At 44.1% G+C, this 144179-nt stretch overlaps 2 protein-coding genes, 1 long non-coding RNA gene and 1 other non-coding gene across 4 annotated transcripts; 2 read left to right on the forward strand and 2 right to left on the reverse strand.

Moving 5' to 3' along the window:
* The first annotated feature begins 15707 nt into the window (after window positions 1-15707).
* Eef1e1 (eukaryotic translation elongation factor 1 epsilon 1) lies at window positions 15708-26581 on the forward strand. The gene is made up of 4 exons (XM_052157704.1): window positions 15708-15835; window positions 18303-18503; window positions 19383-19478; window positions 25959-26581. Exons 1-4 carry the CDS (start codon window positions 15749-15751, stop codon window positions 26097-26099), a joined length of 525 nt encoding a protein of 174 aa, XP_052013664.1. The 5' UTR covers window positions 15708-15748; the 3' UTR covers window positions 26100-26581.
* A 4799-nt stretch (window positions 26582-31380) lies between these two features.
* On the reverse strand, window positions 31381-37418 carry LOC127665251 (uncharacterized). The gene is made up of 3 exons (XR_007973345.1): window positions 37332-37418; window positions 33030-34647; window positions 31381-32663 (listed from the first exon to the last, which is right to left on the reverse strand). It is a non-coding gene; the product is annotated as an uncharacterized LOC127665251 (long non-coding RNA).
* Window positions 37288-79606, forward strand: Bloc1s5 (biogenesis of lysosomal organelles complex 1 subunit 5). Its single transcript, XM_052157703.1, has 5 exons — window positions 37288-37482; window positions 41457-41539; window positions 58344-58473; window positions 68577-68635; window positions 78302-79606. Exons 1-5 carry the CDS (start codon window positions 37371-37373, stop codon window positions 78479-78481), a joined length of 564 nt encoding a protein of 187 aa, XP_052013663.1. The 5' UTR covers window positions 37288-37370; the 3' UTR covers window positions 78482-79606.
* A 13526-nt stretch (window positions 79607-93132) lies between these two features.
* Window positions 93133-93239, reverse strand: LOC127665325 (U6 spliceosomal RNA). The gene has a single exon (XR_007973371.1). It is a non-coding gene; the product is annotated as a U6 spliceosomal RNA (small nuclear RNA).
* Between the last annotated feature and the right edge of the window lie 50940 nt (window positions 93240-144179).

A 144179-nucleotide genomic window follows, 5' to 3' on the forward strand; every position in this document is an offset into this window, starting at 1 on the left:
ATATGAAAATAATCCTGTTCCCGGAGCGCGTGGATCCCTCCAGACTCATTTCCCTATGGCCACTCATCCGCTCTGCTTTCTCTTTCTCCTATCATGTGACTGCCAGTGCGTTCTTTCAGGGTAAATGTCCAACTACTCAGAGGCCTTCTTAAAGCTTCTGAGGGTTCCTTTATGTGCTGGGAAGGCCCTGCTGTGGTCTAGGACCGTGGTTCTCACATCAGAGATTTATGTTATGATTCATAACAGTGGCTTCATTACAGTTATGAAGTAGCAATGAAATAACTTTACTCATGGGGGACACCACAACTCAAGGAACTGTATTAAAGGGTCGCAGCATTAGAAGGTTGAGATCCATGGCTCTAGGAGATTCTGGTCTTTGCAAATCACTCTGTGCTCATCCTCCATCTCCTTCCTATCGTCATGAAACTCGCCTCCCACTCGGTTCCCTGAAGATCTGCTCCACCAGGATTTTTGCTGTCTGTGCCAATGACCCTTTCTCAGAGCTGGCTCTCACCGCCTTTGGGTCTCATTGCAAAGGCTGCTTCAGTAGCAGAAACCTTCCCAGACCCACTTTCTGTTTTGTTTATTTACAACTACTGAGCTATGGAAATGATTTATATTTGCTTGTGTATTGTTTCTACCAGAAGACAAAGCCTCAGAGATGAGCTTACTCTTTTGTTGTTGTTGTTGTTGTTGTTCTTTTTTTTAGATATTTTCTTTATTTACATTTCAAATGTTATCCCCTTTCCAGGTCTCCCCTCCAGAAACCCCAGTCCCAATCCCCCTTCCCCTGCCTCTATGAGGGTGCTCCCCCACCCACCTATCTAGTTCTACTTTCCCACCCTGGCATTCCTCTACACTGGGGCATCCAACTCTCTCAGGCCCAAGGGCCGCTCCTCCCACTGATGTCCAATGAGGCCATCCTCTGCCACATATGTGTCCAGAGCCATGGGTCCCTCCATGTGTACTCTTTGGTTGGTGGTCCAGTTCCCAAGAGTTCCTGGGGGGAGGTGGTCTGGCCAGTTGACACTGTTGATCCCCCCATGGGGCTGCAAACCCCTCAGCTCCTTCAGTCCCTTCTCCAACTCCTCCATGGGGGACCCCGCGCTCAGTCCAATGGTTGGCTGCAAACATCTGCTGCTGCTTTATTTGTCAGGCTCTGGCAGAGCCTCTCAGGAGACAGCCATATCAAGCTCCTTCCATCAGCAAAAACTTCCCGACATCCGAAATAGCGTCTGAGTTTGGAGACTGTATATGGAATGGATTGCTATCTGGGAAAACCTCTGGATGACCTTAACTTTAGTTTCTGCTCCATACTTTGTCTCCATATTTTCTACTGTGAGTAATTTGTTCCCCCTTCTAAGAAGCATTGAAACATCCACACTTTGTTCTTCCTTCTTCTTGAGCTTCATATAGTCTAAGAATTATATCTTGGATATTCTGAGCTTTTGAGCTAATATCCACTTACCAATGAGTACATAGCATATGTATTCTTTTGTGACTGGGTTACCTCACTCAGGATAATATTTTTAAGTTCCATCCATTTGCCTGTGAATTTCACGAAGTCATTGTTTTTAATAGCGGAGTAGTATTCCATTGTGCAAATGTACCACATTTTCTGTATCCATTCCTCTGTTGAGGGATTTCTGGGTTGTTTCTAGCTTCTAACTATTATAAATATGGCTGCTATGAACGTAGTGGATCATGTGTCATTATTACATGTTGGAGCATCTTCTGAGTATATGCACAGGAATGGTACTGCTGGGTCCTCAGGTAGTGCTATGTCCAATTTTCTGAGGAACTGCCAGATTGATTTCCAGGGTGGTTGGAACAGCTTGCAATCCCACCAGCAATGGAGGAGTGCTCCTCTTTCTCCACATCCTTGCCAGCATCTCTATTAAGGGTGTAGTTAAAGGAAAGTTCAGAGATCCCAGAAGCCACTCACTCAGAACAGAAAATTAACAGATGAGTCTTTGAGTTATAGTGCTGAGAAATGAAGTCACTCCTTTTTCTTTGTTCGCTCCCCTGACTGTCACTTCCAGATTTGGAGATCAGAAATCGTCGTAGCAGCTGGGCAGTGGTGGCACATGCCTGTAATTCAAGCACTTGGGAGGCAGAGGCAGGCGGGCAGAGGCAGGCGGATTTCTGAGTTCAAAGTCAGCCTGGTCTACAAAGTGAGTTCCAGGACAGCCAGGACTTCACAAAGAAACCCTGTCTCAAAACCAAAAAAAAAGAAAAAAAAAAAAAAAGAAAGAAGGAAGGAAGGAAGGAAGGAAGGAAGGAAGGAAGGAAGGAAGGAAAGAAAGAAAGAAAGAAAGAAAGAAAGAAAGAAAGAAAGAAAGAAAGAAAGAAAGAAAGAAAGAAAGAAAGAAAGAAAGAAAGAATTGTTCTAGCTAAGAAATTTAAGAAGCCACTTCAAAATGTCAATCATTCCAGGATGGACAGAAGTGGGTGAGCCACCCAGACATCTGAGGTCTGTAATGAGACTCTTAAAGACACCTTTGAAAGATTTGGTGAGACAAAAATGGCATGTAGGCATAGAAATGAACAAATGCCTCTCTGTATAATAAACAGAGGCTGGTGCAGAGATGTTAATGAGCATTTGGCAAAATACTAGGTCTCTCTATGGGCTTTTATCTGGGGCCACAAATTTAGGTCACTTCAGTGGTCACATAAATAGAAATAGAAAATATGGGCCAGCTGGGATGAAACACAGCAGGTAATCCCCTGCCTTAGCCATGGGGACAGTAGAGAGAAGCTTCAGGTGTGGCTGGGCTGGGAAAAGGATGCTCTCTCTTCCAGGGAAAATGGAGATGCCTAGCTCTCTTCTTGGCCCAAGGAGAAATGGAAATGGATGATTTCCTCCAGAAAAGCTAATCTGTGTTTTCACGTTACATCCCTGGGCTGACAGTGAATTCAAATAATGTGTACTGCTGGCCCATAGCATGCCAAATGAGAAAGAAGCAAGCCAGGTTTGCTGGCTTGAAACTTCCCATCCTCCAGTTGAACTCTATAACCATGAACCAAGAATTGATGTTTGTCTTTAGAAAATGAATGCATGTGTTTGCTTTTCCAGTTACTCACTGAACAAAACTGAGGCCAAAGCAGGAGAGTGGCTGCACTTAGGCTATTCATGGCTTCCTTAAACCACACAACTACATTAGCAGCCTGAAGCTGGTGTTGGCATCAGCATGGTGACCCTCACTCAGAGTGAAGCCTGGACTGGAGAATTTAAACTTGGGAAAATACCCTGATAGCAAGAGGGCAGCCCAGTGACAATATATGGGGCTCAGAGATGAGCAGGAAAGAATGCATCACAGATGTCAGAGGGAAGAAGCACACCTTTGTTAACCTCTGCAAACCTGAGAGAAGAAAGGAGATGAGAATCTGGGAAGGAGCGTTCCCGCTTGCGGAGTGGGGATCGATCCTTGAAAGAGAGTCTAACTTGAAGGCGTCCTTTAGCTTCTTAGTTTTTGCTTCTCGGCTGTCTCGCTCATTGGGAAAGTCTGATGGCATAGAAAAACAAACAAAGAGAAGAGAACAGGGAAGCTGTGCCTGCCCATCATCCCCCCTCCACGGGGAGTTAAGGAGGGAGAGGAGCAGGAACTGCGTGCCGCACTTCTAGACAACAGGCAAGAGAGAAACACAGAATTGTCCTCGGTGAAGCTCGGAGCATGCATGAAGAAGGTAGTAATCAAGAGGATGATTAAGTACAAAGCAAATCCCCCTACAATTTCTGTTAAGAAACTGGTCCCTCCGGGCAGTGTTGGCGGCACGCCTTTAATCCCAGCACTTGGGATTTCTGAGGCAGGCGGATTTCTGAGTTCGAGTCCAGCCTGGTCTACAGAGTGAGTTCCAGGACAGCCAGGGCTACACAGAGAAACCCTGTCTCGAAAACAACAACAATAAAACAAACAAACAAACAAAAAAAGAAACTGGTTCTTTAGCATCAACGGCCATTCAAGATGGGATAATTGTCTGTCACCTTGCTTATAAAATTGAATTGTGGAGCGTTCTGACATTTAGAAGTTTCTAAGTCCGATTTTAACTGTAGCACTCTCTAGATTCCTATTTCTTCTCTTGCACTCTAGGAAACTGGGGGGTGGGAATCTGAGTCCGAGGAAGGGTTCCACCTTCTTGTACCTGATACTATGGCTTGCCTGTGTGCTCAGACCTTTTGATAAACAGAAACTGTTTGAGAATTTTACTTTAAAAAATAAAATAGACTGAAACAGTCTAATTCTTCATGGGACTTCATTATGTTATTGCCTCTACCACATTCTCTGTATATGTGTATATATGTATATATGTTATATGTGTTATATGTGTATATGTGTATGTGTGTATATGTGTATATATGTATGTATATATGCATAATGGCTATATCATATATATACATGAAAATTTCCATAGTAAATATTCTCAAAGAGCTATTACATTGTCATTTAATATACAAAACAGATCATGTGCAGAGTTTAAGATTTGTCAAACATCCTTCCAGTGTTTTGCATCCTCGCTAAGAATCATTTCCAAGAAATCTTTTGGTGGGTGACTTGCAGTCGCCCAAACATTTCCAATGCAAAGGAGCATGTGAGTTTTGCAGACAGGCATAGCTGTTTTCAAGAACAGAATGTTTGTCTGGATGCCAAACACACCCCTTTGTAACTACAAGAGAGAAGGAGAACAATCCTTAATATTTTTAGCCTTTTAAGTTTATCTAGTGCCTTTTCAAATAATTCTAAATAAGTTTCAGAGTCTGGTCTTCTGTATCGCACCAGCACATGCTGCGGAGTCTGCGAGACGGGTGCTAAGGGCTATGTTTCCATCCTCTGGGTTTAAAAGATGTGAGCAAACTATTTAAGCAAAATGAAGACACCTACAGGCAAAACCTGACAAAGCATCACACACCGAGCTACATAAAAGATTGAGAATTTTTTAATATCATGACACCCCCCCCCATCTTCACCCACCTGTCAGCTCCACATCAGCTGTTATTAATTTAACACCAGAGAGCCTGGCAAGAGCTGCAAGCTATCGAGAGCACACAAATCAGGAGCGGAGGTGGCGAAACCTCCTCGGAGATTCTCGTTCACAAACTTTATGGGAATTTGAAAAATGCTCCTCGATTTGCAGGATGCTTGATGGGAAAATCAGACAAAGGTTGGAAATGCGAGTTTCAGTCGCCAGATGTCAAAGCAGGAGAAGCTCTAAGACGTGGGCAGGGAGGTTGTCTGTGGAATTCCAAGCAGCCACACGGGTACACAGACCTGCCGCTCTGACTCCGGTTAGCATTGTCCTCTTTCATTAAAAAGTCGCATTCTGGGCTGGAGAGATGACTCAGCTGTTAAGAGCGCCAACTGTTCAGCCTGGGTTCAAATCCCAGCAACCACATGGTGGCTCACAACCATCTGTAATGAGATCTGATGCCCTCTTCTGGTGTGTCAGAAGACAGCTACAGGATACTTACATATAATAAATAAATAAATTTTTGAAATATTGGAATAAAGCTTAAAAAACAAAACAAAACAAAAAAGTCCCATTCCCAGCCTCCCCAGCCTCCCCAGCCTCCCCAGCCTCCCCAGCCTCCCCAGCCTCAGTAGGGCTGAGACACAGATATCAGAGTGTAACCGAGCTGGCCAAGTGGAGGGCAAAAATGAATGTACTGTACTGCAAGCCAGTTTCCATAGGGCTAAGGACCACGTTGGGCCTTGCTTATGGTTTAAACATGGATAGTGGCCCACAAAAAGTGTCCACGTATTAAAGATTGATACCACTTGGAGAAGTTTTAAGAGGTGGGGCCTAAATCAGGTCCTGTGGCCCATACCTGCAATCTCAGTATTCAAGGGCAGAGTGGGTTTGTTCTTTCCACCTGCCTTGACTGGGTATCAAACACAGGTCACCAGGCTCGTGAGGTAAGCCCCTTTATCCACCGAGCTATCTTGCAGGCCTAGAAAATCTTTCATTTCTCTAAGGGACTACTCTCTGTGTGGCAACCTGAAAGTCAGTTTCTTCACCCTTCTTCGAGTGCCTGTCACCTCTTCCGTAAATGGGGATAAAATGGTATTTTTCTGCCAGGTAGTGGTGGTAGGCACCTTTAAGACACCTTTAATCCCAGCACTCGGGAGGCAGAGGTGGACAACCAAGACTAGACAAAGAATCTCTCTCTCTCTCTCTCTCTCTCTCTCTCTCTCAATAAACCAACAATAATGATAATAATAAATAATGGAATTTGTTTCAAAAGCTGTTCTGAGAATTGATGTATTGATACCAATAAAAAGTTTAGAATAGCCGGGCAGTGGTGGCACATACCTTTAATCCCAGCACTTGGGAAGCAGAGGCAGGAAGACTTCTGAGTTCAAGGCCAGCCTGGTCTACAGAGTGAGTTCCAGGACAGCCAGGGCTACACAGAGAAACCCTGTCTCGGGGGTGGGGGGTGGGGGGTGGGGGGGAAACCCCAGCCCCTGCCAAAACAAAAAGACTCCTAAGCTTGATGGACGGCTGCTCATTCTTGTCTCCCCAGATCCTAGAACAGTACCTGGTGCATAAAGGTGACTCCATACAAACAAATGGGACAGATGGAAGACATGATCCGGGCATGACAGGTGTCTATGACAGAAATAACAGTGCACACAGCACCTGCATCACCTTTCTTCTGTCAACCACATACCTGATGTTGTCATTTAAGCCCTAACTTTAAAGCCCAGCACAGGCCGAGGCAGAAGGAGAATCGGAAGATGGAGCCTTGTCAGATGGTGGCATCGCTAAGAGCAGTCCAGAGTGGAAACCGTTTCTGGCACACAGAGCTCATTTTAACAGAGACTGGGATGACATGCAGAGAGCTGTCATGTCAGTTCCAAAGAGCAAACCATCCAACTCATGTTCCTCTTGCCAAATTAATTCCATCTGACGTTTCCTTTGTATCCTAAGGTATCGTGGCTTTCAAACTCAACTCACGACAGCAGCACATTAGAGCGTTCCATGTGCAAAATCAGTTCCTCGAATGATCTTTGTTAGGAGGAAGGCCATCCTGAGAGCCCCAGATCGAATAGTCAGAGCAGCTAAAAATACACTTATTGATTCTGTTCAATAAAATATAAGCTTCCTTTCTTTCTCATGCTTAATATTGAGTGAGGTTAAGCATACATCAATTCTTCATTATAAGAGAGAAAGAGAGCACAAGCAGCCAGGGCTCCGTGGACTTGAACCAGAAAACTAGATGAAAGTTCTAGATGTTTTGTAAAGGGTCTCAAGTCTGGCTGTATGTTAGAACAGGCTAGCTATTTTTTTCTTAGTGTCTGAGTCTAGCCCCCGACTACATAAAATAAGGTCAGCTTTCCAGTATGTCATGATATCTGCAGCTTGGAAAATTTCCAGGTAACTTATGTACAGATCTATGGGAGACTGAGAAAATAATTATAATAATGTAATGTTATTTATATAAAATGAAATATAATCAATATTCCACATTATGTGACTGTAATTTGGATCTAAAACACACACACACACAACTTTTTTATTGTCTCAGGCACACTGCTGTCATAATGGGTAAATTAATATATATGACTACCAACCTTTTTATAAAAATTATCTAGTTTATGAATGTTGAGAGTGACAATAAATCAAAAACAAATGAAAAGATCCTGTCTTAGTTAGGGTTTCTATTGCTGTGAAGAGACACCATGACCATGGCAACTCTTATAAAGGAAAGTATTTAATTGGGGCTAGCTTGCATTTCAGAGGTTCAGTCCAGTATCATCATGGTAGGAAACACGGCAGCCACAGGCAGGCCTGGTGCTACAGAAGCCAAGAGTTCTGTATTTGGATCCACAGGCCATGGGAAGAGACAGAGACACTAGGACTTGCTTGTGCTTCTGAGACCTCATCTCACAAGCCTACCACTTAGTGATGTGATTCCTTCAACCACACCACGCCTACTGCAAGGCTACACCTCCCAATAATGCCACCACTCCCTATGAGCCTATGGGGCCATTTCCATACAAACCACCACAGGTCTGCACACAGCTATTAGGTGAGACCCCTATGACTGTAAATGTATAGCTTTCCTACTGATTTGGTTTTTCCTTTGAATTGATGAGGTAAAACAATCCGATTGGTTGTTTTCCAAAAGTTCAAATTTGCTGTTGGCCTCTCCACAGACTCACTTAATAGATCCCTCCTTTTATATCAAATTTATTACATCAAAAGGCCCGATCAGCCCCACCGGGTGATGGGCAGAGTGAAAGGCTTTGGAGCAGCCTGCTGGAAGTGGGATGGCTTTATCAGGCCCCGCCCCTCAAGGCTCAGGGATCTATGCTGCAGAGGCATGCCGGGAAGACCAAAAGAGCCCGGCATGGTGGTGATTCCAAGGAAACAGTGTCTTCCAGACACAACAGGACAGAGGCACATATGACCTCACAGTGACTGTGGCAACATGCACAAGACCCACACACATTCCAGCCAGGACAGATCCAGCACTGGGAGGGGGAAGGGGGACCCAGATTCCCCCTCTTACCCCCAACCAAGAAGGCATCTGCAGCTAATACCTGCTGGCAAAAGGAAAGTCATCTTTCTCCAATGGACTGTCACTGGGTATATCAATCACACTGCAAGGCAGGCCGCATGCCCAGGAGTAGGTGGCCAACACAAAATGAACTCTATGGTTTTTTGTTTGTTTGCTTGCTTGGTTTTTGGGAGGTTTGAAAGGTATGGACTTTTTGTTTCATTTTGCTTTGTTTGGGCTTTTTAGGTGTGTGTCATTGATATTTTTAGTTGTTCATTTCGATTTTTGTTTTTCTGGGATTTTTGTTATTTTGGTTTTGGTTTGGCTTTGTTTTATAAGAGAGAAAGTACACTAAACTGGGTGGGTAGAGAGGTGGAAAGGATCAGAGGGATAAAATTGCTATTCATATTTCTACTCATTTTCCATAGATTTGGTCCAACCTTTTTCTTTTTGAGGCATCTATTCATACATTACAGAGACCAGACTTTTATAATATTAGGTTATAATATAATATTTTAATAGGTTACAAATGGTACTAAGTTTTTCATCTGACCCTCTTACTTTACCTTGACTTTTTGTTTTGTTTTTTTTTTCAAGACAGGGTTTCTCTGTGTAGCCCTGGCTGTCCTGGAACTCACTCTGTAGACCAGGCTAACCTCGAACTCAGAAATCTGCCTGCCTCTGCCTCCCAAGTGCTGGAATTAAAGGAATGCGCCACCACCTTAACTTTTATTACTCCAAACTTCCTTATTTTTGTAAGCGCCATCATCTGAATATGCATAGCATGGTGCATGTGTGTACAGTATGCATGTAAGTGTGTAGGCGTGCATACAACACATGCCACTGGACACGCGTGGGAGCTAAAAGACAATCTGAGTATCAGTCACTGATCAGGCAGGTGCCCTCAGCCCACCCCAGGCTAGCTGCTCTACATGCTTCCAAATACTCTCTGACCAAGACCTCTCAGTCAGTCAACAGGTACTCCAGTGCGGGAATGAGGATTGGAAAGAAAAAAGACAATTAGACAACACTGTAGCGTGACCCCAGTCAATTCTGAGACTGAGGCAAGTTTAATTTTTTCCAATCTTCTTTTATGCCATTTTACTCGCATGCAAGTATTAAGGGCAAGAGCAGTACAGTGAGGAACAAGCAAGACAAGAAACACAAATAGTCAAGGAACAAGCAAGGCAATAAGGAAGTCCCGAGACAGGTGTTTTCAAGGACTTGTCAGAAAGACCAAAATACCTGAGCCCACCTCCTTGTCCACGCCCAAAATCTTGCCTGAAGCCTGCTTCCTTTGTTCCACCCTAAGATTAAAATTCCTGCCTTAACCAACTTCCCTATTATAGCCTAAAGTTAGATTCTTGCCTGAACTTACTTCCCTGTCATGCCCTAAAGTCAGATTCCCGCCTGAAGTCCTTTTCCTCGTCCTTGGCCAAAGTCGTATTCCTGCAGGTGGCACCCCCAAAAAGGCTCTCTACAGCTCTCCCATCTGGAAGTAGGTGGGCTGAATCAATGTGGATTTCTGTGGGTTCTGGAGGTCCACACGCTGGTCTTCAAGCTTCTGCTGCAAACACTTCATCCAGCGAGCCCATCCCCAGCCCAGCCTCTTTTTCCTTACAGTCAAATATAACCGTCATCTTCAGTATTGTGCTTCAATGATTCATGATTTGGAATTTCCCCACATTATAGCCAAACTCCCTCGTGATTCTGCCTGCTTGTGAGCTTTTCCTTTTTTGTCTACAGGTGAGTTTCTAAAACACTTGAAGTTTACCAGTGTGACGCTAGGGAACACTATTTTGTAAGGGTCCAGCTGAGGTGGTGGGAGAGATAACGAAGTGATTAAGTATTGCTCTCTCAAAGGACACAAGTTCAACTCCCAGCACCCTTGTCAAGCAGCTCACAACTGCCTTAACTCCAGAGCCAAGGGGATCTCAGCCTTTGGCTTCCCAGACACCTACACACACAAACATGCATGTGTGTGTGCATACACACACAGACATGCACACACACTTACAAATAAAATAAAATTTCAAGTCCATTTCAGGCTGACAGATAACGGCACTTACCACGGAATATGATAACCTGAGTTTGATCCCCAAACCCCTTTTGGTAGAAAAAGATAATCGACCCTTTAAATTGTCCTCTGACCACTACACCCATACTGTGGTGCAGAATTGTCCACACACATTAAGTAAGTATGTAAATAAGTGCTTCTGTCTAAAACTTTTATTTCAGGACTTAGGATATAGCTCAGTGGGAGAGCACATACCTTATATACACAAGGTCCTGAGTTTGCTCCTGACTATACACACAGCAAGAACAAAGACAAAGCCCATGTAACTTAATGAAGGTTGACATCTCTATGGTATCACTGTCCTGTTATTTAACTGCATTGTGAAGCTTTTTGCTTTTATGCCGTTAGTCACATAACCAGTTAACACAGGTGAAACGGGAGCATGATTTTTGAGACTCTACATTTAATCTAAGTTGTGCCTTCTCTTCTTGGCTTCTGACTATTGATTTGCAAATTATTGCTATTATTCTGTTTGGTATTTTTATAAATTCTCTTATTTGTAATTTCTTCCTTGACTGAGTGCTCCTAATGTGAAACTGCACAGTTCGTTAAAGGAGACAGTTTGGCTTCTTGTTTTAAAGCACGTGCTTCTGGTGGTCACCTACTTTGGTTGTAACGCAATGTAACAAAGTAGGAGGCCAGAGGACTTGCTTTAACAAGCATCGAACTTGCTGCTTCGATGATGTTTTTCCACTAAATAAAAAATAAATGACTAGATTTACTTTGAAGGTTTTCTTTTTCTCTGTGTTGTGTGTTTACAGCTGGGGTGGGGGAAGGGTCCCACATTGTCTGTGACATCTTAAAGATACTATCTCTCTCTTTCCACCATGTGAGTTCCAGGAACTCAGAGCATTAGCCTTGGAAAGAATGGCCCTTCCCTTGTGAACCATCTCAACCCCTATGCTTGCTTTTCTAACTGATTTTTTTCAAAATATGAATGAGTGTTAAAATAATATTGAGTAACTTTTCTGCACCTATAGAAATGATTGTATTTTCTTTTTCTATTCATGGGATGACTTATGCTAGATTTATAGTACTGAATTCCCTTGAACACTTAGACTAACATCTACTTAGCTGGGATGTATTATATGTTTAAATATGTTATCTGATTCTTTTTATTAATATTTCTGTATGATTTTATCCATATTTTTTGGTTTTTAAGTTGTGTATGTGTGTGTGTGTTAAAGTACACTCAAAGCTAGCACATATCAGGAGGTCAAAGAACAACTTGTAAAGCCATTGTCTTCTTCCATTATATGAGTGTCTTAGTTATTCTCTGTTCTACGGCTGTGAAGAGACACCACACCCAAGGCAACTCATGATAAAAAGCATTTAATTGGGCGTTTGCTTACAGTTTCAGAAGTTTAGTCCATTGTTGTCATGGCAGAAGGCATGGCAGTCACAGGAGCAATAGCTGAGAACTATATCCTGATTCAAAGTGTGTGCTAGGGGGGGGTGAGGGTGGGGGGGGAGGGGGAGAGACAGAGAAAGACAGAGAGACAGAGAGTTTGAGCGAGTTTGGCATAGGTTTTAAAACCTCAAAGCCTACTCCCAGTGATACTCTACTCTAGCAAGGCCTGTAGTGGTTTGAATAGGTTTAGCCCCTATATACTCAAATGTTTGAATGCTTGGCCCACAGGGAGTAACACTACCCTTGTTAGAATAGGTGTGGCTTTGTTGGAGGAAATGTGTCGCTGTGAGGGTGGCTTTTGAGGGCTTCTTGTGCTCCAGGTTTGCCCAGCGTGGCTGACAGTCTCTCCTGGTTGTCCTTAGGTCAAGAATCTCCCCTCCTAGCTGGGCGGTGGTGGTGCATGTCTTTAATCCCAGCACTTGGGAGGCAAAGGCAGATGGATTTCTGAGTTCTAGGCCAGCCTGGTCTACAGTCCCAACTCTTAAAGGGTCTACCACTTCCCAATAGCATCAAGCTGAAGATTAGTCCTTTAAACCCACCAGCATTTAAGGAATATTCTAGATCTAAACTATAAAGGTCAGCAGTGACTCAAAAGCAATGTGGACTCAGATACAAATCTAGCTTCCCTTAAGACACCTAAACTTGCAGGATGGTAGTAGCACAAGCCTTTAATCCCAGCATTTGGGAGGCAGAGGCAGGCAGATTTCTGAGTTCAAGGCCAACCTGGTCTACAGAGTGAGTTCCAGGACAGCCAGGGCTACACAGAGAAACCCTGTCTCGGAAAAAAAAAAAAAATCAAAAAAAAAAAAAACTCTCCACTCCTTCTCCAGCACCATGTCTGCCTGAACAGTGCCAAAATTCCCTTCTTGATGAGAATGGACTGAACCTCTGAAACTGTGAGCCAGCCCCGATTAAATGTTGCCCCTTATAAGAACAGCCTTCGCCGGGCGGTGGTGGCGCACACCTATAATCCCAGTACTATGGGTGGCAGAGGCAGGCGGATTTCTGAGTTCGAGGCCAGCCTGGTCTACAGAGTGAGTTCCAAGACAGCCAGGGCTACACAGAGAAACCCTGTCTTGGAGGGGGGGAAAAAACCCAAAAAACAAAAAAAAGAAAAAAAAAGAAAAAAAAAGAAAAAGAAAGAAAGAAATCCTTTAAATCCTTGAAAAATGACTAAACATTAAATCTATGAGCCAAGGGCCCACTCTTATGCAAACTACCACCTTCCACTCCCAGGCCTCCATAGGTTTATAGTCATATTATAATTCAAAATGTATTTAGTCCAATTTCAAAAGTTGCCACATTCTACCATAGTCTCAACACTATTTATAATTCCAAAGTTCAAAGTTTCTGAGCTACATGGTAATCTCTAAACTGTAATCCCCTGTAAAGTCAAAAGGCAGATTGCATACTTCCAACGTACCAAGGTGCAGAATGCACATTACCATTCCAAAAGAGAAGGAAAGGGAGCGTAGTGAGGAAATCCTGAGGCAAAGGAAGATTAAAACCTGGCAGGGGCCCACATAGTTAGGGTTTCCATTGCTGGGCAGGGACATCAGGACCACAGCAACTCTTATAAAGGAAAACATTTAATGGGCTCACTTTTAGATCAGAGGTTTAGTCCACTATTATCGTAGTGGGAAGCATGGTGTCATGCAGGCAGACACGGTGCTGGAGAGGAGCTGAGAGTTCTACATCTGGATCCACAGGCAACAGGAAGAAACTGTCCCACTGGGCCTGGCTTGAGCATCTGAGACCTCAAAACCCATTCCCAGAGACATACTTTTTCCAACAATGCCATGCCTACTCCAACAAGGCCACACCTCCCAGCAGTGCCAGTCCCTATGAGCTTATATGGCGATTTTCAATCAAGCTTCCACAATGTCCAATGTCAAAGCACTCCTCATATCTCAAACTCCTTCCAGATTTCTTGACTGCAGCATATTTCTCTCTCTTGGGCCATTTCCACACTTTATCTGCAACGTCCCTTGGCAGACCCTGGACTTCGGCATCTCCAGCATCCTGCGGTCTATACAACTCAGACTTCACCATCAGAGCTTCACACAATGACTTCTCTGGACCTCCATGCAGGGACACCCCTGACACATGCCTGGCCTTAGCATCTGTCCTTAACCAAGGAGGAAGAGTCCACAACCCCTTTCTTATATCCTTGACTCTAAAGCCAGAACCACATAGTAAAGCTTCCGGGTTCTGCAGCTTGCTAGGCTGAAACTCGTCCCCGTCACTCAAACATGTGCGCATCCTTCGGCTTTGTTTTTTGTTTTTGTTTCTTCTGTAATGGTTTCCATCACTGTTAAAGCTTTTCTTTACTTTCTGTCACAAGTTGGAAGCTTAGCTGCAGGAGGGTCTTGCCCTGAAGTCAGCGCTCCCTTTACTCCACGTAGCATCAGGCTTTTCTTTAAACTTTGTGTCTCTTTGAACCTCAGGCTTGGCGCCAACATCCCGGTGCTCCCTTTCTCCTCAGTGTCTTTTGTATTGTTTTCCTTGTGCTGCTTGCTCCTTTTCATTATAGATCTGCATAAGTATGGCCGCTCACAACTGCAGGACATAGTCAATCCTGGGTTACCTCAAAATCTCCTCTGCCAAGAACATTAATCCAAAGTCTTCAGTTTAGCTTCAGGCACATTTTTTATGTGTGTGTATGGGGGATAGGGGTGGGGAAAGGGCACAGAGGAGCTACATTCCTTGCTAAAATATCATAAGAATAGTTTCTTGTCCACTCACTAATATTCTTCCCCTCTGAAATTTCTTGAGCTGGGCCCCCACAGTTCAAATCACCCTCAGCACCGTTTTCCACACTTCTACTAGGAACGCCCATTGAGTTCCTCTGATAGCATCTACCCACTTTTCTAGTCCATGTCCCAAAGGCTTCCATATTCCCCAACAAACAGCATAATCAAGCCGGTCACAGCAATACCTTGGTCCCTGGTACCAACTTCTGTCTTAGGCACTGTTCTATTTGCCTGGGGGGGGGGGCGCATTTTTATTCAAATCACCACATAAGGATTGAACTTGTCTTAGTTAGAGTTTCTATTGCTGTAAAGAGACACCATGAGCTACGAGGAGCCACGAGTTTTCTGTCTGGATTAGCAGGCAGCAAGAAGTGCCACAGGGCCTCACTTGAGGATCTGAACCTCAAAACCCACCCTCACTGACACATTTTCTCCAATAAGGCCGCACCTACTTCAACAAGGTCACACTTCCTAATTGTGACACTCCCTATGAGTATATGGGGGCGCTTTTTCGTTCAAACCATCACAGATCTCAGGTTCCCTTGCTAGGTCACAGTTCCTTATTCATAAGGTAACTGGCCCTTATCCATATTTTAAACTAAGATTATTCTATAATTTTATTTGGAAAACTATTTGACGGCTTTGGGAATCAATGCTTTATATTTATAAAACAATCTAAATTTTTCTTATGTTCTACAATAGTTTTATAAGCGTTGCAAATGATTCAGTCTTTAAAACTCGGATACATTCTTCTGTGAAACTGCACTCGGTGCACTCTGCCTACTGTAAGCAATTCAAGCGGCTCAGAAAGTTGGCAGGCCCCGCCCTTCGTTAAGAACCGCCCCTTGTTAAGAACCGCCCCCTGTCCTGCGATGACTCCGCCCCCTCTTGCGCAGGCGCGCTTACTGTCCGTCCAGCCAATAGTGGGAGACATCTGTGGCCGGACTTCCTGCTCAATCACTGTCCTAGCAGGTCAGGCTCCGCCCCCCTAGGAGCTGAGCCAGAAGATGGCGGCGGCCGCGGAGCTGAGGCTGCTGGAGAAGAGTCTGGGACTGAAGCCCGGGAATAAGTACAGTGCTCAGGGCGAGCGGCAGGTGAGGCGCAGCGGTAGGAAAGCGGCAGGGCGGCGAGGTGACCCGGAGCCTACGTGACTGGGCCGGGACATAAGAGTGGACTCTCCTCCCCACGTGCGTGCTGGGCGGGCCGCGTGTCTCGGTCTGGACCTCCAGGCAAATGTCACCATCGCCTCTGGGAGCAGAATGCCAGTTCGTGGAGGCGTGGGCAGAGCCGGGGATTCAGATCCCTGTAGGCGGCCGTTAGCCGTGCCTGGTCCTTTCATTCAGCGGGCGCCTTGTGGGCCATCTGAAGAGTGGGGCGGGTATGCGGCCGGGGTTCGCCCTCCGGCGGCTGTCCAGGAGAACAGTACCGATTCCTGGAAGCCGCCTGGCGGAGGGAACACGGAATAGGGCCCTGCTCATTCTGGCGACACACCTGCTTGGATGTGCATTGTGCAGACTTGAGGAAGTTTCCGGGTGTAGAACTGTGGAAGGATCCTGATTTCTTAGTGTGTAGAAAATGAGTCGTTTGTAACGCATCATTTGCCGTGGAAAGAATTAGAGGAAGAATGGTAGTGGGAAACCCACTTTTGAGTACGCATTGGGGGGGCGATTCCAAATCCAGATGGCTTGTTCCTGTTTGGGCCCTAATGGTTTGTTTGTTTGTTTTTTGCTTTGGTACAGGTTAAATGCCTAAATCGTAGCAGTATTGTGGGGTTTACACTAACTTAATGTGACACCTGGAAATGAAGGCCGACCTTCCCAGAGGTGATGTGCTCTGTCTTCAGCCTGTTTCCTTTGCACACCCTCTTTTGGCTTAGGAAAACATTGCCAAGACATGAGAGACAGTCTTGCTTTCAAGGCTTGAGAGACAGTCACCAGCAATTAAGGGTCCAGTAGGACAAGCACAGGGAGGAATGCATTGAGGAGTGGCACAGGGAACATGGGATTTCCGCGAGAAGCTGGTATTCGAGGGATTAGACTTGGAAATGCGGAAGGCCTGTGAATTATTTTGAAGGTTTGGGTCCATTGAGTCTCCCAAAACAGAGTAGGGCAAATCAGAGTAAACCCAAGTTTAGTTTGAGACTAAAACATGAGGACTTTGAAGTTTAGACTTGGGTTTTAGTGTCTTGTGTAGTTAAAACATTTCACAGTGAGTCCCAGGTGAAGGTTTCTGGTTTGGGGGAGTACAAAGAATAGAGGTAGAATAGCCTATGTTTCATTAGTTGAAAATTAACAGCAGTACAACAGTGGTTAAGATGTGCTCAGAGAGATTACCAATGATGATTACAAGGAATAGTCCACGGATCCAGCTTTGTAGGAGGGGATCCATTAAAGTAAGGTATGTCAATACATAAGGAAATTGCTTATCCACCCGTTAAGTGGCTCATGTCTGGACTTGGGAAGCTGAGAAAGGTAGATCACCAAGAGTTCTAGGCCAGCCTGGGCTACAGACTGAGAACCTACCCCCCTCACTCACCACCACCACCACCACCACCGCCAAAAGTGATTACTTTGAAGACTATGGAACCCCAAAATTGTGAAAATAATGTTTCTGGTAACTAAACATACATTAAGAATTGTACATGTTATACACCTATATATAACATTTCAGAGTTATATAAATGGCTAAGAATTGCCATGTGGGTGCTGAGAGTTGAACCCAGGTCCACTGAAAGAGCAGCTAGAGCTCTTACCCTCCCATCCATGTCTTTATATCCCATATTTGGTTGGGTGCTTTGGTTTTGTTTGGTTTGTGAGACAGGGTCTCACTAAGTGCCTCTGGTTGTCCTGGAACTCACTGTGAAGATCAGTCCTTGACATTGTGAGTGACCTGAGTAAGTCTGGCTGCATGAAGAGGAAACAGCTGGAAACATCTGGTTGCTGGTACAAGGGTCTCAGACTGGCTACTCCCCTGTTGTGGTAGGTTTAGAGATGTGTCAAGACAGCCTGGCAGTGGTGGCGCACACCTTTAATCCCAGCACTTGGGAGGCAGACAAGTGGATTTCTGCCTGGTCTACAGAGTGAGTTCTAGGACAGCCAGGGCCATACAGAGAAACCCTGTCTTGAAAACAACAACAGCAGTATTGCTATAAGAGACAAGCCAGGTGCTGAGCCACAGCTACAAATAGTCTCCTCAAACCTCTGCAGACTTAAGAAGTAAACGTTTGTACAGCAAGGGATATGAATTCTATCCCGATAATAAAATATTGTGGTTTTTTGATAATAAAGTATTGAAGTATTTTCTTCACTGTATACTCAGCAGTTCTGAACTGCTTAATGTTTGGCCAGTTTTTGTAGTGTTACTGCCAGTTCCATCACCCAGCATACTGTTAAGTCATAGACCCCATGACTACCATTGTCCTAGCTTTCTTTCATTATATATAATTTAGTATCACAAGACAATTTCCAAAAGTTGAGGATTTCAGTGCTTACTTCCAGTTTGCAATCATGATAGTCTCTTTTTTTAAAATTATTTTCTGAAGAATTTCTTTTTCTTTTTAAGATTCCAGTTCTACAAACAAACAATGGTCCAAGTCTAATGGGATTGAGTACCATCGCAACCCATCTGGTCAAACAAGCCAACAAGGAACACTTGCTGGGGAGCACTGCAGAAGAAAAGGCAATAGTTCAACAGTGGCTAGAGTTCAGGGTCACTCGAGTAGATGGCCACTCGGGTAAAGAAGACACCCAGACTCTGCTGAAGGTATCGTCGCTGTCTCTGTCGCTGTGCTGCAGGAGACAGGAAGCAGAAGGCCTTCCCTCAGGATCTTCATTTGGTGGCCTTCTTCCCCATTCCCCAGTGTTTAAAATATATACATATTTGTACATATGCACTATATGTATAAATACATAGAGGGTATATGTACATACCAAAAACCAATACATAATTCAAAATCTTTTATATTGGGAAAAAATTAACAGAAGCATTATTTTGCATAGTGTGTATGCATGTGCGTGCACATGCAGGTGGAGGTCAGGGGCCAGCCTCAGGGGTCTCTACTTTCCCACCATGTTTGGTTAAGACTGGTTCTTTACTAGACCCAGAGCTCCCTGATAGCCAGAGGTTGGCCAGTGGGCTCTGGACATGCACCTGTGTCTGCCTCCTCAGAGCTGGGTTACAAGCATGCACCCCTGGGCCCCAGAGTTTGTGTGGATTCTGGGATCTCACCTCAGGGCCTCCAGCCTGTGTGCAGGCTCTTCCCTACTAAGCCATCTTCCCAGCCAGAGTGAGCATGGTTTATACAGAGGAAGAACAAAAACCCTGCACTCTGACATGGCCAAAGGTGGCGCTCAGAATGTTGTTTCTTTTGGAGACATCTAATTTGTGATTTTTGAATGAATCTTTGTTATTATCATTTTGTTTGTTTGTTTCCAAAAGGGTCTCCTCACACTTCTCTCCCCAATCCTCCTGCTTCATCCTCTTCCCAAGTTCTGGGATTACTTTTGTGAGCCACCACACCCAACTTAAAGATTAGGTTTATGACATTAAATCTCAGTACTTTTCTTTTGGGTGGCTTCTAGATGTTTTAAGTCACAACAGCTTCATTGTCACTGTTTCTAAATCAAAGTACTTTCCCTCTAGGATCTTAATTCCTATCTTGAAGATAAAGTCTACCTTGCAGGACACAGCATCACTCTGGCGGACATCCTGCTGTACTACGGCCTCCACCGCTTCATAGTGAGTATTTCGGCTTTTTTCCCTAGAATATTCAGAAGCCCTTTTTTAATGTTGTGAATTTTAACCATACTTATATTTCAACATCAAAAAATGAAAGTTATTTTAAAACGCACTGTAGGCAACACTTGCCACGGTCTGTTTGCAGAAGTGTTCTCTCTAGTCTGCTCTTGGCTGCTGCATTTTCGCTTTTGCTTCTCTTCCTCCACAGCCACTGCCTCTGGCTCTGTCATCATCCCCCTCCCCCCACCTCCCCTCACCGTACCCCATCTTCTGTGCACCTTCCTGCTTACGCTCTTGAGTCAAGTATCCTGATTGCTAATCGTAACCTAATTGGATGGCTCTTGTGTCCTTAAATACTTTCTTGCCAGCAAGTATTACTTTTAGAGATTGTCTAGGTATATAGATTGCCAGCCTTCGGAAGTTTTCCTTCTGATTGCAGCCTGGCTTACATCTTATTCAGCTCTCCTTCCTCTCTAGATCTTTCTCACTAGGACTTTGCATAGAGCCTTTCTCCTTCACAGTCTTCCTCTTCGTTAGTTGAATTCTTTCCGCTTAGCCCCCCTGTTTATTAGTCCATAACCTCCTCTCCCATTTCTGGCCTTAGAGCTTAAATGTAATAAGTGTGAGTGTGCTTTCATTTCCTCGGATGAAGTCATGAGAGCCACACCTAAGATTCACAAACATGTGGCATTTTAACTCTCCCCACACCTAGCCCTGGAAGCTTCCAGCCTCATATAATCTAATCTGCAAGTCTGGACCTCCACCTGGGCCTAGATAGTGCTCAGCCTCTGAGACTTAACTGCTAAATAAACTCCCTTTCTAGCTCTTTCTGACCTCTGGCAGACTGATTCAAATTACCCCCTCTTGGCTTCTGACTGAGTTGCTCTACTTGGCCTTAAACCAAGTATAGCTATACGTTCTATATGTTCTAATCTTCTGGTACCTTCTCGTGCTCTCTCTGGCTTCACCTGCAGCCTGTCTGTAAAAGGAAAATCTCTCTCTCTCTCTCTCTCTCTCTCTCTCTCTCTCTCTCTCCTCTCTCTCTCTCTCTCTCTCTCTCTCTCTCTCCCTCCCTCTCCCCCCTCCCTCCCTCCTTCTCCCCCCCCCCCTCTCTCTCCACCTCCTACCCCTCTACTACCTCTTTCTACCCTCCCTGCCCACCCCCTTTCTCTGTGAATGTAAGTGCACGTACATCTCCCTGTCTTCCTCCCTCCCTCTCTTCTGTGTGGCCTCTGAAGTCACCTCTCTTTCTCTGCTGTTCTCTTACGTAGCCTCTTTCCTGTGCTGTTCTCCAGAGAGTTGGCATATCCTGTCTCTGACTCATTCTGTCAAATCTGATTTGGCAGAAGTCTGATTCATCATTTTGTCTGCATCTCAGGGTCACTTTCAAACATGGCTGCTTTCTTCTACACCTGTTGTTTGGGGTAGTGTGTACTGAAGGCATGCTTGTATTTCAGCCAGAGTAAAAGTGTGCCATCTCAGCCGGTCGTCGATGCGGGAGGTCTTTGGATGTGCTCCCTTGCCGGAGTAGCCATGTTGCTGGCTTAAAATCCCTCACACGAAGGGAGTTTTCTATCTTACCTCATCCCCCTTCCATGCCAGTCCTTTCTGGGTCTTCTCTCAAACTTTGTTTTCTTCTTTCTCTCATTCCTTCATATTTACCCTCTTAAGTACTTGGCTAGTCTGTACATTTTCAATCACCTGTCGTCCAAGTTTTATTTACAATTAGACACTCCCTGTTTTCTTCTCGGTGTTCTTTATCCTGTACAAGTGTCAACTCATTCCTCCTTGCACTGGTCCTGAGCTGAGCTGTTAGCTGAGCCCCAGTGAAGTCAGTCATATCTTATATCTGAGTAGGAGGCTAAGGTCCCAAGCCCAGTTAGTGTGTTATGCCTTCTTAGACCTTTTTCTTCGCCTTGAAGAATCTCTCAACTCCTCACACCACCACCACCTCCTTCCACTGGGACAGAAGACCTCATAACATTTTTCTAGATTCTCCACTCCTTGTACCCAGTCAGGGCCAGGGTTTTTCCCTAGGATCCTGAGTGATTTTTTGCCTGAGCATTGGTTAGTTTTAATTGTCTCTAGTCCATCTAAAGAAGACACAAATGACATGGGCTTTCTAAGATGACCCTGATGGGCACTAGGCCAGTCTTTTTTTTTTTTTTTTTTTTTTTTTTTTTGGTTTTTTCGAGACAGGGTTTCTCTGTATAGCCCTGGCTGTCCTGGAATTCACTCTGTAGACCAGGCTGGTCTTGAACTCAGAAATCCACCTGCCTCTGCCTCCCAAGTGCTGGGATTAAAGGCGTGGGGGGGGGGGGGCTAGGCCAGTCTTAAGGTCAAGCTTTTACCTTCTCTTTAATTCAGTAGTTCCTGAATCTCCACACTGAGAGCAGTTTGCCAGCCCAGAGTGCTTTCCTCTGGCTCTTCCCATCCTGGCTGACTGTCCCTGATGCTTTGCTTGAGCTGTCTCACCTGAGGCCTGCTGGCTGCTGTGCTTTTCCTACCCCTGTCTTTGTACTGTTCTTCTCTGATGCATCCTGGTCCTCGCTGCATCCTTCCTCGTGGATGGTGTAATTCTTTAGACATCTGTCTCTGCTCCAGCTCTGCCTCCTTGCTTAGGTCTGTCTCAGACTCCTGAAGCATGCTGAGATGCCCCCTTCTGTTTCTGTTTGCCCTGTGGAAAGGAGCTCCTTCAGCTTGAATCTATTTTGCTTATACTGTAATTGCTATTTGAAAATCTCTGTCACAAACTGTTTAAGTCATAGATGTAGAAATTTCTTTTCTGTCTGGCATAATTCCCAGCATATCTTATACTGATACTTATACACGTATTTCCTTAATTGAAAGTACGTGTTTTGAACATTTTTATATACTGTTGAAGGAATAGGATACAAGTATAGATATGCGTGCATGGACCAAGGCAGATGTCTTAAGTATCTTCGTGTGTAGAGAAGCCCTCTGTGAACCATCAGCAACCAGAGTAAGAATCCGTGCCATTAGCTTCTGCCCTGCTGAGTAACAGGTTCCACATTACCAGCCTGAGCCAACCACAGAGCAGAGCAGAGAGACTGCCTGGAACGGTTCACCTCTGCACTGCACACGCGAAGACCTGCCTTGACCTTCCCTCTCCACTACAGCCTAACGTGCGCTTACTCCAGTGCCACGTGGGACTGGACAGCACCAGGCTTCCGCAGACTGTGCAGTTGTATTGTTAGTCCTCCACTGACGCCATGCTTCTCATTTTGGATTTACTTGATTTTATTAACAATTATTTCTCAAGTTGGGTGTGATGGCACATACCTATAATCCCACCTGAGGGTTGCTACAAGTTCAAGGCTAGCCAGAATGAGATATGTAATGAGGTATAGGACAAAGGAGGCTTTTTTTTTTTTTCTCAAGAATGAAGTCAGGCTTCCATAACACCAAAGACATGTAACATTGAAGTGGCCTGGTTGATTCGCTTAGCACAGCACTCCCTATTACACGTTTAAAATTATCAAGAGCCTCCTGCACATACCCACTATTCTTTTTTTTTTTAATTTATTTATGTATGAGTACACTGTCCCTCTCTTCAGACACACTAGAGGAGGACACCAGATCCCATTACAGATGGTTGTGTGCCAGCGTGTGGGTACTGGGAATTTAACTCAGGACCTCTGGAAGAGCAACCAATGCTCTTAACTGCTGAGTCATCTCTCCAGCCCCATGCTCACTATTCTTTACTTGAGAGGGATATAACAGGAGTATTAACCTTTATTTTCAAGGAATCACTAATCTCATTGGATAGGCTGTTTTACATAGAGAAAGAGAAAACAGAACCAATTCATGATTTCTGTTCAGAATATAATGCGATCATTTAAAGGGTCAGGTGATGCAGGAAAAAGACTCATGACAGTGATGTACAGAATACAATTGTCCTTAACTAGCCAAAGAGTTTGTTGTTGTGATAGAAAGTTTCTATACCAGCTGCCAGTTTTTCTAACATGTAGAATGGCCATATCATTCCTCAAAAAGCAGCATGTCTGCTGTGAAAGAAAGTTTCTCTTCTCTCTGCTAGCACAGTGAAATGTAGTGGGGGAAGGGTCCCAAGCTGGGGAGAAACAGAACTCGTTACACAAATCCAAGGAATGGGGACACGGGTGTCTTGTTTCTTAGTCCCCCCGGCTCATCCATGAGATTAGCAGAATTCCGTGTCCAGTACTGTGTGTGCGCGCCTGTTGCGTCTACAGTAATGTAGTCTTTAGTTGTGTTCAGAGTCTATTTACATGTGAAGGAAGCTTTCGGAGCTGACACATGAACCGCAGCAGCCTTTTTATTCTGTCTTAGTAGCTTTTTGAACTTAGGATGGTGATGGGACACAGCTTACCTCATTTCAAAACGAGAAAGCCTCCAAGGTAAAGAGGAGTTGCTGCTTCTCTCCTGGTGGCAAACACACCGTCTGGGAGCTCGGGGAGCCTGGCTTGACCCGGCTGAGGCTGAGGCTGAGGTGGGGATATTTTGGTGTTACTTAATACAAAAGCTTAGTGCTGGGAGAGAAGTGAGGTGACTAAGCTAGTGATGGTCTGCAGGGCGCTAGGGACTGGCTTCCTGTTGGAGAGAAGGAAGATGTCCCCAGTTCAAACCAAGATGATGGTGAAGTGTGTGGAACTCTTAGGTTTGTATTTCCCTCTGCTGGCTCAGTGCAGATCATGGGAGAACTTAGGCAACATTTCTTTGCCAGAGCAGAACACAGTCATAATTCTATAGTGCAAAATACTCCAGCTCCGGCTGCACTTACTCAGCTAGGAGGCAGGCAGTTGGAAGGCCTTGGCTTTCAGGAAACATTAACCGTTTCCCTCAGTTCTGAATATTAAAATCGGGTTTTCTTAGTCGTTACCCATTTATACCTACTTATGTTTTCTAATCTGCAATATGTGCCTTCTATACCTGTAATGACTGTTGTGATTAAGATTATTATAGTTTTTGGTTTGTTTGATTGGTTGGGTTTGTTTTGTTTTGTTTTTGAGATGATTTCTCTGTGTAGTCCTGGCCGTCCTAGAACTTGCTCTGTAGACAGGCTGGCCTTGAACCCACCAGAGACCTGCCTGCCTCCTACCTCCTGCCTCCTGCCTCCTGCCTCCTGCCTCCTAGAATTAAAGAGATACACACCATCACCTAGCTTATGGTTATCATTTTCAAAGCAGCACTGAATAGAATTCCTAAATTTCTTTATAAGTGTATTATCTTCTTGCAATAGACAAACATGCAAGGTGTCCACAGAGTTGGCCTCATAAACTAAATAAAACCTTGCAGGTGACAGGGTCGCAGCATGGGGTTAAGTGGCGCTTTTGTTCATTGGATCTGGGTAGACTGAGGACGGTGTCTGCGTGCAGAGACAGATGCGAGGCTGTGTGGTATGTGTGTCCCTAAACTGTTATAAAACCTCACATTTAGGGGTCTTAGAGGCAAGTCTGTAGGAAACGCTGGCCTGCCTTGCCAAACCTATATTCAGTCTTTACCCCAACCACACCTACACACACCCTCGGGATAGCACCTCGCTAAAGCTCCTGCAGGCTGCAGACCTCCTTGGGTGTGGGCTTGGGGGGAGGGGAGCCCAAGCTGTTTTTGTTTTTATTCTCTTTGTGTTATAGAGACTCATGTAGTGCCCTTTCAATAAATGTTGAGTTACTCACTGGTGAAGGGTCTAAACCATAATTCCTTGCATTGCTTCCTCTTTACTGAACAACTTAATCCTAAATCCTAAAGTTTGCCTTAGAGAACATCTTAAATTGCCACCTGCTTTGGAATCTGATCTCAGGAGCATAAGTGCCTCTGCCTTTGTTTATGATAATCACTGCTGCACCCACTAAAGCCCACAGAGTGAGGTGTACTGTATATTTAATCGGCCGTTCTTCCAATCATGTGTCACTAGATAGAGCCTTTTCTTCTATTAAACTGTAAGCACTTAAACCTAAGCGGATCACTGTCTTTGAGGGTGGTGTCTCTCTCTGAATTTAAGAAGGAAAGCAGCAGTTGTCTGCTTCTTTCTCTCTTTGTCTCTCCCTCTCTCTCTGTATATGTATTTTTTTCTTTTTATTAATATAATGTTCCCCTGTTACGTATGTTAGATGTCAAAACTCTTCATTTTGGAGGTTTACTAAGAAACCAGAAGAACCATATCTTAGTCTTTTGAAAACTCTTATCTCTGCTTTTCTTTTTTCAGTAAAGTGAAAACCCCTTTGGGCCTTTAAATTCTGTATTAATGTCAGTTTTCATATTTATGGAAAGCTTGATATTTTCTTAGAAAGCACATCTGGTTCTGAACTGCACATTAAAATATTAAGTAGATATATTGCTATCACAGCTGTCTGGAGCTTATGTTGGCTTTAAAGACTCAGGGGTTGGGTGCTTTTCAGTTTCTGTCAGTCACCTCCTAGTGCTGGCAGCTCTGCTCATGTACAGTGAATATTATATATTGTGTTTTTGATCTCTACTTAGGTTGACCTGACAGTTCAAGAAAAGGAGAAATATCTTAATGTGTCTCGCTGGTTTTGTCACATTCAGCATTACCCAGACATCAGGCAACATCTGTCTAGTGTTGTCTTCATCAAGAACAGACTGTATGCTAACTCCCACTAGACGCCCCTGCTGTGCAGCAGCCAGAAGAGAAGTGTAATGGAAAATGTATTTTGGACCATGGTACTAATGTAAATTAATATGGCGTCTTTGTTTCGTTGTTAATGTTGGTAGAATTTTTAAAATGTAAGCTGAAGTCTGAATGTTTTATTTGTCCCTTAGTTAAGGCTTTGTAAATTTTTAATGTAAAAGTTCAGCTGTTATCCAAACAAATCACGATCAAATTGCAAATCTTGTTTTTTATGAACAAAGTTGATTTTGGTAACAGTTGCAAATCAGTGGCTCAACTTTTAAAAGTCGCTGTTGGTGTCGCATCTGGCTGCTTACTTTTTCGTGTTTTTAAAATTCATTTTTTCTCTTAGATATTTATTGTAGTTTATTTACTAAAACCTATGACAAATTATGTTGAGGAATCAGAAAGGGAAGATAGATGTATTTGTTCTCGAAATATTTATGTGAGCTAGTAAATGTGGTTTTAAAATCAACTTTTGTTTGTTATTTTTCCTGTAGTCAGTATTTACTGAGGTGAAACCATTCACTGAGGTCCTGTCCCCTCTCCCCCCTGCAGCCGCCAGGGAATTCAGTGTAGTCCTCTTAAGCTATGCCCCCTTTCTCTTGTTGGGCATATTGAAAGATGTAATGACTTTACCTCATCTCACCCGAAAGCCAGCGAGCACTAAGAGTCTGTCCTTGCTGTGCCAAGAGGAGCAGGGACACTGTTAGCCACAGCTCTGGTCATCCTATAACTCTCACTGGTTTAATACTAACAGAATTAAAGAGATCATCTTTCCAAATAAGAGAGGAGGGCTCAGGTATATATGCCATAGCCTTATGCGTTTGTAACCCAGCATAGCATGTCTGAGTGAGAGCAGACCACTTCCAGGTCAGCCCAGACTACACAGGGAAGCTTGGACTTAAGAAAACAGTGAAGCAGCCGGGCAGTGGTGGCTCATGCCTTTAATCCCAGCACTTGGGAGGCAGACGCAGGAGGATTTCTAAATTCGAGGCCAGCCTGGTCTACAGAGTGAGTTCCAGGACAGCCAGGGCTATACAGAGGAACCCTGCTGCCTCCAGAGAGGGGGGCGGGGAGGGAGGAGAAGAAGAGAAGGAAACAGTGAAGGGCCAGGGTGTAACTCAATGATAGAGTGCTTGTCTTGTCTAGCAGGCTCTGGGTCCTATGTTCAGTCCCAGCACTGGGAGAGGGAGGCAGAGAAGAGCGGGTATCCTAGGTGGTATGACTCAAAGTTCCAGGGAGAGAGCAAGAGAGATTTGGAAATATTCAGCACTTGGCATGAGGCCTCTTTATCATTAATTTTTAATGATTTTTAAGCAGAGCGAAAAGCCTCACTTCTAAACATCACGGCATTAAGTCAGACTGAGAAGAGCACTCTCAGTCTGGGTTAGCAATGATACACTGGCTAAGTTGATGTATCTGATAAGATTTCTCCCAGAGGTCACTGGTCTTGTTTCATTTCCATGGTAATCATAAAAATGGACATGTTGGTCCTCCCCTCCTGCCATCCGTGAGATGCCAGTCAGCTCAGCGCATGAATCCAAGACAGAAGGCAGCAGAACAATTATGGGGAAAAAACAATTCACATCACCACCTTTATGGTCTAGTCCTTGTTTCCTTCAAGACGTTGAACAAGAGACATCCATTGTGCTTTCTTTGCTTCTGAGACACCTGTGAGATGCTTGAAAACTGACCACTCAGGTGTGTGCTGTTGTTTTTGAAAAAGGGATGCCTCTGTCCCACCATTTCTGTCTCTGATGCCCCCAAGTCTGTCTCACTGACCACTGAGTGATTGCTGCAGGTGTATTTAGCACTGGCCATGGATAGACTTCAAGGTCCGGCACAACATACAACACGCTCTGGACTTCAGAGATTGTAACAGCCTGCGGCCAGGCCCCTGAGGCAGGGCACACAGTGTTCTTTTGGAGGCTTCCTGACCCTACCATTCTCTGGAAGTAAATACTAAGTATTAAATAGAACTGCCTACTGTGTTCTGGGCCTTCTCCTAAGAACTTCGTGTTAACTCATACTGACTGAAAAGCAAGGAGGGCGGACTCTGCCACATGCTAAACCACACCTCGGGTGGAAATGTAATAAATGAGAATTGTATGACCTTTCTGGGTTGGTGATATTCCGCCCACCATGTTGTTCACTGATTCTCCTACCCTGATAAGCTTCATTCATGCCATTATTCCTCAAGCAAACTTCACAGAAAAGCATTGTGCTTTGGTCAAGGGCCCATGATTTTATTCAGTCATTAGAACAAATACTAGTCTAAAATGAGGAAGTGATCCCAAGAGGCCATTTCATCATAGACATAGTTACAGGACGTGGTTTATTATGAGCTAACTTCCTTCATCCAGTTAAGGGATGATTTCAGTCAGGTTTTGACAGACAGCTGCCTCCCACCCTCTATCTGCGGGCAGATAAATGCTGAGAAGGCCCACCTGATGACTGAAGCTACAGACCGTTCCAAACCCTGCATCTACTATGCTTTTCCCTATATATGCATGCGTTTGACGAAAATTATAAACTAGATAAGGTAAAAGCCAATAAATGATAGGATAAGGAACCATTACAACAAGGTGTTTCTGACACAAGAGTTAATCCAGCAGCCAGCATAGTTACTGAGTGACTAATGGGTGGATAGAATATACAATGTAGATACACTAGACAAAGGTAATGGGGGGGGGGGGGAGAGACAGCTCACCCAGCTGCTCCAAAGTATTCACAATGTAACAAGTGAATTGTCTATTTCTTTGGATTTTGACTTATATTTTTGGAGTATACTTGAAGTGGGTAACTGGAACAGTAGAAAGGGGAATCTTCCATGAAGTGAGACTGCTTTATATGGGAATTTTTACTTTTTATTCCCTGATTTCACCTCTTTTATGCCTGTAGTTGGGGTCAGAAACAGGCCCTGGAGGTTTTCTGCAAGGACCAAGGCAAGAAGATGGTGGCAAAGTGAGCGAAAGGGTAGTGTTCACTGCCCTTAGAGGTGTATCCAGTTTATGAGATCCTTCCTTGAAGTCTGTCCAGAATAGCTTCAAGATATGATGGTAACATTTTAAACAGATCTAGGATTAGGAAAGTATAGGACTGCCCTGTAGTTAGCTACAGGTACATCACTCCAAAAGATAAAACACACAACTCTTTGACAAGTAGTCACATTAGAATCACTGAGCTGTAGCCATTTCAGTTACATTTTTTCTTAACATTTGACTTTTCCAAAAAGAGGAAAAAAAGACAAATGTTAGAAGAACTTTAATATTAATCTAGCTTTGGCAGAGATGTGGTGAGTTAATGGATTAGAACATTTAGCTTTTTTACCCCAGAGAGCAGTATTTCTTCTTTCTCTCCATAATTAGATAATCTGCTGCTACCCATTACCAAGGCACTAAATTTCAAATTCTCTGTACACCTGAACAGGCTGCTACAGATCTGGCCGTCTTAATTTTAGTCTTGATTTATGGAAGCTGAATTACATTCCTAACCTTCCTGGAGCTCTGGGTGAATTTTATTGCAGAAGCAGCAGGGAGAAAAGTTGCCATCGTATATCTCTCTTGCTGGGCAGACTTTTAGACACACAAGGGGCTCTGCAACCGCTGTTCTGTGTCTTGCGTGGATTGATAACACTGTGACACCCGGCTCTAGGGTTACACATAACATATCACAGATGAGATGGAGAATTTCTTTTTGCAATTGCTTGTGGAGCCGGGATTCCTGCAGGCCCTGCCTCTATTCCCAACACTGCCAGTGAATAAAACTAATTCCTACTGCTTTGTAATTTACCCAGACTCATCTCTCACTGAGGAGAGGGGAGGCCCAAAGAAGCCCAGTGGGAAGTCAGGAGATTCTAAAGTTGACCTGCTTTGGCTGTTAATGTCTCAAGTGTCCCTACTTCCTGTGACTATACTTCCTTTGGGAATATTCTGATTTTTCAGATTTTTGTTTCCTTTTAAGAGAATAGAAGCCCTGAATCTTTTCCAGCTCAGTGAGTTCATTTGATAGCTCCTTCGAGCTGTCGCTTCCACTTGGACAGGGCCAGGTCCCTAGGGCTTGCCGGTCGTATTATGAATCCTGCAGATTTGGCCTGCCGTTCCTGCTGAGTGTCATCTGTCCTTGCAGTCTTGCCATGGCTAAAATTTATTCTCCCCCACATCATCTGCTTGAGAAATCTGTGCCTGGCAGGCCTGTCTGTCCACATTAAGTTTGAGCTATGGTAGCCATACAACTAATTTGACAAGGCGTAGCTTTAAATAATAAGGCTCCAGGCTTGCATGGACCAAGTTGAGAAACTTCCAATCCCCAGATTGCAAATTCCAAAGCTCGTTTGGTGCATTCTCTGAGCTAGACTGTTCTGTAATGTAAGCTATGTGCACCACCCCATTTCTCCTGCCCTTTTACAGAACTTGAGTCATGTGGTAGAGGCTTTGACTTACAGAGTGGCCTCTCCAGTTCCTCTTGTCAGCATTTGAACCCCATTTGTTAGATTACACAACTCAATGGAGCAGCGTCCCTTATCCATAGAGCATACATTCTGAGACTTCTTGTGGATGCCTGGAGCCCTAGGTAACAAGTATGTTAGCTTTCCAGTACAGATAACAAAATCCTTAGGGTCACTAACTCAGAAGATAGATTTTCCTGTGCTTTAGCACCTGGGGTGAGGCAGCGCATATCAAGGCGGGAATGTGTGTGTCTAGCAGCTCACCTTAATGGCCAGAGGGGTGGGGGTGGGGTAGTGAGGAGCAGGAAGGAGAGGCTGCCATCCCAAGGCTTACTTCAAGGTCATACCACCAATGACCTAGTGACCCTCCCTAAGCCCCCCATTTAAAGGCTCCACCCACCGCTGAGGTCCTAGTGCTTACTGACAACACAGGCATTTGAACAATGTTCCAAAACCCAGATTATAGCAGTGCCATATAGACTCGGGTTTTCCTTTAATACATATACATACCTGTCTTGGAGTTTCATTGCTGTGAAGTGACACTGTGACCAAGGCAACTCCTTTTCAAAGAAAACATTTCATTGGTATTGGATTCATTTCAACTGGATTGCAGTTTCAGAAGTTTAGTCCATTATCACGACGGGAAGCCTGGCAGTGTGCAGGCAGACACAGTGCTGAAGAAGCCGAGAGTTCTACTCTGGATCTGAGGGCGGCCAGGAGTTTGTCTTCCCCAGCCAGCCAAGAGGAGACTCTTGATCACACAGATTTGAGCGTAAGTATGAGAACTCAAAGACCTGCCTCTAACTGACACTTTCTCCAGCAAGGCTATGTCTCCTCCAGTAAGGCCACGCCTCCTAATAGTGCCACTTCCCACAGGCTAAGTATATTCAGACCACCGCAATACCTTTATTAAGGTCCAAACTATAAACTAGACATTATTATTTTTCTGTTGCTGTGATAAAATACCATGACCAAGATTTTATTTTAGCTTATGGTTTCAGAGAAATAAAGTCTTCATGGGGGGGAAAGGCATGGCACGAAAGCAGGAACAGGAATCTGCCTGGTTTCATTTTATCTGCATGCAGGAAGCAGAAAGCAGAAAATGGAGTGGGGCTATAAACACACACACACACACACATACATACACACACATATACACAGAGTGAGAGAGAGCTCGCCCAAATCAGTGATTGCTTTCTCCAACAAGGCTGCATCTAAAGATTACATAACCTCAAATGACATCACCAGCTGGAAACAAGTTCAAATACATGAACCCATTGGGGCCACTCAAATCATCACAGGCATCCTCTGGATGCTGTCGTAATTACCGGAAGCATCTCCCAGGCGAACCATGGTGATGCAGGACCGTGAAAGTTCAGTCTGAGATCTATGGGATTGCTGCCACCAAGAAGTTTGCTGACGTTCATTCACAGCACGGTGCTTCACATCATGCTGACGCTCACACTGAGCACGCCATATGTGTTTCCTAGACTTCAGGAAGTTAATACATGCACATTTATAGGCTCTTACCCCTAAGACCAAAGATCCTCCCATCTCTTCCCTTGTGTGTGCACACATGTGCACAGAAATACGACTAAATATAACATAATATTGACATTTTCAAAAATGTATATATAAAAGTTTCATTAATCCAGAAACATGAAAGATAATAAAATTTCTCCAGAGGAAAAATAGAGAGTTCGGGGGTTTTTTGGTGGTTTGAATATGACACGTGCCCCTCACACTCGTGTATTGAACCCTTGGTCCCCAGGTGATGCTGCTGTTTGGGGGAAGTTTAGCAAGTAAGGTCTGACTGAGGGAGGTGAACCTTTGAAAACAGGATATGCGTCACCCCGCTCCCTTACTTGCTGCCTATCTCCTTTCGGCCATGATGTGAGCTGCTCTGCTGTGTCCTCAAATTTAAATGTTCTGCAAAGTGGAAGGTACAGAGAGGCATATGCAGACCTCGAGCATCCCAGAGAACAGAACGAGTCTCCGACATCATAAAGCCTGGCCTGATGCTCACAGGTCACGAGAGTCAGTGCTTCAGAATCGCAGGAGAGCAGGATGTTCTTCCTCATGAAGTGTTGTGTCCACTGGTAGACTGCTGCGAGGGAAGGAAGAGGTGGGGTCAGCCCAGGTCACCACTCTTAAGCGCTTGACACTGTGTTGAGCACATACTGGGTTTTCAATACATATTTATTGGAAGTTTTTGAATAAAAACATGAAAAGTTTCTATGGCCTTTTAAAGTGTGTTTTCTCTCCATTCTTCCATGGTCTCCTTTCCCCATCATCCGCCCACTCCTCACCAGCAAACGATGTCCACACAGACAACCGCCAAAGCAGTTGTGTCTGCCAAGTAGAAGACACATAGCCATTTGGCCTTTTTGTAGAGTGAGAAACCAATACCTATTTCACCTATTTTAAAAGAGTGCCAGAGGATGAAATGAATTCATATTTGTAGGGTGCTTACCTCAATACCTGTCTGGTAGCAAGTGCTGTGTGAGTGTTTGCTCCTGGGTGATGGATTTCTGCTTCTGACCATTCACTGTTAGCATAGACTTCAGAGGTGCAAAACGTAGTCCTACACATTCCAGTTTCAGACTGGAACCACAAACTCCAGGGTTCCTTAGCCACACATGGATTTGCTAATTCACTAAGATACCCATGTAGCTCAGGAACACGTGTGCTATATTTACAATGAGCTTTAGTATAAAATTGCACAGGATTAGCAGCCAAATGAAGAGACACATAAGGAGACTTGGAAGAGTCCCAAACATGCAACTAGGGCATCCTCAGGAAAGCATCTTCCTCTTGGCACGTGGGCCTATGATTGAAAGCACCAGTGTCTAGGGATTTCAGGGCGCCTTACAAAGGCACTGGGGCCCAAATCGTTGCTCATGTCGTTGAACTCAATCCTACAAGAAGAGGGTGTCAAGCCCCCTGGGACTGGAGTTACAGACAACTGTGAGTCACCATGTGGGTGCAGGGAATTGAACCCAGATCCTCTAGAGAAATAGCCAGTGCTCTTAACTGCTGAGACATCTCTCCAGGCCCCCCGGCCAAATTCTTTACTGTACAACGCTGTGAATGAATACATAGAGGGGACAAAGAAAGCATCCCAGAGAGAGAAGGTTAACAAGAAACTCAGAGAAATGGCACAGTAGAAAGATCCCCCTGCTCCTACCTCAAAATCCACCTCCTTGCAGAAAGTGTTGATAATCCCATATGTGGGAATTAAGAACACTACCAAAAAGTTTGAACCAAATTTGAGGCTAGTTTTATTATAATATTGGCCAGGGCAATTGTCACTGGGCTGGTCCATACCAGGGATTCCTAGAGAATGGTAGTGAATTAACTTTAGTCAGAGGCTTATAAAAGCAAAACCCACAGGGCTGTGTACTTCTATCTTGGTCCAGTTAGGAACAAACAATATCCTGGCAGAATTCCTGCCTATGCACCTCCCACCTATGTGTGATCAAGCATTAATAGGTGCAGTTTGGACAACTAAGCTTGGAAAAAGCAAAAACCGAGGTTTGTTATCTTACATGGATAACCGCCCCCCAAGGACAGGAATGCTGGGAGCAGACTCAGGAAGGTATCTGTCCTTGGGCAAGTGAGGCTTACAGGCAGGCCTTATTGTTTTATAGCTCTCTTAAGCACTTTAATTTAAACTTAAAACAAAACACCAACCCTCAGAGTCTATCATGTGACATGTCTCTACTGGGAAAGCAGGAACTGGTGTTCTGACCTTAGGTCTCCTCCTCTGAAAATGGATTTTCCTAAGGCAGCCCTCCTTCTATTCTGCAGCCACAGATTCAGTCATAGAAAGTGTTTTTAATGTCACATTGTTGATGGCAGGTACCATATAATTAAGCCTGCAGTGACTGCAATCGATACTGAGTACTGCCCTGTTTTTCTTGTTATTCCAGAAATAGCAATGTGTTGGGGAGACCAGGAAATAGAAACAGGTGAAATAGGCCAGGAATCCCAAAGCAGTGCTTCCAAGAATGTCTTTGCTGGAGGGCAGGAATGCTGGGAGCAGACTCAGGTTCCTGGATGTCGTCTCTGGTGCTTTACCGGAGCTGTACCTGAGGACCCAAATGAAACTGAGTAGAGACACCTGGACAGGTCAGTCGGGCCAACAGGACTGACCACCCCACCCCCATCCCCATTTCTACTATAAAAATCCTTTTAAAAAAACAAATAAAAAACAACAACAACAACCATCCAGACTAGAAGCTCAGTGTCACCCAGTTTCTTGGGACCGTCTTGTTATATAGGAGCTCTGCAATCTCCCTCTGTCCTCTCCTTCCCCTGCCCTGGCTTTCTCCACCTCCTCTCCCCCTCTCTTTTCTTCCCCCTTCTCTCTCCTCTGAACCTATACTAAAATTTCTCTCTGAAACTCACCTTCGCTAGTCCACACATTTCATTCTTTGGATTTGAGAGAAAAGAACCTGGAGGTGACTGACTCAGTGAAAATTTTGTGTGCCCGTGAGCATCTTATGAGTTCAAAGCCCACACAGGAGCCAAGGAAGCCTCTGTTGTTCTCAAAGACTTTCCCATATCAGTGTAACAGTTAATGACAGAGCGCTGATATTGGATACAGCATGGCATTATAAACAATCTGGAGATGATTTAAAGACTACAAGATGGAATATGCCAGTTCTGTACGAACACCTCATTCCCTACAAGATACTTGCATAGCACCCATTTCAGTTCTCCACAGGGATTCTTAACTGATCCTCCTAAGATTATTGATTAATGACAGGCTTAAGAAATATAAGGTGTGTGATGGAGTTTTATATATTTTATCAGGCTGAACAAATAGAAGATATTTTAGTGGTGGTGACAAAGAAGGGTTAAGTAGAAGAATTGAATATACAATGTACAATGCCCTAAAAGCAGACAGAAATTCCTGGAAGGATTGTACACGCTGCAATCCCAGTACTTGGAAGACTAAAACAGCAGAATCAGGAGTTCAAGGAAACAGCAAGAGCAAGTCTGTGTTCGACCTGAGCTATAAGACTGTAGAAGAGATGTTTGTTTGTTTGTTTGTTGCAGGGTTGGGAGAACAGGATCTCCCTGTGTAACAGCCTCAGTTTACCTCTGCTTGAGCTGTACTCCAGGCTGGCCTTGAACTCACAGAGATCCACTTGCCTCTGTCCCCCAAGTGCTGGAATTAAAGGCATGTGTCACCGTGCTGGGCCTTAGAAGAGGTTTTTAAAGAAAATATTTTTGATGTCTATTTATTATGTACCAAGCAAGTGATTGCTTTGTATTATTTTTGTTATTATTTGGTTTGGGGTTTTTTGTTTTTGTTTTTGTTTTTGTTGGGGGGACAGGGTTTTATGAGCTGGAATTTCTGATCTATGTGCTGATGTGCTGGAATAACAAGGCATACATGAACTTACTAAGCTATAGATATTATCTTTAATTATCACTACATCCCCAAATAAGTGGTACAGCAAGAATTTGAACCCAGGGCTGGAGAAATGGCTCAACAGTTAAGAGCACTGACTGCTCTTCCGGAGGTCCTGAGTTCAAATTCCAGCAACCACATGGTAGCTCTCATCCATCTGTAATGTGATAGGATAACCTCTTCTGGTGTGTCTAAAGATAGCTACAGTGTACTTACATATAATAAATAAATAAATCTTAAAAAAAAAGAATTTGAATCCAATTCTGTCTGTTTCCAAAGTGTCAATATGGCAACTAGAACGTCTTTATCACTTATAACACAAAGTTGGCAAATTTCAGAAGTGAAATACAGAATAAACATTTTGTTTTAAACAGCCACATTAATGTAAGAAAGGCATTCTTAGGATGACATCGTTCAGAAGAGAGGAGCAGAGGGAGAGGTCACAGCTGAGTCCTTAGAGAATGCTCCCTGGATGACAAGGAGGTAAAAGCCACTGGAGGTTGTGTATTGCTCTTTGGGAAGCATGAAAATTTGTTAAGAAAATGAACATTACGGAATATATCAAATGTCAGGATTTTGGTGTGTAGCAACTGGGTGTTTGTCTCTTCATTTTCCATCAATTCAAGCAGTCAATTCTTTTCATAGTTACATTTTTTTACTCAGTGTAACAGTTTAACAATGGTTGAAATTTTGTAAATAGAAAATCCTCAGCAGATTTTTTTTTCTAAGCATGATCACAAATGAACCTGGTAAAAATAAAGCACGGAGGCATAGGGCTGTAGTTCCAGGTAACAGGAGCCTAAAGTAGGAGGATTCTCAGTTCAGGCTAGCCCAGGATACATAGTGAGTCTTTTAGGGAGACCATCTCAAAAACCAAACAAACAAAAACAAAAAAACCCAAGCATCAACAACAAAAAACTAAACAAAACAAAACAAAACAAAAAAAAAAGAGTTACCTAGCCTCTAGCCATGTTTCTTCATTTGTTAAAAATTATCTGTCTCCTCACGTTACTATGATGACCTTAACGTGACAATTCATGTCAAAATGCTTTATAAAATAGTGGTGGCCAGAAACAACGTAGAAAGTATGTATATATTACTACAAATGTTATTCTTCTGCATGTCTCCCCCTGCTCCAACCACAGTGAGTTAGTTCCTGCAAGCATAGGATGGAATAACGGAGAAACATGAAACTTTGAAGCATTTGCCGGTAAGCATAACATCTGCCCTAATCCAGCATGGCCGCATCGGCTACGCTCCGAGCGCCTTTCCGGAACCCTACGTCTCCGACGCCCTGTGATGACGTAACACCCAGCGAGCGTATGTCTCCCTAAAGAACCTCCGGGTTCGCACCTGCGCCGTGGACGCCGCGGGTGGGCGGAACTGGTCGGGATGAGTGGCGGAGGGACCGAGACCCCTGTAGCGTGCGACGCCGCCCAGGGCGGCGGAGGCAAGAAGCGGGACTCGCTGGGGACTCCGGGTGCGGCGCACCTCATTATCAAGGGTACGGAGTGGAGGGCGTGGTCCTCCGTGCGGGGTGGGGGGAGCGTGCTGGGGACCGCCCCTCCCGGTGCTCCCCGGCTCTCCTGCCGCCCTCAGCTTCCTGGCCTGCCTCGGAGAGGTCCCAGCTCTCACGTCCCACGTACAGGCAATGGGAGAAGGGCGCACAAGTGGAGAATGGGAACCAGTTTGAGCCACACACAGTCACGTAGTAGGGCGACTTCGGTCTATCACCCTCTGGTTCTCTGTCCTCTGTGCCTGGGTCATGCCAGGAAGAAAGGACACTTGGGAAAAACGTCCTGAAACACAGCGCTCAGGACCGTACAGTGTACCGATCTGACCTGTGTCCTTTGAGCCTTAGAAGATTTCGACCTAAAGTATTATAATAACGACTAGGCTTCATTCCTAAACCTCAGAATCCCGCCACCCTGACCCCGTTTCCCACGAAGAAGCCATCAATTGCACTTTCCACTGCTTTCCTTAACTCCCTGATAATCCCGCCTATCCCACCAGCTTTGAGCTACAGTTAGTCCTACACTGCCTGGAGAGTGTCTTCATCTTCGGTTTCCATTTTAATCTTACTGGATCTGTGGGCAGCCCCAGCTGAGCTGGCTGTGACTTTATTGTCTCTTACGTTTAATTTGGGGTCAAGTAGTATTGTGTGTGCCTTAAGATACACAATACTACTTTCTTTCTCTGTGCAATCTCAGTGAAGATTAGTTGTTTCATGGCTGTTGTTGGGTTGCCATCACTCCGTCCGCAAATGTTTTTCATCTTGTAAAACTTTGTGCGTGTTAAACCGTAACTCCTCCCTCATACCACTGTGAATTTGACTGGTCCAGGGCCTCTGAGAACTTGGACAGCTCCACTCTTGGAAATAATGCTGCTGTGCCTATGAATGTACAGACATCTTTTTGAGACCGTGTGTTCAGTTCTTGGGAATATATCTCCGAAAGTGGATTTCTGGGTCATATGATTATTCTTTAAACTTTTTGAGGAATTGACATATTCTGTATTTGCTCTACCATTTTCGTCATCAACACTTGTTATTTTCTGTCTTTGGTACTAGTCATTCTAATGGGAGTGAGATGAAGGTCCCTGTTTTGATTTGCGTGTCTTGTAATATTTGGTGTTTTCTTATGTGCTTACTGGCTACCTATTTTTAGGTAGTCATTTAATGTCCATTTAAGTCCCTTGCTGGTGTAAGTCAATTCTGTTATTCTTGGAAGGCAACTTTACTGCCACTATACCATTATACAATTAATGCTGATATATACACATATATATGTGTGTATATGTATAAATATATATATATATATATATATATATACACATACACACACATACACACACACACACACATATTCTCCTCAGTACCCATGAGCAGGAGTGTGCAGGCATTTTCCCCCCATTTGCCTGGTTGCCTATCATTCTGTTGATTGTGGTTTTTGAGGCAGAAGTTTTGCATTTTGAAGTAGTACTATTTTGCTTTTACTCCCCCTTCCCCCAGTACTGGAGATCAAGCCAAGGCCTCCCACATGCTAGGCAAGTACCATACCACTAGAGGCTACATCACCAACTTCCTTTTCAGATTTTCCTGTTTTTTTATTTTGAGACTGGTTCTCACTTTCACACTCAGGATGCCCGTCCCCAGCCTGCTTCTTCTTAGGTGCCGAGAGCATTGGAGTTCGTTTTGGTTTCACCCTGTAGTCACGTAGATCTTCCATCAAAGCACTCTGTGTCTTTGTGAGGAGATATTTGTCTAACTTTCACATTAGGTGAAGAACATGTAGCACATTTCAGTCACATTTTGTTTTTGTATACTGAACAGTAAAAGAATGCATATAGCCTGGCTAGAGTTGGATATGTATAGAAATCTATATTTTATGCATACATGGTTAAGCAAGCAGAATTTATATTTAATATTAAGACTCTTACATGAATTATTACAATGGAGTTGTTACAAAGTAACACAACTCTTGTGGTAATGTGTATTTCATGATCTGCCCCCCCCCACACACAGTTTCCCACAGTTTCGATTTTAGAAGTGACTGATAATCTTCTTCTGTGTAGAAGTGAGTTATCTGCAGAGTCTTAAGTGGGCTCCTTTTTATCATCAGGCTGCAGAAGCAGATGTCTTCAAACCGACAAACCTTAACTGCTTCTTGGTCATGTGGAAAGAGATGGTAACTCATGGGTGCTGTGTGAATATCACAAACAGCTTGCCCTAGGAGAAGAGGTGATTTGGGGACCTTGTGGGACATGATACGATAGAAGTAGGCCCCTCTGGCGCTTCAGGAACACAGCATGTCAGAAGCCTAGGAAGAAGCTGGTGAGAATGAAAGCCAGTGGCAGGGAAGAATGAGGACTCCGATGTTGTAGAAGAAAACATTAGTGAAATGAGTAGCTGGGGTATAGGGCTCAGTCCCTGGCAACTGGAGAGGTTGCTTCAGGATGCCTGAGAAACATCGTGCTGTGTTTAGACAACTGCAGCTCAGCTGGAACGGAAGACCTCAGATGGACTTCTGGAGCTGACCTGTATGTGCCCTGTTGGCCACTTGTGCTCTTGAGAGTAGATTCTCTGTACAAGGTCCATAATGTCCTATAAATGGTCGGTCTCACTCACGCAGCCCTGACTCGTACACTAGATCTGAAATTCAAATAGTGAACTCTGCATACTCTGTTGCACACTGTATTTCCCAGAACAACTTTCTTCATGAATGAAAACTCCAAATAGCTTCTTACAGAAATGATGTGGGTAATAACCTGCTGAGAAATTTAAACAGAAATTGTCTTCTGTTTATATTGTTTTCTTCTTAACATATTAACATGATATATCTCAATAAAACTTTTAAAAACAGAATTAGAATCTGATCCATTTAAAAATACTATATATACATATATATGTTCATGACTATAATGCACACATGTTTTTATTTGGGCATTTAATTTCTCTAGCTATTTTGAGGTTTATATCTTAAGCTAGTTGTTGCAAAGAAGAATGAATAGACCCATTCACCCAAAGGGTTAAAATTCAGAATTCTTTCATAGCTAATGGCTTTTTCAGATCTAGTATAAAGATACTAAACACCAACACTCATCACCCACCTTCACAGATAAATCTCTAGCAATCCCACTAGAGAAACCAACCTAGAATGTGCAAAGCCCGAAGGTCAACCCCCAGGGCTTAAAAAGCCCCACCATGCCGGGCAGTGGTGGCACATGCCTTTAATCCCAGCACTTGGGAGGCAGAGGCAGGAGGATTTCTGAGTTCGAGGCCAGCCTGGTCTACAGAGTGAGTTCCAGGATAGCCAGGACTACACAGAGAAACTCTGTCTCAAAAAAAAACTAAAAAAAAAATTTTAAAAAAATAAATAAATAAATTAAAAAAAAAAAAGCCCCACCATGCACCTCGATCTACTGAGTTTTCATCACCCACTCTATATCCCCCTCCATCCTGAATTTGGTGTGTACCAGAGGAAGTATCATTTTGCATATCTTTACAGTTTATGCAAATGGATTTATTCCTTCTGATGCTATTGTGAAATTTATTCACATTAACAGGTGTCAGTTTTGTATGTACATTTTAACTCTCCACTCACCATATTTCATTGTGTGACTGTTTACAATGTCACCTTTTTAAATTTAAAATTATTCTCTTGGTGGTACATGTATGCCTCAGCAAACATTTACAGATGTTTCTTTGTATGAGTTTATTTTTCTACATGATATATCTCAGCATGGAATTGCCAAGGATGTGTATGTATCTTCAGCTCTGTTAGATGTGGTTACATGGCTCTCAAAAGTAGTTCTGCCAATTAGCACACACTGGAAAGGGAGGAGATTCCCTCCTGATCCAATGTCTGAACTGGATTCTAACTTATCTTTACACATTCATAGAGAAGGGGAAGAGGAAAACAGGCCAGAGATTACACTACTGAGTATGAATTAATCCTTGATTCTACTTTCTCTGTCTAGATCTTGGAGAAATTCATTCAAGGCTGCTGGATCACAGACCAGTTACCCAAGGTGAAATCCGTTACTTTGTAAAAGAATTTGAAGTAAGTATCTAAAACTTATTTTGTTAAAAAGCATTGCCCCAATTGTTAATGACCTGCTACACAGAAGGGTGATCTGGAGGTATAAAACCTGACTTTGTGTCTTCTTAAAATATATGTAGTAAAAATTATGAAAAGATAAAAATACTTGTTAAATGCAAGATCAGATAACAGGAGATAGTGGGCCACATTCCAATACGCACTACAGACTATTTAGTATTTGCCAATTGCAAACTGTTTTCTTACGAAATCAAATAGAGTGGGGGAAAAAAAGAGTTCTTAGGGGGTAATGGGCCTGAGTTTTCAGATGCATTTGTTGTAGTTTTTCCTTGGTTGGAGCATGACCCTTCAACCTGGAACTTAAGAACTCCACTTGCTTCTCCTGTTCCGTTCATACCCACAGTGGTGACCCCACCTTCTACATGAGACCTCATCTAGGAGTTTCCATGGCTTCCGATTGCTGTGCCTGTTCAGATCCAGTTTCATTCTGTCCGCCAAAGTGATCCAACATTATTTGGCCTTTTAAGACCCTTTGCCAACTCTAGGATGCCACAGTTGAAGCATTTTTCTGTGGCCCACCACTAACTACTCTAGCCTCGCCACCTGCCACTCCCCACTTTGCATGGGAGAGTGTGTGGTCCTGAGTCATATTATTTTAGGTCTTCCCAGGCGTAACTGATCCATTGTGCATTATGTAGTAATGTAGCTACTGCTAGACTGTGATGCTGTGTTGCAGTTCTATCCTCAAATGAGACTTTGACCAAGGATGTCTGAATCTGACAAAAAGAAAGTTCTACTAAGCCCTTAAAACCAAAGCAAGTCTATGAGACACAGCCCTTGAGACAGCTGTATACCCAACACACATTTTTTTTTTTTGCATTTAGTAGGCTGGGCCGAGCTAGCATCCTAGTTTTATATAGGATAAGAATGATGTAGGACACAGAAAACTACCCAAAGAATACTCTTTACATATCATGTAAAAGTCATTACCAATCTATATAAACCTGCTGTGAATCCTTGGGCCTGCATGAATATGTTTAAAATACTAAATGTTCTGTATGGAATGAGGCTATAGTTATCCTTAAGCCCTGGCTGAACTCGCTCTGTAGAGAAGGCTGGCCTTGCCAGTCAGTGGTGGCACATGCCTTTAATCCCAGCACTTGGGAGGCAGAGGTAGGAGGATTTCTGAGTTCGTAGGCCAACCTGGTATACAGCCTGAGTTCCAGGACAGACAGCCAGGGCTATACCAAGAAACTCTGTCTCAATAAGAAGGCTGGCCTTGAACTCCCAGAAATCTGCCTTCTGAGTGCTAGAATTAAAGGTATGGCCAACCATGCCTGACCTTAGTACGGTTTTTGTTTTTGTTTTTGTTTTCAAATATGATACATTTGTTTAACTTCAAAGCCTTTTGCACATTCTAAACATACAAAAAATAAGTGTTGCAGATCACCTCTGGGAACCGAATGTGGCTGAGTATTCGCTCATGCAGCAGTTCCTCAATTTGCTGACCATGACAGATTCTACAGTTTGTTTATAAAACCTTAGAATCTACTGCACTTAACTCAAAGAAAAATCCAAGTACTTTATATGCCAGCTCCCTCTTCCCCTTCCCACAACTAATAACTTCGATAGGATGCTGTGTCACTGTATATAATAAACAAGACATCCTGAAGCCAAAAGGATGTCCCCTGCAGTGTCAACACATCCGGCCTCACAGTACACTCCACGGGACACGGGAGATGACTCCTCCTAAAGGCATCTATCTTCCCCACGGCTCCTGAAGCAGGGAGCATCAGGCATTTGTCGTAGTTGTTGTGTTCTCTTTACAAACTGTAGACGTGAACAGCTCAGGATTTCTATCGTGTAACTACAGAGTTAATACCACCTTTCAGAAATACCAACAGTGAAGTGCGCAGAGCGAGGGGAACAGGGCAGTGCCTTCTGACTTAAAGACTATTTGGAGTGCCTGGAGAAATGGCTCAGCAGTCAAGAGCATTTGCTGTTCTTGGCAGGGACTTGATTTCAGTTCCTAGCACCCATGTCAGGCAGCTCAGAGCACCTGTAACTCTAGCTCCAAGGGATCCAACAGCCCCTTCTGCCCTCCTTAGGCACGATATTTACATTATATTTATCTGCACAGACACAAACACAAACATAATTAAAAACAAAAAATAAATTGTCAATGTGTATAGCTTTGTTAGTTTTAGGGTGTTCTGGACACCACATATTCCACTAACACTTTAATAAGAGACTACAGTATGATCATGATCAATTTTCTAGTTAAACCTAATGAGGATAATAGACATACCTCAAATAGATACAGAGAAATGGTTGCTGGTGTTGGTAGTGGTGGTGAGTGTGTGTATGTGTGTCTGTGTGTCCGTGTCTGTATGTGTGCATGCGTGTGCATGTGCGTACACGCGAGTCTTTTTTCTGGACAACTATAGCAGGACCCTTGGCCACTGTTCATCTTCCCTTTGACTGAGAGTTAGCAGCATCCTTCTCATCTGTCTTGAGCTTTGTGGCCTTGGCAACCGTGCCTGCTTTTCACGGTCCCTTGAGTTATTCCACATCCCACTCACATTTTCTCCATGTGTTCAGTGGAGACCCCAGGGTTTGTGGATGTGACCTCAGGATGCAACTCTGAGCAGAATAAGAAAACTGTAGACCATGGCTGTGCGCTGTCAGTGTCCCTTTCTTCATTCCTCCCTTAGCTGCTCTGCAGTCCTTCATTCCCGGTCATGGTGTGCTTCACCTACTTTGCCATGTATAATGTGTGTCCCCTCTGCTGGTTCACAGCTTACAGCGCTATTTGAAAAAATATGCAAAACTGACAGGGACCTCTAGGTTCTTCCCTTTATGTCTACACAAAGAAGGTTTAAGCTGACATTCTCGTTAGCTTTACCTGTCAGCTTGATACAGGCGAAAGTCATCTGAGGTGAGAGTTTCAACTGAAGGATTGATTTCGCAGATCAGATTTCCCTCTGGGCATGTTTAGGGGAGGATTGTCTTGATGACTTATTAATAGTCTTGTTAACTTTGGCCAACACCATCCCCTGAGCAGGTGGCTCTGGGCTGGACAGAAAGCCTAGTAATCCTGAGGCTGTGCGTGAGCTAGCAGCATCCTTCTATGTCTCCACTCCAGGCTCCTGCCCTGTTGCTTCTCAGTGGTGTCCTGTGAACTGGAAGTATAAGCCAAACAAAGCCTTTCTTCCCATAAGCTAACTTTGATGGTGTGCTTTCTCAGTAACAGAATAAAGCTGCATCAGACATGTTGCACTTGAGTTTCTTGGGATTACTATTAGCTTAGCCATCTTGACTGATGTAGTTTTTCTTAACTATGCAGTTGCACATTTTTCCCTTCATTCTAGCAGCTACATGGTCATCTCCCAAATCACTTCTTAAATCTTGTTAAGAGTGGCCTTGTCCCTTCCCGCCCTCCATCAGCCCCCTTGGGACACCTGTAGTCAGTAGACGCCACCCAGCCAGCCTGAGCGTAGCCTTATTGCTGCAGATGACTTTCACACACTGCCTAGCTCATCCAGCGCTTGCTGGATCCCCGCCCACACGGCTCCTTACCCACCTGCATGAACCCATCCCCTCGGCCATACTTGAGAGCCCTCGGGTGGCCACAGCGTGCTGTACAGCTCTGGACCCCACACTTCCTTCCTCTTTCTTGAACACATCCCAGGTATCCTCACATCTGTAATTCCGTCTTTCTAAGACGTCCCTTCTTTCTGTTTTTTGAATGCTTCACTCTTCTGTTTGGATTGCAGGTTGAATTATCACCACTGCCCTTTACTGCGAAGCAGCCTCCAATGCATCCTGTCATGTTGCTCTCTGTGAAACTCTGTGCAACCTCACTTCTTTCCTGATACCATGTAACAAGTGACCACACCTTCAGTAGCATAGACCACGGCCCATTTATGTGAGTTCTGTTTGTCAGAAGTCTGCACATGGGGTGACCAAGACCTTAGCTCGGCGTCTCAGGAAGCCAGCGTCAGGGTTCATTCTGCACCCTGCAGGCTGCATCCTGCCCTGTGGCTCAGGACCCTCTTCCAGACCCACACAGGTGCCATACGGTTCAGCTCTTCTCTGCATGCTGCTTCAGCTTCCAGAAGAGAGCTGTAGTCTTTGTCACAGATTCTATCTTCAGAGCTGGAATAGGAAGGAGAGTCTCCCTCACTTGGAGTTCCTCTTATGTTCTAAATCTCTGGCAAGAGCTCCATCTCTATTCAGGACTCAGCTTACAAATCAGGCCTCCACAGGTAACCGCCTACAGCTGCCTGGTGGGAGACCTTAAAGCATCCATAGCATCTAGGTCGATGTGCTCCCTCACGGGTGGGCCTGCGTGCCCCAGGGGTGCAGACCTAGGGGCCATTTAGCTTGTGCTGGCCGTGTCCTTGTCGTTCCCCTTGCTGGCCTTCATCACTAGATTGTTGGCTACAGACCAGTGTTCTCTTTTGTATCCGAGACACCTGCAATAGCATCTGGCTGAGGTGCTAAGTCAGTGATTGACCTTTCTCAGAAGTCATCCTTTGTGTTAGTTTTGTTATTAAGACAACACTTATAAATAAACCTCAAAGGACATAATTTATTGAAATAACTGTAGAATTTTGAAATTAAGGTGGCCTCTGTAACCCAAGTTCCTACTTCATAAAGGTTGAGCAGAGGCGTGGAAACAGTGAACCAGCTCACAGCGGCTGAACCATCCCTCCAGTGCAGAGCCCCTGGCGTGCTTGTGCTACTATGCTCCAGATATTGGAGATGTTCTCTCTAAACACATTAGACACATGAAACTAAGTACTGAAGAGAAACTTTACATCCATGTTTTTTATCATTCTGTGTTCAATTGAAGTTCAGCACCTCTTTTGACTGGAATGAGAGATAGTTGTCAGGGGACAGTGGTCATACGTTGAAGAAGAAGTTTGAGCCCTCCAAGGTCTTGTCAAGATGAGTAGGGTTAGGAAGAGCATCGTGCTCTGCCGTCTGTGCCAGGGTCAGGTCCTGCCCCGCTCTATCAGCTATGGCTGCCTGCTTTTCCAAGCTCAGTTTCCTCTGCACTTAAAAACGACAGATTTTTACAGAATGTGGGTTTTATGAAGGTTAAATGAGACTTACTTTTAAAATCACTTTTCTGTGGGTGTCGATAAAAATGTTTATGTCATTGAAAGACGATAGCAAGTACAGAAAAAACAATGTACTAATTTTGTAACTCGGGTTTTTTTTTTTTTAACAATAATTTAAATTAGTTTGGATCCAGCTCTTTGTCCCCCTTCAGCCAGCACTAAGCAGCTCAGAAGGCTTTCCAGATTTGTGTATCATCCCTGCACAGGCGCCGTGTGGATCTTCTCTGTGTCATTCTGGCTTTAGTGTGCTGCTGCCAGTGTGAGCACTGGCCTCAGCTCAGGCGTTGTCTTAGGTTTATTTACCTTTACGTGGGTGAGGATTGGCCTTGGTGGATGTAGATGGTGTTGTGTGCATGCCTGGTGCTGCAGAAGTCAGAAGAGTCCAGAGCAGTAGAACTGAAGTCAGGAATGATTGTGAGCGACCACAAAGGCGCTGAGACCAGAGCCTGAGGATTTTGCAGGAGCTGCGAGTGCTCTTAACAGCTGAGCCATCACCCGGACCCTGGGGCCACTTTTTAATAACTCTAGATACAATAGGGATGGCCTAGTCAGATGTTATAAGCATATTCTCCACACCTCCCCTTCTTCTCTTCCTTCTCTTTCCCTCTCCTCCCCTCTTGTATTTTTGAGGACTCTCTGTATATCCCACTCTGTAGGTCAAGCTGGCCTGGAACTCACAGAGATTCTCCTGCCTCTGCCTCACGAATGCTGAGATTAAAAGCATGTGCTACCATGACCAGGTTGTATAAGCATTCTCTTGGAAAAATGTTTTCCAGGGGCATGCTGAGATGTGTCTGCAGGTAAAGACCTGCTGTTAAGCCTAGCAACTTGACTTTGATACCCAGAACCCACAAGGTACAAGAGAAATGTTTCTTATAAGTTGTTCTCTAACTTCTACATGGATGTGTGCACATGCATGGACCCACACAGACACACACATGGATGTGTGCACACGCATGGGCACACACACACATGTATGTGTGCACATGCATGGACATACACAGATACACACAAAATACATTAAAATATTTTGAAAAAAGAAAAATTCTACTAAAAAAATAAGTTTTCCACATTGACCATGACAGCTGTAACCATATAGAGAGTTAAATATGTTGAGAATTTGTGTAAGTCGTATATTAGGAAATAAAATTATATGGTAAATAAAACAGATATAGACACATGGCAGCCCATCCCCTAGCAAATAAGTCATAGCTTGAGGAACTTCTCACTTAAGAATGTTCTCTAAGGACCCAGAAATTAAAGCTTGGCCATGTTTGATTTGCTCTTTTTGACAAGCACTCGGTCTGTTTTTTTCACACACCAACCTTCCGCATTCTCCTCCCAAGGGCTTACATAGTATACAGCACAGAGATCTTCCTGAGTGTTGCAATCTGCCCTGTCCCTGCCCTCTGTTCCACACATTAGAAGGAGAAGCCTGGGGGCTGGCGGGTGACTTGGATGTTAAAGGTCTAAACTGCTCTTTCAGAGACCCAAGTTAAGGTCCCAGTACCTCCACGGTGCCTGCCTCACAGCTGTCTGTAACTCTGGTTCCAGGGACCCAATACTCTCTCCTCGTCTATGTGGGAAGCAGGCATGTATGTGACACACATACTAACAACATACCGCAGACACTCATGCTTATGACTTAAAAATAAATCTAAATACAAACAAGCAAGCAAAAAAGGAAAGAAAAATGGAATGCAGTCCAGAGACTAGCACAGTCTACAGCGCTCACACACAAGCATGCCATTCGGCTCTTCTCCCAGGGATCCGTCTCACTGAGGAGAACCAGCAGAGACAGCCTGCACAGCTCTGCTCAGGCAGAGTTCACCTGAGGAAGAGCTGACTAGCAGCTCCAGCTCATTGTTTTGTAAACTTTTCTCTACAAAGGAGGGAGTAAGTGCCACACGGTGGCAGCATTTCTCAGGATTCCTCAAATGCGGGTAGGGTAGACTGTGACAGGCTCCGCCTTTCTCCTAACTTTAGACAATTTCTCCTTGAATTCCAGTGAACACGATGGGCATAGCTTGGGAGGGTGTGCAGCCTCTGTTGGGGCACGTTCCCACCCCAGCACTTGTGAAAGGCAGGGTGGCAATTTCCTGGGAGAGGCGTTGCCCTTTAAGCCATTGTACTAGCTGTAGATCTGCTATCGAGGAAAGCAGGCCTGCAGAGTGGGAGTGGGTAACCCTGTGTGGCTGTGTTAGAATGTGCTGGCTTAATCCCTTCACTGTTCTGCCGAACACCTGCCAAACACCCAGGCCTCTCAGTGGGAATGTGTGTTACTAGTAACAGGTACATGGAAAACAGGCCTCAAAAGGGCCTTATTTTTCTTGCATAGTTCTGGGACAGATCTAGAAAGGCCAGGGTTGGCATGGTGACTATGATGTCAGCTGCTTCCAGCCTGTCTCCTTGGCCCATAGCCCTTATACTTAAAAGTGGCCATGGAGCCTCAGGCACTATGTCTCTGCTCTGTGTGGTAAAAGAGAAGGCCGCAGGAAGCAGCAGCCAGCCTCTGTTAGAAGCGTGTGACTACCCCCTCCCCCCCCCCCACACACACAGTGTGAGTGTTGGCAACATGGAAGAAGACTGATGCACAAGTGTCAGTCTGTCCTACCATACAGGAGAGTGAGGGACAGGTGACCCTCACAGCCAGAAAGTTTCCATTGCAAGTTCAGAATGTGTGCAAGAAAAAAATACACACAGATCAGAGCAGAGTCCCCGAGAGAGGACAGTACTCCAGGGCTCCACAGGGGACTGCCACAGGAGACTGCCACAGAAGGGTGACGCTGGAGCAGAGAGAGGCCCTCCACGTGTGGCAGAGATGCTGGAACACAAGGCTCAGAAGGAATTGCCTTCCTGGGTGTGGCTGTGGGGTAGTGGACATGGTGCTGAACTCTGTAATTCCAGAATTTAAAAGTTATGTAGCCGGGCGGTGGTGGTGCACGCCTGTAATCCCAGCACTCTGGGAGGCAGAGGCAGGCAGATTTCTGAGGCCGAGGCCAGCCTGGTCTACAGAGTGAGTTCCAGGACAGCCAGGGCCACACAGAGAAACCCTGTCTCGAAAAAACCAAATCCAAAAAACCAAAAATAAATAAATAAATAAATAAAAGTTATGTAACAGTATCAATAGTTACTAACAGTGCTGATGGCTGGCATTGTTTTAAGTATGTTGCACTTGTTATTCGTTTCAACTTGACTGAAGGAATTAAAGTACATGTAGCTTATGGGAGGTTACATGTCATTATCCTATTGCTGCTAGGCATCGTTTTAACCAGTTTAACCTGGAAATAAGGTGCGACTTCTAGTGAGCACGTGCTACTCTAGCTTTTTTCTTTGAGACTGATGTTGGCTGTAGTTCTCAATCAAATACGTCAGCTTGACAAAAAGCACTTCTCAGGTGGAAAGCTCAGTGGAGAGACTCTTACAGCAGCTGTGTCAAAGGCAAGCCACTCCACAGGCCTCAGCGTTGTGTAAGCTGGTTTTTATCACTAGTGGGCAAAGACTACAGATCACTTGCCTAGCATCTGCCTGATCCCCAGGACTGCATAAAACTGATAACATGTCGGCAGTCAGGGGCAGAGGCAGGAGGATCAAGGCAATTCTCAGCTGTAAAGCAAACTCAAGGCTATCCTGAACTACATGAGACCCTCTCTCACAACAGCAACAACAACAGTAAGACAAGATGTAGTGGTTGCATACTTATAATTTTAGTCCTTCAGAAATGGAGGTAGAAGGATATGGAGTTTAAAGTTATCATCAGCCCCCTAGTGAGTTTGAGGCCAGCCTGAGTTCTGTGAGACCTGGTCTTAAAAAACAAGAAAGAAGGAGGGGGAGGGGGAGAGAGACAGACAGAAAGAGAGAGAGAGAGAGAGAGAGAGAGAGAGAGAGAGAGAGAGAGAGAGAGAGAACAAACCAACCCAGAAAGAAACAGAAAAATCAATAACAAAAATCGACTTGCTACAGAGAGATTGGCAGTTGCTTGACTGGATCTCAAGGGATCCAATTGCTCTCCAAATCTGTGGACTGAGAAGAGCCCTCCCCCAACTGCAGCTACAGAGCTCTGCTCCGTTCCATTAGGTGCCTTTGTTTCTGCAAAGAACATCCCTCTGCCTGATAGTAACTGACTTCACCATAGGGCTGAAACAGTTCTCTTAAACTTTATTCTTCCCACTTCCAATGCATCTCGAAATGCAGCATTAATGCCATAGTTTTTTAACAGCTTAGTTTTTCTTCATCAAATTTGTCTCTGGGAACAAGCATCGAAACTTGACCAGCAAATACAGCAACAACAATCCTAAGGCCAAGTGGTGAGAGAAATGGCCTCAGAATAACAAGTGGCCAAGTGGTCCATAGCCTAAAGGCTCCCTGACATCAGAAATGCCAGAAGTGGGGGACAGCGGGGCACTTGGAAGGCCGGAGTGCTCACGCAGACTCTCCAAGCCCCTCAGAACTCCCATCAGGCCTATTTGGAGCCCAGCGGAGCCCAGCAGATGGCATCACGGACTCCACCTCCACAGAGTGGCACCACAGAAGCCAGGCCACACTGGAGAAGCTACAGAGCTGAACGGGAAGGAGGAAGTTACAGGGAGATGTAAGTCAGAACCAGGAGAACCGCCCCAATGACTGGATAGAGGAAATAGCAAAGAAGTGAGGTGGAAGAATTGGGAAAAATGAAAGTTTGTTATTGTTTGTTTTGTTTTGTTTTGTTTTAAAGACAGGGTTTCTGTGTGTAGCTGTCCTGGAACTGCTCTGTAGACAAGGCTAACCTCAAACTCAGAGATCGCCTACTTCTCCCTGTCAAGTGCTAGGATTAAAGACATACACCCACCACACTGACTAGGGAAAATAAAAATGTTAACATCATTTTGAGGTGAGAATTAAACAAAGAGCCCAGGAATAAATGGGCTCTTAACATTGACAAGAGGACTGAGGAGGGAATGCACGCTGATGATGAGTCCAGGTGACCCAAGGCTGGGACAGCAAGCCTGAGGAAACGATCAAGGCACCAGGAAGAACAAAGAGAATTCAGGAAGCCTTGCCTGGAATTGCTAGTGGACTCATATTGACGTACGTGCTACTTTCTGGGGAGATTAACCTAGAGTACCCGATGCTTGAGACCATTTCTGAAAGAAGAAAAACAAAACAAAACTTTGGACTTTATGGGGGAAAAAATCCTCTGGGCACCCGGGCTAAATGAATAGGCCCTTTGTAAAGGGGAGAAAATCCAACTGTTGGCAGATTTGTCTGTTATGCCAGTGGGCTTTGTATCTGGCCCATCTGTACCTTGCTGTAGAGATGACAGACACGGTCAGGGTTCTGCAGAGCTCCAGGAATAGGATTCAGATGAGCTTTTCCCCACGGCCATTGCACATCAGAACGCACTTCAGAGACTTAGACAGATGCTTCCGTATCAGCATTAACATGTGCTCATTGGGGCCAGAACTGTGGTAATGGGTAAAGGGCTGGTTGCCAAGTCTGATGACCAGAGTTTGATCCCTGGAACTCACATGGTTGAAGGAAGTCCCGGCTCACTCAATTTGTCCTCCGGACTTTTGTCCTCCCAATAAATAAATGAAAATGATTTGTGCGTGTGCGTGTGCGTGTGCGTGTGCGTGTGTGTGTGTGTGTGTATGTGTGTGTGTGTGTTTTCAACACGGGGTTTCTCTGTGTTCCCCTGGCTGTCCTGGAACTTGATCTATAGACCAGGCTGGCCTTCAACTTAGAGATCTGTCTGCCTGCCAAGTGCTGGGATTAAAAGCATATGCCACCATACCTGACTATTGTCGTTGTTGTTGTTGTTTCCTTGTTTGTTTTGTTTTTAGAGACTTTTAGAGACAAGGTTTTTCTGCATAGCCCTGGCTGGCTGTCCATGTTTTTTTTTTTAATCTGTTTAGTCATAGAATTAATACTAAGAAATATAGCCAAATGTAGTAGTGCAGGCCTGTTATCTCAACACAGGAGGTGGAAGCAGGGAGGTCTATGTTGAAGGCCAATTTCAGCTACACAGGGAGTTTGAAGCCAGGGCTACAGAGGCCTTATCTCAAACCAACAAATGCAAAAGAGATGGGAGAAGAGAGCCAGGGATAGTGCCAGTGTTAGGGCAAAGAATGATGGAAGATGGAGGGAGATGGGAAGGCCTGTGGAGTGGAGGCTGTGTCCTCCCTCCACAATGGCCTCGTGAGTAGTACCTGAAATGAGAGGACACACTTCCAAGTCCCTTCCTTAGGGACAGACTATAGTAAAAATCAAGATTATCATTTAACACTAATACGCTGTATGTTATGTTAAGAACAAATAAACACTAACCCTTTCCTTCACAGGGTGTTATGCAGAGTACTAGTGTTATCAGCCATGAGAAACAAATGTCCAGCTTTAAAATGCTAGAGAGATGACTCAGTGGTTGAGAGCACATACTGCTCTTCACAGGACCCAAGTTCAGTTCCCAGTCTCACATCATGTGCCTCACGACCATCCAGCACCTGGGGACCCAGTGCACTGTTCTGGCCTCTAGAGCTAGCCACACAAGTGTGTATACTTATACACACATTCACTTTAAAAATAGTTTCCAACTTAGGGTTGTTTGCTTTTGAAAATGTGTAGGAGCAGTGGCCACTGAGTACCAAGCATCTTAGGAATATTTTGAATTGAATCTCAAACGGCAATCTGAGGCCCAGATGTCCTTGTCGTGGACGTAGGAGGGGAAGCCGTAGCTCCAGGACAGCTGCAAGATTATTTCAAGACACAAACTGCAGTGCATTTTGTCTCTAAGATAGAATGTTTGATGAGTTAGGGTTTAAATACAATTTCACCTATGTTTTCAGTCTTCTTTGGGTTTATCAGGGGTTGACCCCTTCATAATCTGAAAGCATCTGAATCATTCAGAAAGCACCAGAGGGCTGGAGAGATGGTTCAGCAGTTAAGAGCACTGACTGCTCTTCCAGAGGTCCTGAGTTCAAGTCCCAGCTATCACTTGGTGCCTCACAACTATCTGTAATGTGATCTGCTGCCCTCTTCTGGTGTGTCTGAAGATAGCTACAGTGTACTCATATAATTAAAATAAATAAATAAATCTTTGCGCTGGAGAGATGGCTCACTGGTTAAGAGTACTGACTGCTCTTCCAGAGGTCCTGAGTTCAATTCTCAGCAACCATATGATGGCTCACAACCATCTGCAATGAGGTCTGATGCCCTCTTCTGGTGTGTCTGAAGAGAGCAATAGTGTACTCATATACATAAAATTTAAAAAGCATAAATCTTTAAAAAAAAAAAAAACGAAAGTATCAGAAAATGAGACAAGTAGACCACACAGAGAACTATTTATATTAACGTGTGCTTTTGAATATTTTTAATTACATGTAAGTATGTCTGGACAAATGAGTACAGTTCCTGCAGAGGCCGGAAGAGGGCATCCAGCGCCCTGAAGCTATAATAACAAGGAGCTATGATCCACCCATTATGGGTGCTGCACCTGAACTCGTATCCTCTGGAAGAACAGCCAGCTTTCCTAACCACTGAGCCATCCAGCACTGTGCTTATGACTCCTACTCATGAATGATAAAAGAAACATCTCTGTATTTCATTCTGTTTAAAAAGCAGATTTAAAACTATCCGAATATACTCAGCTCTATGTGTGTCTACATGTGTGTATGTATACGCGCGAGTGTGTGTGTGTGTATGTGTGTGTGTGTGTGTGTGTGTGTGTGTGTGTGTGAGATAAATACACATGCCTAGACCTGTGCGTCAGGCATGTGTATCCTTATACTTAAACCAATGGTTAAATACATTTAAAACATCCTTAACAAGAGAGGATAAGCCAGGATAGGGAGAGAAGCTAGACTTCTCTGGATACATGTTTTACAGATATAGTTTTGAAGCCATGTAGATATTTTATATAATTTGAAAAAATACTAAATTTCAAAGAGCAATCCCTAAAATCAAGTCACAGATGAAGAAATTCGTTTGTATTTCTTTTGTTTGTTTGTTTAAAGGCGTCTTACAGAATCTGTATATCTGAATTAATTGTTAGGCCTCATACCACAGAACACTTAGAATTTTAACAATAAGAAAGATAATAGAATATTAAGATTAAGATATAACAGCATCAAAAATATTTAATATATTGCCGTGGCCACCACCACCACCACCCAGCTTCGTTTGTATTTCTGAGTAGTGTTACTCAAACATTCTTGTGAGAAAGTTATTTGGCTGGTACAGAGGTGCATGTCTATAGGCCCAGCACTCAGGAAACAGAGGCAGGAGGATTGTGAGGTTGAGGCCAGGCTGAGCCACATAGTAAGGCCTGTCTTAGACAGTCAGATAGTGATTTGACTGTACATTTATAGTATAACACACCTTCAGAACAAAAAAAACCCCTTTTTTAAAACATTTTAGTTTTTAGTAATTATATTAATATTTTTGTTTAAGTCAAAGAAAGAGGAACTAAGTAATTTAGGAACTGGAATGAAACAGAATAGATGAAGGTAATTTGAATTTAGTCAGATGAACCAAAATGTAACTTTTCTTTATATAAGAACTGAATAATTTCCTAAGCCAGTCAGTCATTGTAGCTCATATCTGTAAACCTAGCACTTGGGAGGCAGAAAGAAGAGATTCCAGAGTTCAAGTCCAACCTGTAATACATACCGAGTTCTAAGCTAGCCTGGGTAACAGATAAACCCTGTCTCGGAAAACAAAACAAAACAAAAATCCCACTCTTCTGGCCTTGTCCCATCCTGTAGCTGTGAGCAGCCTTCCTGTTGTAAATTTTGTCTCTTAACACCAGTGGTCCTAGAGAGCCAGTGCCAAGCCACAGGGAAGTGCAGGCAGAACGTAGGCACAAGGTCTTACCAACCCGAAGAGCCTGGTCAAGCAAGCTGAAGCTCACCAAAGCCACCACAGCCAGTTGGAAAAGAAGCAGGGAACTGCATAAGCTCATCGCGGGAAGCCTGAGTACCAGTGGAGTGTAATGACTGAGAAGCCGGGGTCTGTTTACACCTGTGGGATGTGTGCAGTTGCCTTCTATTGCCCTTGGGTGCCAGGGAGCTGCTACTGCCAATATCACCCAGATAGTGTCTCACTTAGCCCAGGCTTGTCTAGAACTGCAACCGAGGATGCCTTTGGCTCCTCCTGCCTCTACACCCGAAGTGCTATGATCACGACCACGTGCTGCCATGCCCAGTCCAACTCATTAAGGTGGCAAGTAAGGGAAGGGAACTCAGGGTTTTCTCCTGCTTTTCTTATATGAATGCCGCTCAGAGTAATCAAATCACCGACAAAAGGCAGTCTTCGCTTTCAGAAGTATCCCTGTTAACACATGAATATGAAATACCACCCCGTCATGTTGAGAGAGTGGACATCCGCTTCTGGAAACTTCACGCAAGCAGTCAGACAAACCCTGAACTGATTGCACAGTTAGTTCTGACTGCTGACTTATGGAAAGGGAAGAGACAGCAGAGGATGCTGAACTACAGCATGGAGAGACGTTCATTAAAAGACTGTGAGAACTGCAGAGCAGATGACTCGCTGGTCCAGTGACTTGCCAAGAAGAGTGGTGATAGAGGAGAAGCCTGTAGATGGGAAAGACATCAGCCAGCTGCAGCGGATCACTCTGTGTTCTGAGTTAAATAAGCGTGGGTGAAAAGACTGCTTGTAGGACATTTGAGGGACTGTGGCCATACCTCCTTTACTTAGTGATATTAAAGAGTTGTTAGCTGTGTGTGTGTGTGTGTATCTGTGTGTGTGTGTGCATTGAGAGACTCATATCTTTTATTTTTAGTTTTTAAGATTATTTAATTTTTATGTGTTCACCTGCATTTTTGTGTACCATGTACATGGTAGGTGCCCACAGAGATAAGGGGATGCTGGATCCCTGGAACTGGAGTTACAGGCACTTGTGAAATACCTTGTAGTTACTGGGAACTGAACCTTGGTCCTCCGGAAGAGCAGCTAATGTTCTTACTCACTGAGCCATTTCTCTAGCTCTGTATCTTTTACTCTAAGGCTGAGTCTTACAAGGCATGTGCTGAAGTGTTCACAGTAAAGTGGTGTACTCCCTGGGCTGCGCTTCTCCAGCCCCAGGGGCTGTGGTGCATGTGCTGGGCTGTGGTGCATGTACTGAGGAAGCAGGGGAGCGGGAGTTGAGCTTTGCTGGGGTTTGCCCAGGATCGGAGGCATTGTGTCCTCTCTCAACTTTTACGCATTTTAAATTTTTCACCAAAGAAAAATGTGTAAAGTATTTGAAACTAGCCACAGCAGCCTCTTAAGGGTTGCATAGACCCCCAACAATATGACTAATTTGTTATATTCTTATAGCTAAGCCTAGCAACCTTCCTTTTTAATTAACATTTTTATATTAATTTTAGATTTCAGAGATACTGACAGTGTTTTCATTCATCAGTAGCCTGTTTTCTTATTCCTAATGTCTTATTTTACCACATTATAAAAACTAAGAAGCAACATTAGCAAATTGCTACTAATAAAACACCAGAGTTTGTTTGGGTTTCTCCAGTTTTTCCGTGATAACGTGCTTCATGTTCCGGATCAAGTCCAGAGAACTCCTTGTATTTGATATGTCTCTGCTGCTGCTTGACTGTGACAGTTGCTCAGTCTCCCCTTGTCCTTTTAACCAGAATGGCTCTAATGTACTAAAGCCTCCCCACCCCAGGATTTGTGTCATGTTTTTCTCGTGATTAGACTGGGCTTATGGGCTTCAGCAAAGAAAAGCCAGGATTGAAGTAGCCTCGTGTCATATCACATCCTGCTCCTGCTGTCAGTGGGACTACACTGCTTGACGGAGGGAGCACTTGCAGCCTCCTCCACCGTGGAGTGAAGTGCTCTCTTCAGAAGCAAGTCACTGAGTCTAGCCCACACTTGGCCTGGATGGAGGAAATAGGGGACGCTGAGACCACGCAGGCTCAGTGATTGGTTGATACCCACAGGATGTGGCACAGGGCTATGTGTGTGGCTGTGGTGTTCCAGCAGAGGCTTCCAAGCACAGTGAGCACGGGAGATGATGCGGGTGCAGTGCTCCTGGGATACGAGAGTCCACAGCAACCACTGACTATGCTTGCAGACCATAGAGCTCTTGAGTGGGGGAGCGGGTGGCATCCCAGCTGGTAGCACAGACACCTCTGCCTAGCACAGGCCAACATGGCACAGACACTGGCATTATCCACATTTTTAGTGTAAATACCTTCCGCTTATTGGACTACATTTCCAGCTCACAGGTAGATTCATACCAGTTAGAGACCTGCTTCCTGGGTAGGTCCCAACCTTGCAGGCCAACACAGGCCTTTCTGAGGATAGCAGCCTCCGCTGTTCATCTCTGCATGGTAGGGTGTCTGCACATCACTACGTGCACCATTACCTTGACCAAATAGTGTTGTTATTTTGAAGAGGAAAAAGGCAGACATAGAATCTGTAGCACATAAAATGGAAGCATTGGGCCTGCTGTCATGAGATGTGTAGCCATGGCCGTGCCTTCTTGCCTCTCTGGTATTTCTCCTGCTTGTGTCTGAACACTACTGTAAAACTATTACTTTTATTGCAGCTTTTGGAGTGTTTCATAATAAAAATGCTGCCAGACTTTGACCCTTTCGGCCAGAGAATTAAAAAGTGTGTGGAACTACAGGCAGTCATTGCTAAGACTGGAGATGCTGGTCATTTATTTTTCTTACTAGGAAAAACGTGGTCTTCGAGAATTGCGCGTCCTGGAGAACTTGAAGAATATGACCCAGGAGACAAGTGAGCGCCTGCTTCCCAGATGCAGAGAGAGCATGCAGGGCGGCCTGGGGGAGGCCCTGCAGAGACGTAAGTCCAGCTGCGCTGCGCTGCACTACACTGCACTGCAGCCTCCACCTCATTACCACACCTAGGTGTCTTCTCCTCAGTGTTGCTGGAGGGGAGCAGAGCAGAGCTCAGACGGGGTTTCCCAGGGGAGGCCAGGACTTTAACACTAGTGCAAGTTGTTGTTAGTGTGATATTAAAATTAGAATGTCAGCATCGAAGCTCTCAGATGTCTACACTGAGAACATGCAGCTTGTCCTCAGAGGGATGACTACTGAAGACTGAAGTGCTAGGTGCAACCAGCCTGTGAGGGAGGGGGACAGGGCCAGCCTGTGTATGGGGGGGTCAGGGCCAGCCTGTGGGGGTGGGGACAGGGCCAGCCTGTAGGGGTAGGGACAGGGCTAGCCTGTGTATGGGGGGGTCAGGGCCAGCCTGTGGGGGTAGGGACAGGGCTAGCCTGTGGGGGTAGGGACAGGGCTAGCTGTGTATGGGGGGGGGGGTCAGGGCCAGCCTGTGAGGATGGGGACAGGGCCAGCCCGTGAGGGAGGGGACAGGGCCAGCCTGTGTATGGGGGTGTCAGGGCCAGCCTGTGGGGATGGGGACAGGGCCAGCCTGTGAGGGAGGGGACAGGGCCAAGAGTGGTCAGGGCCAGCCTGTGAGGGAGGGGAACAGGGCCAGCCTGTGTATGGGGGGGTCGGGGCCAGCCTGTGGGGGTGGGGACAGGGCCAGCCTGTGTATGGGGGGGGACAGGGCCAGCCTGTGTATGGGGGGGTCGGGGCCAGCCTGTGGGGATAGGGACAGGGCCAGCCTGTGTGGGGGTGGGGGGGGAAGGGGTCAGGGCCAGCCTGTGGGGGTGGGGACAGGGCCAGCCTGTAAGGGAGGGGGACAGGGCCAGCCTTGGGGGGGAGGGGACAGGACCAGCCTGTGAGGGAGGGGACAGGGCCAGCCTGTGAGGGAGGAGACAGGACCAGCCTGTGAGGGAGGGAACAGGACCAGCCTGTGAGGGAGGGTACAGGGCCAGCCTGTAAGGGAGGTGGACAGGGCCAGCCTGTAAGGGAGGGGGACAGGGCCAGCCTGTGGGAGGGGTCAGGGCCAGTCTGTGAGGGAGGGGGACAGGGCCAGCCTGTGAGGGAGGGAAACAGCTAGCCTGTGTGTGTGTGTGTGGGTGTGGGTGGCAGGGCCAGCCTATGAGGAAAGCAGGAAAGAGGCCTCAGTTAGCAATGGGTCCTCTAGCATCATGTGTACTCTGATGCTAGAAGGAGGTTGAAAAGGCTAACTCTCCCAAGATCACATTTGATTTCTTCATGTAGAATGGGGAGTGGGGGTGTAAAATAAAAATCTACATTAGGCTTTTGTACTGTGCTTGTTTGTCCACAGTCCTGCATCCCAGCTAACAAGTGTCTAAGTAGAGTGTGTACGTGTGTGTGTGTGTGTGTGTGTGTGTGTGTGTGTGTGTGAGTGAGTGAGTGAGTGAGTGATGGGCACATGTGTGTACATGAAGGCCAGAACATCTTTCACTGGGGCCTGGGTCTCTCAGAGTAAGGTACACTGGCTGGCCACCATTGGGCCCCAGGGATCCATTGCCTGTCCAGTGCTGAGGTACAGGCGTGCACCACTGGGCTTAGTTTTTTATTTGAGTACTGAGGGGCCAACCCCGTCCTTCATGTTTGTATGGAAAGCACTTTACCAACTGAGCCCTGTCTGCAACCCCCTGCATATTATCAGGTGGGATGCTTATTCAGGAACTAAGAGCCCTTTGACTCTGGGAGTGTCACCAAAGCAACTGAATAAGACACAGTGAGAAATGACAGGCTGCTGTTTGACTGATTTCTTCTTCAGACTGAAGTTAGTTTGCTACCACACTTTCCTAATGATGTTGGAAAGTATCATGAGTTAGAATCAGAACCAAAAGTATGCTTCCTTGAATGGAAGAATTACATTCTTGTGATGGGGATCTGGCTTCTGAAGTCTGCTGGGCCATATTGTTGGTGTGAGAAAGCTGCTGCCGAAGGCTCCAGATGGAGGCTTTCCTGTGCCTAGTTTGCTAAGGCCCATGGTCTAATAGAAATAATGAAGTGCCAGCAACTGGGGTCTTTTTAAAAATTAACTTGGATTCATCTGTCATCCCTAGAAGATTTCATTTTTTAAATTGGCAATTTAAACCCGTGTTAGCTTGCTTGTATTCATTTGTGTAAAGTCATATAAACAAGCATAACATGGATTTTCTTATCTAAGTAGACCGTGAAGAGTGCCGATCTATGGACACCTGTGCCTGTCCGTAGACCTAGTCTCCTAGACTGCATGTTTGAGACTGGGTGCAGTCGGTGTCTCAGAACCTTGCAGATTCAGGCTTTACACACTCGGGTCCTGCTCAAAGGCTTTAGAGCCAGACTCCTCAGCAGCTTATCAGAAACCACAAAAGAGCAGTAAGATTCTCCCAGGGCACAAACAACCATCTATGTCCAGCTTATCAGTTATTTGATAGGCTCCTGAGTTTCACCAGATTTGAGGTGAGGAGATCTTCCCTTGGTATCAAGGTCCCTTGGGTCTGAGTAAGGGCAGGGACCCTCCTGGCATGCCCACTCAGAGCCAAAGCTGGCCACACTAAGGGAATCAATGTTTTCTCACCTGTCTCCTCTGTTCTTAAGCATACTGACTTTATGTTTATATTATTTAAAAGCAAAAGGATATTTTTAATAAAACTAAAAGAAAAACAGGCACAGTGCTTCACAACTGTAATCTTAGCACTTGGGAGGCTGAGACAGGAGGACTCCCAGAAGTTTGGAAGCTGACTTGTGGAACAGTGAGTTAGAGGCCAGCCAGATCTAAAAGTCAGACCTGAAGAAGGAGGAGGAGGGGGATATGGCTTGAGTCCAGGGTCTCATGTGTTCTGTGGATGTTCTTACCTCCAGTACATACCAGCCAAGGAAGCCTTATCAGGGGAAAAAAAACCCCTAATATATTACACTAAATGATTGTATGAAATAGCCATTGGTTTAACTGTAGTGGCCTTGATTGCAGACATCTCTGTATACAGCAGACAGGAGGCGTGGCTCAATGACTGACAGCTGACTGATAGAGAGGGAAGGAGGAATAGGGGTGCATATGTGGGGATGCTTGATAGGAATGGGATGTGTAATTTTTACAATTTCATTTACATTTTAATAGAACAAAAAAAATTGAGGCAAACCCAAAGACATTAACTGAAGACGAGTGCTATTCCAGGCCAGGCAGCAGGACTAAAGCTTGTCCTAGGAGGGTAATGATACGAAGCTGTGGGAAGATGCGATGCTCTTCTCTGTTAGGGTGTTGGCTCCACTGTTGGCAGCATTAGTGAATGCCTCTCCAGGAGAGATGCCTGGTTAGAGCTGGAGGATGGCTGGGACAGGGCCTTCGCCACCACATCCCTCTCCCTGCCCACCGTCCCTGTGGGAAGCCTTCCTCCTCAGCCTCCTCCACAACTTGTGCAGCTCGAAGTTTTCTCTGTCTGCTCCACACTTACAACTTTGTCAGTTGTGCTTGGTGGTACTTCTCAGTCCCTTGTTTGTTGTGATTTGGGTTGGGTTGGGTTTAGAGACGGGGCCCACGAGATAACCCGGGCTGGCATCAGAGTCCTGGCAGTCCTCCTGTTGCCGCCTCGTGAGGTCTGGGTTACCCTGTGTGCACCCTGTCCGGACCCTCTTTTCCTGCGTTATTTGCATCTGTGATGACATCAGAGAGCTCATGTGTTTCTTTGTCTTTGTGTCACATTTTCCATCTCGTCTGTGTTTTGCTGTCATATTTGGTCTCTTACTTAAGCAGGGAGAGCACAGGGTGCTCTTGCTTCTCCTCTCTGTTGGTTTTTTAAGGCTAGGAACCTTGCTTGTTGTCTCAGTCTGCTCTCTTTCCTTACGTCTGTCTAGTCGCTCTTCTACAAATCAAAGCATCTTAAAGTTCTAAGAGTTTCGTCAACCTGTTTTCTCTAATGAATGTCTTTATGGGTGAGTTGGTTAGGGTGCAATCTGGAGTCTCAGGTATTTACTAGAACTAGCTTAGTAGTGCAGGCTGGCCCCGGATTCTTTATCCTCTTTCTCACCTTCCTGAGTGCCAGGATTACCGATTTGTTTCACCACACCGCTCACTAAAGACTGATTCTCATACACTTCACTCATTGGAATCTTCACCTGCCTTTGTTTTGTTTTGGTTTGTTTTGTTTTGTTTTGTTTTGTTTTGTTTTGGTTTGTTTTGGTTTGGTTTTTGAGATAGGATTTAGGTATGTAGCCCAGGCTAGCTGGAACTCATGGTAAGCCTTCTTTGTTAGCCTCCTGACTTCTAGGATGGCAGATTGCAATGCCAACTACCCTAACACAGTAAAAAAGCATTCATTATCATCTCTGCTTCATTGTTGAGAAACTAAAATATACACTGGTTTAATGTCTGGTTCTCCAGTGATCACAAGCTCTTCTGACGCCCAAACTCAAGTTTAACTTCAGCATGTCTCTTTGTGAAACAGTTTTTCAAGATTTCATACAGCCTAGTATGAATTTGAACTCTCTGTGGTAGCTAAGGATGACATTGAACTTCTGATCCTCCTGCCTTCACCTCCTGCTAGGACTCAGGCGTGCACTAGCATCCTCTGTGTCGGGATGGAAGCAGGGCTTTTGTGTCTAGACAAGCGCTCTGCCAGCTGAGCTGCCTCCCCGGGCCCTGGAGCCACTGTCTGTGGTCTAAGGACAGCCTGCCTTTTCTTCTGGCTCATCACGCGTGGGTTTTTCCCTCCAACCCAGCTTCTCTTCCTCAGGCTACTGCAGTAGTTCCTATTTACAGATGACTCACAGCTACCTTTAATTTTTTAGTATTTATTTTGTGTGTATGCACGTGTGTGTATATGTGTGTGTCCACGCGCGCACACACACATGTATCACCAGCATGTATGTGTGTGCACCTTGTGCATAGGAGCCTTCAGAGCTAGAAGAGAGCATCAGAGCTAGAGTTAAAGGGGACCACGAGCCACCTTGTTGGTGCTGGGAGCTGAACTTCGGTCTCTGTAAGAACAGCGGCTGCACTTGGCTGCGAAGCCGTCTGGAGCTCGGTGACTGACTTATCACCGGGGTGCCCTGGGCCTTCCCTGTGTCTGTTGCTCATGCTCACAGTGTCAGGTGTCATCTGTATTTCACTCTGATGACACACTCAACATGGACCACTCACCAGAATGACAGCCTCTTGTATCCTAGTCCACCGAGGGGTTGGACAGTTGCCTCATAGCATGGCGAAGCCAAACTCGAGTGCCCAATTCCATTCTGCCACAGAACTGGCATTACCACTCACCTGGCTGGAGGCCTGTCCCTTACCACCTTCCTCCTTCGTCCCCGGCTGCCTCCCTTTCCCCTCCCCTGCTCACCTGCCTCCTCTCTTCATGCGTCCTCTCCTCCTCTTCTCCCTCCTCCCTCCCTCTCTCCCCTCACCTCACGCTGACGTTCTTGCTGACCTCACAGGATCACAGGTTGAACTAGTCAAAGTCAGACTTGTGTACAGCTCGGTCTGCTCCCCTCTTCCCACCTTGACAATCCCAGAGTCTGTGTCCGGCTACCCTGCACTCTTAGATGTCTGTGACCATCTCAGTGCGGCCTGTCCTCAGCAAACTGCAGACGTGCCCAGCTTTGAGAGTGTAGCAGAGCACCTGCCCGCCTCCCTCCGGCACGCCCACTCTGGAGTAAGCCACCGTCCTCTCTCTCCTGGGTCCTTCTAGCAGCTGATCTCTGCTGCTTCTCTTTCCTCCTTATAGGCTAGTCTCCACGTAGGATGTAAGTCAGTTTTTGTCATTACTGTGTTTAGACTCATTTTGTATAGATTAAAACCCAAATTCTCTCATATCCTGGGCCCTCTGCACTGCCCCCGCTCTGGCTGTGAACCCTACCACTCTCTCCCCTCGCCATGCCCTGGCCACACTGACCTCCTCACTCTTTCTCTGATGTGTCAAGCAGACTCTCACCACAGGGCCTTTGCACTTGTCGCTCCCCAACATTCTTCTCTCAAGTTACCTGCAGGTCTCTGCTCAGGCATCACCAAGAGCTTTCTTGGCCTCCATGGCATGCCCCATAGCCCTCCTTTTGGCATTCCTATGCTCTCTGCCTTGTGTTTTAGCCCATGCATCTGTCAGCAGTTGACATGCTAAATACTCACTGCATATTGCACATCCTCCCCACTCAGACAGATCCACCCGCTCACTGCATGTCAGCAGTCAGTGCTTCCTGCCTTCAGGCTGCTCTCTAATTACCTGCTTGAACTCAGTGGATGTAACACAGCCAGCACCTGCTGGAATTCAGTCTGGATAGTGCTGCTGTGTGCTGTGGAAGCTCACAGGAAGACAGAATGATACAATTTGTTTCTGTTTTATATGAAGCAAATCAAGACATTGTTAGCTAAGTACAGCATAGTAACTATGCAAGGGCACTCCTCTCCTTCTGAAACCTTTTGTAAAAATTAAAAGAAAACCATTGACCCTATGTAGCAAATGTACTTGATCCATTTGCACAGCACTCAGGAGGCTGACTGAGGCAAGAACGTGGCTACACAGTGAATGTGAGGGCAGCCTCTGCTACTTGAGACCCTATCTCAGGTGGAGCACTTGATAAGTTACTGTTGTTTATCACAAGTCAATACAGTCTTCTGACGCAGATAGCAGAAGACAGTACTCCCTGCTGAAGAGTGTGGCCACAAGTGCTATGAAGTGAGTAGAAGCCTTCCACAGCATGGCCTTCTCCTGCTCCCACAGACCCTCAGGACAGGACTGTTACACAGTGGTCAGGCGATTATTTATGTATTTATAGATTTTAGAAAGGCAAACTTTATAAGCTCCGTGAGGAAAGGCTCCTGCTGCTAAGCCAGACAGCCTGAGTTGGATGCCTAGAACCCACTCAGTGGAAAGAGAACTGGATACAAAGTCGTCCTTTGACCTGTTGCAGCACGTGTGCCTGCACACATGTACAAAATGAAATAGAAAAGAAAAGCCTGTTCTGTGGCTTATGTGGCTGAAATGTGGGCTTCACAAGGAGTCAAATTCTAAACATGGATATTCTTTCCAAACCAGGAGATAGTTCAGTAAAGGAACAGAAGTGTAGGCTTGTCACCTACATCCACAGGAAGTTTTTAAGGACTTTGACAACCCACAGACAAGTGTAGTCTTCATGCCTCAACAAAGAAACTTCTTTTTACAGTAGGCAGTGCCCACCACAGAAAACCGCAACCAGTCAGAATGCAGATTCATAGAGCCCAGTCCTGGTGAACACATCTACTTAACACTCTGGGACCCAAGGCCCAGCGGACATTGAAGAAGAAGGGACAGAGAGATTGTAAGAGCCACAAGCTCAGGGAGTGTGTGTGAGACTGTGTCTCCTAGGAATGCCAGAAGCTATACCCATGGAGTCTCATCACCAGACAGCCTAAACGTGAGCTGAACACAGATGACACCCAGACATGTTAAACACAAAGAACTATAGGCAACTAAGGAGTGCTGAGTGCAGGAGACACAGCCGTCTGTCATTCAGAACCAAATGTTCAGCCCTGAAACCGTGCTGACAAATAACATTTTACAGACTGCACCATTGTATCTAGGAATCGAATGTATATACACATATGCTTCTTGTAACAATGAACAAAGAGGCTATGGATTTAAAAGAGCAAGAGGGCTAGATGGGCAGGTTTGGAGGAGGAAAGGGGTGGAGAATGATGGAATCATAATCTCCAGGCAGGGGCGCTGTGACAGGTGACAGCAGAAGTGACATGGTCCTTCAACTTTACTTTCAACTTGCACTCGGGATAATCCAAAGATGAAAATGACCTGAGGACAGAAAAACAGACTTTTAGGATCTGTTCATGGAGCCAGGAAGGAGAAAAGACAAACAGGAAATGATAGCACCATGCTAAGGGATGTGGTGTCATAGTCACTGCCGCAGGAAGAGGGTAGGTCTAACCAATTCATCTCTTGGTTTGTTTTCCTACTTTTGTTAAGGAAAAAAAAAATGATTGGGAAGCTAATCCTCCATCCTTAGATGTCATCTGCAATCTAGGAATGTTTGATAATAGTTGCTGAGAATAAAGCTTTTGAAAATGAGATCTGCTGGCTGCATCTGGGAGGTGGGGGCTTCACGTTTTTCTGAAAGAGAAATTACTGTCCCTGCCTGATGTGTACCTGGTTGGGTTAGCGCTAGGCAGGGGGAGGAAGACAGACAGATGGCTCCCAGCTTCAGCGGCTGTAACAGAAGGTGGTCTGCCTCTTCTGAAGGAATTCCACAACTGAAAGCACTTCATCAGAGGACAGGGAGAATGAGTGAGCACTTTGTGCGAGGGAAGCAGAGTGAGCAGGGCCCTCAGTTACTTGACTCTGCTCGTGTGTGAATAGCGACTTTAGAGACAGGGTCTTTCCTGTGGCTGTAAAGCAGGCTGTGCTATGGGTCTCACACTGAGCCTGGGTTTTGGAGTTTTGGCTAGATTATCTCTACCCTCAGTATGGGGCTTGCAGACACAGCAGCTGGAAATCCATTCTTAGGTCCACACTCATGAAGCTGCCTCCCTAGTTATGTGGTTCTTATTAATAACACTCACTCTCTTAATAGGCATGTTTGCTATGCTATTATTCTCGTGAAGGATCATGTCCATCCTGAGGTCCTGCTGTTAGTTCCTCATGTGTAAAATAAGTAAGACACTCAGACACTTGCAGCAGAGTTGGCAGAAACGTGTTCTAGGGGAGCAGGAAGTGCAAATGCCTTGTGGTGGGAGTGTGGTCGACACAGTGGAAAAGGCGAGGAGGTCGGTGTGCCCAGAACAAGGCTTAAGATGTAAAAGCAGTACTAGAATGAGGAGGAGCTGAGGAGAGAGCAACTCAGCAAGGGCAGGACTGGGCCTGTGGTCAGCGAGAAGGCAGCACAGGCACAGGTGGCCAGGCTGGCTGTTAGCCTGCACACCAATTGCCTTTGTCACAGAGAAGTAAAGTTCAGCTGGTGATGGGAAGGTCTGAGGAACTCGGGGTTCACAGCAGCCTGGGAGGGGTCGTGTGCAATATTTATGATGGAGTCTTTCCTGAGAGCCACCACATGAGGTCTGGTGTGGAAGGCTCTACTTGTACCATCACACTAGCTCTCAGAAGGTCTTAGATTTTAGAACATTTTGAATTTGGGGATATTCACCCTACATTAGAATGTTGGTTCTTCAACTAATCCCCCCTCCCTCCCAGAGCTCCCAGGGACTCAGCCACCAACCAAGGAGTACACATGGCTCCAGCTACATAGATATAGCAGAGGATGGCCTTTTCAGGCATCAATGGGAGGAGAGGCCCTTGGTCCTATGAAAGTTCAACAGATGCCCAGGTGTAGGGGAATTGAGGGCAGGGAGGTGGGAATGGGTGGATGGGTGGAGGAACACCCTCATAGGAGCAGGGGGAGGGGAGATGGGATAGGAGGTTTCTAGGAGGGGAGGAACCAGGAAAGGGGATAACATTTGAAATGTAAATAAAGAAAATAATTCAATTGAAAAAAAAAGAAAAATATGACATATGGGATTCTATCAGAGCCATGTGCATATATGTCATAGTAATTTAATAAAGAGCGAGAAACTCTTGTTTGGTGAAATAACAGCAAGAATATTTCTGGCAAGGTTTGGACAAAAAAGAAGAAGAAGAAGAATGTTGGTTCTTAAGGAACAGAAATGATTTACTGAACGTTCAGACCTGAGAGGTAAATGTAGCAGCAGCCAGGACGAGCTGGTTAGAAAGCGGGAGCAGAGAGGAGGAGAGTGAGCAGAAGGCGGTAGGGCCATCCAGCTCTCAGGCCATGGGCCTCATACCTCTGAAGGCCACTGGGAGCATCCGCTGCGCTCCCTTTTTACAGAACATTGACTGAAGTGGTTGTTGACAACACATCAGTGGGCTTAGTATTTCTGTGCTCTTTGGGTTACACCTCAGAGCTCAAAAATGGTGGTTTTTCCAGCTATGCATCCTGAATGTGTTGACAAAATGTCCTTTTCCTCTTGGTCATTCCTCCAACTGGCAACTAATATCTAGTTTTAATACACTGTTGAGAGCTAAAGAACTCAGATAGGTATCTTCCTGACCAGAGGCTGCTATTGAAATCCCACTGTCTGTTTTATTTCAGTGCAAGCAGCTAATGAGTCCATCTGCAGACTCCAGCAGAGAGAACAGGAACGGAAAAAGGTAAAAATGGACGAGAAGGGGCACAGACTTCTCAGACCTGTTATTACAGCATCAGCAGTTGCTTCTAATCCAGCGTTTCTGAATTCATTCCCTATGATCCAGTGGCTAAAAGACTGAAAGGTGGGGCTGGAGAGATGGCGCAGCAGCTAAGAGCACTGCTCTTGCAGCTGCCTCAGGTTCAGTTCCCAGCTCACAGCTGTCCCAGGGATCTGATGCATGCACATGATACACAAACATCCATGCAGGCAAAACACTGAAAACACATTACAAATATACAGAAATTAAACAAAAGTACAGATGGCTAACACATTAAGATGTGTTGAAAACACAATGGCACTGTCATCTTTTTGGATGTTTGTGTGTGTGTTGGGATATGTAGTGTGCCTGTGATATTTTTGAATTGTGTGTGTGTGATATACAGTGTGCCTGTGGCCATGTGTACTTCTTGGGGCCAGAGCTGGACATCAGGTGTCCGCCTCAACTCCCTCTACCTCACTTTTGGAGACAGGGCCTCGTTGTCCCAGGGCTCACAGATTTGGTGCATTGCTGAACAATGAGCTGCAGGGATCCACCTGTTTCCTTTTATTTATTTATTTATTTATTTATTTATTTATTTATTTATTTATTTATTTATTTTTGGTTTTTTGTTTGTTTTTTTTGGTTTTTTTGATTTGGTTTTTTCGAGACAGGGTTTCTCTATATAGCCCTGGCTGTCCTGGAACTCACTCTGTAGACCAGGCTGGCCTCGAACTTAGAAATCCGTCTGCCTCTGCCTCCCAAAGTGCTGGGATTACAGGCGTGCACCACCACCGCCCATCAATGAAGTACCCTGTCGCTGTCTTCAGACACACTAGAAGAGGGTGTCAGATCTCATTACTGATGGTTGTGAGCCACCATGTGGTTGCTGGGATTTGAACTCAGGACCTCTGGAAGAGGAGTCAGTGTTCTTAACCGCTGATCCATCTCTCCAGCCCGATCCACCTGTTTCTGACATCCTTCCCCTAGCACAGTAGTTACAGCTATCTGCTGCACTCCAGGATCTGAATGTAAATACTTCACCAACTGAGCCATTTTCCAGCCCCCAGTCATGTTTAATAATTCAAATATAGACTTTTCAACATTTCCATATTTTTTCTGAAAGTGTTCTTTGTCTCACAGAGGAAAGAAAAAAAACCATAAACCTTGCCTATAAGCCTGAAGCCGTATTCAGTGTGGCATTATGTGTGTCCCTTTTAAGTGGTGGCGAGTGCTCAGTGGACAATCACAGGCGGGTGTGAAGCCTTAGCTAGACAATACCCAGCTTAATTTGAATTGTATCAAAACTCAAATATGGAAAAGAAGGGTAAAATGTAAGCTAATGAGATAATTTGGTATTTTCACCTGGAAATTTCCTAGTGTTTCAGTAATTTATTCATTGCTCTAAATTAATAAAAACATCACATTTACTAATACAGATGTTGAAATCTCTAGTCCCTCTGAAAGCAATGCCCCTTTCTCTTGTGTATTCTCATTAACTGAGGCCTGCCAGAATCCTCCCAGAGTTGTGATCTCACATTCTTTATCCAACTCTGGGTGTCCATAGAGTTGTGAAGCTCAATAATTTGATGGTGTAAACCTTACTGAAAGGACCTGGTGTTTAAGCCAGATGGGGAGGCTACCCCAGGGTTCCGGGGCCCAACTCTGGGGAAGCTACCGCAAGGTTCCGGGGGCCCAGCTCTGGGGAGGCTACCCCAGGGTTCCAGGGCCTAGCTCTGGGGAGACTGTCCCAGGGTTCCTGGCCCAGCTCCGGGGAGGCTACCCCAGGGTTCCGGGGCCCAGCTCTGGGGAGGCTGTCCCAGGGTTCCGGGACCCAGCTCTGGAAGCGGGGCTTTGCTGAGCACAGAGGACACAGCGAGACAGAGAGTTGTGGTTGGGAGGCCTGTGTCCAGTGGAATAGCAGCAGAGCACTGAGGAACTGCAGGCAGGGACTGGAATGGACTGGCAGGCGGGCCAGCATGTCCCGGTTAATCTTGTGCTTTATCAGAAGCCACCAGGGGGAGCGCTTTCTTGTTTGTTAAGGTTAAGGCGGTTTCTAAACCTGGGGAGCTAAACTCCAGGACTCTTAAACCACAAATAGTAATAGAAGATAGGGAGAAGTGTGCACTGTGGTCAAGTTACAGGACCCTTGTGCGATCTCAGCGAAAGGGACGATTAGGAAGCTGTGGCCATCCATGCCCGGCGCCCCTTGGCAAGCAGGGTTCAGGTGCTGGTATATGGAGGGCGGCTGTGGGAGGGTGAGAATGGCAAAAACAAAGACAAAGGAGAGGGGGGCAGTGAGCATGAGCGCCGGCTTGGCTGTCCAGTGTCAGCTCAGGGTGAGTGTGGAGGAGCCTGAGGCCCGAGCTGCACACTTTGTTACTGGGGACAAGTGTGCTTCTGTTTGTGGGAATAGAGTATCTGGGAGAATGTTGGCTGCACACTTGTACTTGTTTTTGATTTTGAGACATAATCTGATAGGACATAAGCTAACCTCATCCTTTCTCTCTAGCAAAGGCTAGCCATGAACTCCTGACCTTCCTGCTTCTTGATCCCAAGTTCTGTGATAGAGGCTTTGGCACCATGCCTGGCTTTGCTGAGGAGTGTTGGAATGCACTGCAGTGCTCTTGCACCAAGCACTAGCACAGTCAGAGGGCCTTGCATCTATAAGGGACGCGCTTGAGTTTTCCCCTCAGACAGTTTAATAAATTAACAGTCTTGAAGTTATGAAAGATGTGCATTTTCATAGACCAGCAGTTCATGAAAATTCCTTACATGCTTACTTGGGATAAACCTTTAGTCTAAGGCCTAAATTCTTTCAGTGTTATACTTACTTAATCATCAGAGCATTCACTGAGTGTATGACTACAGGGCCTGAAAATTGTTTGAGTTTACTGCCACCCTACCTCCTCCTCAAAGTTTGACAAGGCTGAGGTTTTAGTAGATACACACACACACCATACACATATACATCACACACATACACACCCATGCACACATGTGCGCACACATACACACACATTTGTTATAAAGGTGCAGTAGTTCCTTGTACAGCAAATCTGTACAGATGAAAAACGACCCCAGATTGCACTTTCCTGCCTACTATTAGTTGTTGCCTCGGGTTATCCTGTTGGCCACATTTTGTATATTTGAAAGGCTCTCCTAACAAAGAAAGATAGAAGTAGTAATGGAATAAAATAGGCTGTTACCATTAATCAGTAATTCTTTTATGTTAAGAAAATTTGTGGAATTCTGTGGGAAGTAAATTGATAAGCATCATTCGTCCAAATCACATTTCCCACAATTGATATCTAAAAGAACATTCAAAAGAACAACATATGCCCATTGTGCAGTTGTCCAGCATGTCTGAAGAACTACCCTAACACAGACTTGTGTTCTTGGCTAAGAGAACAGTGGCCTGAGAATACAGTTGGCGTGTGAAGTCCACTTCCTCTAAACACAGGTCATGAAAAGATGAGGCGGCATGGACAGTAGTCAGAATACAGACAAGGCTCCATAGTGCACACATCCACACTGGCAGCCCTGTCCAGACACCCCAGTGACAAGGGATTGACTGTGAGGGCTTCTGTTTCTTCTGACCACAGATCCTTACTGACTCCAGCTAGCTTCTTTTACAATGGTGTCATGAGAGCAGTGACATCATGTGGAGCCTTGCTGATAGAGTTTGAATATAACCATTGTTTCTTGATAGAACGAGAAAGTGCAGAGGAGATGAGTACATATTGCTCTGTGTAAAATAATTTTAATAGTTTTTATACTGACACTTTTTCCTAAAGTCATTTTCCTTATGCCTGTGTAAAGCTCATGTAAAGCTAACATCATGTGTGTTTCTAACAGACACTCTGAATCTCCCTGATGCAGGATCTCGCCAGCACTGCTCAGGCTGGCCTGAGCCCCTGGATGCTAGGATAGCAGACACTACCCATCATATTGGCTTCCCAGAGGCCTCCCTAGCCTCATTTTTGGCCTATTCAGAATTTTCCCTCAGTAGAGTTCCTCAGCCTTGGTGCTGCTGGCACTGTAGACTGGATGTGTGACGGGGTCTCCATAGGCTGGCCTTGGCATTGACATTTCTCCCTTCCTATGTGCCCATGCCAAACATCTCAAGGCGAAGAGAGCTACTGGCTTAGACTAATGCATGCAAATATGTTTCTCCTGCGTGTAGAGGCTTCATTCACAGACTTGGTTCTAGATGTGGATTAGTTTCAGGATCATTTTCTACTTAAATGTCTCTAATGTGGCACTAGAGAACGCCAATCTGTTGATCTCACTTTCCCTGTTGTAACTTAATTTGCTCATTTGACTGTAGATAGAATGTCTTTGTTATACATATTGCCTTTGGCTGCACATTGTAGCCCATTAACCAATAATGTTTAGAGTCATGAAACTCAGTACTTGTTAACACTAATTCATCTTCTCTCCCCATGCCTGGCACCCAGTATTCAACTGTCTGTATGAATTAGTCTCTTTCAGATGTGTCATGTAAGTGTGCTTGAACCTTGAACTCACTGTCTAGTTGAGCATGTGTAGCATAGAAAGACCCTGAACATCTTGACCCTTCTGCCTCTACGTCCTGAGTGTGAGAATCAGTCACAGGTCTGTATCTCCAGTCCTGAGTTTTTGTTCATTTTTGTGGTTGCTTTGGTTTGTGGTGGTGCTGGAGGTTAAAGCCAGGCAAGCACTCTACCAACTGAGCTAGTTCCCAGCCCAAGATGGCTTATCTCTTCAAAATTTTGTTTTCAAGGCCTGCTCACAGGGTAGTATGCTACAGAATTTTGTCCCTTTAAAGGCTTTATAGGTACACAGTCATATATATTGATTGTAATCATGTACATACACACATATTCATGCACTACATTTGTTTGTATATATGTACACAATCACAATACTACACTTTAAGAATCTGTATCTTTAGGAATCACTTTACCTATAGCTGTCCCAAATAATACTGCCATTGACATGGGTTTACAAATACCTATTCATGCCCTCTCCTTTAATTCTTTTGGGCAAATATCCCAAAGTAGAATTGCTAAATTAGATGGTAATTCTATATCTACTTTTTGAGAAATAATATATATAATTATATATATTATATATTAATTATTATATATAATATATAATGTTATATATAATTATATTTATAATACCTACAAACCTTAGGTTTTTATCTTTAAGCATAGCACTTTATGACTTTTGTTGCCTTTGGTGGTGGTTTTTAGAAACACATATCCTCTACCCTTGTCTTTTTTGAAGTACTATAGACTTCAGGCTAATGTCTACAGATGGCATTTCTTCCCGTCCCATCAGTGAGCCCTTTCTCCTTCTGGCGCTGTCGTAGACACCAGGCAACAGGCTGGAACGTGTGTGATGTTGGACACTTACATCCAGGATCTTCTGAAAATGGCAATGTTTGTAGGCAGACTGCGCCACTTTTTTTTCTTCTAGTTTACAAGTCACAATCCCAGTGAAGCTTCAATTGTGGACCTTTCCAGGTAGCTCAGTTTTATTTCCATGTGTATACACTTACAGTGTTGTCAGTACATGAGCATAAAACTAATTTAAAGCTGAGAGACTTCGGGGACTTGGCAGGAAAGCCATGGATTGGGTTGGGAGTTGTCAGAGTTTCAACTTAATGGTCCCTTGGGCTTTGAGTTCAAGGAGTGACTTTCCTGATAGCAAAAAGCTACCTGGATAAGCACATACATGCATGCATGCATACATACATACATACATACATACATGCATGCATCTTTAGTATACAGTATTCTGCAACTACAAATTCGAAATACTTGGGCCTGGAAAGGTGGGTTATCATCTAGGAGAACATCCTGTTTTGGGTTGGTGAGCAGGCCCCTGCTGCTCTTCTACAGGACTGGAGTTCAAGTCCCAGCACTCCCTTCAGGCAGCTTACACCTTCCAGGCATCCATGGCCTTTCTGTCGCCAAGGGAACCCTCCACACGTGACGTACACTTGCACAGGCACACATGTACATATAAATAAATGAATAAACTTGACATGAGGACACATAGTGCTGCAGCATAGGGACAGTGTTCAGTTTCTGTCCCTGACAGAGCGCGGCTCCCCTCCTGTGACTCCAGCTCCAGGGAGCTGATGCTGTTGGCCTCCAGGGACACTGGCTTCACACGCACACACAGACACACATGGACACACAGACACAGAAATACTGATCTTTGATACTGGCTTTACTAAGAAGCTTTTCTAACAGCCACATGGCTTCCAGTGGATGTGTTCGGTGGAATGAATTGAACTGTGACTTTACTTAAGATACCTGTGTTGTTTGCATTATTACAAAACCCTATCGCTAAAAAACGGTGTTATTAGAATGAAGAAACACTTAACTGGCAGGGGATAAACAGTGGAATGGTATGCTGTGCTTTGAGAAGCTTACTGTGACTTGTATAATAATATTTACCTTTTATTAAGTACCTCAGGCACTGCGTAGGAGCTTGACAGGCATTGCTTCCAGTCTTCATAAACTTTATTTATGAACATGATTTTCTTCAGTTCTTTAGGCTGAAGAAACGTTTACCTTGCTCAGTGTCATGCAGCTAGTGATGGCTGATCATAAATTTGAAGCGAGGCTCCTGTGCCTCCTCCCAGGTCTGTCTGTCTGTCTCCCCGCTGAGGCACACCGATATGGGTGTTGTCTGGTACAGAGGACAGCCCAGGCAGCTGCCTTATGGAACACATCAAAAGGCCAGCTAAGCCAGTCAGAGGGAAAGGAGAAAGTGACATCTGGGCCTGCGTGCTAATGCTCCCTCTGCTCACTTAGAAGGAAGACAGGGCTGGCGCACGGCACAGTGAGTGAGTGAATGAGCTGAACAAGGCGCCCTTCCCACGGAGAGCTCACGGCTCTCCTTGCTGTGTGGGCCCTCTAGACTGTTAGGGCTTTGGGTGTTGTTTTCCTTTGCTTTGCTTTGCTTTCAAATTTTTCTCAGAAGTAATTTAACAAACTCTTCATGTTTTGTTCAGTTTCTGGAGAATTCCAACTTATAAGACTAACAACTTAAGCAATAACATGTTGGTAAAATGGTTGCTTAAACACTTCTCAGATGCATTGGATGCTGGAACTCTGTGTAGCCTCTCCACACCCTTCTGCTGTCTACCTGCTCACAGCGCAGTACGCTGTGCAGCATAGATTCAGGGAACATTTAACTAAAGCCACATCTGTAGTCTCATTTTAATTCTCACTTGAAAACTCTTGGTTCTTGAAAATGTTGGAAAACTTGGCAGAAAACTTGTAGCCAGGGCTTTTTTTTTTTCTCTTTTTTTCTTTTTTCTTTTTTTCTTTCTTTTTTCTTTTCTCCCCCCCCCCCCCCCCCTTGCAGAAGAAATGTTTAGCAGCCTGTGAAAAGCTGCCTTTCCAAAGACCTGCTATTCAGCCCTGGGTAGGAAAGGCAAGGGTCTCCATGCTAAACAGGCCTGAGTTTGACTCAGGAGCCTAACTGTTAGGTGAGAGACAACAAAGAAGCAAAGGCACGTGCTTGAGCCTTGGTTTATTTGTCTATAAAATGGGATAGTATAATGTTACAAGACGGACCTTTAGAAGTGGGTAGGCTCTGCCAAACAACTTCTTCTGGGGTACGTTTCATAGGCACCAACAGCACTGGCCCCACACACAGAGACTGCCAGAAACAGCTTTACCATAGCCAGTGCTGGTGCGGGCATTCGGGTTCACAGTCTATTTGCTGACCTTCTTAAAACCATTCTAAGTTAAAATATAATGACACTATTTCCCCTTTCTTTTTTTTTTAATATTTTTATTTTCTATATTCTTTGTTTACATTCCAAATGATTTCCCCTTTCCCGGATCCCCCCTCCCCATATGTCCTATAAACCTTCTCTCCATCTTTCTTTTCCTCCTTCCCACCCCTCCTTGTGCACCCCCTACTCCCTCTCAAGTCCGTGACTTCTTCTTCTTCTCTGTATATGTAAATAAATGAATACCACCTGCTAGATCCACTAGTGTTGCTGATTCCAGGGCTGACTGCTGAGTGTGGAACCGGTTCAGGCCTCATCCCTGGGAAAGTCTACCTTTCCTGCTCTCAGCGGTCACCAGTTGCCTACAGTTCCATGTCTAGCGAGGGGCCCCATGGCATCTTTCCCTTCCATGGTGGCATGTTGATTGGTACTCTTGTTTGGGTCTTGTTTAGGACCATGTTGTTCAGTTCCATGGAGGCACACATCATCTGGCTCTTGTGATCTTTCCACCTCCTCGTTGGGCTGTTCTGAGTCTTAGGTGTAGAGGTTGTGCTGCGGATGGATTAATGGGGGTTGAGTACCCCATGGTCACTTATTCTTTTCGTTTTGACCAGGTGTGCTCTGTAACAGTTTTCACTTGCTGCAAAGAGAGCTGCTTTGATCAGGAGTGAGAACTCTACGTGGGTGTAAGGAGACGTTAGAAGCAGTTGGTTACCACCGAGACCGGGGAGCCACTATTGCTCTTTAGAAATGTCTTCCATAGTGACCGTCATTGTGGTTCATAGACGTCAAGTGCTTGCCTCCTCTGGCCACTGGTGCACTGAGGAAAGAGGCTTTCAGGTCAGATCCAGCTCAAATCTTCCAAGTCCTGCAGCAGAAGTATCTGCTGCCTTCAGCGACTCAGACTTACCTTCGACCTCGGACAAGGAGCTACAGGCAACAATAACCGCCTGCATTATGTTGGAGTCTCTTAGTCTCCCTGGAGTTGGTACACAGGAACTTCGAAGGGCTTTGCATGTTCGGTCCATTTGTCAAAGGTTCTGGCAGCTTGTTTCATAGAACTTAGTCTGATCCAAATCTTTTATTTTCTTTCTACAATATTTTATCTGTATTTTTTGTACTCAGAAGAAAGCAAATCTCTGTTGGTGTAGAAATGTTAAAAACCATCTTGAAAATAACTTAAATTTTTGCCATAAGATGGGGATATCACTTTAAAAACTAGGCCGAACCAGAAGATGTCTCAATTCCCCAGTAACTGGTAACCTGTGATTCTTTCTAATGTAATAATAATAATAATAACAGTAACAATAATAACAATAATAATAATGCTTCAGAAAATGAAAGGCAGTAATTTTAACTTCATACAGTGACTTCAGTATAGATTTTTAGACTTGATTAAAACCATGTATAGTTAGTTAATCAGAACTTTGAGAAAAGCAAAAGCATGAAAATGACTTGAGTTTTTATCATGTAATGGCACTAGATTCCCTAGAGGCGGATGGTCGAGCCCTTGCCCAGTGAGTCTAGGCTCCGTCCCTGTCCAGTTCAGATCACTAGGACCAGAAAGACACCGAGCATTTTAGAAATTGTAGAAACATATCTACGTCCACTTATAGTAAGAAAGTTTTAAAGGTTTCTAATGTCATACATTTATTGCTTGTGAGGCAAGGTCACTGTGTATCCCAGGTCGGTCTTGAACTCACAGTGATTCCTCAGCCTCAGCCTCACAAGTGTTGAGGTTACAGGCTTCATGTATAGTGTTCTCAGTGGCTATGGACATGGTCATGTCGTTTGCACTGTGACTGTCTGCTGGTTGTTGCAGTAGTGGTCAGGGGATAAAGTTCTCTTGTGTCATTCTGCCTGTCACATGTCCTGTGTACTGTAGCCTCCGTGTTTTCTTTTCTCAGGTGATTAATGACCACTTGGCAGCTAGTGAGAAGCGCCGTATGCTGCAGTGGGAGGAGTTCCTGAGAGGACAGCCGCAGCGCAGAGCTGAGGTGGATGAGGAGCACAGAAGGGCCGTGCAGAGGCTCCGAGAGCAGTACGCAGCGATGGAGAAGGACCTGGCCAAGTTCTCCACCTTTTAAGGATTTGATCTAAGAGAGCCAGGAGAATGAGAAGCACGTTCTCGTCCCCAGATCCTCCCTCCAACCATGTAGCCTCTCCTTCAAGCTCAGCGGTCACTTGTAGGTCTGAAGAGAGACACCACAGGAGCCAGATTCATGTCCAGTGGAAGGCGAGTGCTTATGCACTTAACTGACCATCTGAAGAAGAGGAGGGAGCATGGGACACGTCTACTGCTAAACAGATTTGCTCTTTTCGGTGATTAGCTTAGAGGGCCGAGGGTGTAGATTTCGTCAAGGGTCCACTTCATTCCTCCAAGGGTAAATGGCTGGCACTGTGGGTTACCTGGCAGCTATGACAGCGGCCCATCACAGCAGCCTGTGACAGAGATGCCAGAGTGGGCTTTGAACAGCTTGCTCTGCAGTGCAACACAGTGCCACGTGTCTCATTGGTGACAAGACATACCTGATTGGTAGCCTGTGGGCACTTAATATTTTCATTTTCTAAGCTGTGCTTAGGAGAAAAACCAAAACGTATTTTGCCTTTTCCTCTCCAAGGACCAACATCTTGCCCATAGAACGTACCTTGCTTTCCTGCCTGATTCGCTCTGGGCCAGCACTCTGAGGAAGGGCATCTGTGCTTGTCTCAGCTGCTCAGTGAGTAGCCAACAGGATCTGCCAAGAGGCCCCTCCCCGGCCATGTTAAGATGGGCTCTGAGTGGGCGGAAATGCTCGCCCACACAGTGGGTAATGTGTGTCAGAGAGAAATCCTCGTCGTATTGGCATCTGTTCTGCACAGGTGTGTCCGGATGGAACACCACTGTCCACCAGCACTGTGATCTTTCCGTGCCTGCACTTAATCTAAGGAAGGACAGCATCAAATGTCATTTGCTGTAAACTAAACAGAAGTTCATGTACTCATCTGAGGAGATGCATAGCCAGTGGATCTGAGGTGTGGATGGGTCTTGCTAGTATTTTCTGTTCTTCAGTAAAGAAGGGCAAGGCAGAAAATCCCTAACTGCCGTGCTATCTCGGTGTTCTCACTGCAGAAAATTGACACTGCGTGCCTGTGTAAATGTGTGGCTGACTGTGAAAGCTTCGGTCTTGGCTCATGTTGAAATGTGATTAAAGCTAATAGAAGAGATGAAATACGTATCTGAGATTTCTTTCAGTAGCACTGGACTTCTGCCAGCTTCCTCTGTCTGCTCCTGTAGGCCTGACAGGTTCATCAATCATCCTGTGCTCCCTGGCCTGAAAGAGCGCTTGCCGACACAGAGGCATGCTGGAATTTTCTTAATTCTCTTTCAGCGGATGGAAAAGAACACTTCCAAAAATATCCCACACGTGAAAAGGGAAGGGAGGGAACTGCAAGTGAAAATCCCCTTTGTATCACAGGACTTCTTGGAATGTCGTTAGTGACCACTGCTCCATTAATAGCTGCTGTCACCAAATTAGAATTCCGTGTGCCAGTGGGTGTGTCTGCTGCGGTCACCGGCACACAACACAGCAAAGTCTTCGGGTGGTTTGTGTGCATCACACACAAATAATAGGCACATTACCTCCTAAAGTCATACACAACATTCACCTTTCTAAGGGGTGAGGACCAGGAAGAAGTTTCTAAGCTCTACATATTAATGTTCTCAGTTTTGTGTAGCACTGTTAAATTTCCACTAAGGTCAGTTGGTGTGCCTTTCTGTTGTTGTGTTCAGTGGTAAACACTTCTCTGGCTTCCCTCCTTTCCAAATCATTTTTTTTTTTATTTTACTTCTTAAACTTTTATTGTTGGTGGCATATATGTATGTGTGTATGGTGTGTGTATTGAAGGCAGATAGATACATGCCACAGCACATGTGTAGACGTCAGAGGACAACTTTTGATAGTTGCTCCTATCCTACGGATGGTCGTGAGCCACCATGTGATGGCTGGGATTTGAACTCAGGACCTTCAGAAGAGCAGTCAGTGCTCTTAACAGCTGAGCCATCTCACCAGTCCCCCAAATCATTTTTGTTACATATTTTTATGTAAAAACATTCAGTTACATAGTTTACATTTGTGCTGTGTTGAACAGAGATCCTATGGGTTACATGAGACTCACAGGATTATAATGATCAGATAAAACAATATCTTAAAATTTTACACCACTAGGAAATGTTCATTGAATGTATTTCCTGATTGACTGTGTTTAATTGATCTCTCCCTGACAGGTGAGGTTTTCTTCTTTGTTTCCTAAGTTACATGCATTTTGAATTCTGTTTGTATTATTGAACTCCCCTGAACGTGAAGCCTAGTCAGATAATATAGAAGCTCGGATTGTCCAGGTTTATAGGGGTTGATAGAGTCAGTTTTCCCGCCTGTTTCATGGTGCTTGGAAAATGTATACCTGTGGCTGGGTATCCATTAGGGTGAGGCTGTTCTGTGCACTTCTGGGTGGAAGTGTACTGTGCTGTACAGGATTTCTTTTTTTTTAAGATTTATTTATTTATTGTTATATGTAAGTACACTGTAGCTGTCTTCAGACACACTAGAAGAGGACATCTGATTTTATTACGGATGGTTGTGAGCCACCATGTGGTTGCTGGGATTTGAACTCAGGACCTTCGGAAGAGCAGTTAGTGTTCTTACCCGCTGAGCCATCTCTCCAGCCCCTGTACAGGATTTCTAATCCTCCTTTTACATGATCTTTCATATTCTGCAATGTATTAGACTTCCCTTTTCTACCGGGCTTGCTCTTTTATCCCAAAACTAATAATTTCTGTTTTATGTGTTTGGGGCTTTATGACAGGTCCATTCAGCCCCAACCCGATTGTTTCATAACTGAGGGGAGTTTTCCCTGGTTATTTTTAGTTAGACAGTATAATCCATTTATACCTTCTAAAACTACTAATATATTGGGATTTACTTATATCATTTTGAGCTGTTTGACACTTATTTATTAAGGGAGAACAAACTACCACACGTATGGAGATCAGAGGATAATTTGTGGGAGTCGGCTCTCTCTTCTGCCATATGGACTCTGGGGACCAAACTCAGATTACATTATTTTATTTTGTGTGCTTTGTCCCTGCCTTCCTGCTTTTTCACATGTATTTCTGTTCCTATGATTTTTCCATGTACTTCTTTTGCACTATTTTTGAAGGTGAACACTCAATTTTCACCTCTCATGCTCACTAGGAAATGTAACAGGCATTAGTAGACAATCGCTGAATTTGCTGATCTTCCCCCTCTTAATCCTGAGAGCTTTTGAACAATGTCTGATTTCCTCCCTCAACGTACAGATCTAGAATTTTAGTGCCATCCTTGACTCCCGGGGTAGTTTTGAGCACTGTTTGCTCAGACATCTCCACAGCTTGTGTCTTATTCCCATGGGAAGCTACCCAGGGTGCAGCTGCAGGGTGGTGGTTACTTTCTTTCTTCCTGTCTTCCTTGTGAAATGACAGCTGACTGGTGTGACAACCATGTCTGTGTCCTCCCTGGGGTCACTTTCAAGATTATCCTCATTGGTGATAGTCTCATGTCCCTCTTTCCCGGCACTGCTGATTTCTCCATTGTAACACTGCAAGCCCTGGACCATTTCAGGGCCACTCCTCCCTCGGGCCAGTCTGCCACTCTCACTTTGTGTGGGGTGAGAATCTCTATCCTACACCCATGTGCTGTGGCGACAGCCGCCTAGGACTCTCCTTTATATTTGGATATGGAGTGAAGGAGCGCACAGGTCTAGATGTTTTCCTAACATCTACTAAAGACCCTTCTGAGTTCTCAGTCCCGCCAGTCCCCCAGCTCAGTCCCTGTTACAAACTCATGTCCTCCCTGAAACTCAGCAGCTGGGGCCATAATCCCAGTGTGACCGTATCTGGAGAGATGCGGGTCTTGCTACAGCAGGACTCCATCATCACCATTGGGATTTGGTCACCATAGGGACTTGCTGGCCACCATCTTCCTGGACATCATCCTGTTTACCAGTGCCCAGGGAACTGGCATATTGTATACAGTCTACTTCAGCATGGGCATGACTGACCTCAGACTGCTCCTCAGGTCTTGCCCTGCTGCCTTCTCTGTCCTGTACCACTGCTGAGGCATGTTCCCATCTGGACAGGACTCCCTTAGACCTTCTCAAGAGCAGAGTACTTATCAGATGACTAGCATGCTAAAAATGCCTTTAGAGCCTTGGCAGGCCCAGAGGACTCAGGGTCAAGCCACCCCCTGCACCTGGTTCCAGGACCTGCATGATCTCTCTGTCACCTAGCAGGATACTCTCACGTACATTTCTTAGACCTAAAGTAGAGTTATTTTTCGAGAGTTACCCAAATCAGCTGGGCAGTGGTGGCACACGCCTGTAATCCCAGCACTCTGGAGGCAGAGGCAGGCGGATTTCTTTTCTTTTTTGTTGGATTTGTTTTTTTCGAGACAGGGTTTCTCTGTATAGCCCTGGCTGTCCTGGAACTCACTCTGTAGACCAGGCTGGCCTTGAACTCAGAAATCTGCCTTCCTCTGCCTCCCAGAGTGCTGGGATTACAGGCGTGCACCACCACCGCCCAGCTGACAGGCGGATTTCTTAGAGGCCACCCTGGTCTACAGAGTGAGTTCCAGGACAGCCAAGGCTACACAGAGAAACTCTGTCTTGAAAAAACCAAATCTAAAAAAAAAAAAAAAAGAGTTACCCAAATCAAATCATCAATACTGTAGTTAAAGTTGGGAGTCCCCCAGGCCTCCCGAGCGGTAAGAATATCTGTTTTAGTTAGATTTCTCTTGCTGTGATAAAACATTCTCCAAAGGCAACTTGGGGAGAAAACCGTTTATTTCCTTTTACAATTCTCAGGTCACATTCCATCACCGAGGGAAGTCAGGGCAGGAAATAAAAGGGCGTGGTCCTGGATGCGAGAGCTGATGCAGAGACCGTGAAAATGTTGTTTATCGGCTTGCTCTTCATGACTTGCTCGGCCTGCTCTCTCGCACTATCCATGTCCACTTGTCCAGAGCCGCTACCATCCCCAGTGAGCTGGCTCTTCCCACATCAACTCTGCAATCAAGAAAATGCCCTACAGACGTGTGTGTAGACTAGTGTGGGGTGGACACTTTCTCAATCCAGGTTCCCCCTCTTTCAGAATGAGTATCTGTGTCAAACTGACAGAAAACTAGCCAACACAATATCCCTGCCCTGATTATCCAAGCCCCTCCCCCATCTTTGCAAGGCACCCTCTCTGTCCACAGGCCAACACCTTCCTCACTTTCCCCCACCCCATGACTGTACCATACAGGTCCCAACAGCTTTGCTACCTATGCAGGGGAGGTCCTTGAGGGACAGTAATGAAATTACCCCCTTACCCCTGGGTATATCCCAGGTTGTAAGTCCTGACCTAGTCTACAAATGAGCAAGAACTCTTTCCTCTCATTGCCTGATTGGTGCCTGAGGACCCCAGGCATAGAGCCTCCAAGACTCACTGTGCCCTGAAGCTGCCTTTCACAGCCGTGGCAGGAAAGATTATTTTGTAGCAAAAAGGAAGGAAAAAAAGAAAGACCAATGTTTGTATCAGTAGAGGAAGAGACAAACACCAGAGCATGTGTTCTTGTTTTTGTTTTTTCTAACCCCATGAGCACAGGGGGAAAGGTCACATGAGGATATTGCAAGAAGAGAGCCAGGCTATCTGATAGCCAGGAAGAGGGACCTCATCACATGCGTTTCAGTAACGCAGGCTTGGACCTCTTGAGAAGCATAGTTTCCTTTGGTTGAACCCTGTGGCAGCCAGAGGAGACGGATACTGTCTGTGCCTTTTATTGTTCTCACAGAGACATGACTGCTCGAAACCAAGACCCTTCTAACCAACATGCATGGGAACACATTTAGGGTGGCTCCGATACCAGAGCTGAGTTACCCTGTAGAATCTGCTGTCTCCCAACTTGGTTTCTGTCATTTTCATTAATTTCCCACAAATTCAGCTATGAATAAAGAATATAGTTTAAATCATTTCTTGTAGCATTTGGGGGGAGGGTATTCTGTAACCAGAGAGAGATTTCTGTGTATGGACATTGCTAAGGAAGTGTGTAACAATTTTACCACATGAAAATTTCCTACAAAAAGAATATGTTCGTTTCTTTTGATATTCTTGCCAAGCATTTTTCTATTATTTTGCTTCTTATTCATGAGCTGATTTGATTGTATCTATGTCTACTGTATTTTTCTTTTACTATTAATAAGCTAACGAAAGTCAAAATGTGCACAATGGTCTTATTCTAAGTCTCCATAATGGGTCGGCGATATGTCTCAGCAGCAGGGCGCCAAGGCGGTTGACCTGTGTTCAGTCCCCAGGAACCCTATGGTGGAGAGAGCAGGCCAACTCCTAAAACTCCCCTGAGTGTCACACACACACACACACACACACACACACACACACACACACGCGCGCGCACACACTGACACCTGTACACATACACACATGAACACAAAATAAGTAATGTGTTTTTTAAAACCTGCATAACTTACCTAAATACTTAGATACTAAAAATCCTAGATACCTTCGATTTTTAGGGCTTTATTGTGATTGGTGAAAATATCACAGACATAAAAGTAAAGTGCTTAAATCTATGCCTAAGTATGCCAGAAAAACACTTTAAACATTGTATGAATGTATGAACTTTTTGTTTGTTTGGCTGGTTGGTTGGTTTGGTGGTTTGGCTTGGTTTTGTTTTGCTTTGCTTTGGTTTGTTTTAAGACAGGGTTTCATGTAGCCCAGGTTGGCCTGGAACTCATTGTAAGGGAAGATAGCCTCAGACTTCTTGTTTTCACCCAAGTACCAGTGCTGCAGGTGTGTGTCACCGTGCTCCTGGCTTATGACACTGGGTAGCCCAGGGATTCATCCCTGCTAGGCAAGCACTGTATCACCTAAATTCCAACTTTAGTCCCTGAAGCTATCATCCCTAATATGCATTTTCTAGTCATTTGGTCTCAATCCTGTATGATCTAGCTTCCCTCTGTTGCTGGGATGGACCACTTGGAAAACCAACATAGGGGAGAAAGCATTTCAGGTCAGGGCTCCAGGCCACAGCCCATGTTTGTGAGAAAGTCAAAGCACGGACTCATGGATCTAATTACATCATATCCGCAGTCGAGAGCAGAGGCAGGAGTGCAGCCTCTTGTATGTCTGCTTGATTTCTTTACTCATGTAATTCAGGGCCCGGCCACAAGACTCCACAAACACACTCAGGCAAACCTGGTCTAGACGATTCCTCAGTGAACCTCTTGGTTGATTCTGCTGTGGCAAGAGAACGTTTAACTAATGCTAAACAACCCTTTATTTTATAGTCATCTTGTAAATGTTGATGGCCGATTGACTTGATGGGCTCAAGGTCTATCTATGAAGGGTGGGAAAGCCCCTTTCTGGGGCTCATGCTAAGAGCAGGGCTTCTCTGGGGCTGGACCAACGACAGGACGGCAACATTCTGATGTGTGCACTTGTATTCCAGGAGGAAAACGCTTACAGTTTCAAATGTGTCACTTTTCATGGGGTGAAAACTTCATAGGTACACCATATACTAACGTTCTGTCCTCACTGAAACTCAAGGATCAGGTAGTCAATGAAATAGTCAAAACCAACTTGACGTAAGAAAACACAACAATTTGTAGCATAGCTCCAATAACTTTTCAGTGCCTTATATGAAATTTAATCTCATCCTCATACACAGGAAGTACTCACTTGTTCCTTGAAAGAAGAAACTTACCTTGTTGAAGAACAAATACTATGTTAGATAGACTATTTTGTGCTCTCTTTTTTTAAAAAACACTTTTTTAAAAAAAAAATCTGTAAATTATAACATAAAAAATCTCTTTTATAGGTAGATCCCAATTTTTATTTTATAATTATATAGCTTTCATGAAATGTGTGTGAATTTTTTCTAGAACATTTTACAATATTAAAGATGCTTAATCTTTAATATTTTAAAGATATAATCTAAGGTGATGAATATGTTAGTAAGGCTTTTGGTCATTCTACAGAGTTTGTACATATATCAAAACATGTCTGACTGTGAGTATAGCCAGGGCTAAGAGATGGTTAAGTGCTATTGTTAAAGACCCATACATGATTCAAAATCACCAAGCACAGGCAATTCCTTGATCAGACGGCACCACATTTACTGACAAGAATGCAAAAGTGTGAGGGATTCTTCCTTGGAATGCATGGTTCCTATGGCCACCATGGTCCCTCTACAGTAAACAGGAACAATATTGTCCATCTTAAAATGGAAGGGGGTGGGGCTAGAAAGATGGCTTAGTGGGTGATGGTGCTGGGTACCACACCTGACCACCTAAGATCAATCCCCAGGACCCACATGATGGAAGGTGAGACCCCAACTTCCACAGGTTGTCCTCTGAACTCCCCATGTGTTCTTTTTGTTTTTTTTTTTGTTTTGTTTTGTTTTTTGTTTTTTTTTTTTTTTTTTTTTGGTTTTTTGGATTTGGTTTTTTCGAGACAGGGTTTCTCGGTATAGCCCTGGCTGTCCTGGAACTCACTCTGTAGACCAGGCTGGCCTCGAACTCAGAAATCTGCCTGCCTCTGCCTCCTAGAGTGCTGGGATTACAGGCGTGCGCCACCACCGATCGGCTCCCCATGTGTTCTATAGCATGTGCTAACCCACACACATGCGCATATGCACCAAGTAAATAAAAAAAGATGTAAAAAAAAAAAAGCAATTAAGGATAAGAGACAGGGGGTGTGTACTTTGTATCACTCCTTGCTGCCACCTCTCCCTCATAAATCTAACGAAGCATCCGGTGAGATCAGGCATGACTGGTTGCCATCCACCAGGGCATGTGCCATCTAGAACTGAAATCTCCCTCTAAAGGAAGTCAGTGTGTGAGGCTCTCTAGACTGAGCTCTGGCTTGTGCCACGTGGGTCTGACTCATGACTGACACATGGATCAGATTCGAGGAACTTGCCCACATTGCTAACATTAATTTCATTTTTGTTTTTGTTGTGATCCCGAGGGATCTAATCGAGGGCCTCATACTGCTAGGCAAGTAGTCTCCTGCTGAACTATAGCCCCAGCTCCCAACATTACATTCCTAAGAGAAAATATTCTACAAATGGTAAGATTTAATCTTTTTTCCCTTAAAATAGAAAAAGAAAAAAAAATCACAAAATTCACATTTTAAAATTTTTGACATCATCAGAAGTGCCAAAGCAGGCTCTTTTTTTTTTTTTTTTTTTTTGAGGTTTATTTATTTGTATTTATTTATTTGCGCCCTGATGTCTGCCTGCATGGACATCTGTGTGAGGGTGCCAGATCCCTTGGAACTGGAGTTACAGACAGTTGTGAGCCGCCATGTGGGTGCTGGGAATTGAACCTGGGTCCTCTGGAAGAGCAGCCGGTGATCTTACCTATGGAGCCATCTCTCCAGCTCAGAGGAATGTGCTTCGAAAGAAAGTGGTTCATGTCATTACAGTGAGATCACTGTAAACTTTAGAAATCCTCCATGCTATTTACATGGTGTCTTCTGTGATATAATAAATTTTTTTTAAAAATTCAATGTACATCAAATAAATCATTAAATTAGAAAACAATGCTTAGATGTTTTAAACGTTTTTTTTCATTTTTAAGTAATATTTTTAGAGATTACATCATTTCTCCCTCCCATTTCATTCCACCCATGTATCTCTTTTTACTCTTTCAAATTCATGATGCTTTTTAAATTATTCATGTGTGTGTGTGTGTGTATTCCTAAATATATAAATACAGCCTTCTCAGTCTGTATAATGTTACTCATATGTATGTTTTCAAGGCTGACTATTTGGTATTATATAACCAATTGACTATTTCTTCCAATCACAACATGCCTTCGTTGCCTGTAGTTTTTGTGTAAGGTTGAGGCTTTATGTCCATGTCGTTCTCCTCCCCCAGAATGTCTATTGTTGTTGTGTTGTATGTTTAGGATTTTTGGGGGCAAGGTCTAATGTATCCCAAACTGGCCTCAAACTTGCTACGTAGCTAAGGATGGCTTGGAATGTCTGATCCTTTGCCTCTGCCCTCCAAATCCTGGAATTATGGGTTTATATAGCATGCTCAGCTGCTAAGCAATTTCCACCCCAGAGAATATCTTCCACTTAGAATCTAAAACTTATACACTAAGGCCAGCAGGTGTCACTGCAATAAAAGAGTTTTCCTCTTCTATTGACAAAAATGTATGACATAATAAATTCATATTCACATAGCTGAATAAAGTTAGAAAGTGTAGGAACTGTAACCTGGTTGGTTAGGAGTGATTTGCAAAACTGTATTTTTTCCCTAATGTACTTCATATCTTTTTTTTTTAATGTAGTCGATGTCAGAGTTTTGTTAGGGAAAGAAAAGTAAAGGTTAAAAAACACCTGTAAATTTTCTGAACTTTATATTAAAGTTAACAAAGTACACATTTTACAAGGCTCCAGTTTGTATAACCAAAACTGAATTAAGAATGTTATCCATAGTGATCTACACAGATACTGAGAAACTCTTAGTAGTGCTTTCTTTCAAATTAAGGAAGTCCAACACATCATTCAGAGACATAAAACTATAAATGGTAGAATAAAAAAATAGGAGTGCTATAGAGAGCTATAGAAAGCTAGCTGTTAGTGTTTTATTCCTCTCGAATATGGAAGCCAGGGTGGTATTTGACCCACGGTGACCGCTGGAGCATAGAGCTGTGTCAGGATTAAGTTCCAAAAGAAAGCTAGGGAAGAACTGAATTCTGTCGTTAAGGACTTTGCAGTTGATTTGAGTCCACATCGTAATAAAATAGAAAACAAAAAATACGTAACATTCCAATGACCAGGATTAAGCATGTACCACATGAGAACATAAGCAAACTCTGTGTAGGAACTATCTTTGAGAACTGTGATAGGGAACCGTTTGCACTGAAGGGAACACGGGAATTCATGAGGATCTGGAGCACGGAAGCAGGAAGCACCCAGTGTAGAGTTGTAGCAAGGCCACTAGACCTTTGCACAACTGACCCCAAGATGGAAGTGCCATTCGGGCTGTGAGACAGCGCAAAGCACCACCTGCCAAAACTACAACAAAGGCCTGATCCAGCCAAGTCCGTTTGGGTCTGGGAAAGTCTCTAAATGCACTAACCTGGCGTTTTAGCTTCTGTAGTCCTGCTTCTGGCTAACTGTCCCTGTTGACTGGAGCATGTCAACCCAGAACATGGGTTTTGTGCTTCAAAGCTCACCCCGAGAAAGTCTCAGTGCTACACTGGGATCCTGAGCATCCGCTGTTGTCACCAGGCGGCTAATAAAGACTTTCTCTTGGCTATATCTGTGTCCCGGCAGTTTTCTCTGGTGGATAACTCCACAAAAGATTTAGAAGTCCTTTTGAGCTGTGCTCCATGTGTAGATTTACTCACGGACTTTAAGCAGCCCCCTTTGCATCATTTCCAACTCTGATAATCTGTGCTTATCTTGATAGTATGTAATAGACTCTGAAAGTGCCTCAGGAAGGTGAGACACTCTGTGGACTCAGGTGGGTGACTGATGGAAGACTCTGCTAGCCTGTGGGCAGATAGTTTGAAATGTGACTGGAACTAGCAATTCCTAGTCAAGACAGATGCAGTCTCGGGAGCACACATCACACATGCGCTAACAGTAGGCAGCTGCACTTGATACGCTCGCTTGTTAGACATGTATCCAGATGGGATCTCTACTTCACAGTAACTGTACTCTGCAGTAATGCTGCCAGGTAGAAAACATTCCCCAATCCTGTTTCCCAACAGCATTCTGGGAATCTTGCTTGCGTCTTCACTTGTCCTTCACATCTAACCCACAAGTTAGCTAAGTTGCCCACTGGCTTAATAACAACCACTTAACCAACTCCCATCCCCCAACCCCAGGACGTCACCTCTTAACCAGATTCCCTGATTTTTGCCTGTCTCCTCTGTCCTGTTTTGCATAACAGTGCAATGGGTACCATTTGCTTTCTGAAAGCACTCCAGTGACTTATCCCACTGCAGGAAGTCTGGCTGTCTCATCTCACCCTGCGCCCTTTGCTTATTTTCATTTAGCCATGCAGACCTTCTTGATGCTCCAACATTCTTTTTTCCGCACTAGGAAAACTTGCCTGCCATCCTTCTCCCGCGGGTTCTATCAAAAGTCCATCTCTCACTTTCATTAGCTCTCTTTACAAATGCTACCTCCCTAGAGAGCCTTATCGGGCCCCCCAGTCCGGTCGTTTTTATTTAATGTTTCAACCACTAAAATATTAGCTGTAATGAGCAGCTTGTTCATCTGATCCACTCTATATCCTCAATGCCTGAAATGTGGTCTTTGTTGGGTGGGTTGATGGCAAATAAGGGTTGGGTGGATTGATGGATGGGTGAACACCTGGGTGTCAAGGTGGGTGGATTGGTGAGTCCTTTGTCAGGTGAATAGATTAGTGGGTAAATGGCTGGGTAGATTATGCTGTAACCCAGCATTCCTTTCACCTGCTATTTTTAAGGGTAATACAAAAGAATTGAGCCATTTCTCAATAGCATGACTGCATTTGGTAATGGGTTTTTAAAAGCATTGAAAGATAATGCATTACAACTTTGAAAGATAAACTGTTGAGTGATAGTTTTAGGCATAGATCCTTAAAAGCAACCCCTTCAGTAGTGGAGCAGATGGATCATTTGCCAAATAACACTAAGCCTACTGCTTGAGGGAAAACAGAACCTCCCCACAGCAACCGTGTGTTGAGTCAGAATAAAGCTGTACTGGTTCTATTAAAAATTAGTCTCCTGTGGGAAAAAAATCAGTACTTTTCATTTCTTGACAGAACATACAGTTAATGGCCTTTGCTAAGATAATATTTGACTGTTGTATTATAACTGAGTTATAATAAATAAAACTGAGAACCATGAAAGACATGAGTGGGAGCTCAAATCCAAGGTCTGTTGTTTGTTGGTTGAGTGACCATTGACAAGTCATGTGACCTCTCTGGGCCGCAGTTTCCTCATTTGTACACTTGAGTTGGCAAAAGATCCACTACATAATAATACATCATAGTACATCATAAACTTGAAGTTTAGATGAGTTAATATGTATACGTTTAGAAGGAGCTGACAAATTAGGCGTGATATTTATGTTTGCTCAATAACAATTTTATCATCACTAGCACGGGTTCCCGGTATCCATTTGGGAATGACTTTGTAATAACTATTGAAAGGTTGATAGATTACAGCCATAAGAAGTTTAAGCTTCTTAAGTTGAAGTCTGTAACAGTTCCCCTTAGAGCACTTAGCTGGATTAGGCTGCTTTCTGCAGTCTTAAAATACACATTAAAGCCAAAGAAAGACGAGTTTTCTAAATCCTTAGATGGCACACCCACACAGCTGGTGCCACAAATGATGTCACACTTCAGGAAGATCAGCTAATATGTTCCATAGGATCAAAGGTAGTTCTCAGGACAAAACGTGTTTTGCTTCTAGTTCCCAGGCTGACTTTTGATTCAGACCCAAACGAGGGAGAAGTCTGGCCTTCCAAGTAAGTTTCTGCTGAAGCCATTTTGATAGCACTTCATTTACCAAACGTTTTGATGACCACATTTAGTAATTTTAGGGAAATTTCTCACTTCCAAAACAAGTTGTGCTTACACCCTTTAAAAATAATGAGGTTGGCATGTGGTCAGGTCGTCTGGGGCTGTCTTATCTGCGAAGTGGACTCAGAAGTCTGAGTTCAGTGTGGTGACTTACTCCTTGCTCCTGGCTTTGTTTTGTTTCAATGTGCTTGGTATGTCTGGCTGAAACGCAGTGCCTCCCCCGTCAGAAACAATGCCGCACACATCACTTCCTGAAGTCATGGAGTTGGAAAGCAATTATCTGCTCACAAAACAGGCTGAAACAACAGTTCCTGATATTCTCCTCAAATACTTTAACTTCCCCAGGAATCCGGAAAAAATAATTCCACGGGACAGTGTTATGAATGAAGGCATGGCATTCCAGGCTCTTCAACTGGGATCCAGTGAGCGGAGCCCAAGTCGCTACCCACTCGGCGAGATGGCAAGGGGCTCTGGAAGGGCAGGGCTGCTGCCTTTTGGGATTCTTTTAAGATGAGGGTCTGGGGTTCCATTTTTGCCACCTTTGGAAACAATCCAGAGATGACTTAAAGTTTATTGGATTGTATTCTATAATAGTGTTTTCCTTTTGTTTCTAAAGAGAATCCAGGGCTTCTGTTTCAAACACCCCAGATTTTTTAAAAATGCTTTTGACAAAGAATATGTATCTCTTTCTGTCAAACAATTTTTTTTAATTTTTTTTATTCGATATAATTTATTTACATTTCAAATGATTTCCCCTTTTCTAGCCCCCCCACTCCCTGAAAGTCCCGTAAGCCCCCTTCTCTTCCCCTGTCCTCCCACCCACCCCTTCCCACTTCCCCGTTCTGGTTTTGCCGAATACTGCTTCACTGAGTCTTTCCAGAACTAGGGGCCACTCCTCCTTTCTTCTTGTACCTCATTTGATGTGTGGATTATGTTTTGGGTATTCCAGTTTTCTAGGTTAATATCCACTTATTAGTGAGTGCATACCATGATTCACCTTTTGAGTCTGGGTTACCTCACTTAGTATGATGTTCTCTAGCTCCATCCATTTGCCTAAGAATTTCATGAATTCATTGTTTCTAATGGCTGAGTAGTACTCCATTGTGTAGATATACCACATTTTTTGCATCCAAAAAATATGGAACGCTTCACGAATTTGCATGTCATCCTTGCGCAGGGGCCATGCTAATCTTCTCTGTATCATTCCAATTTTAGTATATGTGCTGCCAAAGCGAGCACTCTGTCAAACAATTTTTATAACACTGTGAGAGGGGTTTTTGTTTTTTTTTTTGACCCTCTAGCCTTCCTTTGTCTTGAATGTGGGCCAAGAAACATCCTTGAGAGCTGTCTTCTTTGTGCTCCTTCTCAATCTCTGATGGTTAACCCTGTCAACTTGGTGGGATTTAGAATCACCAAGGGGGAAGAGGATCTCTGGATGTATCTAGAAAGATTGAGTTCACTGAGGTAGAAATACCCTCCCTGAATGTGGGAGGTACCATTTGAAGGGATAAAGAGAGAAAACAACTGAGCAGCATCCTCTGTCTTTTCCTGCCTACTGACTATGGTGGTATTGGTACCAGCTGTCTCCTTGGGCATCCTGTCTCTGTCATTTCCTCACTGTCGGTGACTGACTGGACTGTAACCTTTTGAGCCAGAGTCAACTCATCTGTCTTAAGTCGCCTCTGTCAGGTGTCTCATCACAGCAACAGGAAAATACTTTATACACAATCAAAACATGACCACAGTAACTATGGTATCATTGCAAAGCAATAATGAGACAGCTGATGGTGATACATTGGCCTTTCTTGAGTTCTCAACATTGAGTTTTCATCATAAGGAAACCAGGCATGGTGGGAATTTCACCTAGGATGTGGAAAGTTTCTTTATTTGGTATCTTTAGAAAAGGCTGTGGACAGTCATTGGGTTTCTGTACAGTGTCAGCTATAAAGCTATTTCGAAACTTCTAGATGGCTGTTCAAGCTTCATCTGAAAGTTTGGCTTTGTGTCAACATATCCTCCACCGCTAGCAGAAAATCCAAAGTACAATGTATGTAAGTGTCACAGAAGGGGATCCTAAACAGAGTGAAGAAAACCAAGAACCTGTGGTGTTAGTCTTATCTTTGGCAGTATGTCCATAAAGTTCCCTCCCTTGGGAGCTCCATCAGTGACATGATGCATTGGAATCAACCACTATGACATTTCCCTCTGATAAAGTATGTGGATGAACAGTGTGAAGTTGCTATTTAAAATGGCGTCTCCTTGTCTATCTCAGAAAACAATCAATTGTGTGTATGTTGTGAAAGTAATTTTATAGTTTCTGTGAGTGTCCTATAAAGCCCCGAGGGCTGAAAGCTTGGTCCTCATGGTTGGCACTACTGGGAAGTGATGGAGCCTTAGGGAGATGGGGTCCTTTAGATCACTGGGTTTATGTCCTCTAAGGGGATTGTGGGATTCTGGTCACCTCAACTTTGTCTCTTCTGCTCCTCAAGGGGCACTTCTGTCACAGCAGCTGGTCCTTCTGTGATGGGCTACCTCAACTAGGTCCAAAGAAACATGGCCAATGAATGACCTCTCTTATAAAGGGGCCTTATCATGCATTTGATTTCAGTGGTGGAATGCTAACAACAATTGGTTTGGGGTTTCTTCCTTTAATGTATCTCTCCATTTAGCCTGGCCTTGACAATTGAAGAGTGAACCATGTCTTCTTTGTTTGGGTTATATTATAGCAGTGGAATAATTTTTGGTTTTTGAATCTTAGATTTCTCCTAGGATTGTTTTAACATAATCATTTGTCAATTCTATAAATTATAGCTCCGCCTCTAGGTGCTATCACTTGCCCCAGAAGGGACCAGCTATGAACAATCAGTGCTCCATTTTCTGTTCGTTGGTTGGTTGGTTGGTTGGTTGGTTGGTTGGTTGGTTGGTTGGTTGATTTTAAACTTTAATTCTTGAGACAAGGTCTTACTATGTAGTCTCAGCTGGAACTCCTCTGTAGACCAGCCTGGCTTTAAAATAAATGCTGAGGTCAAAGGCTTGTGCCTTCACACTTGATCAAAGCTCCTTAATAGATTACCACATATAGCCAAGCAAATACATGTTTTCTAGTATAGGTGTTATTTTCTCAGTAATGCAGAAATTCAAGATATAATAGTATAGTTTTTAAAGTAAATACAAAGAGCCTGTTAGCCTTTAACACAAAGTACATCCTAGGCTAAACATAGGCAACAAGGTAAGCAAGAGTCTTTTCTTTTCACTCCTAATTCATATTCTTCCTGAGTAAATAGATTTACTGTGTTCCTATTCATAAACAGTTGTAAAATAGCGTCTTAGTTCAGGTTTTACTGCTGTGAACAGACACCATGACCAAGGCAACTCTTATAAGGACAGCATTTAACTGGGGCTGGCTTACAGGTTCAGAGATTCAGCCCAGCATCATCAAGGAGGGAGCATGGCAGCATCTAGGCAGGCATGGTGCAGGAGGAACTGAGAGGTCTACATCTTCATCTGCAGACCTCTAAGAGAATCCTGACTTCTAAGCAGCTAGGACTAGGGTATTAAAGCCCATGCACACAATGACACACTTACTCCAAAAGGCCACACTTCCTAATAGTGCCACTCCCTGGCCTAAGCACACAAACCAGCACAAATAGAATGGATTTTTTTCCCTAAAGTCAGAGCTAATTTCAATTGCACTCAGGGGCCTTTCTCTCTAAGCCTGCCAACTTTTATCTGGATGCTTCCATGTGCTTCTCTAGTTAACATCCAACATAAGTGGGATGTAATATATGGCCACAACCCTGTGAGGTCCTTCAACTGAAGAAACTGTGAAGGACTAAAATTAAAATAGCTGGAGAATGATCAAAAACTATCCTTTCAGATTCTGTAAGAGACGACCATCGCTAGGTGAAAATAGGTCTTTGTTTCTTCCCAGAAGCCTTCATGGAAGGAGTAGGATGTGAAAGACGGATGCACTGTAACGGGGCAGAGACACAAAGAGAAACATTCACAGAACCTCCCATGAACACCAGAGTTGTTGCCTGTAGCCCCGTGTACACACCCGTGTTAAGCCCGCAGGGTGGACACTAGATCCTTGTTTATACAGGAGTATAGTAAGGACTGGGGACAGTAAATAGTTTGCTCATGTTTATGTACACCGTGTGTATTATTAGCTCCACATCTTAGTCAGCTCTGAAGTTGAATACCAGCTCCTCTCCTGACTGTCCTCCCTCCGTCCATCCCTCCGTCCCTCTTCTCCTAACTTTTTAAAGAGTCTCATATAGTCCTGAATTCATTATATAACCCTATATAACCAAGGATGACCTTGAACTCTTGATTCTCCTGCCTCTACCTGCCAAGTGCTGAACTCATCAGTCTGTATAACCATCCCTGACATACGGTGCTGGGGTTAAACGCAGGGTCGTACTGCATGCCAGGAAAGTGTTCTCCCGACTGAGCTGCACTGTAACCCAGACTTCATTTCTTCGTGCTTTGGTCATTTCTCTGTATCTGGAGAAATAATAAGAGCTGTGCCTCAAAGGCAATGAGCAAACTACTTAATGAGATAAAGAACAATACAGTTTGTGATATACGATAGCCACCCAAATATTTAAAATAGCGTATATAGTTAGACCTAGGCGGAACTGGCCTGTAATACAGCCACTTGGGAGGCCGAGGTAGGTAGACAGCACGTTCAAGGCAACTTAGTGAGACCCTGTCTCAAAATAAAAAGCAAAATCATCTGGAGTTATAGGTTAGTGATAGAGCTCTTGTGTAGTATGCATAATGTCCTGGATTCAGTTGCCAGTGCCAAGTTTAAAAAAGTATAAATATATGTGTATGCACACACACCCCCGCACACAGAATACTGGAGAGTTGCAAATGTCTTTATATATGACTCATGGATATGTATACGTGAAGGAGTCAGCGCTCCCTCTGAGCTGACATAGCCATGCATGGCCTTTGCACCTCAGTGCTCTGCAGAGGGAGCAGGAGAGGAAGGAACATATGTGAAACATATGCTGTGCTCGGGAGGGATGAAGGCTCCTTTGTGCCCAGAGGGGAACTGGGTCAAGGAAGGCAAGAAAGGCACTTGGATAGAGCAGGTGGCGGCTAACAAGGAAGGGTTATGAGTGGGGGGCACTCAGAGTATGCACACTTGGGAGCAGGCAAGCTAATCTATGCAGCAGGAGGGGGCTGTCAGAAGTGTCGCCGTAGGTGGTATAAGAGGTGCTGGGATGAGAGTGCACTGCCCAGGTGAACTGTAATCCATCTTGAGTCAGCTGGTAGCAGTAGTATCTGTCTAGGCTGCCTACCATCTCACTCCATAGGTCAGCTCCTCACCCCTCTTCCTTCACATCTTCACCCAGCGGCACCTTTCCAGTCTTGTGCAGTAACAGCCAAGTCATTTCCAGAACAATCCAGAATGCCTACTGATTTTACCCGCCAGCTCCTAAGTTCATCCTTGAAGGCTGAAGTCTGATTAGCATCTGTACACAAAGCACCAAGAGGAATTGAGGTTCCTGAACAAACTATTGTGAAACCAGACCTGCCACCTGGAAGGGTCCCGATTCCACATCGGGAGAGCCCACGTCTGACAAACTGTGAATACCTATTGTACATTTGGGGAGTTGCTGGAATTCGAAACATAATCATTTCAACACTCATAGTTGCATTTTCATTAGGAAAATGAAGATAATGATTAAGACTATGAGACTGGAACTAATCATGGCACCCAGTCCCAATCTTGCATTGCCCCGGCTGAATAGATTTAGCCTGTTAGCTTATGTATGTGCAGTTAGTTTTTGTATTACCTATTTGAATTTGTAAAGGGTAGTTTTCAAATGGAAGTTTCTCAGCACAGGCTACTGCCATTAGTCACATGACATGAAGAAATCAAGTTGGTTCTGACCGATGCTTCCTCCATGCTGGCTAGCTTTCACAGTGTTTCTATATAGGCTACATAGACAAAAGAAAAATGTCATCAACCATCTTAGCTAGCTGTGAACCCTGTGGGCTCCAATAATGACCGACGTGTCATGTGATATGCTCATGAGTTCAATTGTGGCAATAGTGTTATGGGGATAACCAACCACCTTCTGAGTAGATTTAAGGCCCACTCTACAGGAAGACATGTGTACGGGACTGTAAATCTGGTGGTTGAGAACCCATGGTTAGGACCTCACAGGGCCCACTGGTGAGCCTACTGTACCTACTGTTTTTCTACTAAATGGACATTGTATCAAGCGGCCCTCTAAGTTCTCTAAATCCCCAGACCAGTGCAGCTCTTGGATCTCATCAGAGAAGTTTCTTTGTAGTAGTTAGTGTGGAAACCCACAACTGGTCAAAGTGCAGAGATTAAGTATCAAGGGAGTGCTCAGTTACAAGTGGGACATCCATCTCTCTCTCTCTCTCTCTCTCTCTCTCTCTCTCTCTCTCTCTCTCTCACACACACACACACACACACACACACACACACACACACACACACCAAGGACCATTGTGAAGGAGGAGATAAAAGATTATAAGAGCCCGAGGTCGGGAGGACCTGAGAGAAATGGTGTCTTCTGTACATTACAGGCCTCATAAGATCACAGCAGCTGTGGCCACTGCCACAAGACCTGTGCAGGATTAAGCCAGTCAGCATCCCCTCATGGAGGGGTTTACAAGCCCGTGATCCTGACTGAGGAGTTACAGACATTTAATGGCTTCTGGGGAAGAAGCTTTAGTTTTCTTCAGGGTATCTCCTGATAGGTCAGCCACACTCCAGGGGAAGCTCACACCCAAGGACTATGCAGGCAATACAAATTGGGTTCAAAAATGGGTTTTAAAAAAGGGACAGAGATGGGGGTGGGTCTGGGAGGACGTAGGAACAGAGTGAGCATGAATATGATGAAACTTTAAAAATGAACAAAAAAGTATTTTTAAACAGAAGTTTTAAGTGACGGCAGGATGAGAAAAAGTTAAAGGATATCTGGGTTAAATTTCACAACTAAAAAGGGACAGTGAAAGAGGGAGCTTATGTTCTGGGAAATAACGAGAGAAAATCACTTCTCTCACAGCATGTAGCTAGACTACAGAATTTACCACCACAGGCAGCCATGGAGTCAGATACTGTGGCTGGATTCCTTTTTTTTTTTTTAATCTGGTCACTATGATATTTATACTTAAGCAAGAAAAGATTAAAACAATACATACAATCTGATGGGGTGGGATGCAAGCCGATCGCTCCCACAAAGGAAGGGCTTTCTCCCCAGCCTCTTCTGGCTTCTCCCAACACCTCCTGATAACATTGCACAATTAGCTAGGTCCACTTTGAAGAGTTGGCGGTCCTACCTCAGGATCAATGGCCACTATTTGTGGCCAAGGGAAGGACTTCAGGCCACTAGAGCCCTGGAGCTCCTAAGTCCTTCTGCCCCAGAGTCATGGCTCTTCTGTTCTGAGCTTGGCACTGTGGCAGGAGACAGCCTCCTGCTGTGGGGCTCCCAGCTGCTAAGGAAGAGCTTTCTCAAAGAGGAATAATGAGGCTTCAGTTTTTCCAGTGATGAGCTGGCAATATCCTGCAAACAGACCCTATACCTCTGAGGTTGAATGGATACCCAGGAAATTGCTCGTTCTCTGTCTCTGTCTCTGTCTCTCTCTCTGTCTCTCTCTGTCTCTGTGTGTGTGTCTCTGTCTGTCTGTCTGTCTCTCTCTGTGTGTGTGTCTGTCTGTCTGTCTCTCTCTCTCCCTTCTTTAGCTTTAACTAGTAACTTCTGTCCACTAGGAAGGGACACAAAGAGAGCAGTGCTTGCTAATGTCATGCTGCTCCCGTGACAGTCTGAGCAGTTTCAGGTCTCCCTTTTCATCACCGTAAGCCATGGAGCACTGCACCCATTGAAGTCTGTCTTCTGTTGTAAAAATGAGATCAAGATGTGTCAAATGGGCTTTTATTAGAGCGCGTCATATAGTGCACTGTGTCCACATGAGCAAGATAAATTGTACTAAGTGAAGTCCACAGCATGTGGACAACCCCAGGATAACCAAGTGATTGGAGGCAGGATAGGGAGGGAAAATTAAGGGAAGGGGGAAAAATCTAGAGAGTCAGAAACTTTAACTCAGCTGACAAAACCAAGATTACCTACAGAGATCCTGCTGTCTTCCTAAAGACATCTCAAATAAGGGCAAGAAAAATTACTGCTTGCTTATGGTCAGGATGCTTGTGGCCTTGAGTTTGACAGTATTAGATGTCTCTTTCTACCCTAAACTGAAACTGAGTGCTTATAATCCCCAGCGCTCGGGAGGCAGAGACAAGAAGATCCCTGGGGTTTGGTGGCCAGTCACCATACTTGATCTAATTAGCCAGTTCCAGGCCAGAAAGAGACCCCATCTCAAAAACAAAGGTAGCTGGTACCCCAGGAATACCAGCTAACCTTGTCCTCCTCCACCCCTCGCACCGTGTGTTTCTACTGTGATTTTAAATTTTGATTACATTTCATTGTAATTAACTGTAATGTCTCTCTTTTGACTTCTAAACTCATTAGCTCTGTGTTCAAGCTCAACTTTGAACCTCTAAATGTCTAAAAAGAGACATTTTGTAGGAGCATGGTCCAGGAATGAAATCTTGTGAAGAGAATTCTGAGAACTTGTGAGATTTCTACAAGTTTTGTGATCTCAGTTTCTTCAAAATATGGAATTATTCCTGGAATGTGTTTTCATACTCTTCATAGGTGTAGCAGATAGGAATGACCTTTATTTATTTATTTATTTATTTATTTATTTATTTATTTATTTATTTTGGTTTTTTGAGACAGGGTTTCTCTGTGTAGTCCTGGCTGTCCTGGAACTCACTCTGTAGACCAGGCTGGCCTCAAACTCAAAAATCTGCCTGCCTCTGCCTCCCAAGTGCTGGGATTAAAGGCATGTGCCACCACTGCCTGGCAGGAATGACTTTTCTTTAGATTACGCATTATTGCTTGCTGGTGCTGTTCAATTTCATGTTTAAACTATCATATATATATATATATATATATATATATATATATATATATATATATATACATATACACACACACACACACACACACACACCTCTATAGAAAACCACATTTTTGCCACCAACATATAGCTTGCCCTTGTGATTGTTTACAGCTTGAACTCATGAGAACTTTACTCAGGTGGCCTTTTCTTAACCCTCAAAGTATAAATTGTCTGATGCTCCGAATAAAAGTTGCTAGTGCATGAGACATTTGTCCACGTAATTTATCAGCTCTGTTCTCCCAAGCCCCACAGCCTGTAGAGTGGTGACACATTCCACTTCCAAATAGCCAAGTAATCTTTCTGGAATGGAGGAAACGCCCTGATCGAGTGCTGCGCAGTACAGAGGCCACCGGCCACCTGTGACTGCTGAGCTGGCCTGTCTGAGGAACCAAGTGTCGCCTAACTGTAAACAGCAAAGTCCCATCAGCTTCCATGTTCCTTATGAATAAGCCTGGGATTATTTATTGGTTTTTTTCTCACTTTGAGATAAGATCTTGCAAGCATACTCTGAAGATCCTGTAACTTAGTATGTAGTCCAGGTTGGCCTCAAATGCTCAATAGTCACGCCTCAGCCCCCTGAGTACTGGACTTACAAGACAGAGTCACCACACTGACTCCACCAGCTTGTCCTGCTTGAGCATCTGCAAGCATTCCCAAGGATCCTCTTCCTTCTGCAGCAGGGCGTTGGCTCTTGCTTAAAGACCATTGAAAGCAACCCCGGAATGTCATTTTGCCACCCTTCACTCAGCTGTAGGGATAGTGGCGTAGCTTGTCATTCCATAAGGAGCTGGTTGTTCAGGCTTTCTCCTGAGGCCGTGCTAAGATCTCCGCCAGCCCTCTCCCCCATAACATCCACGAGGTCTTTCTCCTGGGGCCGTGCTAAGATCTCCACCCTCTCCCCCATAACATCCATGAGGTCTTTCTCCTGGGGCCGTGCTAAGATCTCCACCAGCCCACTCCCCCATAACATCCATGAGGTCTTTCTCCTGGGGCCGTGCTAAGATCTCCGCCAGCTCTCTCCCCCATAACATCCACGAGGTCTTTCCCTCTTGCTAAGCAGCACAACCTATCCTTTTCAGATAATAATAACATTTCAAACATCTAATTTTTTGCGCAGCCAAGAGCAACATGGGAACTAGGAAATTCCACCAGCAAGCCAAACAACTTCTTGGCAGCAGCTGCCACGGCTCTTTATCTGTTTCCTTAGTTCTTAGCCTAGGTCTGAATAAGTTCTTCTCTGGATGGGTGGCTTAGTCTAAGAACAGCCCAGGTCTGTGTCTCAGAAGCGATGCTGCTAACAGCACAGTAGAGGTTCTCCTTAAAGAGTCAAGCACCCTAATGGCTGTCCATATGAGAAAATATGCTACAGAAATATACACTATATGCAGCTATGTCTTAGATCTGTAAAGCAAGGGGTGTAAAACTCTAACCTGGGAGGGGGTGCATCTCAGTGGTAGAGCACTGTGTTCTAGCCCCCTCCCTGAAGAAAACGAAAGTCTTCAGACTCGGCCCACTACTTTGAGAACTTTTAAGAAAGATGTGGAACCTATAGAAGACTATAGGGTCACAGAAAAGAAATGAGCACATCCGTTTCCCAGACATTTGCACTTCTGCTGTATTCATTAGTTGCAGATGGCATCATCATGTCCTGGGCTTCTTTTCATCCTGTCCTGTTTCTCACCGGGGCACTAGCAGCCAGGTGCAATGGGCATGCCTGCTCTCACCATTACTGTGACCAGGCACATTATATCGAAGAACCCACACCCTCCAGTTGCTGCTTAAAGGTGGCAAGGATATGTCAACTTCACGTTTCCGTCTGCATTCCTCCCTGGTCATCTTACAGGGACCCTCCCCCCCACACACACCCAGTTCCCTCTCTGGCTAACCTTGTTCAGCCTTACTGTTCAAGCTGTGCTACTCCGGGGATCCTAGAATTTCACCTCCTGTAACCCCACTTCTTGCTAAACACACCTGAAACCTCAGCTCATGAAGAGAGAGAGAGAGAGAGAGAGAGAGAGAGAGAGAGCGAGCTGAGATCCAAGTTCCTGAAGAGATACCTCAAAACCAGCATGCTATGGAGGAAAGAACTTGATATCCTAGGGTTTGTAGAAATGTCTTTAAAATCTCTGGGTGTGACCCTGGACCCTGGACCAATTAGCCCACCTTCCTGGGGCTCAGTTTCTGCCCTATGAACTGTCAGGACGTGAATTGCTTTTTTTTTTTTTTTTTTTGAGATTGGGTTCCAAGTATCCCAGGCTGGCTTCAAATGTTCCTTCCTGCTGAGGAGAACTTTAAACAACTGATGTTGCTCTCATGTGCTGGGATTACAGGCAAGTGTCACCATGGCTGGCTCACTGGATCCTCCCTCTTTCTCTCCCTTTTTATCCTTCTCCTCCCCCTTTAATATACAGTCTAGCCTGCCCTGGAACTCACAATGTACCCAAGATGTCCTTCAGCCTGCAATCTTCTTGTCCCTGACTTCCCTAGTGCTGGTAATCAGTGTGTGTCTGGACACCTGGCTGCCCCTCAGCTCTTCTGAGGAGTGTTTGTTGAAACAAAATTAAATGAAAGTGCAGGTGGTAAGTGGCCCCACCGTGCAGCTGTGCTGTTGGTACAGCTGGAGAAGATGGAACCCAATTGAAGGTGCTTTTCCAAGCAAGGAAGAAAATATTACCCATGAACCTGTTTGAGTTAAAACAGGTTTCCTAGAGGAATCAGAGAGATAGTCATAACCTATGACTCTCACTACAGGATTCGTGTGAGATATCCCAAGATACCCCAGACAGCACTACCCTGTCTTGGGCCGTTTTGTGACGTTGGTTGCTCTTAATTGCTCTTACTGACTCACTGAGCAGGAAGATGACCAGGCAATGGTGGTCAGCTCCCTTTCCCGGCAGTACTCCCGGAATCCTGAAGGTGGCATTGCATCTTCAACAGTCGAGTCTGAATCTCATGGGGACCCTTGGTTCCTGCTACATTGGTGAGGAGTGGCATTTGACCCACCCAGGGTGGCTATCCTGATACTTGGTGTAGGAGCTCCCCAGCAAAGATGTTGCAGAACTGGGCCAGGGGCCAGGGTGCAACATCACCGTTGTGTCTGCAGGGGGCATGCACAGAGCAGATATCGCCATGTAGGTGTGTCTGTCTCTAGCCACAGCCGCCCATTGGGAAGGGGTTCCACACTGTTGCTATCCTTTCGGGAGCACACTGGCAGTTTGCCCTTCCATGAGGCCACAGTCTGGAGGTTCCCTGATGGCTTGGGGAGACAAGAAACATCTTAGTTGACTGGGGATTTCCTAGAATATGGAGTCTAACAAAGGAGCGAATGGCAAAGACAGACATTTGCAACGAACAAAAACAGTACCCTCGGCACCAAAAATACTTTCCGAGCGCTGTCAGCCAAACATTAACATTACCTCCGATGCCCACTGATAAACCGCTCACTTCCCTGCTTCTTCCATAGGAAGGCTGTGGAGTGAGATAAAGTCGGGTAGCAGTACCAAGGACAAACATCTCAGCATCCAATAAACTCGAGAATGTTGCTCTTTTTGTTTGCAAGGCTGGTTGCAATTTCCTGCACGCCTCGTGTTTATGGACGCGCCGGCCCCTCTGGTGTCCAGCAGCCGTTTCCACACCGCAGCGATGGGCCTTGCAGCTCTGCCAAGAGGGACTCAGAGTGAGAGATAACAGCAGGCTACAACAATGGCCTTCCTCAGACCCTCGCCAAGAAAGCCCCTGGCACCACGGCCTGAGAATCCCTTATCGGCATATGCCCTGGAAGGCTCCAGGGTTCTGGGAGCAAAGTGGTGACGTGCCAGACAGTGATAACAGGCGGCTGCCACCAAGATCCAGACGGCCGTCGGCCGCTGGACATCAAGGCCCCACCTGGCAGACAGGGAAAAGGAAGGGAGATAGAGTAGCCAATTCACACAGTCTTCTGGTTGCTGCTGGGGCTACACTGTCAACACAGTTGGACGCCCCGGTGCGAGCCAGAAGGACTACGTTTATTTCTGGATCCTGGAAAGATCCTGGAAGGTAGCTAATGCTCGAGGTTCATCTTGAGGAGACAAGGTGTTTTCTGTTGCTCTCAGAAAAGGCACCTGAGCTGGGTTTAATGGTCCAGGCACTCAGAAGGAAGAAGCAGGCACGTCCCTGCAGCTCTTTCAGGTCCTCTCCCTCCTCTTCTCATCCGACATCATTTTCTCTCCCTCTCCCTCTCCCTCTCCCTCTCCCTCTCCCTCTCCCTCTCCCTCTCCCTCTCCCTCTCCCTCTCCCTCTCCCTCTCCCTCTCCCTCTCCCTCCTCTCCCCTCTCCCTCCCCTCCCTTCCCCTCTCCCTCCCTCCCCTCCTCCTCTCTCTCCCCCTCTCCCTCTCCCTCTCCCCCTCCCTCCCCTTCCTCCTTCCCCCTCCCTCTCTGTCTCTCTGTCTCTCTGTCTCTTTGTCTCTCTGTCTCTCTGTATCTCTCTCTCTCTCAGTTTTCCTCTGCTGTGTCATACTAGAATCCTAAAAGCAACAGGCCCACCTAATCATAGTCAGAAATATGCAGAACTAAGAGCCAAAGCAAACTTCTGTCTACAGTGATCAGACATAGATTATCCCAGGCGTCCCGACCACCTGACAAGGGCACAGTGCTCCTCCCTGTGGTCTTACAGCGCGGTCATGTGGGGAGAGGAGGGCTGTCTCTGTAAATTAGTTATTTCAGTCCTCTGAAGAGAAGAATCTCTGCTAGGTTTCCTACATTTGTTTCCAGCTTTTACAAATTAAGCAGAGGCCCCACGGCTTAGGCTGGGGCGAGTGCCGCATGATTGGACAGTAGCACTTTTGTCTTTGGTCTCCTGGTCGAATCCCAATGGTGACGAAGTGTCAGTATTCTTGAGCTGGACTCTTGCACAGGGCAGCTTATTAACGTGCATCTAGACAACCCATGAACCACCAAGGTCAGGAAGACGTGAACCAGGCTTCCTTGTGACGGAGGGAGCACCAGTTACTGAGCCTAGGACATAATCATGACTCTTGATTTTGTAGACACTCCTCCTTTGGACTGGACTTCTGGAGGAGAGGGGGAAAATGATGTGGGCATTGAGGGAATGTTGAGGACACACCTGTAACCCTAGAGCACAGGAGCAGGTGGGGAACCCCTCCTACGAATCCCATGCCTTGTGGCCATTCTGTGTTTCCGTTCTAGCTCACCACCCAGCTTCCTTTTGCCTGAAATCTATCTTGTATTTAAATAAATTGCTGTGTGTGTGTGTGTGTGTGTATGATGTATGTATGTATGTATTATCATATATATGTATGTATGTGTGTGGTGGGGCAAGGACCATGGCGCACATGCCGAGGCCAGAGAATAACTTGCAGGAATCAATTTTCTTCTCTCATCATCTGAATGATGGGACCGAACTCGGTCATCAGGTTTGGCAGCCTCTACCTTCTGAGCCATCTTGGAGCCCTATCTCTGGTCCTGAGACTCTTAGATAGGATCCCAGATTCTGTCCCCTAGTTCTCTGTCCATCTATGCCTTGATGATGGTCCTGTTTTTGTATTTTCCCTATAGTAGCATGGAGCACAGTGGAGGAATAAGTCTGTGAGTACCATGAAGCCCTGCTGTTTCTGTGGCTCTTTGAGGCAAGGCTGGTTTCTGCTGGTATACAATGCTTCGTGGTACAGTTAGTGAAGGATTCTTTTCCAAAATTCAGTTAGTATAGGGGGGGGGGATAAAGGAAATTCAAGATGCATTTTATTTTTATGCTACGGGGGGGGATAAAGGAAATTCAAGATGCATTTTATTTTTATGCTACTTTCCCTAAAATGGGCTGACATAGTGGATATCCACATCACGGACAGTGCACAGCCATAGTTGAAACCATCTGCAACATGAAAATACTCAAAAAAAGAAGTGTCTGTGCTGAACATGGACAGGACTTCTTCTTGCCACAGGTCCTTAACTAATACAGTATGGTAAGGATTTCATAGCAGTTACGATGCACAGACTGTAAGTCCCCTGGAGGTTATTTGGAGCATACACCAAGATGTGTGCAAAAGCTATGCAAATTCTATGCCGTTGCATGCAGGGCCTGGCACACCTATGGACTGTGGGTCCATGGAGGTCCTGAAAGATCCCACATGGCAGCAGAACGAGCCGAACCTATGGCCTCATAACGAAAGGACAGACTGAGGAGGAGCAAGGTGGAGGGGTCCTCTCATGGATCCTGATCGCTCGTCCTCCCACTGTGCTCTCCAGCCAGGAAACCCTGGTGTCCAGATGTAGGGTTGTGTTGTATTTCAGTATGCTGATAGGGGTGATTAAATTATTGGCCACATGACTGGACTCAATCTACAGCCCCAAACGTCTCCATTCATGGATACCACTGCGGACCTGGTGCCCAGTCTCGTCTGCATGCTGTTAGAGAGCTGTCCCAGGACCACCTCATTAACAAAACAAACACAGCCTCACTGTTGGAGTAGAGCCACAGTGGTTTTATAAAGTTATGTACCAGCCATGGGAACAAAGTGGTAAGCAATAGAGCATGCCCTATAAATTAGATCTGAAGCTGGGCTCTCATTCGTGCCTCTTCCCCTTTACTGGCTGACTTTGTGAGGAGCACAGGATGTCAGGGTTAGGACATCCTGCTGTCATCCAAAGCTCAGTAAGCCCAAAGTCATGGTGAGCTCTATCCTCCAAGTTACCTTGTCTTAAGTTCTCCGAGGTAGTTACTATCCACTGTCTCCCTGGGTATTACAGCGTCACATTTGAAAGTCACCCATGTCCCATCTGATCATACTATTTGGATCACCTTCTAGCCTTTGTAAATGTAAGCCCCCAATAACAAGTGTTAAAAATCCCAAAGCAAACAAAGTAGTTAAACTCTTAAATTCTGAATGCTTCCTTACAAAGATTTGGTTGTGCCCTATTTGGACACACACACACACACACACACACACACACACACACTTACACATCTCACAATGAAAATATCAGAAGTCCATCCTGTGCCACAGTGCCTGATATCCAAATACCTTTGGGAGAGAGCTGGTCTCTGAGGAGTGCTGACACACCTGTGAGCACAGGTAAGACCAACACTTCTGCTCAAATTTCTGGCCCGAGAGAGACCCACCCAGAGCCATCAGGACACAGGAACCAAGGAACAACCGAGGACAGGATCCTTCTGGTTTCTGACTGCACCCTGGAGCTAACCCTGTGCCATAGCTCTCCATACCCAAATTCCTCCCAGAGAGAACTGGTCTCCCAGGAGTACTGACACACAGGTTTGCAGGAGGGACAAACCACAGTCAGAGACAGCAAGACCAGCTAACCCCAGAGATAACCAGATGGTGAGAGACAAGGGCAAGAACACAAACAACAGAAACCAAGGTAACTTGACATCATCAGAACCCAGTTCTCCCACAATAGCAAGTCCCGGATACCCCAACACACCAGAAAAGCAAAACTCTGATTTAAAATCACACCCCCTGATGATGATAGAGGGCTTTAAAAGGGACATAAATAATTCCCTTAAAGAAATACAGGAAAATACAGGTAAAGAGCTAGAAGCCCTTAAAGAGGAAATACAAAAATCCCTTAAAGAATTACAGGAAAATACAATCAAACAGGTGAAGGAAGTGAACAAAACCTTCCAGGATCTAAAAATGGAAACAGAAACAATAAAGAAATCACAAAGGGAGACAACCCTGGATCTAGAAAACCTAGGAAAGAGATCAGGAGTCATAGACACAAGCATCACCAACAGAATACAAGAGATAAAAGAGAGAATCTCAGGCGCAGAAGATACCATAGAAAACATTGACACAACAGTCAAAGAAAATGCAAAAGCAAAAAGCTCCTAACCCAAAACATCCAGGAAATCCAGGACATAATGACAAGTCCAAACCCAGAGATGATTGGTATAGAAAAGAGTGAAGATTCACAATCTACAGAGCCAGTAAATATCTTCAACAAATTTACAGAAAAAAAAAAAAAACTTCTCTAACCTAAAGAAAGAGATGCCCATAAACATACAAGAGGCCTATAGAATTCCAAATAGATTGGACCAGAAAATAAATTCTTCCTGTCATATAATAGTCAAAACACCAAATGCACAAAACAAAGAAATAATATTAAAAGTAGTAAGGGGAAAAGGTCAAGTAACATATAAAGGCAGACCTATCAGAATTATACCAGAGGTCTCACCAGAGACTGTGAAAGCTAGAAGATCCTGGGCAGATGTTATGCAGAGCCTAAGAGAACACAAATGCCATCCTAGGCTACTATACCCAGCAAAACTCTCAATTACCATAGATGGAGAAACCAAGACATCCCATGACAAAAACAAATTTACACAATATCTTTCCACAAATTCAGCACTACAAAGAATAATACATGGAAAATGCCAACACAAGGAGTGAAACTACACCCTAGAAAAAGCAAGAACGAAATCTTCTTTCAACAAACCCAAAAGAAGATAGCCACAAAAACATAAAAATAACATCAAAAATAACAGGAAGTAACAATTACTATTCCTTAATACCTCTTAACACCAATGGGCTAAATTCCCCAATAAAAAGACATACATAAGCAGGACTCAGCACTTTGCTGCATACAAGAAACATACCTCAGTGTCAAAGACAGATACTACCTCAAAGTAAAGAGCTGGAAAACAATTTTCCAAGCAAATGGTCCCAAGAAACAAGCTGGAGTAGCCATTCTAATATCGAATAAAATCAACTTTCAACTAAAAGTTATCAAAAAGGATAAGGAAGGACACTTCATACTCATCAAAGGAAAAATCTACCAAGAACTTTTAATTCTGGACATCTATGCTCCAAATGCAAGGGCACCCACATTCATAAAGAAACTTTACTAAAGCTCAAAGCACACGTTGCGCCTCACACAATAATAGTGGGAGACGTCAACACCCCACTCTCATCAATGGACAGATCATGGAAACACAAACTAAACAGAGACACATTGAAACTAACAGAAGTTATGAGCCAAATGGATTTAACAGCTATCTATAGAACATTTCACCCTAAAACAAAAGAATATACCTTCTTCTCAGCACCTCATGGTACCTTCTCCAAAATTGGCCATATATTCAGTCACAAAACAGGGCTCAATGATACAAATCTATCAATAGATACAAGAAGATTGAAATAATCCCATATATCCTATCATATCACCACAGACCAAGGCTGGTCTTCAATAATAACAAAAACAACAGAAAGCCCATATACACATGGAAGCTGAACAATGCCCTACTCAATGATAACTTCATCAAGGAAGAAATAAAGAAATTAAAGACTTTTCAGAATTTAATGAAAATGAAGGCACAACATATCCAACCTTATGGACACAATGAAAGCAGTGCTAAGAGAAAAACTCATAGCTCTGAGTGCCTCCAAAAAGAAACTGGAGAGAGCATACGCTAGCAGCTTAACAGCACACCTGAAAGGTCTAGAACAAAAAGAAGCTAATACACCCAAGAGGAGTAGATGGCAGGAAATGATCAAACTCAGGGCTGAAATCAATCAAGTAGAAACAAAAAGAACAAGAGAAAGAATCAACGAAACCAGGAGCTGGTTCTTTGAGAAAATCAACAAGATAGATTAGCCCTTAGCCAGACTAACCAGAGGGCACAGAGACAGTATCCAAATTAACAAAATTAGAAATGAAAAGGGAGATATAACAACAGAAACTAGAGAAATTCAAAAAATCATTAGATCCTACTACAAAAGGCTATATTCAACAAAACTGGAAAATCTGGATGAAATCGACAATTTTCTAGAAAGGTACCAAATACCAAAGTTAAATCAGAACCAAATAAACCATCTAAACAGTCCCATAACCCCTAAAGAAATAGAAGTAGTCATTAAAAGTCTCCCAACAACAACAAAAAAAGCTCAGGACCAGATGGGTTTAGTGCAAAATTCTATCAGACCTTCAAAGGAGACCTAATACCAATATTCTTCAAACTATTCCACAAAATAGAAACAGAAGGAATACTACCCAGTTCATTCTCTGAATCCACAATTACAGTGTATTCTCCATTGGAGATGGAACAATTTCTGTCTAATCAGGAACTTGTCACAATTTCCTTTCATAGAGGACTTCATAAGAGATTTTTTTCTACTTCTATTATGTTTAATGTTTCAAATATATTTTAAAAACTGGTTTAGTGCCTATTACTCTTAGCTTCAGGTATCATGTGTATTTGAGGGATTTATTATAAATTATTTTTGATAATTTTAAAAATGTCAATACTAAGTTATATATTTTAAAATAAATTTTATTAGTTTAATTAAAAAAAGAAAATATCAGAAGTCAGAAATGCACTTAATATGCCTGACCTACCAACAATCCAGTTTAATACCACAGTGACTGCACAGTGTCTGTTTGTCCTTCTGGTTGCTGGCCGGGAGCTGAGGCTCATTGCCAGCACCCTGCATTGTAGGAGACATACAATCACACTCCTTTTACTGGATTGGGGTAGGAGAGAGATACACATTCAAACTCTGAAATACAATCTCCACTGAATGCTTGTCTTAAAGCCAAAAGATAAGTTAGACCATTATTAGTCGAGCACCATCTGTAGTTGAATCACAAACATGACGTTAGTCATCCTCAGCCAGCTGGCACCAAGGTCCACTGGTACCATTTTGAGAGAACCCAGTTCCCTCTGTCCTGAAACAAACTGCCACTGAGTTATCTTGCAAAGCAGGTTTCTGAAGTTCAGTCTGAGAGATTTGGTGGTTAGGGTAAAACTGCCCAGGAGATTTGGTTGACAGTAGGCGACTGTGGGTCACAGAGAAGCCAATCTCCCTTCCTTGTTCATTTAATCTACCTACTTTTCAAAGTGAAACTTCCTGGATTCCTTCTACAGGAAAGCATCCATTCACTGGTCTCTTAGATGCCTGTTTACTTATTAATTTGTCCAATAGTTCTCCTCTGGGCCAGGCACCACTGAAACACCTGGACTGAATAATGTTTAATAAAGTAGGGCTGTAACTCTTGGGGAAAACTCCAGACTAGTGACTGTGAAACCAGCAAGGAAGTAAGCAGATATGCAAGAATATATCATATCACACACTTAGGAACCGTAAAAGGATTGTCCCAGCTGGGCCTGTTAACTGTTTACAGACCCCATGAGTATCCAGTGGTTCCCGACTTACTCCCTGTTATGTGCAGAGCTGCCTCACTTGTGCATGGTCCTAAGGAAGGGCTAGTGAATATAGGAGGGGGAGAAGAATGCTCCATCTCATTCCTGTTGGGTAAAGGATTTCCTATAGGTGTTCTAGTCATCCAAGGGGTGCCTGTCCATCTAACCTCTTTCATCCCCCTTCAAGGCTGAAGACACAAACAAGAGTCACTATCCTAAACCCGTGGCAGGAGAGTAGAGCCTGAAGAAAGTGGCATCAAGACTGGCATGTGGAAGGAGCCCATTGGCACAATACTAGAAACCCTTCCCCCCACCACCCAAGCAACTTGTAACAAACAGAGCATGTGCAAGAAAAGCACTAGACAAACAGGAGAGGCACATACTTGGTTGGTGACATACAAGGGGGTCCTGACACCTTTGTCCTGGGACACAAGAACCTGGAAACTTTATCAGGTGCCCTGGGACTCAGATCCATGCCTCCAGCAGCTTCTGACTCGCTTTCTCTTAGCAAACATGCCCAACCCATTGCTACCCTTTCTTGCAAGCACTCTGGGCAGATTGCCACCAGAGCTCTGAATGAACCTGTCCTTCCTGTCGCCCTTTCTGTGGCTTATGTGGCAGGTGAGATAAGGGTCTGCCTAGAATCTCTCTACTGCCAACTGGGATCTAAGTTGGGGCAAAGAAATGTACATGGCCACCCATTCTTAAAACTGAGAGGCATTGTGGGAGGGGTTTTACTGGGAGGTCCGCATGAATCCACAGGGACCAAATGGTGAATCTGAGAGGCACAGGGATCTCACTGAAGACATGTGTGCGAACCATGAAGTCCAGGTAGAGACCAAAAAAGATGATGACACCCATGGCTTGCTCAGAGTCCTTGATGCCGCTGGGTCTCCTGAGCACTACGTTCCCATACTTACCCTCATTACAGGCGTGCACTCCAGTCTTCCATCTGCCTTCCCAAACCAGTAGAACATTTTCCTCCTGCCAGGCCTCCTGCTCTGTTTTTCTTCTTATTGCCTAAAGACTATCCCTAGAACTTTCTCAAGACACCATGGAGAACTCTTGGAAACTCAGGCTCCACAGACTCAACTGTTGGACTCTGCCTTCTTGAAGACCTAAAGAAAAGGTCCAGACCCTGACATGGTCATAGACAGGACTGAATGAACATACCCAGTAAAATAGACAGACAGACAGAGACAAAAGAGAGCTCCATGTCTCCCAGAGTAATCTTGTTCATCCTGAAGATCAACAGAGGTAAGAACTTTTCATCTTGCTAAGGTCACAGTGTCATGTATGTTCATGTATGTTCATGTATGTTCATAGTTGCCTGTACATCATTCCACACTAAGACAGGCTGAGCTTACTCTGATCTTAGAATTCCCCCAAATAACTGAGTAACAAGACTTGTAGCCACTTTTACTGTGGGTTTAAAGAAAAAAGAATAGGCTTGCCTACTTTAAAAAATTATATGTGCATGTGTGTAAATGTAAGTGTTTACAGATATATTAAAAGGCCCAATAAGTACATAACATAAAAATTGAGGTATTCTTACCTTCTTAGGACCTAGTTATATGGTATCCTTGGGTCAATTAAATAGTACATAAAATGTTATTTGTCTATATTAAACAACATTCACTAGGGTCGTAAGATAAAGATTTCATTAGGCTACAAAATTTAACATTGGATATATAGATTTTTGATGGTGATTTCCTTCCAAATAATTCTATTTTGTGGTTTAGTAAGCATGGGTAACAAAAAGTTAATAGGAAATACAAAGTTTTGTCTTAATCAGAGTACCTCTAAGTAAAGTAAATTATAAATTTTTTATGAGATTAATCGCTTTGGGTTTTCATGAATACTATATGAGTATTAAATGTAAGATTTTATTAAGTCTGTGATGCATGTAAAATTGTGTGTGTGTATGCGATTTTTTTATATTAAATTTATATGTGCCAGATTTTTTTTATATTAAATTTCCTTTTCAGGAGAGACTACATCCAAGCCTTTTTTCCTAATAACAAGTGAAAATTACCTGAGATGCGACCCTAACAAGCAGCAACATTCAAAGCCTGGATAAGTTTACTCTGTATATAATAAAATAACTGTGGTATTGAGTCCTAAAAATAACTGCTATTGGGGCCTGGATAGTTGACTTAGCAGCCAAAGTGCACTGGAGGAGATTGCTGGGAACCCAGGTTTGGTTTCCAGCACCCACATGGACGCTCTCAACCTTCCATAACTCCAGTTCCAGAGGCTCTAATGCTCTCTTCTGGCCTCTGTGGGCACTGTATGTGCACGGTAGACCGATATATGCAAGCAAGATACCCACACCCATAAGATAAAAACAACTAAATGTCATTTTACATTTTCAAGATACATTTTAACTTGCAATAGCATTAATATATAAAACTCGCTGTTGACAAGTTTTTTGAGGTTATTAATTTTTATTTTAAACTAAAGGCCCAAGGGGTTGGGGACAGGTAGCGGGGGAGTGCCAATGTTTAAAAGGTTCTTGCTCAACCTGCTTGAAGGTGTATTACTATCAAGTCAGTCTCCACGCCTTTGAAAATCACAGGTCTTCCCACTTTATCTGTGTTAAGGATCGTGTCTTGGGGCCAGAGAGATGGCTCAGGAGTTAGGAGTGGATGCCTGTGATGTTTGGATGTAGGCAGAGCTATGGGCTTGTGGGCAGGAGTGACAGAATGGACACCTCTGGTGGAATCAATGTTTGGACCATTTTTTGAAAAGGAGGTAGAAGAGTATTTATAAACCTAAGAGAAATATGTGGCAGATTAGGTATCTATCCCCTAAATACACATTTTATTTGCTTTTTAGTGGTGAATGCAATTCGTTTTATAGTTGTTGTTGTTGCTGTTTTTTTTATTGGATATTTTCTCTATTTGCATTTCAAATGTTATCCCCTTTCCCGGTTAGCCCCTCAGAAACCACCTATCCCACCATACCCCCTCCCTTTCCCCATTCCCCCTTCCCCCTTCCTCCCTCCCCCTGCTTCTGTGAGGGTGTTCCTCCACCCACACACCCACTCCCATTCCCCTACACTAGGGCATGGAGCCTTCACAGGGCTTCTCCTCCCATTGATGTCTGATAAGGCCATCCTCTGCTACATATATGGCAGAGCCATGGGTCCCTCCATGAGTACATTTTGGTTGGTGGTTTAGTCCCTGGGAACTCTGGGCGGGGGGAGGGGGCGGCGACTAGTTGTTTGATATTGTTGATCTCCCTTTGGGGTTACAAACCCCTTCAGTTCCTTCAGTCCTTTCTTTAACTCCTCCATTGGGGACTGTGTGCTCAATCTAATGCTTGGCTGCGAGTGTCTGCCTTTGAATGCAATGTTGTTAACTGAATGATGGATAGAGGGCCCCAGCTATAGGTGTTAGCCAGCAGCAGCATCAGGAGGGCTCCCCGGCAATGATAGAAGCGGTTTCAGGGTGCGAGTCCCCAGCCTCACTTTGTCCACTTACATGACTGCCACTGTAGCAATGAGGGAGATAGGAAGGGACAGAGCAGAGGACTTGATTGAGAACTGAGTCTCCAGCCCCTGAGTTTTGCCAAGCTTTTTGCTTAACATTTTGGGTTAATCGACTCCTGATTGGTCCTTACTCTTTGACTCATTTTCATACACAGGGCCAGGCAATCAGGGTCTATGTAAACCCTGTACAGAACCTCTCCATCATAGAGCTGAGACTCATGGGATTGTCTGTACTCTGTCTATGGGACTGTTTGAGTTTTGTTTGTTTTGTTGATTGTTTATGTTTTTCTATCTCTACAACATACCATTCTGGACCTCCCTGTTCTGGTGCTATTGCTGCTCTGGTCCACAATCCACTTTCTGCAGACCTGTTTGAAGGAATGTTTGTGGGTACCCTGAGGCCTACTGAGGGGTTAAGAGCACTACCATCACAATTTCCATAACTTGGCATCCATTGCTGCTAAAAGTTAAAGCCTTTTGGTTTTCTGTTCAAAGATCTTGATGACCTTTTATATTCCTTTTGAATTGTTATTAAAAGTCTTCCTGACTGGTTCACCTTTACTATCTGCCCACTTTATTCTTTGAGGAGTTCTCCTCCCACCCCTCCCCCAAACCCCCTCCCTACTCCTCACTCCCCACCCCCACCACCACCACTTAGTCTATGTGGGCAAAGGTAGCATATATATGGTTGTCCTTCTTATGGCAATAATTTGCCATCTACACATCTGTATTTATGCCCACATTTTTCTTTTTCTTTTTACTTTTGTTCTTTTTGTTTGTTTTTGCTTTTTAAAAGACAGGTTTTTGCTGTATAACTCAAGTTAGTCTCAGGCTCAAACTCACAACTCTCCTCCTTCACCTTCTGAATTCTGGAAGTGCAGGTGTACATGCCACACCTAGCCATGTTAACATGATTTCTGTATGTATATTTTATTTCCTAGGGAGTCATGGACAGATGTTTGTTCACTCCAGATAGGACACTAATGATATATCAGAGAATACTTGATGGACCAGAGTTTATTGGGGCTATTTACAGGATAATGGGTGTGTCAAAGGCAGCTTCATCACCCCAACCTGGTGCCAGCCCATTAAGGCGCACCCCTGGAGCCTCCTGGACAACATTCAGACAGCCTGGGGCCTGAGAACAATAGCTTACTGCTTTTATAAACTGAGGGATCACCCTTGTGATGGCTGTAAATCTTAGGAACTTCCTGAGCCTTGTAAACTTTGTTTTCTGAGTCTTGTGAGCCTCCCTCCTCCTTCTAAAAGGGAAGTTTCAATTGAGAGGACAAAGCTGTATCATGTATCTCTACTCATTTCTGTTGAAATAGGATAAAATTAACAAAAATTAGAAAACAGTTGTATAACTTGAATGTTATACATTGTGAAGATTATCACAGCTAATTAGCATGTAATTCACCTCCTATTAGAATTGTGTGTGATGAGAATATTTAAAATTTACTCTTAAAAAATTTCAAATATACATAATTGTTCATTGTAGTTCATGGTATGTATACATTAGAGAGTTCCAAACTTGTTTGCCTTTTAAGTTTGTGTCCTTCAACCAGCATTTTCTCATCCTCTGCCACACTTTTGTGGTACATACACACACATTCAAGGGCGCACACACACACACACACACACACACACACACACGATTTACTACAGTGGCTTACAACCCATAGACTGTGTCAGGGCAGTTCAGCAACGGCCATCTTCATGCTGGAAAGACTGAGAACCCTGCAGCTGCTCAGCCCTGAAGCTAGACGCTGCAGCAGTCCCAAGTCTAGTGCTGAGAGCCCGGAAGCCCCGGGAGCACTCGGGTGTCAGAGGGCAGAAGAAGCTGGAATCTGCTGTTATTTGGACATGGCCATAGCAGCTGCAGGGAGAATACACACACACCAAGAGCAGGCATGAGGCCACTGATCTTGGGCCTCTATATCTGGGCTGCCTGCTAGAAGGCCATTCGTGCTTAGGAAGTATCTTCTCTTCTTCATTAATCCTTCCTGAAAATACTTGCTAGACTCACCAAGAAGCTTGTATCAAGTTGACAATCAAGGTTAACCCCCCCACGGTAAGTGACAGTCATATTCCTTTTAGAAAAAGCTGTAAAAAGTATTGGCCTAAGAGAGCAGCATTTGCTTTCTATATTATCTTCTAGAAATTTTGTACCTTGTGGCTGCCCAAGTCCAAGGATCCTTCAGAGACGTAGGATTCAGAGTTTATTATTCCCTATGTTCAGCTCTTCAAATACCATTGGTTGAAAATGGTCTCTCGTCACCCCGAATGAATTCCCTTTGTGGCCTTGTTAGAAGTGGTCCTTAGCTGGGGGCCTTGTAAGATGGCTCAGTGGTTTGCAGCGCTGGCTGCACTTCTATGGGTTAATTTCCAGCACCCACAGCAGCGTAGGAATCAGAGTATCACACTCTTACCAGCCTCCGAGGGCAGGCACACATCTGGCACTCAGACCTACATGCAAACACACATATGCATCCTAATTATTTTTTAAGCTGGCCGCAGTGGTGTGGATCTGTTCCTGGGCCTTCTGACCCATTACATTCTATACTCTGCTTGTACTGACACTGCTTTGCTATAACTGTGGTTTCACAGGAAATCATGAAGTGAAATACAGTAGTAGTAAACGTATAACTGTTTCCCTTTTCAAGTTATTCTGGGGTCTGCGTGGTGGTTCAGCCGACAAGTTGGACAACTTTGGTTTGACCCCCAGAACCTACACAGTAGAAAGGAAGAACCAACAGTCACAAGTTGTCCCTAGGCTGCCACTCTCATGCCATAGCATGTCCATACACACACACAGACACACACACACACACAAATAAGTGCAACAAAATTCAAGGAAAAACATTATTTTGTCTCTTCTGTAGCGTTTGGGGTTCATATGTCTTAATGGTACTGCTTAGCATGCATGAAGCCCTGGGTTTAATTCCTAGCACTGAAAAAAGATGAGTGTTGGCCTCACCGATGTCTCAAAGCAAAGTAAAACGAAAAAATTGACAGGGATGTCTTCAGGTTGCTGTCTACTCCAAAGGTTAAGTCAGGGAAGGCTGTTTCCCAGAGTTGTCTCAAAGCCTGGAATGTTTGTTTTATATAAGAACAAAACCAGACAAATATAAGTAAAAGAATGAAAATTAGCATGTAGGACTATTAAAAAAAGACAGACAAAATGAACGCTCCTCAGGACAGAGGGGAGAGAAAGAGCCATCGGGCCGGGAGCAAAGGGAGGAAAAACTATTACCCCAAGATGGAAAAAATTCATAAAAGCCCAGGTGCCGTGTGCAAAGGCAAATGACAATATACATGGTTTCTTTGAACCCAGTGTCCTGTTCAGTCAGTGAGAGTACTTGCCCAGCGTGTACACACAGCAATCTGTAATCCCAGCACGCAGGAGGCAGAGGCAGGAGGATCCAAAGTCCAAGGTCATCTGCTTGTGGTACAAAGAAAAGAGGGCAGGGGGATCACAGGGGAAAAGGAAGTGTCAGAGCCACTCCTTGCTGGGTCTTAACTCTTAATGACTGCTATTGAGTTGGGGATGGAGGCTTGAACTCTGGACTTCTGACTTTCCTTTGATTGTTGTAGGTGCTAAGTCGGTACTAGACAGGAGTTTGTTCCCGCCAAAGTCTTCCAACCCCTCACCTGGAGAGTCAACCTACGTACAGCATTGCAGGTGCCACCTGCAGGATTGCGCATGCCAGGCAAAGGCGCCACTACAGAGCTACACCTGGGCCGCTCTTCTCTTCACCCAAGCCACAGAGGCTGCTGTGTTCCTCAGAGTGTTGGCTCTCTGACACAGGCTTTATTTATTGATTGATTGATTGATTGATTGATTGCCTCAAATGTCCCCTAACTAACTCACGCTTCTTTTTCAGAACATCAAGAGGACCCTTTCCCAGACTGGAAAAGTCCATAGTCCATAGACTATGCATAGCACATTAGAACTGCTTTTCCATTTCTCCTGACTCCTCATTGGGAAGTAATTATTTCTTATTTGTCACTAAACAAGCAAGAACATCTACAAGGTCCATTCCACCTCAGGAGTCCTTACTAAGTGTTACAGAATGACTAAAGCAATTGCCCAGGAACGAGTCCTTTAACCTAAGCTGTGTTTGAAGTGTTTTCCTGCCTTTAATAATTAGCACTATTACCCTATCATCTGGTGCTAGCCCATAGAATTACAACCACAGTTCTTCCTGCCCCTCTGCCTCAGTGACTCAACTGCTTTAAGGACTGGGTGTTAGGGTGAGGTGTTATCCCATAGGTGGTGTGTCATTTCTGACTTGTATATTCCTTCGATATCTTGATTTATGATCTCAGGACTGGTTAGTATTTGCTCTTACAGGTCATCAGAGAAGCTAGTCATGGCGCTTCTGCAGGGCTCCTGGTCCTTGGGTTTCAAGGCAGACATGTCCCGAGTTCTCCCTTCTTCTACACCCTTGTTAATGGTTCATTTCCCTGTTGGAGAATACAGTCCACACATTTGGACATTGCACTTTCATTTTCCAGGACTCCATCTGCTTTGTGCTATTCCTGTGTGCTTTATTTTTTTTTTCCTTGCTCTCCCGACCAAGAGGCTATGGTTTCTTTCTTGGGCAAGCCTCTTTCTGCTTTATGTAAGCATTCTTCATAAGACTAGAATTGCTTTGGGTCTCAGAACTGCTTTAAATGTGACACTCTGAAATACATAACCTGGTAATAGCCTAAAATTGTCCCTATTAGAGCCTTTGCAATGCTGTGGGGAGCTTGACTCTAGAGGCGCCTGAATCGGGTACTTGTTAGAGGCAACTTTTAAAAACTGTGGTAAAATTGATCTTGTTCCCCATTTTTAATGTGCTGAGTGAATTAAGCACACTCACACTATTGTATGATTACCACCTTCTATTCTCAGATCTCTTTTATTTTGAAAATGGAAAATCTACCCCTTAATTCTAACTTCCTACCTGACCCAGAACTGAAGATAAACTCGGAGCCTTGTATTGAACTAGATCCTCAAATCCCAACCCTGCTTAATTCTACCCCTCTCTCCTGACCTCTGCACCCACAACTCTTCTTTCTGCTAACAGCTCTGTGAATCCACTGACTTCTACATCTTCAGATAAGTAGTGGCCACGCGGTGTTTGGATTCTCTATCTAGAAGACTCAATATGTGATGGAATGGTTTTGTCCTCATCATTTTGACAGAATTCACCCATGGAAACATCAGGCCTGTGGAAAAGGTTGTTTCATGACTGACCACATTTCTTTATCTAAATTTGGTGTTTTGATAAGTTCATCAGTTCAGAAGACCATTTTTTGCTCAGAATTGTTTTCTGTTTCAGTGATTGTATTGAATGCACTACCATTTAGCTAGGTATAGACTGTTCATAACTTTAGTATACCTTCCAGTTGCTTTTGGAAATTGAGAAAACATAAGGGAGCTTGTTTTTATATGGTTGTCCAGCAAATTTGGGAATCTTTAACTCAACTCTTACACTGGTCCAAAGAGCCCGCTGTTCTGAGGAGACCCACTATGAGCAACGTAAGAACTGGGCATAGGCGATGAGGTGGCCAGGCCTTTCTGTTACCCCAGAACTTGAGGAGTGGAGGCAGGAGGCCAGCCTGAGCTACACAGTGAGATCTGCTTCCCACCCTACCCACCCTCAACTACTGAAGACTGAATGTTGGCAGAGGAAACCATGGAAGTAAAGCAGGACCCAGCTCTGAGGAGCTGAACTGAACCAGACTGCCGCACACAGCCCTCTCCTGGGCTATTGAAAATGGCCAGCAGCACAGCAGGTGCATGTCTCATCCGACCATCCTGACGATCCAGATGCTACGGATCCAACAAAAGCAGCCAGCATCCAGGCATCATTGACCTGTCCTCTGATGCCTGCCCAGGACATTCCTGACAGATCCCTGTTTCCTGCTGTTTAATATAAGGGGAAAGAGAGGAGGAAAGGGACCCAGAGTGGTAGATATGCATGCAATCCCATCATTCCTTGGAAGACAGGACTTGGCTACATAACACATTTAGGGCCACCTGAGCCACATGTCTCAAAACAACAAAAGACAGAGGTGATAAATCAGTGGGTAAAGCCCTTACCTTCCAAGCACAAGGACTGGAGTTAGGATCCCCAGGATAGGTGTGGTAGCCTCCCTGTAATCCTAGTTCATGAGAGACAGAGACAGGAAATCCTGAGCAAGCTAAGCTAGAAAGCTTAACCTAATGGTTAGCTTCAGGTTCTTTGAGAGAACCTCCTTCAATATATAAAGTGTGAAGCAATGGAGGAAGACACTTGACCATTACCTCCAGCCTGCACACACACACACACACACACACACACACACACACGCACACGCACACGCACACGCACACGCACACACACACACACACACACACACGCACACACATTTGTATATATATGGCAAATACACCATATAAATACCACATGCACATACAAACTCAAAACTTAAAAAATATTAAAAATACTAGCGTTCCCTGGACACAGTCACAGGAAATAGAGGTGAGCGTTAGCTATGAGGCTCTTAAAGGACTATGAACAATAAAGAAATAAATATCGGAAATAAAATCTTCCGAGCCTTCAATCACACATGTTTTTGTATTGCCTGTCACTAAGCCTTCTTAATTGCGCGTGTTGATGTTTACAATCTGCAGTGCAGGTCTAATGGCTTCTCAGCCTCGTTTGTCTCTGGCCACTCCTGAGTCATGGCTTCCCGTAAATGAGGGAGGGGGGGGGAACTAAGGTTTGTAATATCTTGCCTTCTACAGTTTCTTCTTCTCTTCCTCTATTGGGTTTTTGTTATGTCACGGATAATGTTGATGTCCACCTTTGAGAGAAGTGGACTTTTCTCAGTCTTGGGATGTGTGTGTGTGTGTGTGTGTGTGTGTGTGTGACCCAAGGGCTCAGGTGGCAGACAATCAGCAGTCACCAAAAGTCAACCTGAGGCAGTGGTGTCTGAGCTTGTTGTCCACATAAGTCACATAAGTGATTAAAGATGTGTGTGTGTGTGGGGGGGGGGGGTACATGCACGTGCGCTCATGCACACACACACATATACACACATGTACACATAGACACACATAAATACACACACACATACACGTGTACACATAAACACACACACACACACACACACACACACGAACAGTCAAAGACAACACAAGCTTTATTAAAGAAAACCAAGTAAAGAAGTGAGAGAAACTCCTGAGAGTTGGGGCCCTAAGAAAAAGAAAACCCGCCACTGATCTTGTTTGTCCAGGAGCTTTTTCTGACTTACAGCAGAAACTGGACAAAGACTGAGATGATTTATATTGAGATTGGCTAGTCCTCTGAGCATCTCGTGGGCTGAGCCAGTTGGAGGGCTCCATATACTATGCTGTTCTTCTGACCCAACTGAGCAGATGGTCCATATGGGATACTCATCAACTGCTCTCCAGCAAGGGGTGGGGTGATGCCCCTTCCCCTGACCCTCGGTCCGTCTCTGGTTTCTGCTTTGACACGTGCTCACTTTGGGTCACTGGCTGGTGTTGCCACTATTCAACCTGGCAGGTGTGGCTGGTCCCACATAGGGCCCAGGAAATAGCAAACACAGACCTCCCGTTGTCTCTCCTTCATGGAGTCTGAATGGGTCAGGACGGAAGGATGGAATACTGACAATCAAGACAGCTGAGAGCAGCCCCGCCTTCGGAGTTTTTATTATAGGGGCTCTATTCTGCCAGCCTGATTGATTTCCACATGGCGTCCAATTTCCAGTCCCCTCTCCTCTGAGAACACCTATCCTCCCTCCCCTCATTGTACACCACACTGTTGGTGTTTCTGGTGTGGCCAGCTCCCTACCCTAAGCTATACTCTGCTTCCATCTCACCAGCCAAAGCCAACAGTAACCAAAGGCTTCAGAGAGAAACTGTGGGAGGCTGAGGATAGGCAGAGTCCCTCTCAGGAGCTATGTAAGTCCTTCCCTAGTGAGAAAAATAGGTATCTATTCTCCCACCCAAGATGGGAACTGATACTGTCACATGCTCTGGTCAAACTAGTTTTATTGCTTTGTGTTTCTTCTGGTTACATTCGGAAAAAACCACTGCCCATTATTTTATTAACATTTTAATTTAAAAAGTTTTTATATAAAGTATATTTTGACCATATTATTCCCCTCTCCTAACTCCTCCCAGATTCTCCTTACCCATCTAACATCATGTGCTCTCTCTCTCTCTCTCTCTCTCTCTCTCTCTCTTTCAAAAAATAGTAAAAAACAAAAAACTAATAAGACCAAAAAACCCTAAAACCAAACGGGAGTGCACCAAGAAACATTGATTTGTTTTGTATTGGCCAATCATCCTTGGGCATGGGGCCTTCCCTGGAGTGTGGTTGATATCCCCGGTGATACTTCATTAGAGACCTTTTGTCAGCAGGTCATCAATTGCGAATAGCTTCTTGGTTAGGAATGAGACTTGATGCCCACGCTTCCTTTTTAGTCTTGGCATTATGTCTGGCTTGAACCTGTGCAGGCCTCGCGTGTGCCGTCACCGTCTCTGTGAGGTCATATGCGCCTCTGCACTCTTGTGCCTGGATGATGCCACTTCCTTAGACTCATAACGATGGCTGGCTTTCACATTCCTTCTTCCTCCTCTTCGGTAAGACTCCCTGAGCCTTGAGGGTGAGGTTTGGTGAGGGCATCCCATCCGGGACTGAATACTTTAAAGTCTCTCATGCCCTGAACATTGCTCAGTTATGAGCCTGTCTGTTAATTGCCATCTGCCATCTGCTGCAAGAAGCTTCTCTGGTTCAGTGATCTGAGTCCCAGCCTGGTGTGGTGTCTGTGGGTGCCTGATCTGGGCTGCCTGGGAGCCTGACAGACGGAAGATGGGCTAGGAAGAATGACTGAAAGGGGCCTCTGGGAAGAACTAAAGGGACCCACACCATGGGTCCATCAAGTCCCAAGAGAATGGAAGTGGACTCTATTCATTTTTTTACAATGACCAAAGCACATTTGATAATTCATACTTTGCCATTTTAAGTGGGAAAATGAGTTGCCTTTCATTCATCTCAATGCAAATGCTGAGCAGAGCCTCTGTGTTCAGAGTTTTTATTACAGAAGCCTCACTCTGTGAGCCCCATTCATTTCCCCATGTGATCTCATCACCAGTCCCTTCTCCTCTGGGAACACCTAAACCTCTTGTTGGTGTTCTTATACCACACTGTGGGTCTTTCTGGTGAGGCCAGCTTCCTACCCTAAGTCACATTCTTCCCATCTCATGAGCCAAAGCCAGCAGCACTGACAGTACAGTTACACTAACATTGCCATTAATTCTAGGATATTTTCCTCACCCGCAGAAAAACCTCAGATGCATTGATTCACTTTTCGTTTTGTTTTGGAGATAAGGCCACATACAGCCCAGCCAAGGATGGCCTTGAACTCCTGATCCTCCTGCCTCTGCCTCCAGATGCTGAGACCTCAAGTATGTACCAGCATTCCTGGTTTACCATGGTACAAAGGATCAAACCCAGGGCTTTGTGATAGCTAGGCGAGCACTCCGCTACTGAGCTGCAGCCCCAGTCCCCACTGGTTTACTTTCTGAGTAGCTGCTTATTAACTTTCTGCCTCTATAAATTCAGAACTTTTTATATTAGTCAAATGATTACTCTGTGTCAAATTTCTTTTCTCTGATAGAATGTTTTCATGATTCATTCATACACACATACACACACACACACACACATTTTTGTTTTTCGAGACAGGGTTTCTCTGTGTAGCCCTGACTGTCCTGGAACTCACTCTGTAGACCAGGCTGGCCTCGAACTCAGAAATCTACCTGCCTCTGCCTCCCAGAGTGCTGGGATTACAGGCGTGTGCCCCTACCGCCTGGCAAGATGTACAGTTTTAATTCATCTTAAGGAATTACCTCATTTCTCTTGTAACTTTTTTAATACATAGATTGTTTTAGAATTATTCTCATTAATGTCTGTACAGTTTGGACTTTCCAATCCCTTCTGCTGCTGATTACTAATTTCAGCGTATTGTGGAAGAACACACTGGTGATTCAATACCTTTCATTTACTGAGACTCATTTTGTCATATAGTATACTATCATATCATATACTATTTACCCAGATAAGTTCATCTGCACTTGATAAGAATGTATATTCTGCTGTTATTGGGTAGAGTGTTATATTAACATCTGTTAGATCTGGCTTATAGAGTCATTCAAATCGCCTGTATAATAACTCACCTTCTGTCTATTTGTTTTCTCCATTGCTTAGGGGGCCTAGGATCGAGGGTGTGGCTCAGTAGTGAAACACTTATCTAACCTATGAGAGGCCATGGGCTCAGCTTCTCCACCACAGATTAATGAGTTAATTAACGTGAAAGTGGACTACTGAGGTCTCCAGCTAGCACTGGAGTGTCTATGCCTTCCTCCAGTTCAGTGAGCTTCAGCTTCTGGTTTCAGAGTCTCTTGTTAGGCACATGCTTGTTCGTAATCATTCTGGTTTCGGCACCCTGATCCTTTAACTCTATTAAATGTCTTTGTCTCCTGGAACAAGGTTTTAATTGAGGCATACTCTATCTGACCCAGTTTTCCTTCATTTTATTGTTTGCGTTATATATTTTCCATCCTTTCAGTTGCTACCTGTTTATATCTTTGAATCTAAACATTTAATTCTTGTTTCCATATGCTTTGCCAACTGCCTACACTTCACTGAAGTATTTCTTACACTAGCATCTAATGTAACCTCTAGTATGGTACAAGTTAGATATGCTGATTTCCATCTGGCTTCTGTATGGCGGTATTATATAGAGCTGCTTTGTCTCTTTGTTCCCCTATTCCTTCTGTATATTTTCCTTTGTGTTCATTTCTCACTATCATTTCTAGTTACATATCTTAGTTATTCCTTAGCCGTTTCCCTGAAGATTGCCGTTGTCTTAATCCAAGACTGAAGCGATGGCTCAATGGTTAAGCACACTGCCTGCTCTTCCAGAGGTCCTGACTTCAGTTCCGAGCAAACATACCATGGGATCTGATTCACTCTTCTGGTGTGCATGAAGACATGAAGACAGAGCACTAATATATATATATATATATATATATATATATATATATATGTATGTATGTATATATATATCTTTAAACAAAAAAACCAACAAATCCATTCCAATTGAATTACAATAGCATATAAAAATGTTTCTCTTGTTCCACTCTGTTCTCGGTTTTTATTCCATGCTATTATTTCATATACATTACATCTTTACCTATCACATGCACCTCAGTATACACACACATACACACACATATGATTTCTCAGTGTTGTTAACTTTTAAATAAAATAAAAGGAAGATAGTTACAAAAGTACCTTTAGTGTATTGATTTTTACTGTGAAACACTCATATTATGTATGTAGTTTTCTTTGCTGGTCTTTTTTTTATGTTGTTTTGGATTTGGGCTACTGCCAGTTATTCCTTCACTCATTCCTAAAAAACTCTCAATTTCCAAATTATTTAAGTTTTTATTATAGTTATGGGGGGGGAATGTGTGCATGGAGGTGAGAGGGAGTTGATTCTTTCCCCTCTACCGTGTGGTTCTGGAGATCAAACTCAGGTCGACAAGCCTGGTGGCAAGCATCTTTAACTGCACAGCCATGTTGCCAACTCCAGAATTAACTTTTTGTAGACCATTTCTGCCATTGGCATGGCTATCATTTTCTGGGGAGTGTGTCATTTCTAGTGCTATCTTTGCTGGGTATAGAATTCTAATTTTGACAGGTGTTTTTCTTTCAGCATTTTGAATATGACATGAAAGATATGCATTTGTTATTAATGACACTTACTTGTCCACAAGGAAGGCCATTTCTCTTTTGGTCCCTGATCCCATTTTGTATATTGTCTAAAACCAAATCCATCCCAACTGAATTGTAATTACCATTCCATTTTCTTTTCCTTTATACTTAAAGAGTAATCACAGAAATTCTAAAGAATCTCTGTTGTTTTTAAAAAATTAATTAATGAATGAATATCCCAAGCAGGCTGAAAGCATTCTAAAAACTAAGGTGTAAAAATATCAATTTAATACATTACTGTTAATATCTTGACAACAAAAAATTTGAACCATAAAAAAGAATCTCCATCCTATTTATAAGGAAATACTGGGAACAGAAAAGAATATGGACTACAAGAAGCCACAGGAGCTTACAGCAGCATGGTGGTATGTCGGTCTCTTTGTTATCAGCATTGTTGGAGTCAAAGCCTTGGACCTCTTCACCTATCAACCCCACTTCCCAGGGCACTCTGGTACCTTAACAGGCTTGGCTCAGCCACCTGTCTTATGTATTCCAAGACTTTGGGGAAAGGCAGAAAATTACTTATGCAATGTAGTCACATTCAGAATAGGAATCATCCTGTCCCCAAGTCTGTTCTCTGGGCCCTGACATGAGGTTCATTTAGGTTTAAGTAGAGGGCTAGAGGTGTACATTGTAAGCAATCCTGGTCAAGGTGTGGTTGTGTCTGCTCCAGTCACTCCTGCAAGGCTGAGTGAGAGTTGTGGAACAGTGTGAAATCTCTTCCAGGAGACAAGGTTCCCCTGGCTAGCACCAGGATTCAGCCTTCTCCTTCCTCAGCATGAGATTCCTAAAAACCTCCAATTCAGGGGCATCCTGGTCTCAAGAATTTCTATTTAGAATACTGTTTCTTCTGCCTAGGAAATTTCCCATTTGGGGTGTGAAACCCATCTTCATTCTATCATTTACCCTAGTGCTAAACTCTCTCACAAAGAAATCAGACCAGGTCTGCATTAATATAGGAAAATGTCCTCACTTACTCTGGACACTCTGAGTCTGTCTCTGGATGCACTACATGCAGGGCTGAAGTCTGAAATGGCACCAGCCCCATCCCTTACTACTGGCCCAGGTAAGTACACAGAGGTGTGGCCCAGCGACTCGCTGTGTATCCTTACTCTTCTCTCCAGGAACTGAGCCACGTCCACACCACACGAGCGCCAACGCCAGATATCAAAAGTCAATGTTGTCTTAGGAGAGGAAACACGTCTCGGTGTGATTAACACCTAGAAGCAATCTGAATATATTTCACAGTCCCGTCTTTCCTCTTCAGCTTGGAGTGGGAATTGATTATTAGACACTCGGGGGTTTCCGTGGGGAGGGGGGGACCAGACGCTGCTAGCACCATGGGTTTCCTTTCTGTGACATCTGTAACAGTGCTCTCAGAAGCATAGCAGTTAGTAACTTCCTGCCTGAGTGGAGCTTTTGAACCTCAGTGGGGTTGTAGTTAACTGGTTAGTGGTTCACTCAGGTGTGCCCTTTTGAAAGCAGGTAACAGCTGGCCTACGTGAACAAACACCAAACCTGTTCTACAGGGCGTGAACCATGAGGCACAGCACGGAAATGCTTTACACGGGGACCATACGCCACACCCACCCAGCCTTTATCCTAAGAGAGACGGGAGGGGAAGAGAGAGAGAGAGAGAGAGAGAGAGAGAGAGAGAGAGAGAGAGAGAGAGAGAGAGAGAGAGAGAGAGAGAGAGAGAGAGAGAGAGACTTCCCTGTGACTGCTATCAACCACACCAGGCTGAGTCAACAGCGAATGTATCTGATTGGCTGACAGCTGCACGCTGCTGAGCCCCCCACCCCCCACCCCCACCCCGTGGATTCTAAAGATTATCTTGCCTCTATCAGGTACCTGATGTAATAGACACCTACAAACTGTTTCTATGTCAAGTATACAGCATGGTGTTGACAAGTCCGAAATGTGATATAGTTACCTGTGGGAGAGTGACAAGGGCACTTCAGCTATGTGCTTAGTAAATTTTGAACGTACAATACATTGTTATTAACTATGGTTACCCATGGAACAGTTAACTGTCAGAAGTTACTCATCAAGGTGTGTACCCATCAACCAGATCTTCTATTTTTATCCAACTTGAGCCCTTGGTAACCTCCCTGTTTCTCGAAGTTTAATTCTTTTTTTTTTTTTTTCAGATTTACTATAAAGGTGATATCAGTATCTCTGGGTCACAAATTGCAGAATTTTCTTTTTTTTAAGTATGAGTAATGTCCCACTGTGAACACTCACCTCTTTGTCAAACCTCCACACTTCTTTCAAGAGAAAACTGGTTTTTAATGTAGGTGGAGATATATAATGATGATGATGGTGATGGTGATGATGATGATAATTTAATTCTGTGTAATAGATGAGCTTTACAGATTATATAAACTATAAACATGTGCTAACTTGTTCATGTGCACGCTATCTCAGTCTCAGTGAGTTCATAAGTGCACTGGTCCTGTTATATTTAGAAGGCCTTGTTTCCTTGGTTTTATCCTTGGTCCCTAGCTTATCTAGTCTCAGGTACTTGGTCACCCAAGTAGTGTCAGACATAGGTTCCATCTCATGGAGTGGGTCTTAAGTTAAATCAGATATTGGTTACTTATTCCTGCAAGCTTTGTGCCACCAATGCACTAACATGCCTTGTAGACAGGGCGTCATGGTAGACTGAAGAGTTTGTCGCTCGCTTGGTGTTTATGTTTCTCCTTTGGTAGATGCACAGAACCTTCAGGTACCCTGAACACTAGCACACAGGAGTAAAGGCTCTATGAAGGCATCAGCTTGAGTTCTCCATGTTCAGTGAGTTGTGAAGGTGTTGTCTTCAGCAATAAAGGCTTGCCATCAGTTTTGGGGAGAACAGCATATAGCCTTAGTAACAGTCTGGGTTTTTTTTTTTTTTTGGGTTCCCATGGACCCCTTTGGACAACAACTCTATTAGATGTTACCCCAATCCCAGCACTGGAAGCTTCGTTTGGTGGCAAGAGATGCCCAGTTGGGGCTCTGTTTTCTTCTGTTATTTGACGATTTCATTTAGGTCGCCTTCCTATATGTATATATTTTAGAAAACTGCTGTATGTGGTTTATATACTACCTCCAAGTGACCCTTAATTTTAGCTGTCTCTTAGTTCATGGTATGTATACATTAAAATTCCAAACTTATTCATCTCATAAGTTTGTGATTTTCAACCAGCATTTTCTCATCCTCTCTCTACTACACTTTTATGGCATACACACACACACACACACACACACACACACACATCTTCCCTCTTCTTTTCCCATCCTAGTCCCACAACACACATTCATCCATAACTATCTATTTTATTTCCCTTTCTGGGTCTAACTGTTCCTTCTAGTCTCTTACTTTATACATAACCTCTATGATTCTATGGGTTGTAGCTTACTTATCATTGAATTAACAGCTATTATGCACATATAAATGAATAATACCATATTTGACTTTCTGGGTCTGAGTTACTTCACTTGGGATGACATTTTTTTTTAGTTCCATCCACTTACCTGTAAATTACATTATTTTATTTTTGATGTCTGAGTAATATTGTGTAAATATACACATTTTTCTTTACTCATTTATTCATTGAGTGATATCTATATTGTTTCCAGTTTCTGCCTGTTATGAAAGGAGCGACAATGACCACAGTTAAGCAAGTGTTTCTGTGGTCGGATGAGGTGTCCTTTGAGTGTATGCCCAAGAGTGGAATAGCTTAATCTTGAAGTATATCAATTCTCATCTTCCTGGAAACTGCCACACCTATTTCCACAGTGGCTGTACAAGTTTCCCCTCTCACCTCTTGCTCCACATCCTCACCAGCATGAGCTGTCACTTGTATTGTTTATCTTAGCTATTCTGAGAAGTAAAGATGAAATATCAAAGTAATTTGATTTGCATTTTCCTGAAGACTAAGGATATTGAACATTGCTGTGTTTCTCAGCCATTTAAGTTTCCTCTTTTGAGAATTCTCTGTACCCCATTTTTGATTGACTTATTTGCTTTCTTGAGATCCAGTTTTTAAGGGTTTTTTTTTTGTAAATTTTGAATATTAGCCTTCTATCAGAGGTATAGCAGGTAAAAATCTTTTCCCATTCTGTAGACTGTCACTTTGTCCAAATAATGGTGTCCTTTGACATGCAGAAGCTTCTCAGTTTCATGAGGGTCCATTGTTAATTGTTGATCTTAGTGCCTGTGCTAATGGTGCTCTCTGTTCAGAAAATCTTTTCCTGAACCAATGAGTTCAAGGCTATTCCCCACTTTCTCTTTTATAGAATTCAATATATCTGTCTTACTCTGAAGTCTTTGATCTATTTGGAGTTGAATTTTATGCAGGGTGATAAGCATGGATCTATTTGTATTCTTTTACATGCAACCATCTAGTTTGACCATCACCATTTGTGGAAGATGCTATCTTTTCTTCAGTGTGTATTCCTGACTTTTTATTTTAAAAAAAATCTGATGTCTGTGGGTGTGTGGATTTACATCTGGTCTTCAGCACAATTTTATTGGTCAACATGTCTGTTTTTGTGCCAATACCATGCAATTTTTATCACTATAGCTTTGAACTTGGGATGATGATACCTCCCTCAGGATTCTTTTACTTATCCTGTTTTGTGTGTGTGTGTTTCCATATGAAGTTAAAAATTGACCTTTCAAGATCTGTGAAGAATTGTGTTGTCATTTTGATTGGGAATGTATTAAATCTGTACAATGTTTTTGGTGGAATGACCATTTTTACTATATTAATCCATGAGCATGGGAGATCTTCCCATCTTCTGAGATTGTTAATCCCATTGTTGAGAATAAAACCCCACAAGACTGTAAAGCCAAATATGAAACAAGTTTTAATTAAATACTAGCCAGGTCAATGGATGCTCTGGCCAGGTCCATCTCTGGGTTCCCAGAAAATGACCATGAGCTGTGACTTGCAGAGGTTTAGAAAAGCAATCCTACGAGGCCACTGTATTTACCATCAGGTCCAATCAGGGGTAATCACATATCCTAACTTATTTCCTGCCTATGTACCTCACCCCCCCTCCATACCTCCACCCACATATGATCAGCACATCTGGTGCAGATATGTCAAACAAACAGGACAAACAGAAACTTATTCTTAACTGCAAATAGCACTCTTAACCTGCAAGGAATACTTCTCTTTTGGTCTCCCATTAACTTGCAAGGTGTATTGTTCTTGCTCCTGTTTTGTTCTCGCAGTATCTTCTTTGATTTCTTTCTTTAATGTCTTAAAGTTTTTATCATACATGTCTTGGTTTGAGTAACCCCCAAGATATATTATTTGAAGCTATTGTGAAAGATGTTGTTTTCCTGGTTTCTTTCCCAGTTCATCTGTCATTTGTATATAGAAAGGTTGTCACAGGGCAGGACAGCATAAAGGGTCCTCCGTCTTGTATTCTTATTGAAACCATTTTCAGTTTATCTAGAATTTTATCTCCTTGATGGAGAATCCCATGGAAAATTACCCAACTCTATTCTAGGAACCAAGGGTCAGGACGTCCTCGCTAACTTACCTTAGCCTTTGTTAAAACTGGTTTGTATGGAGCCTCCTCCAGCTAACCACTTAGCTTCTGTTAAAACTGCTTGCTTCAAAGAGCTTACTCTATGAAGCTTCCCTGCAGCGGCTGATCAACAGAAATGTCTGGATATGTTCTCTGCCCTTAAAAAGCATGTGTTCTGAACACTGAGGACCACATCTAAGTTACAGAACACTTGGGTGTAGTCCCAGCAGGCTAGAATAAAGACTTTTCATTAGCTATAAACTGTGTGTGAGTGTGCTTGAGTATCTCTGGTGGGATGTCCAGAACAAGGTTTCAGGGAGTTAATTTTGTATCCAGCTACTTTGCTGCAAGTGTTTACCAGCTGTAGGAGTTCCCTAATGGAATTTTTAAGGTCATTTATGTATATACTATCATATCATCTGCAAATAAAGATATGTTGATTTCCTCCCTTTCAATTTGTATCCCCTTGCGTGCCTTCAGTTGTCTTATTGCTATAGATAAGCCTTCAAGTACTACAGTGAATAAATGTGGAGAGAGTGGGCAAGCTTGTCTTGTTCCTGATTTTAGTGAACTTGCTTTGAGTTTCACTGTATTTAAGTTGATGTTGGCTATGGGCTTGCTGTAAATGCCCTTTGCAATGTTAATTATAATGTGTCTCTAATCTCCCAGGACTTTTTTTTATCATGAAGTGGTATTAGAATTTGGTAAAGGTCTTTTCTGCATCTAAAGAGATGATCATGTGGTTGGTTTTTTGTTTTGTTTTGTTTTTTGTTTTTTTGGGTTTTTTTTTTCGCTTAAATTTGTTTATATGGTAGGTTACATTTATTGATTTATGTTTACTGAAACATCCCTGCATCTCTGGGCTGAAGCCAGATTATGGTGGATGATCTTTTTGATGTGTACTTGGATTTGGCTTGCAAGTACTTTATTGAGAAATTTTGCATCTATGTTCCAAGGGAAATTGGTCTGCAATTCTTTCTTTGTTAGATCTTTATGTACTTTAGGTATCAGGATAATTGTGGCCTCATAAAACAAATTGGGCAATGTCCCTTCTGTTTTTATTCTGTGGAATAATTTGAGAAGTATTTGGCATTAACTATTCTTTGAAAGTCTGGTAGAATTTTGTGCTAAAACGTCTTTTTCGATTACAAGACTTAACTACGGTTTCTATTTCACTAGGGGTTGTAGGTATGTTTATATTGCTTATCTGATCTTGATTTAATTTTGGTAAGTTGTATATATCCAAAACATTATTTATTTATTTTAGATTTTCATTCAGGTTTTAAGCTATGTCTTTATGATTTTTAGATTTTCTTTGTGTCTGTTGTTCTCCTCTTCATCTCTAATTTTATTAACTTCGATCGCTTTCCACCTTTTAGCTAATTTGGCTATCCTTGCTGATTTTGTGAAGGAACCATGAATTAAAAATGAGGATATGATCGCTGCTAGGTATGGTTGAGGAGAAAGGTTTTATTGTAGATATGAGGGAGATTTCAGCCAGAGGCATCTGGAAGAATCCAGACTGAACATGGCCGGCAGAATAGACTGGGCCATGAGAGAAGAGAAAGTGGGGGAGAGTGAGAAGGGAAAAGAAGAGAGAGGGTCAAGTGGACCAAGAGGCCAAAAGCAAGTCAAGAGGGCAAGAGAACACATAGCCAAAATGGCTGAGTGTTGCAGAGATCAGAGGCTGGGGGAAGGGAGGTGAGGACCCTGTGTTGGAACGGTTTAAGGTAAGGGGCTGAGTTAGAAGGGCTGGGAGGAGGCAGAGGTACTGAGTGAGACTTGTCCCTGGTGTCTTTGAGACCTAACAAACCAACTCTTGATTTCATTGATTATTTGTATTGTATTGTTCTGTTATTGTTGTTTCTATTTTATTGATTTCTTGCCATCTGATCCTTTTGGGTATGATTTCTTCTTTTGGTTCTAGAGGTTTTTTTTTATGTGTGCTATTATAAGATACTAGTATGGGGTCTTTCTTTCTTTTTTAAATATAGGCACATAGGGCTTTGAACTTGCCACTTAGAAAAAACAGCTTTCACTCTGTCCCCTAAGTTCGGGCACATTATGTTTTCATTTTCATTCAGTTTGCAAAATTTTGTATCCTTCATTTCTGCCTTAGCCCACTTTTTCATTCAACAGAGAGTCGTTCAGTTTCCATGACCGGGCAAGCATTTTTGTTGTTTTCTGTTGTTGTTCACACACAGAATTATTCCATGGTGGTCAGATAGGATGCAGGTTGTCGTTGCAAATTTCTTTGTATCTGTTGAGACTTGCTCTGTGTCTGAATATGTGGTCAATTTCCCAGAAAGTTCCATGAGCTGCTGAAAGTGTGTGTGTGTGTGTGTGTGTGTGTGTGTGTGTGTGTGTGTGTGTTCGTGTGAAATGTTCTTTAATATCTGTTGTTAGTTAACTCCAGCATTTCTGTTTAGGTTTTTTGTTTTTGTTTTTGTTTTTGTCTGGATGACCTGCCTGTTGGTGAGAGTCAGGTATTAAAGTCACTCACTATCAGTTTGAGGAATTAAATCAGTATACGATTTAAGATGGAGTAGTGTTTCTTTTATGAACTTGGGTGCTTTTTTTTGGTGCATAGATGTAATAACTGCATTGACACTCCAGTGTACAGTGACACCTTTAATCCCAGCACTCAGGAGTCAGAAGCAGACAAATCTCTGTGAGTTCAAAGCCAACCTGCATTGACATTCCAGTGTACAGTGACACCTTTAATCCCAGCACTCAGGAGTCAGAGGCAGACAAATCTCTGTGAGTTCAAAGCCAACCTGGTCTATATATGGAGTTCTAGGAAACCCAGAGAAAGATCCTGTCTCAAAAAAAATGTTTAAAACATTTTTTAATTAAAAAGGTTGCATTGTCGTCTTGGTGGATTTCCCCTTGATGAGCATGTCGTGTTCTTCCCTATCTCTTCTGATTAGTTTTGATGCGAAGTCTGTTTCATCAGATATTAAAATGGCTACCCCTGTTTGCTTCTTAGGTTCATTTTCTTGGGTTATCTTTTTCTACTCTTTTACCCTGAGGTGATGTCTATCCTTGATGTTAATGTTTCTGCCTTCCTTCCTTTCTTTCTTTCTTTCTTTCTTTCTTTCTTTCTTTCTTTCTTTCTTTCTTTCTTAAGATTTATTTATTTTATGTATGTGAGTACACTGTTGTACCCTTCAGACACACCAGAAAAGGGCACTGCATCCCATTACAGATGGTTGTGAGCCACCATGTGGCTGCTGGGATTTGAAATCAGGACCCAAGAAGAGCAGTCAGTGCTCTTAACTGCTGAGCCATCACTCCGGTCCTGTATGTTTCTTGATTGCTGCAGAAGAATGGATCCTGTTTTTACATCCATTTTGTAGGTGACACTGTGTATTACTATCTCTTTCTATTGGAGAATGGAGACCATTGATTTTGAGAATTATCAATGAGCCATGTTGGTTGATTAATGTTATTTTGTTGTTGTGGTGTGTGGGTTTCCTCCACCTTTTAAATTACTGCTCTGTGTTTTCTTGGGTGGGGTTAACTACATCAGGTTGAAGTTTTCTTTCTGTCACCTTCTGTAAGGCTGGATTTGTAAATAGAAATAGATACAGCATAAATTTGGTTTTATTATGGAATGTATTTTTTCCTCTACCTATTTTGAATGTAAATTTTGCTGGTTTTAGTAGTCTAGACTGGCATCTGTGGTCTCTGAGTTTGCAGAACATCTATCCAGGCCCTATTGGCTTTTAGACTTTCCATTGAGAAGTCAAATGTTATTCTAGTAGATTTGCCTTTACTTCTTTTGTTCCCCTTTGTATATTTTAATATTCTTTTTTGTTCTGTATGCTTAATGTTTTGATTATTATGTATCATGAGGAATTTCTTTTCTGGTTTAGTCTGTTTGGTATTCTGTATGCTTCTTGTAATTAGGGAAATTTTCTTCTATGATTCTGTTGAAAATATTTTCTATGCCTTTGTCTTGGATTTCTTTTCCTTCCTCTATTCCTATTATTTGTAAATCTGGTGTTTTCATAGTGTCCCAGATTTCCTGGATGTTTGTGTCTGGATATTTTTAGAGTCAATATTTTCTTTGACCAAGGTATCCAGTTTTTCTATTATGTCTTTAATACCTGAGGTTTTCTCTTCTCTTTCTTGTATTCTGTTGTGAGGCTTACTGTGGAGGTTCCTGTTGAGATGCTATATTTTTAATTTCCAGGTTTTCTTTAGTTTGAGTTTTCTTTATTGATTCAAACATTCAGGTCTTGAACAGTTTTGTCCATTTCCTTCCACTGATTGTTTGTATGTTTATAGGTTTCTTTAAGAGATTTATTTGTCTCCTCTTTAAAGACCTCCATCATATTCATAAAGGCTATTTTAAAGTCTTTTACTTGTGCTTCAAATATGTTGACATACTCAGGGCTTATTATGGGAGAGTTGCTGGGCTTAATGGAGACTTATTGTCCTGGCTGTTATTATGTTTTTAGGCTGGTACCTAGGCATCTGAGATTGGGATCATTGTAGTTCTAGGTGCTGATATATTTGCCTTTGTTGAGTAGGTGTATTGTTTCATGGTTTCTGTAGCCCTCTTTGGTTCTTAGGAAGGGTACAGTAGGTATGTGTTGCCTGGTTGGGAATTCTTCTGGGGTCCTTCCAGTTGTGGCCAATGTGATTCTGGGTAGAATGTCTTTCTAGTTATTGGAAGCTGACACTTAGGAATAGGAATGTGCTAGAAGGGGAGGTGTCTTAGGGTTTTACTGCTGTGAAAAGACACCATGACCAATGCAAGATTTATAAAAGACAACATTTAATTGAGGCTGGCTTACAGGCTCAGAGGTTCAGTCCATTGTCATCAAGGCAGGAACATGGCAGCATCCAGGCAGGCATGGTGCAGGAGGAGCTGAGAGTTCTACATCTTCATCTGAAGGCTGCTAGTGGAAGACTGACTTCCAGGCAACTAGGGTGAGGGTCTTAAGCACCTGTCCACAGTGACATGCTTACTCCAACAAGGCCACACCTCCTAATAGGGTCACTTCCTGGGCCAATCATATACAAACTATCACATTTTACTCCTTGGCCCCATAGGCTTGTTCAAACATGAGACTATAGGGGCCATACTTAAACATAGCATAATGCAAAATACATTTAATCCAACTTCAAAAGTCCCTGTAGTCTATAGCAGTCTCAACAGTGTTAAAAGTCCAAAGTTCAAGGTCTCTTTTGAGATTCATCCTATCACTTAACTGTAATCTCCCGAGCAAGACAGGAAACCAGCTGGGCAAAGTCCAAGTCTTCAGATCTCCAACTCCTTTTTCATCTTTGTTGACTGCAACAAGGTTCTTTCTCCTGGGCTGGTTCCATTCCCTGTTAGCAGCTTTCCTTGGCAGGCAGTCTGTGGCTCTGGCATCTTTAACATCTTGGGGTCCCCAAGTCAATTTCAGCATCACAGCTTCTTGTTCCAGTGTCTGAGATCCACACATGTTCTTCTGTGCTGGTGTCACTTCTCCTGCTCTGCCCTCTGTAGCATTCTAAGTTCAGGTTGATCCACTCCGCTGCCACAGCTGTTCTTGATGCTCACCCCATGGTACTGGCATCTCCAATATACTAGGGTCTTCCACTGCAACTATGCTTCACCAAAGCCTCTCATAGGCTCTCTTCATGGTACTAAGCCTCAACTCCTTTGTGTGACCCCTTCAGTCCTGGGCTGTCAGTTACAACTGAGGGTGTACTTTCACCAATGGCCTTCCATGGCCTCTCACAGTGCCAAACCTCAGCTGTTCTTCATGATGTCTTCATGCCTTCAAAACTAGTACCACCTGGATGATTCTTACACATTACCAAGTACAGCTGCAGCATGAGGTGCAACCTTGGCTATCTCTGGAATACAGCTTCTTTGTGCTCTCAGAAAACACTTTCCAGAAGATTTCACCTCAGTGATGCTGGTCTTTTCTTAATCACCACTAATTTCTTAGCTCCAGCTAACCAGCATCAATTGTCCCAGTAGTCTCCTTCTCCTCTTGAATATAAAGACAGAGACACATGGTCAAAGCTGCTGAGTTCTGCTGCTTGCAGGAGCTGGATCATTGCCCCCCTTGTTCTATTACATTATCACTAGCTTCCTTTTTCCAAGCTCCTTCACTGCCTAAGTTGGCTATCCTGAATCTTGCTCCATAGACTGACTTTGAACTCAAGAGATCTGCATGACTGTCTACTAAGTACTGGGATTAAAGGTGTAGTCCACCAAGCTTGGATTTAAGTTTTTCTCCACCTAGAATTTGCTGTTCTAGGCTGGCCTTGAACTCAGAGATCTGCTTATCTTTGCCTCCTGGGATTAAAGGATTGTACTACTTGCCTGGACCTAAATTTAGCTGGGTGGAATCTTTCCCCAAGGTCACCACTCCATTAATTCAATTTAATATCCTTTGTTTCAACTTCATTTCACTTCCTGGAGTCCCTTTAATACTCAAACTATATATTTTGTGCATTTCCTTTCTCAGCTTGCTATGTTTGTTCAAAATTCTCTTCATCAGACTTTACCAGAGAACAAAGTCTTTGTTGGGCTTTTTTGAGACTTCCTTTGCAGATACAATTAATATAAATCTCTTTACCTTAGCCCTAGGCAGTCTCTTCAGACAATGGCAAAAAGCAGCCATGTTCTTTACCAAAACATCACAAAAACAATCTCCCAGCCACATATTAAAGTTCTTCTCCACTGAAACCTCTTGGGCCATCAGGCCTACACAGTTCAAATGACCCTCAGCACCACTGTCTTCCATATTCCTACTAGGCTGGCCCATTAAGCCCCCCTTAGAGCTTTTCATGGCTTTCCAAATCCAAAGTCCCAAAATCCACATTCTTCCAAACAAAAGCATGGTCATGCCTATCACAGAAATACCCTACTCCTGGTACCAACTTCTGTCTTAGTTAGGGTTTTACTGCTGTGAACAGACACCATGACCAATGCAAGTTTTATAAAAGACAACATTTAATTGGGGCTAGTTTACAGGGTCAGAGGTTCAGTTTATTGTCATCAAGGCAGAAACATGGTGCAGCATCCAGGCAGGCATGGTGCAGGAGGAGTTGATAGTTCTACATCTTCATCTGAAGGCTGCTAGTGGAAGACTGACTTCCAGGCAACTAGGGTGAGGGTCTTAAGCCCCTGCCCACAGTGACACACCTACTCCAACAAGGCCACACCTCCTAATAGGGTCACTTCCTGGGCCAATCATATACAGACTATCACAGGAGGTAAGGGCTAAAGGGAGTCCACAGGAGGGAGGAAAGCAGGATGTGCCACCAAGGATCTGCTTGGTCCCTAGGAATGGTGGTAGAGAATGAGGAGAGGCCACAGAAGTAAGTCTGTTACAGAGTGGAGGATGAGACTGGGGGATGGTATTTAGAGGAGAGGAGGGAGAGTAAAGATCTGCAGGCTGCCTACCTGCTTCCCTGGCTGGAGAGATACAAATAACTCTTAAGAGAAATTGCACTATTTTATTTTTAAAAGCAATTTTTACCACTTAAAGAAATTGAATGTAAAAAAATTTCAGTTTTTTTTTGTTGTGTTGCTATATTTTTCCAACCCAATCACCCAGTAAAAGAAATCTCAACTCAATAACAATACAAGCTATATGCCTAGATTAGGTGGATCTCCTACTACACTACTCAATTCCCATCTATGATATCCCATATAACTTGTGGCTTCTCCAGGTCAGGAGCTTTTCCCCATCCTCTCCATCGATCCTGACCCTCCATAGCTCCTCCCCCCTCCCCCAGCACTCCTTTTCTCCTCCCCCAAACTCTCAGCTCCTCCTCCTTCCTCCTGCTCAATCATTGGCTCTAGCCTTTATTTGAAATGTTAAGGTGGGTCCCCACTCCTCGAAAGTTCCATAAGCCCTCTTCTCTCCACCTGTTCGCTCATCTACCCCTTCCCACTTCCCTGTTCTGGTATTGCCCTACATTGCTACACCGAGTCTTTCCAGAACCAGTGGCCACTCCTCCGTTCATCTTGGACATCATTTGATGTGTGGATTATGTCTTGGGTATTCCAATTTTCTAGGCTAATATCCACTTATCAGTGAGTGCATACCATGATTGATCTTTTGAGACTGGGTTACCTCACTTAGTATGATGTTCTCCAGCTCCATCCATTTGTCTAAGAATTTCATGAATTCATTGTTTCTAATGGCTGAACAGTACTCCATTGTGTATATATACCACATTTTTTGTGTCCTTTCCTCCGTTGAGGGATACCTAGGTTCTTTCCAGCTTCTGGCTATTATAAGTAGGGCTGCTATGAACATAAGTGGAGCATGTATCCTTATTACATGCTGGGGGAATCCTCTGGGTATATGCCCAGGAGTGGTATACCAGGGTCCTCCGGAAGTGATGTGCCCAGTTTTCTGAGAAACCGCCAGACTGATTTCCAGAAAAAGCCAGAATAGGGGAAATCATTTGAAATGTAAATAAAAAATATATCGAATAAAAAAAAAAGAGAGAAATGTTAAGGTGGGGAGAAGGCTCACAAAGCAACTCCTCTTCTGTAGCCCCTCCCAGGAGTGGAATCAGCGCTCAAACCACAGGAATGAGACACACAAATGGTCCCACTCATGTCTGATTATGCCAAGCACTTGGTGAGAGTCTTCCTCACCAGAGGGGGCGCTGTAACAGATAGCCCTTACCGTGCAGATCAAGGGCTCAGATATGATTGTTGGCCTTCGATGGTAAAGTTTAAGTTTCATGTTTTGGTGGTTGAATATACAGGTTGTAAATCCACCGGGGGAAAAATATTGGATAGGGAAGAAAGAAACTAATAAAGAATTTAAAACAGGAGCTGGAGAGATGGCTCAGCACTGACTGCTCTTCCGGAGGTCCTGAGTTCAAATCCCAGTAACCACATGGTGGCTCACAACCATTCGTTATGGGATCTGACGCCCTCTTCTGGAGTATCTGAGGACAGCTACAGTGTACTTACATATAATAAATAATTTTTTTAAAAAAAGAATTAAAAACAGTTTTTCTGTTGATTTCTGCCTAAGCTTGACTAAGCCCCGAGTAAAAAGATGGTATACAGGGATTTTCATTTTGCCTTTCAAAGCCTCATTTTTGTCCAGGGTTCCTTATAGATTTGGTGCAGGTAGTTACTTCTAGACTTGCTTTTTTTTTTTCTTTTAACTCCACTTTTAGGATTGCTGGTAAATATAGCTCCCTAATTCATGTTCTAGGTGATACTGAAGCATGATTCCTTTCACAGAAAAGAACTGGAGCATAGAAAAAAATATGCTCAGCATCTCCCAAACACACAGAGCAGATGCAGTGGGCGCAGGCCAGAAATACTCTTTACGACCCATGACAACTTCAGCACCCTGGGTCTGAGCAGCCACACTGAAAAGCCCTGGAGATTAGCATTACAGCAGAGGAAACTGCACAAAGAGTGACAAATAACAACACTCAGACTTTAATCCTTTGTCTCCAGAGCCCTAAGGTGTGAAAGCCCCAATAAACTCACATGAGTCCACACAGGGGGAGCCATTGGCTGAGGCTCCCTGGGAAGCTAATGGCTCCTGTAGCTGTTGTTACTGTAGTAGCAGTTGCCAAACCCAAAGAGAAAACAGAGAAGAGAATAAACTTTTTATGATTATACTTCCTTTCAAATACCCAAAACTTGTCAAATTAGTCGGAGCTGTGTTCCTCAGAGTATAAGCCATCTCCTGGGCTGTCAAACTCAAAACATTGGTGGGTGGCAAGATGATGTCACTGCTGCTTAGAAGCTCACAGTAATTTCCACTCCCAGCCCTGCTCAGGGGCTGAGGCGATGGCTGGAAATGGGATTTAGGCTTTCAGATGAAAGTCACACGTTTCCTTTCCGTTGCAATCACAACATTCTCGAGTGGGGTAACAATTGTGCTGTCACCAACATTAGGTCATGCTGGCTGTCTCCCTCGAAATGGCATTGTGTAAGCATGTGAGCTCAGCTGCGAAAATACAACATGTTCGCTGGGAGCTTGGCTAAATCCTACAGGCACATTCTAAGTGGATTTGCCTCCTTAAGAGCAATATCAAAGATGTGAGGGGAGGGTGTAACTGCCGTAAGTGAGTCAGGAGAAAGTTCAGGAACTCTGGGGATACTTGATCAGGTGTGGGCTCTCATGATCCCCATTGTTGGTATTCTGTCTAAGCTCCACCCCACAGTTACCTGGCAACAGCCAGGTAGGCCGGCCCACTATAAAAGGGGCTGTTTGCCCCTCCTCTCTCTTGTCTCTCTTGTTCTCTTACCCTCTTCTCTCTTGCCCCTTGTTGTCCCTCTGTCACCATTCCCTCCCCCCCTCCACGTGGTCATGGCCGGCCTCTACTTCTCTACCCTCTCCTCTCTGTATTTCTCTGCCTCTACTACTCTCTTAACTCCCCTCCACATGTCCTAAATAAACATTATTCTATGCTATACCATTGTGTGGCTGGTCCCTCAGGGGGAAGGGATGCCTTGGTAGGGGCCGCTGAGACACTCCCTTCCCCCACACCTCACCAGACTTTAGATAGAACATAATCATTTTATGATCACAACAAGTATGACTCGTATACCTGCCTGAGTACCCATTGTTAGTCTCAGGAGGAATCCGGGACAGCCACCGAAAGTCAAAGTCTCCATTGCCCGATTAACCTACCTGTGGTCCCTGCAGTCTGGCTGGGCTTGGGGAAACAGGTGTTTTGCCAGTTGGTAATCAAGAGGGGGCCTCCTCACACGTTTGGTAGTCTGACGGTAACATCTACTGGTAGCTCTTGTCAGGATCTGAAAACCTTGAGTATCTTTTGCAAGAGCGTAGAACCCATCAAATAAGTGTAACAAATACACAATGATTAAGTACTGTTATGTACCAGGGTGGGGTGGGGGGGTTAAAGGAGAAGTTTCTCTTAGAGGGTCGTGTATTTGAATGCTTGGTCCCTAATTGGTGGCACTGTTTGAGGAAGTTTATGGGCTGGATATGATAGGGAACCTTGTTAGAGGAGGAACATACCTTGGGTTGGGTTTTGAGAATGTATAGCCTTACCCCACTTCAGTTTTACTTCTGTTTCCTGATGTGGTGACAAAATGTGACCAGCCAGTTGCCTGCTACAGCCACCTGCTGCCATTATGGACTTTCCTGTGGAGGTATAAGCCAAATTGACTCTTTTGT

The sequence above is a fragment of the Apodemus sylvaticus genome, chromosome 14 (assembly GCF_947179515.1).
Source record: "Apodemus sylvaticus chromosome 14, mApoSyl1.1, whole genome shotgun sequence".
Taxonomy (NCBI): Eukaryota; Metazoa; Chordata; class Mammalia; order Rodentia; family Muridae; genus Apodemus; species Apodemus sylvaticus.

Excerpts from the sequence above, each read along its gene's own strand:
- Bloc1s5 (XM_052157703.1), top strand. The coding sequence starts at position 37,371 with ATGAGTGGCGGAGGGACCGAGACCCCTGTAGCGTGCGACGCCGCCCAG. Across the intron at positions 37,483-41,456 it reads GGCGCACCTCATTATCAAGG|ATCTTGGAGAAATTCATTCA; the intron begins GTACGGAGTGGA and ends TTCTCTGTCTAG. Across the intron at positions 41,540-58,343 it reads ACTTTGTAAAAGAATTTGAA|GAAAAACGTGGTCTTCGAGA; the intron begins GTAAGTATCTAA and ends TTTTCTTACTAG.
- Eef1e1 (XM_052157704.1), top strand. The coding sequence starts at position 15,749 with ATGGCGGCGGCCGCGGAGCTGAGGCTGCTGGAGAAGAGTCTGGGACTG. Across the intron at positions 15,836-18,302 it reads GTGCTCAGGGCGAGCGGCAG|ATTCCAGTTCTACAAACAAA; the intron begins GTGAGGCGCAGC and ends TTTCTTTTTAAG. Across the intron at positions 19,479-25,958 it reads ACGGCCTCCACCGCTTCATA|GTTGACCTGACAGTTCAAGA; the intron begins GTGAGTATTTCG and ends ATCTCTACTTAG.